Here is a 110,892-nt window from a genome sequence, read left to right as displayed (position 1 = left end):
CAGCCTTTAAAGGAGCTGGTGGGAAACCCTGCCATTAGAATTAGGGCAGCTGTTCCCAACTAGGTCTTTGTTTTGTTTTCTGCGGGTACTTATTCACAACATTAGCAGAACTGAGGGGCCGCAATATTCACGTCCAAGACACTTGTCATCAATCAGGGAGAACAACAGAGCAGCACGATGGGTGCGGTAATAAGCTGGAAGTGCTTTTTTCCTATTGCAAATAGTAATAATGATAATAATAAAAGCAGATGGAAATCAGCATCATGTTATGGGGAAGGAGCAAACTGGATTTACGTGCCGTTAGAAACACTTACTCAAATAATTCTGGGCACTTCCTTGCTTAAAAAGAGCTTTGGGGAGATAAATAGCATATCCAGCAGACCTGGTCAATGCAACCACTGCTGGCACCCCCTCTGCCCAACAGTGCACTGCATCGTGGGACTCTGCACCACGCTGTGAAACCACCATTGCCCCTGCCTGCTTGCTTGTGGGCCTTTGGGGTCACCTGGGGTTTCACATTGTCTCTATTCTACTTTCTACCGTACGTTGCGATGTGTTTCTCGTCAAGGGGAGTTTTGCAGTGATTGCCCATCCAGCATAGAAGCAGCAAGGCAGAGCTGTGTGTCGTGTCTTTGTGCAGCCCTACCTGCTCTTTGTATGGCTCATGGACCTTTGAAGCCCTCAGGAGAGAGGCTGCCTTGAGCCTTTATTTGCAGTTCCCGTCAACAGGATGAACTTCCCTCCTTCATTGTTGTAGACCAAAAAGAAACCAAACAAACCCCAGAATAAAACACAGCACGGCAGTGAGAAGGTGCTTTTGCATCTTTACTTAAAGCACTGACCCAGCAAGGCCAGACTCCGAGGTACAAACAACTGTCTGCACAGCAAACTGTGCTTCCAGAGAGCACCAGCAGCAGAAGGTCAAACACACAGAGATTTGGACAGAAGAACCAACTAGAGTTGGCTGCAGGCTGTGGAATATACAGTCCCTGCCCATGCAACTGCTTTTGGGTCACTTGGGTCAGTTACCTAGGTTGAGTATTTTGCAGGTGCTAGCGTGATTGTGACTGTAGCTTTGTCTTAAATCCTGCCAGCATGTTTGGAGCTGGACAACATCCCTTCAGAGTGAGTTTTTAGGAAGAGTTTGGGAGGAGATGAGGCAGGAGGTTTGGCATGCTGGGAATGATACCAAGGTGGTGCTTCACGCAGCTGGTTCTGCACTGGGACAGCACCTAAGGGGGGAAATAAAACACCCAATATTCATTGCATGGTGTAAGGAAGCTTGAGATGGGAAGAACCAGGATGTGGACAGGGTGTCCACAGAGGACTCACCTGCACAGCTCTGGGTCCTCACCAGCCAGCAACAACCTCACCGTCCTTCTCTGCCTTCCCTTGGCTGAAGCTAAAGAAGCACAAAAGAGCTGCGTGGCAGCTGGTGACTGACATCCATCAGCTGTGGATGAGAATACGAAGCTGTGCTCAACCACCGGGGAAGTGTTTTTGCCTCTCGAGGGCTCTGACCTCCTCTAGTGTTCTTCAGTATTCCCCCTATTTAGTCACAGCCAAATTGGAGCTATTTTTTCCTAGTCCATAATACACTGTTGGATATTGTATTGTAGTTTCACTCACACTGCCACAGAACTCCCCCGGCTCCTCCAGAACTCTACAATCCCACCAGCTCCCAAGCCCACAGTGAGCGGAAGCAGAGCAGTGCTGTCTGCATTCCTGCAAGCCTGGCGCTTGGGAGACAGCGTGGACATGTGCCAGTGCTAATAAATAGGGAATTATTAATGACTGTGCATAGCAGGAAAATTGCAGACCGAGATAAGACTCACAGAATTCCTACTTGCTGATCTTGGATAAGGATATTTACCAAAGAGGAAAAATAGCCTGTCCTTACTTGGATATCTCTCTGTCCAGTACGTTTGAGCAGGCGCTGCGCTGTGTATGAAGGCAGCAGTGTGAGTGCTGCTGTCTGCCTGCGATGGACGCCTTTGCTCTGCCTGGTACAACTCTGCAGCTCTGCTGCCCTCGGGCCACATTGCAAGAGCTGCCCCCCAGTGCAACCCAGGGTGCAGGGGGCAATCTGCCCAGGCCATGTGTGCCCTATACCCAGGAGGAGACTGGGGACCTGCTGTCACCTCGCCATGTGCCAGGCTGGGGTTGGAGGTGGCTGTCCACAGCTCCGAGGTCAGGCTGCACCACCTCTTGCCAAAGCAAACACCTGTGTAGCTCTAGCTGGGTCCAATTCACAGGAAACCCAAGGCAGCAGCCAGAGCACAGCAAGTAGAACAGTTTCTCCTGCAAATCTAGTGATGAAAGGCTTTGTTTCCTCCTCCTGTGTCCTGCAGAGCTGTCCAAGCACCCTGACACTACAGGCTTGCTTTGCTGCAGGGCTGAGCTGCTGTGTCCCAGCACGGTGCTAAGCAGGGATGCTCTCCTGAGTGTGCAGGTGGGTGGCTGCTGGTGCCTCGGCCAACATTTACATATCAGAGCTTTGCATACTCTAAGTATACTCTATTGCTATGGTCACAGAAAATAAAGAGAGAAGTGGCTGAGAATAAAGAGGCTTTCACTGTAACTGATGTGCAGGACAGGGCAGAGAGCAGAGGAACTGCTTGCGATGGAAGGGAAGAGTGTGAGGAACTGCAGGGACAGGGCAAAGAGCTTGGGGTTGAGGTGATCCTGCTATGGGGCATGGAACAGAGCAGCTGCCTTCTCCAAGGATTTCCAGCCCCATTTTCTGGGACTGCAGTTTCTCTCTCTCCTCACCTGCACAGAAGTCCACTCAGCACACCGGGTATAGCAGCAATTCATGAAGCAGCTGCAGGATGTGCATGCAATGGCTTTAGCCCCAAACTCAGCCCCGTAAGAGCTGCTCAGCTCTGTCCTCACTGCACAGCAGCATGGGTCTGTCCTCAGGGAAGCAGCACATGGAGTGCTGGCTCCAGTTGGCAGCAGAGCTCCCTCCCTCCCTGCCTCACCACTGTACTCCCTGTGCTCAGCCCTTGCTGTTCTATTTTTTGCTGATCCAGACATGTTAAAATGAATTCTTCTCTTGGTGCCTGACTCTAGGCAAGGTTATTAGGTAGCTGGGTCATTGAAGTACGTGGCTGTCAGCTGCTGAAATCATTTACATTAGGCTGCAGGTCAGTAACCCTCCACATACCTCACTTGGAACAGTGACTAATCAACATCAAAACTACTGCAAGCCTCATTTTAAAAACAAGGCATATTTTCTCCAAAAAAAAAAAAAAAGAAAAAAGAAAAAAGAAAAAGAACAAGAAAACTGCATTTCTGTGCTGTAAAATGATCAGCCCTCAGATGGCAAGAGCCCAGCTCATTTCCCCTCTGCTCTGCATTCTGCAGTCACAGCCACGCTTATTTCCAATAGAGCAGAAAGTCTTTTCCATATGCCTCCTCCTCAGCCAGTAGTCTGCAGCTAATGTTTAATGTTTCCTAAGCGGGACGAGATGAGGACAAACCAACAGCTCTATAGTGATGACAGCCACCTTAGGAAATGTGAAACTTTGCTACAAAAGCAGTCTCCAGGTCTGAGAGTAAGCCCAGGCCTTCAGGCTGTAATTCAGCTTGTCCCCTGAGCAGTGTGCAGCCTTGGGATGGTCTGTGCGAGTGGCTCTCCAAAAGCAGAGCTGTGCTTTAACCCATGTGGGTGCTCAGCAATGAAGAGGCAGTGGAAGGCTAAGAGTTCATCTGGATGGGCAAGTATCTGTGCATTCTTAACCAATGTCTTTCACATCAACTCCCATCCCAGCATCTTGTGTCTGGAGCTGTCTTGGCATTTCACGTTGCAGCCTGACAATTGTCTGCAGGTTTTGATCAACGTGCTCTATAAAAAAGAGTCGGTTACTGGAAGAGGACAGTAAACAGCTCATAAAAAGTATTTAGTATTTCTCAGCAGCAGCTCCAGGACGGAATTCCTCCCAGCAGCAGCCCATCTTGCTCTCTTTGTTAGTGCTGATAGGGACAGAAGGGTATTCATAGCTGCAACGTGGCATAAAAACAGAAGAAAGTGATATTCTTTTGGGAAAGAAAAAAAAAGAAAGGAAGGAAGGTTCTCTAGCTCTAGTGGGCTAAGCATTGGCAGAATTAGAAAACAGGCTGTGTTGTCCTCAAGCAAGGGCACTGTGTGTCCTCCAATCAGTGAGAGGTCCTCTGCTTTTGCATCTGGTCCTGAGAGAATCAGGCTCTGGGTACACAGAAAGGGCAGACTGGTCCTCAGATGGGCACTGGGAGCCTCTGCTGTTGACCTTGCCAAGTCAAGGGTGTTCCCCAAAGCGTCAGTCCCACAGGTCCATTATTTAGGGCTGGGTCTGTACACACCTCTGTTATATCCTTGCCCCAGCAGCAACTCCATTGGAAGAGCCCAAAGCTACATTTCTCCAGAGACCTACTTTATTAGGTCCAAGGAATTCCGAGGGCCCCACTTGCATCAGAGGTGGCCACATCCATGTTCTGCATCTCATGGATGCATGGCATGAGCTCAGCCATTCCCATTCTAGCATCTTCCATGGTGACAAAGCACAGTGTTGTGAGCTACCACCACCCCATGCCCCACACGGAGGAAGAAGCTCCTCTGGAGGATGAAGTAACATGTATTTCCCCAGAGAGATCTCATCTCATACTTAAGCATAGTGCCATGAAAAATAAAAGGCTGCTACAAGCAACAAGTGACAAATGGCCTTAGGTTTCATTGACCCCAAATCTCTTTATGATTGACTTTGTTTTGTGTTAGCGCGTGTCTCTCATAAGGAATTTGAGAATGAAGCACTGCTGAAGGCATTAACACATACACATTTTTCAGCCACTAAATATCCCCTCCTGATCTGCAGAAAGAGGCTTTTCCAGTCATTATACTCTCATGATCCATCAGATTGGTGCTGGGAGAAAATCTGAGGTGGATTTCCGTCTCACACAGCCGCTAAGCAGCTAATACCAGCTTTGTCTGCTGAAACACGCTTGGTCCAATGGCGATGACTGCAATATTGTCTGATGGATTGGTCAGGCCAGCTAGCCATGCCGCGTGCTGGGGAAACCTGGCTTTATTTGCCAATGACTGTGATGGCTTGTGTTCACTGTGGGTTTTGTTTACTTATTAACACAATTATTTAAGGATTATACTGGAAGAGCAGGAGATCACACAGCTGTTTTCCTTTTTTCACCCCACTTTGAAGGTGATGCTGGCAGGTAGACCCAGCGATCTCACTCATATTCACTGGGGAATAGAAGCTCTAAGAATACATTCAAGTGCAATACTTTTTAAGCAGCATCACCTGACACTTTGTTCCAAACGTGAAGACAAACATTTCAAAGAGGTCGAAAGTGTTGAAAGCGTTCAAGTCAACTCAAAATACAACTTCTGTTTTCAAGGCAGCTCTATGCTGATCTCTTTTGTGTTTGGTTTCCCCAGCCAAACTTCCCCAGCTGGAAGGCACCTCGTGTGTAGGAAGTACCAAAGAAACCCTTTGTGCTATGCTGCAAAGAAGCCTGTGGTGGTTTTACATCCCCAACTGGGATGAAGGTTCTTCTTTGTGTACCTGCATGCATGTGCAACCCCCAAGGTTTAAAACTCAGCTGGAGCCCCTGGCACCTCCTTCTCACAAGATGATCATGCCTGATGCCCATGTGCCACCTTGTACAGCAACATCCTGTTGAGTACGCAGGGTTTCTTAGGGCCTTAGGGTGACAAATGGGGAGAAGCAGTGCTAATGCAAGCAGAAGTTTCCTACAGGCCAGCCCACAGGTGGTGCACGTGCTGTGATCCAGATGACCCTTAGCAAGAGCTTTGCCTTCTGCCCTGGGCACAAATTCCCTCTGTCCTAAACTGCCCTTTGCAACCTGCCCTGGGCATCACGTGCAGCTCTGCCTTATCAGTGTGGCACCCACCCCTGGGGGAGGGTGATTCAGTTTCCAGCCAGGAACTGCTGCAGAGCAACAGAGAGAAAAACTTTGATCTTTATCTGCATGAAAATAAAGACTTCTTGGAGGCCGCCCTTCCCTGCACTCCCAGCTGCTCCAGCCAAGCAGAGCTGCAGCCATTGCCACCAGCACTGTGGTGCCAAGGGAGTGTGAACAAGTGCTGGGGGGATTAGGGAGAACAGCTGCTGAAACAGCCTGTGCAGGCAGAGCTTGGTGAGGGCAGCTGCTAGAGTATGGGCAGCTGGCAATGCAGGGCTCACCTGCTGCACCCATCCCTGCACACCCAGCTCGGTGCCAAAGTGATTTGCAGCCCTGTGGCAGTTATTAAAAGCAGCTGCTCCATAGTGAGACTGTGGTACTCCCTCCCTCACTGCAAGAGTAGCCTGCTGTAGGGAACCTGCTTTAGGGAGAGGTTGGACTGGGAGATCTCCAGAGGTCCTTCCCAACCTCTATGGTTCTGTCATTCTGCAGTCCAGATGGGGGCAGTCCTTACTCCCCCATGCACATCTAACCAGGGGTCCATAAAGTCATCCCTGAGTTTTTCTTTACTGCTCCTCTGGCCTTGACCATGAACGAGCTGCTCCCTGCTCCCTCCGGCAGCCTGCTGTGCGTTCACATGCTGCTGGGCAAACACACATTGTTTGAATTTTATTGTCTGTGCTATCTCCCTCTTAGCAGCGCAGTTATCTGCAGCACGTATAATATGCCAGCTTTCCTGTAAAGCTGCCTACACTGGGGGTTTTGTCAATGAAGACTGTCTCCTATGACCTTTCTGTACCCTCAGCAGGTGTTGGCAGGAGGATCGGGAGTGGAAATATTTGGTGGTGGGAGGTCAGGAAAACTCAGCAAGCCACAGACATTGAAACTTCCATCAGGCTGTTGGTGCGGGTCAGTGTCTGGCCCTGATGAGCTGGAGACAGGCTTTAGGTGTGCAATAAACACCTATTCTGAAGCAGAAAGTGTTGAGAATCAGCATGAAAGAAAGTGCAGAAAGGAAAGGAAGCAGAAGCCAAGCATCTCACTGTGCTGTGATGCATCTCTGTAATGCTTTGCCAAGCTTACCATCCTCTGAAACCTCTGGGCTTGCAAAGTGAGGGCACACCATCCGTGGTTTTGTCTCTGAATGACACCCAGGGGACCCGGTGGGGTCAGATTGTCAACTGGCAAAAGAGAAAATGTGTTGGAAAGCAGAGACAAAGGCTCCAAATCCTCATCCCTGAGGGCTGGAGGCAAAGGAGAATGCTAAGTGGGGAAAAATGTGACCGAGTCCCCAGATTGCTCTGGTGTTACAGCTACCCAGGAACAGCCCCAGGAGTGGGAGTGCTCAGCAGCTCAGTGGTCAAAACAACAGCAGAGGAAAGAACAGGTTTGGGTTGGCAGGATGGGGTGGGGAAGAATACGTCATCTTGTGCAACCAAAAGCACTCGGCTCAACCTGAAATCTAATTGCTGTGTTTCCTAACGCTGTGCTGAACTGCCCTCATACCACAGGTGACTTCCAGTGGAAAAAAAAATGCATCTTCAAAACTTCCATTGGAAATTCTAACAGTTACGGAGGTCTCAAGGTGAGAGAGGGGAAAACAGATAATGTAGAAACAGTGTTGTGCAGGTTCCCCACGCAGGAGTGTTTGAATCTCACTGTACGGTATTTTGCCCCTTGCTCAGATACAAGATAAGAGTTCTCCAGCAAATAAAACACCGAGCAACTGAGTGAAGGGGGGCCTTTGGTTCTGAAGAGTTTTGGAGAGGAGCTTTTTGAGTCATGCTGTGATTACCAAGAGTGGAGATCACTGAATCATAGAATCATGGAAAGGCTTGAGATGGAAGACACCTCAAATATCACCCAGTTCCAACCCCCTGCCTTGGACAGGGTTGACACTGACTAAATCAGACACCAGCCCAGGCTGCCCACGGCCCATCCAGCACTGAACATCTCCAAGGTTGGGACACCCCCAACTTCTCCGGGCAGTCTCTTCCAGTTCCTCTCCACCCAACTCAGACACAAGAAGTGTTTTCTGTTTCACTTCCCAGAGTTACCCCATGGATCCAGACACCAGGTGGGGAGCACCGAGGAAAGGTCCTGCACTCCCCCAATGGAGACAGTGAAGGCGGCTCATCTGTTGGCATTAGCACCCACACCCAGCAAACCTTTGGATGCAGTGGAAAAGTAGTGTCAGAACTAGCCAAAAAGTTGGTGTCCTTGAGTGGTTCCAACTGTAGTCTATGGAGATGAAGCAAGAGATCTCTCATAGAATCATTGAGGTTAGGAAAGACCTCTGAGATCATCTAATCCAACTGTCCACCTACCATCAGTTTTTCCCACCTGACCCATATCCCACAGGGCCAGATCTCCATGGTGCTGGAACACCTCTAGGGATGGTGATTCCACCAGCCCACTGGTCTTCCCATACTAATGCATCACAACTCTTTAGGAGAATAATAATAGCAAACTTGATCCAAGTGCAGGTGAGCCGTGCCTTGCCCAGCACCAAAGCACAAAGCTCTTTGGCCACCCCTGCCTTACACTCGTGCTGCTGCCAGGCAGAAGCTGGAGGCACTGTGTTTAGAAGTGATTCCATCCTGATGCTCTGATGCCATTTGGACATGGGCCACAGAACCCAGGACCCACACAGTCCTACCCAGATGGCCGCATTGTGCCTGGGCTGGGGAAAGCACTGCCCTTCCTCCTCAACTCGCACACATCTCTGCAGCACAACAGGGAAAGATGGCATTGCTCACACTGTGCTTAGCTGTTTTCTTTATGCAATAACCCCCCTGTTGACCAGCAGAGTCTGAGAAATCAAACACGTATGTCTGGGAAGGAATAATTCTTCTGTACAATTTGGGATGTCAATGGCTGTAAATCAGCCGGCGTTTTCCTAAAATGAGCTGCCAGGAGGAGGAGCAGGAGGCAGCCTGTTCAGCTGTGTCTGTCATTCCTTTGTTATGATTCACCTTCCACAAATACCCAAACAAACAACTCTGCAGGCAAGAATATTCTGGTGAGAGGCAAAAGGCTGAGCAAAATCACTGAACTCTTGCTTGGAGCAAAGCTCCTTCTGATGGCCTGCTCAGCAGAGATGCTCTGGGCCATGCAGTGCAGCACTCAGCAGTGCAGGTATCTGCCCCTTGTGCTTCAGGAGAAGTTCTGTACTCCTAACAAGGAGCTGATTTCCCCCACAGCAGAGTCTCACATATCAGTAGATATAGATAATTCAGCGGATATCAAGTAAGTCAGGGGGTATTTGGAGCTGCCTTTACTTGTGAGGCATTACAGAACCCTTAAAATCTTCTGTGAGGGTTATAGAAATCAAAGGGCTTATCATCTTTATGGCTGTAATGCTACAATGGGATGATAATAGCTGGGTGGCAAAGTCTTTAGCTACAGCAAATGAGAACGAGCCCAAATGCAGCAGACACAGTAACAAAGGAAAAGAAGTGCTGGCTTTTGGAAGGCCTCACATAGGCAGGGATCCCTTGCAGGAGATGCCCTCCTCTCCACTGCCAACCTTAAAGTTAGGTGTGGGAAGGGGTGGATCCTGACTGCACCCCTTCCATCACTCAGGTACACTGCAGGCACCTGAGCTCCCATGGGTTGGTCCTGCCTTCCCACCAGGTGCTCCATCACTACAGTGTACACTACATGTATCACTACATGTATACATGTATACACTACATGTATCACTACAGTGATACATGGAATACACCTCTGCTTGCCACTGTGTTTTTTAAGAATCAAATCATCACAGTGAAAAATCAAATAACAACTGTGCGAGCAGTCAGAGGAGCTGTGCCACGTGTGATTTCGGAGGAGAGAAAAGTAAACCCACTAATAAACACAACTGTGGTACATATATACTAACCTCTGTGTTCCAACAAAGAAAGAAACAAAACAAACCTCTCACTCAGCTCATTCCCATGACTGACTGCATGCAGCTTTTGGCTTCAGTGTCAACAATACCATCAATACGAGGTACAGACCCCCAACTCCCCCCAGGGCCTGGTGTGACAGCAATGAAGCACCATTCAATTTGATGCACTGTTGAGCATTATTCAGTTCTTTGCTGCAGTTCTGTGATTCTGTGGCTCCTTCCCCAAAGGGAGGCTGCCAGGCAGTGCCTGCAGTAATGCAATAGGGTTGGCTGAGGCAACACTTGCAGAATATTTGGGATGCTGAAATCTATCCATATGACAACAGCATTGGACAGGCTGACAAATGACCCCGTTATCCTCCATCCCTCAGCAGATCCCGTGCCATAGATTAACTCCCGTCAGAAATGGCTCAGGGCTGATCTCCTGGGTGCAGCGCTCTCATTTTTGGATGATGCATATGGGTCACGCAGAAGTGCAGGCTTGGAGCACTGCTGGCTCTGCAGGCGGTTGCAGTGAATGGGTGCAAGGAGGGGTAAAAGAGCAGCAAGGAGAGAGCGCTGCCCCAGATGCAGAGCTGCAGGTTGTCTCCTTTTCTCTTAAGAAAGAATTCTCAAAGCGTTTCTGAGCTTGAGCTGTTTGCATGTTTGTTTCAGCACGTCGCTGCGTTGCCACTTAATAGGTATTCCAGAAGAAGGAAAGGAACCGCAGGCCAAGCTATTTCTAAATGTTCTTCACTGCCTCCATCTTTCCACTAAATGTGAGCTCAAAACTGAAGCCACCCCTGCACCTTTTCTCCAAACACAGTGTACGCATTCAAGGATATCACCCAAAGGAGCAGCTTTTGGGTGCCTCATGGGAGGGATGATGTTCTTCTCCTCCCAGAGCAGCCCAGGCCTGAAGTACTTTTGAAGACAGAGCACAGCTTTGGGTTGGGCACTGGTTGTTGTCGCATTGCTCAGAAGATGTTGGCTGCAGTGCTGGATGACACAGGAAAAGGTTGCAGCGGGGAAAGGGGTTGGCACGATGCATGCTGGAGCAGGGAAGCTGCTGTTGATACATGGCACAAGGAGATAATGTGCAGAAATAACAGCCAGGATAGAGGCTGAGAGAGAGCCGGAGCAGATAAATGCTCAGACACATGGAGCACCATCTCTGTTATGGTAGAAAAAAAGGGCCGCATGCACACTGTGTGCTGCTCCCTGCTGATCAGCCTCCACAAACCACAGAGCAGCTGTGTGCTGCCAGCAGCAGTGCTGTGCTGCTCCCTGTGCTGCTGAGTGCTGGGCTCAAGGAGCAGCTCAGGGCCCACTGAGGGTACATAAGTCCTGTAGCTGAACTGCTTCATTGCAACCCTATAAACATCCATGGAAGGGGAATGCAGTGGGTTCCTCACTCTGAATTGTTATGATGTAGAAACAGTCTGCTTTTGGGACCCAAGGGCAGAAATGGATGATAGAAGCTCAAATCCTGGAAGCAAACAAGATGCTCGGTTCTGTGCTTCTGCAAAGGGGTTGCAGGAGGGAGCTCTCCCTCCCCACTGTTACTAAACTGAGCTCAACCAAGTAACCATTTCCCAAATGCCTTTCCTTCCCCATCCCCTGAGCAGCAGCCTCCCCTTTACACTCTATATTTGCCTTCTGCTGCCCAGAGCTCTGTGAGGTTAGAAAGAAGCATCCATCGCTGCCCCAATCCCACACACCCAGAGCTGCTGCCACAGGAGCTGCCAGGGCTGTCCCCGCTCCACAGAACTCCTTTGGGATGATGGGCAACCACGCTGCGTGCCATCCCATGGCTGACTTTTTCCTTCTTTCTCCTCTCACATTCTGGTACAGACAATCTGCTCATCAGTTAGCATTACCCCAGCAGGGTAGGTTAGCTTTCTGAACGCATTTTGGGCAGGAGGATGGAGAACACACAAGAAAGAGACAGGGAGGCAGGCTGCTGGTCCGGAAAGGCAGCGCTCTAACCCAACAGGGGCAAAGGGAAACGTTTTTCTGTTGTTGTTGGATTTGTCCATGCAGAGTTTCTCTTTCTTTTCCTGCCAAGTCTGCTTTTAAAGGTCTGACTCTGCGCTTTTCGGTGGCTGTGGAGAGATCATTGCTTCCCACTGCTTGATAGTTTTTCCACCGTGCTCATGGACATCCGAGTGACCCACGTGCAGACCAGCCCTCACCCACCAGAGAGGGGGGGCTGCCAAGGAGGGGCACCTCTGCAAAGAGCAGCACAGCGCCCTTCAGGTGCAATGGGACACAGAGCTGGGAACGTTCTGAGGAGAGATCAGGTGAAGCAGTCGGTGCTGGGCTCTCCAGCCTGGTTGGGAATGATGGAGTTGCTTCCAGTTGGAGGATTGCTGTTGGGTTAATGGAAGGAAACAGCAGAGAGCAGTGCAGGGGAACACTCTGCATACATCCCACAGGCATGTGGCTGCGGCAGCCTTACCTGGGGGCTCAGCTCTGCAGCCCCCACAGCAACAGGAGCAGGATATCTTGTGGGCCTGGAGAGAACACTCTGTCCTTCCCCAGCTTTCTTCCTTTGCTTGAGCAATAGCTGCCGAGTGCTGTTTTCTTTGCTGTCACCCTCACTGGTCCCTTAATTTTAATGGCAACAGAGGAAGCAGAGGCCAAGCAGTGAGCATGCTGGGTACATAAATCCTGGCTGAGAACAAGTGCAGCAGAACAAGGCTTGAAATCTTGGTCTGGCAGTTCACCTTGACCTCCATCAGTCTGCAAGGAGCAGCAACAGTGCAGAAAGGCCCAGGGGGGGGAAGTAGGATGGATGGATGCCATCTATGCACTAAGATGTTTCACATGCACTTGAGATAAGCTTTGCTGAACTGTTTCGCTACACTCTGATTAACACAATTTCTGTTTACTATCCTTGAATAGCTTGCATAATAACCACCCTTAATTTGGGCCTCTGGTGCGTGGATAACAAACAGCAGCAGTGGTCAGAGGCGGCTCCGGTGAGGAGCACAGAGCTTCCATCTCATCTCCGCAGGAGAGGAAGTCAGCAAGCACTGGCAGCCTCATAAAACAGGGCATTAACACACCCTGCCATGCACACATCAGACCGACCTCTGTGCATCTCCATACCACCTGGGTGGAAGTACACAGGTAATGGCAAGCCGTGGTGGTGGGTTACAGGAGGCTGAAGCATAAACTGGGAAGGGTATTAAAGCAACTGCAATCCACGAGGGCTGCAACACGGCAGCCACGAGAAGAAAGAGGCATTAAAGAACATTTTTTCCACTGTGTTGCAACACAGGGCTTGGAAACAATCACGGAGCAATTTGAAATGTTTTAATAACAAATTCTCATCTTATCAAGGGGATTTCCCCTGTGTATCTCAGGCACTCCACTAAGGAGCTTAATAGCCCTTGTGGCCCTAGAACAGATAAGAAAACTGAGGCTCAGCTCTGGAAAAACACCTCACAATCAGCTGCGGGGAGAGCTCTGCTCCGTATCACACCCCTGTGTGCACCCAAATCCCCATCTCAACGCATACCCCCAACAGGTGATGCAAAGAGCAGCATACCTCTAGTGCAGCTGGCAGGCAGCGTGCTGCGCCTTGCCGACTGCCACGCAGGGAAGTGAGGAACCTGTTGTGATAATCCCATCCTCCTAATTGCCTGCTGCTCCTAAATTTCACATGAGCGTGTTTGAAACCAGCTGGTGTTTGCATAATCCCGCTGCTGGTGTGAGCACGGACAGCTGCAGAGAAAGCAGAGCTCACCTCCTGACAGTGACACGGCCATCGCATTGCATTGCCTCCAGCAGAGCTGTGTCTTGTCCCCTGCTCAGTCCAAATGGGGCCTTTGGGCACCACCTCAACAGAAACGTGCGGTGACTGAAATGATGTGCTTGGACCCACCCCAGAAGACCAAGGAATGAACAGGATGCCGCCTTGCCCTCTCTTTTGTTGCTGGAGTTTCCTGCCAGAGTGCAAAGCACTCCCACTTTCCAAGGGCCTTGACTTTCCTGGGCAGCAACGCAAGGGATGGAGAGGAAGCAGCAAAGTGCCCTACTTCTTCCTTTCATTTTCAACTTGGCTTGACAACACATTGCTGCTGCTAGCACATCTCCCTCCCTGTTCTCCTTTACTAGCAAACGCACTTTGACTGGTTGAATTATTCATTGCAAACATCTCAGCAGGCCACAGAAGACCAGCTTTTTTCTGCCTGTGAGTTACCCACAAATGAACGCATATTTCTTTTTTTTTTTATTGATGTATTTGTTTGTCAGTAACTGCTCTGTGCTCATTTGAGACACAGAGAGCTGTTTGTGAACCGGTTGCTTGCTCCTGTCCCTGGGATAGAGGGGAGCAAAAAGAAGGGAGCAGCCTGACCCCATTTACAAGGGAGGCACCTGATAACCACTGTCCCTTCTGTATCACAGGCGCCCTGATTTGGCAGAAGAGCAGCCGTTGCAAACATTAATGCTAGCAAGCCCTGCTTGCACGGGTGTTTGCACAAATCAAATGAGACAAGGTGAATCACGAAGCTGAACATATCATGTTGAGTGAACATTTTGCAGCATTAGGTCAGGGCAATTGCTCATATAGCATCAATTTATGCTGTGGGAAAGATCCAACTGAAATGCAGTTCCCAAACTTGCTATATCCCTTGCACTTCTTTCCCACCTGAACCAACTGGATGCACAGCACGCAGCTCATCCATTTACTGTTGCTCTTTTACTATGACAATGTAACTATGTCGTTGGGTCAGGAGGTTCTTTGAAGTGCACAGGCACAAGAAAAGTCAAGTATTCCTCCGCTGTAACAAGATCTTTGCTTGAGGTGATGAAGCAGCAAGGGCTTATAGCAGGGAAATGCTTCCAGCATGTAGCATATCACCCAGCTGCTTCTTTTGTGCTGAGGTCGTGAGTGGTGTTTGCTGAAATTCAGTGTCCTTCAAAGAGCATTTCTCACCAAGGAGAGTGCCATTCTCCAGGAAACAGAGAGAATACATCCTGCAGTGCTGCCACATCCCTGTACTGCTGGGAAGGATCAACCACCAGGGACCCAATGGTCTGGAGAGCAAACTGTTGTACTCTTGGGAGAAACGAACTAATGTGACACAATGAGAAGCGCTCTTTGACATACACACTGCCTTGGTTTAGCTTGAAATAACCAAAGTGTTCCAACTTTTCCTGTTCTTATCAGATTTTCATTACCTCGCAAAAGGACTTCAACATCTCTGCACACATTTCTCCTCTACACATAAAGTTCAGGGCATGACAAGGACAAGAGAAGCTGCTCCCTCTTTCTCTCCCCAGTGTGCATCCGTTGTAGTGATGGAAGATCCATACTAACTCATCCTGCAGATGCCTTTATGGTCATCTTCACTCATGAGCAGAAAACCTTTAAAATATGCTGCTGAATAGCTGCCATTTGTTTAGGTCCCAGCAGAGCCCTTTGCCTGAAAACTTTCCAACCTCTCCACTCGTTCCACCTTCCCTCAGGAGCACTGATCCAAGCTGCCCCTCTGCAGCCAGCCCTCTCCATCTACCTACACCAGGTAGCAGTGCAAGAGTAGCAACACAGGGAGACTAACAAAGCATCCAAACAGCATTTCTAATTCCTGGAACCCAGGAATGCAAGGAGAGAGGCCCAACCATCATCCCCATCCAGCACAAAGCAATTGCTCCCTTCCCATTATTTCCATGCTCCCAGGAGGATGGAGCTCAATGTAAGGGTGGCTGCCAGACCTGCTCCGCCACGTATCTAATTGAGAGCAGGCTATTAGGGATGAGGAGTAGCTGACAAATGATGCTGAAGGGAGGTGATTTGTTGGGTTAGTTTCGTTGTTTTGATATACTTCCTTGGGTCACGGGACTAAGGAATGTCTCATGTTGTTGACTGCTGGTGGCCTGCTCTGGTTGGAGGGCAAGGTGCTTTCCAGCCACCTGACACTGTCTAGACTGCTGCAAACCCAGACCTGGTGTTGGCGTGGTCTGAAACCTCATTGCTGGCCTCAGTGCCCTAAAATACTTCTCTTCCTTTTCAGTGGAAATTGCTCAGAAAACAAGTTGGCTCCCCCCTGAGCAGACGAACGGCTCAGCTCATGTAACACAAATTAATTCACGGTAAATTGAGATCCCTGCAGAAATATCACCTATGCATGAAAAGCAGAGGTTTGCTCAGCAAAGTGAGGGAGAGAAAGGGAGAGAAACACGCAAACAACATCCATCAGCTCCCATTCTGGTGTAAATATATCCTGGGATGCTGAGTGCTTGGAGGACATTCAAGAGAACCACAAAAATGATCTGGAATCTTGAAGCATACATTTGGTGTGAGAGCACAGAGCTGAGCAATCCGTTAAACCACAAGAAGGAGGGAGTGGTGACTCCAGCACAACCTGCCAACGTGAGGGTGCATTTACAAGAAGAAAGACTTCAAAAACTGAACCAGAATGAGAAAATTCCAATGAAAACGCAAAGAGATGAAAACAAAATTAATTAATCCACAGGAAATTTCAGGAAGTACTTTTTATATCACATTGAAAAGCGATGGAAGGGGTGGCTATTGGCCTTCTACAAAGCATTCTGCAGCAATGGGCTGGATGCAGAAGCTGCTTAGTGCAGCTGAACATCCCATAATCATATCTGCCAGTGGATGACATCCCATAATCATATCTGCCAATGGATGACTTGCCATATCCTTTCCCTTAGCTTGGATTATATCCATATATGATGTTCCCAGGTACGAGTGGTGCCAGCTCTTTGGCTCAGAGGGACTTCTCATCCTTTCAGCATCCTCCCTTTAATAGCAAGCAGACTTGCATAATTTATCATTATTAATATTAATGGCACTTCGCTCACATGTCTGAAAGAGCTCCTGGCCTGGGCTCTGCAACACAGATGGCAGATTTTCTCTGAGTACTGTGAGCAAGGACTTACCAGAAGCCACGTCATCATGGGCATCTTTGTGCCATGAGACTCTGCAGGTAACATCTACATCTAGGTAAAGCGTGCCGAGTCTGAAAGTGGAATCATAAAGGTTGGAAAAGATAGCTGAGGTCATTGAGTCCAGCCATCAGCCCATGCCCACCATACCTTCTAATCCCCAGCCCTCGGTGCCACTTCCACCCTTTTCTTGAAAACCTCATTGGAAACAACTCACTGTGCTCATCAGAACTTCCCTGAACTTTTGGAGCAACTCTGGGCCCCACCTGGGGTTGAAGCAAGTTGTACAAGACTGGAGATGTTATCTGAGCAGCCTGTCTAAGATGGCTGCATCAACCAACCTATTAGGAAATGGTGCTACATCCCTAGTAGGACTGAGCTCTGCTTTTGCTATATAGCCCCGAACGTTTCCAACCCACATTATCTGGAAAATCTCTGCTGAAACACACCAGTTTGTGGTGTCAGTCTTTGCTGTACCTGCTCTGTCTTGTCAGAGACACAGCCCAGGCAAGGAATTAATTGACTGAGATGAAAACTTGACTGCTATCGTAGACCATGGTAACGTGATTCTCTCTTACTCTTTAAAACTATGTTTTGTATGTCTTCATGCACTAAGTACTGAAGCAGCATGATGGAGAAATAGATAACAAAAGGCAGTAACCTGCTGCTTGGCAGTCTCAGAGATGCCCTGGACTCAGTGAGGCTCTGCTGCTCTCCCCCCACAGCATCAGCCTTTCCTCCAGGCTTTGCCATCACAGGCGATGCTGATGTGGCAGTGCAGGCTCCAAGGCCAGGCACTGCAATGCACTTTGCAAGCCAGCTTCTTTCCACTGCTCTGATTAATTGCCAGTGTAGCTTCCCAATGCACTGACACGCTGCTTCTGTGAAAATGCAGGAGTGCTTTAGCACTTATGGGCTGGGTACGTGCAGTTGCAAAGGCATAAAGATGGTGCTATATGCATTATACCTACACAGTCCCAACTGTGCTTAATACAGAGCTATCTGCACACTGCGTCTCTGCTGAAAACGAAGATTAGTGTAAAAAAAAAAGATGTATATTTTGGCTTTAAAATCTTAAATCAATTTCTCAGCTAGCAACTCAGAAAGAGAAGTTCCTTCCAGTCTGTAGCTACAGGCACTGATGTTGGAACCCTCATCTCCAGATACGGACATTTCTTCACCCCGCAGTCATCCTGTCTGATCTCATTGGGAGATTCCGGGCATGTGGTACTTCTGAGGTTGAAGAAGTGTGTAAATATGGTCTCAGAATTGGAGGTTTGGTTCCTACACAAGCAAACACTCTATGTCTGTCATTTCAAGCAATGGAAGTATCAAAGAGTAACCTATGGTTTCTCTGTGGCTTCATGACAAAGCCCGAAACTATTCCCCTCTTGCTCTTTGTTTATTGTGCAAACTCTTTCCCCACAGAAAGAAATGAGCTCCTCCATCCAAACACCGCATGACTGAAGGCAGCAGGTAAGGAGCTCACCTCAGGAGGCAGTGAGCAAACAGAAACAATGATTATGTGGCAACGCAACCACAAAACAATTTGGTAGCAAGCCACGCACCTGGAAGGATCAGCCACAGCCCTGCAATGAGGCTCAGCTGGTGTTTGCTGAGAGCTGAGAGCACACGGCCACTTGTCACAAGTGCAGCAGCTCAAGAAGCTTCCAAATGCAGTCAAGGATTTGTACCTGCAAGAGGGGAATAATTGATATTTGCTCCCATCCACACCTGAAGCAACCAAGGTGGGAGGAGTGCCATGAGGTCAGGCAGAATGAAGAGTGCCCAGAGGGATGTGAGTCTCATTCCCTTTTAACAAGGCTGAGACACAACACCGGGTAAGGGTATGTTAAAAACAAGCAAGAAATACGAAAGCAGAAGCTGGGTGTTTTTGTTGCCCTGGGATCACCCTGAAATAGCAGGCGTGACTCAGGATATTCAGCCCCAACGGCCCTGCACTGCACTCACTGACATGGGCATGGTGAAGACCCAGCATGTGGACATAAATAAAACAAAGGCAGGCTACATGTGTGGTCTAATCCAGTTACAACCTTGATGCATACTTTCCCTCTTTGAAAGCAGCTCCATCCCATTTTGCTCCTTGCAAACCTGGAGAGGTGCTTTGCAGCAGAAGCAATGCAGCCCTGCAGGAGCATTTCAAACTGACCCACAGAGCTCCCCCACCTCAACTGTAAGGCTGGTTGTCACCAGCACAATGCCTGTGGCTCACATTTATAAACCCTATTCCTTCCCAGCCCCCCATTATAAAACACCTCTCTTTCTCCACTTCCCCCTGTTCTTTGCTTCTTTCCTAGGCTGGCAGCACAGCTGTAGGTACATCTATGCTTCTCTCACAGAGCAGGGCAGCTGTGTGCTTCAGAGCTGCAGTTTCCTATCTACTAGCAGTAGGAAAGAGATAAGTGCTTAAAGATAACTTACGACCTGTTTAGAACTTCACAGGCATTTCAGCACAGTTCTTTGTTTGGTCATCCCAGGGTAAAAGAACATGTGTGTTCCCAGCTGCTGTGGATAGCTTTGTTATCTTGCTGCTCTGTTTGATGTTTCTTGCTGTGCTCCTGTAAAAATGGGTGTCATCCCAGCAATCACAGGCACTCAGCCTCCGTGTGGACCTTCTGCTGGAGCTCTGATAGCCTGGAAGCTACTTTCAAGCTTCTGTCTCTGCTTCTGGCTCTTGCACTGCGCAGTCAGACAGAGGCTATGGCAGCTGTGTGGTGTTTAAGGGACCCCATAGGTGAGCTCTGCTGGTTGCAGACAGTGACAGCAGGAGAGCACAAGATTGCATCTGCTTTCAGTATAATATTTATTATTTACTGTTTCAGAACTTCCCATGGTTGCTGGGATGTTGTGCTGGGAGCTCTCACCAACAAGTCTTCCATGAAGCTGATCTGTACTCTCACAAATCTCATATGAACAAAACAAGTAAACCACAATGAATCTCTCCTGGAGACCTGGCTTGGCTTTTGCAATACTTAGAACTCATTCTGAAACAGAGCAGCGTTGTGTAACCCCACCTGGCTGCAGGTAGCTGTGCTGGCTCTGTGCTCACAGCTCTGGTCCCTTGGCTGCCTGGTTCTGACCCTGTGTGCTCTCAGCAAAGCTTCTCCCATAACAATCCAGGCCTTGCAGCTCAGGAATGTTTTGTTTGCTTTAATCCTCGAGTGAAATTATTTACTGGTATTTGGTGAAACAACGTTCCAGCAAAGAGAGGCTGTAGGGCTGTTATCCAGAACAACAGGGCAGGCTTGCCACCAGCCTAGCAAGAGAAGTGCCAATGCTGAGATAAAGGCTCCTTTCGAGCTGCAGCTGGAAGAGCGGAGATGCCCACAGAAGGCAATTCAGAAACTAAGGCATGGGCCCTCTGCTCCATCTGTGTGGTCCGTGTTGTGTGCTGCAGAGAATGGGGGTATCCAGCAGCAGCATGGATTGAGCAGAGCTTTACGGATGGTGGGGATCTCTCCTGGGGGCTTTGCAGAATGAAAAATGCCCATTACACGTGGAAAATTGGTGTTCACAGACTGAGGAGAAGGTTGTGTTTTCCCATGAAGGTAGATGGAAGGATTTGCTATTCATAACTGGGAGGGAAAAAAAGAAAAGGAAAAAAAGGCAAAATTAAACCCTGGAAGATGCACTTTGTCAATGACCCACGTGAGCCTGTCCTGTCCAGGGGGCTCAGCAACAAAGGCTGAGTCTCCCTCCCACACTAAGATACTGAGGCTATTGTTTAGAATAACTACTTGGGCTTCCTTTATGGGAACAAATGCCATCCAGGGCTGGGGAAAAAGGCTTTAGTAGGGGAAGAACAGGACATCTCAGCCATGGCCCTGCAGAAAAGCATGTTTGTATGCCCACTATCCCAAAAAATGACTCTCCCGTAGCTATTTGCACTAGATTCAGTTATTCACTGTTTAGCCAAGAAACAAGACTATCCAACCCCAGATGATTTTGATGTAGAGTCCTCCTTAGTGAGACTGTTCAGGATGGTGACTTCAGGGAGATGATGCTCTGTGGAGAGCTGTGCTGAGCTCTGCATTGGCCGTGATGCAGAGCATTAAGCGTGGATTGGGTTTGCCTTGTAGGCCTCAGCCATGCTGTAGATGTGGCACTGAGCAGCACAGTCATTGGGGGTGGACTGGTGGTCGGATGACCTTGGTGGTCTTTTCCAACCTTGACGACTGTGTGATTCTATTCTGTGATTCATGTGTGCTGGGAAATCAGAGCTTTGCATCTTGGAGAGAGGCAGCACAGCAGTGTGTGCTTTGCAGCCACAGCGATAACGGGCAGCTGGGAAAGTGAGTTTCTCTCCCACAGGAATTTGACATTTCAGCCTTTCTGTTTAGGGGAAGACTTACTGGCTTTATGCAACATTTCCCAGTGATGCTGCATTTAACGCTGTGCATCTCTATTCATGCACCATTTCCTTACTCATGCCACGTTACCTTCTTTCAAGCCCTATTGCAGACTGTGGGGCTTGGGGCACCTCTGAGCACCAGCTTGTTGTTATACCTCACCTTCCTCTAGTCAAAGGGCCCAGCTCTGCCTTGTGGTTCCTATGCCACGAGCTGTAGCTCTATGGATTGCTCAGGGAGAGGTCTTAGGATGTCTTTTTTTGGCAGGAATGACAAAGATGCAAAGAATGATGGAAAAGGGTGAGTGTCTTGGGGTGATCCTGGCACAATGCGGATTTATACCAATAATGAAGTGCAGGTGGTGCTCTGAGCACAGCATGTTGGAATGATACCAGGGTTTAGTGCTCCTGCTTGGAAAATGCATTCCTCTCCCCAGCTTCCTTCTATTGATCAGATGAAACAAACGAAATCCTGCAGCTGCTGTAACAAACTGTCTGAAGGCAAACAGGGTTGCTGGGCAAATAGTATAGAAGCCATGACTAATTAGTCCCTGGGGAACATCTTCTTACAGAACAAAGCAGATATCTCGGTATTGCATTGGGAGCATGCGGTGTTGATCTGATCACTTGCAGAACCGCAGTCTTCCTTCTGCAGGCCCCAGTTTCAGCAGAAGCCAGCAGTGACTTCCTCCAAGTGAAACACAGCCTTTTCAAGGGCTTCTAATATATCCCAAGGCTTTTCTTACCCAGACACTCAAAGCTCACCAAACAGTGGCACTATGTTCTAAACCCAAAACTAGACAGGATCTGAATGGAGATCCAAATCCCACTCTGAAGCTGTTGGTAAACCTCAGCACGCCATACTTTTGTGTTGAAAGGAAAACAAAAGCCTGCATTGGTTGGTGTTGGTAGAGCAGAAACAAATCAGTCTTCTCAAATCTGCTGACATGGCTATTGGGATAACATGAATGAATACAACACACTAGCCAGTGCAGCACAGAGTGGCAGTAGAAGATAGGAGATGACGTGAAAAGGGATGAGTGCTTGGCAGCATGCACTGGGCTGTTCTTTGCCCTGCCCTCAATGCAAATTGCACTTTTGAGGAAGATGTACCCGAGAAGCAAGCCCAAATCTCACTGTCCATCTGGGAAAGGAGCAATGGAGGAAGCCTGGGGCAGTGATGGGTCCCCTGCAGCCCTTCCCATTGTCCCCAGAGCTCTGAAGGAGCCAAGAGGATCTTTGGCCTGAAGTATTTAGTAGAGACCTGAGAAATCTTTGCTTCCCATTTAGTTCTTCCATTGCATCTGGCCTCTGTATCAGCATTGTGGACAGAGAGCTCACAAGGAGAGCGGCAGGAGCTAAGGATGAAAAACACTCTTTGCCTTTTAGCCTCCATTTGCTGGGAAAGTGACTGATCTTCTTGGCAAAGAGAATATTTGTGACAGAATTTGCTCTCACGGACGTGAACCGTGCTGTGCCTCTTCTGCCTGTTGCACTCTCAGATGATTTCACCACTTTACCATCCCGCCCTTACGATAACATTGAATGCATGCATGCTAAGCCATGCAGTGCAAAGGGGCATAAAGCCTGCTAAAGGGTAACGCTGTGCATCGTCTGTTTCTGGACTGTCTGCTCCCAAAAATGTAAGCAAATAGCACAGTGGGCTGAGATGGTGCAATTATCAGGATAAGGAGTAGAAATGCATTGACGCTGCTGATGTGATTTAGCAAACAGAACAAAACGACGTGGGTTTCTCTCTTCATTCTTGTGCATTGCATTTTCGTGCACTGTGCAGCTTTTACTTTGTCAGTCATTTTTAAAAGCAAGCAGCAACTTCTGGGAATGCTGAGCTTAAATAAAAAAAGTGGGGAGGAGGGGAGAAAAAAACATGTCACACATTCCTGCGGGTTAGCAAACATGATTAACCCACATCAGCAAGAGTGAATGAAAGAGAATTCAGTGAATGGAGTGAGCCAAAGAGAGCTCAGTGCTGGTAGCACAGCAGATGATCAGTTGGGTTTTTGTATGACTGGGTGGTTGGAATAATACAAGCATAGCTGTAAACTGAAAGCCAGTGTATATCTAAGGAAAAGACTCACCAACTCTGAGGTCTTCAGTCAAGATGGATAATATTGAGGCTCACCACCAGAACTCCACAAAGGAGCAATCTCCAGAAAGAGATGCTGCTTTAGTGGTGGTCAGTCCTTAAATGGGATCTAGGAGAGGTAGAGTCGAGCTCCATCCCTTCTGGATGAATTACCTTCACCTGTGCTCCCACAGCTGACTCATTGCCTCAGGTGGTCAATCAGAGGTTAATCAGAGGTTCAGGATTTGATCAACAGTTTCCCTTACAATGACTTAAAAGGTTGATGCTCTGCATTCCTTCAAAAGCATGCCTGGTGCAAACTGCACTTCCCCTTTGCCCATTCCTTTGTATAGCTGCTGCCCCCATCCTCACTATGCTCCAGGGGAGCCCATTGCTGCTGTGGGACAAAGTAGCAGGTTGGCCAAAGGACTACCTACACTCAGCAGGGTGCACTGAGGTCAGCACCGCATGAAATGCAAGGGTGGTGTAGCTGCAGGCAGGGACACTGAATGTTTTAGTGCAAAAATGAACAACCAAGTTCAAGCAGGGCGTAGTAGAACCTCTCTCACCAGCTGGACTGCGGCACAAAGTTCCCATCTGCTACAGTTTGCTGAATACTCTTTGAAAAGCTTTTCAATATTTCCCTTTGCTGCATTCAGAGCTGCAGCTTGCAGTGTTGAGCAGCTACTGGGGGAGGGGTGGGCAAGTGGGTGCAGACAATGGTAATACGGCCATGGGAAGGGAGCTGCCATTATTGCACCTGCAGGTGCTGATAAGGCACAGGGTGGAACCTGCAAAGTGTCAAGCAGGTCTGGAACCTTGATTCAAAGCATACAAAAGAATGTGAGAGAAGGCTAAATATCCCGCCTTGTCAGGATGTTTGTATGCAATAACCTCTATAAAAATGTTCACCTGCTTCATTTGCAGCAGAGAAAGCTTCTGATGAAGTTTTCATGAGAGCATTTCTGGTGCTCTTCAAGAGCTGGGGGAGGGTACTAATACATCTCCACAGCATCCCACAGGTGATAAACAAAAGCAGCTTTTCCTTCCAGAAGTGCTGTGTTGCTCATCTGCATTGTAGGCTCATGACCAGATGTGTCTGATAGTGTGAATCAAGGTGCTTTCTGAACCTGGTGTTAGACCCACTGCACTGCGTAAAGCCAGAATCACAGTGCAGCCACTCCTTGGGGCTGCTGGGGAGCTGTGAAAACATAACCCAGTTTTCCAAAGGTGTGGTTAAATGCTGCTTTCATCATGTTTGGGTGTAGGGATGGCAGCTGCGTGCTGCAGGGAGCAGGGTGTTGGTTGTGCCAGTTGGATGAGGGCTGGGGTGAGCTGGCCTGGAAGACCCAGGGAACAAGGAGGTCTTTGGTACGTACTGACATCCAGACATCCCCTGCAGCATTTTGTGATTTGGCTGTGAGAAACTCTTTGGCCATGATGGGCTGCAAAATGCCTCTGTCTCATCAGCATCCTTCCTGCTGCCCGGGTGTCCCAGCCCTGCAGGAGGAGACCTGAGTGTGGATGTGCAACAGAGGGAGCTTTGTGCATGCAGCTGCAGAGACACCCTCTGCCCCTCAGTCAGGGTCCTTTCCCTTCCCCCTTCCCACAGCTATCACTGAGGGAGAGAACACCCATTTTAACCTCATGTAGAGCTGGCGAACGATGATGATTTTTTTGCAGAAGGCTTTTCTTCCTCCCAAACCTGAGATCTCTGGGGATTCTGTGTTGCTTTGTGCTGAGGTGGAATGAGTTGGTGGTTTTGTTTCCTGAAAATAATAAAAATGAATTAAAAAACCCCGAACAGCTCACAGATTTATAGGAAGAGAAGGAAATTGGTCTTGTTCCTGTCTCTAGCTGTTGAGTTGTGTTCTCTCTCCATTGCACACAAGCAGTTTCCATCACCACTAGTGTGCAAATAAAGTTACCTGACCTTGGCCTCTCCTACAGTGAGCAAAGCCTCAGCTATGCCACGTGTCCTGCACCGGTGCTCGCTACATGTTGCACCATTCATTCTGACTCCGTGCTGCTTGAGGACCTACAAGCTCCTGCAGTTAAAGAAGGCAGACCCCAATGGACACCTCAACTCAGTCCCTCCCCAGCTGTGGAATTCGTAAGCTATTTTCCATCTTGTGAAAGCATTATAACTACAGAATGGTAGTAATGGAAACCGGGGCTTGAGCACTGAGTGCTGCTCTGTCAGTTGTTACAGAGGGGGTAGCTTGGAGATGCTGTATTGCAGTGGGATTCCTGCCTTTGCTCAGACCCAGGCATTTTCTACATACCAGCACTAACTGTGGTCAACTAAGAAACCTCGGATTGGTTGACAGTGAGAACCTTTGAGCAAATGCACAGATGAATTACTGTGCTGTGCTGGCTCTGGGGCAGGGGAAATTCTAAGTGTAGGGTGAGTGCTCCCTGCAGCCCAGAGCTGCTACAGCCACCTTCTTCACAAGGCTTAACATGGTATAAAGTAGCTAGTGTTAAACATTGCTGTTCTGCACAGTGGTATCATGTGGCGGTGCTCCCTGGCAGAGCTGCACTCCAGGATTCTCCTCGGTCACCACATTCCTTCACCCCATGGTACACCTCCATTATTCATGGCCAGAAATGGGGACATCCTCACTTTCTATGGCTGGAGGGTTCCAGTGCCATTGCTCAGAGGGTGTGGAGTGGAGAGGGTTGTGCCTTGCCCTGTGTGCCTTGCCCTCCTCCTCCTGGAGCTCAGCAGGAGGGTTAATAGCTACAGTGTGGTGTGCTTTAGAGCTGAGCATCTTCTTGTTGCTCTCCCCTGGTCTTGACCAACAGAGAGAGCAGATCTCTTGCTGTGTCTGAGTTACGAGCTTCTGCAACCAGTGTGGTCTGCAGCATGGCAAAGTACATTGGGGGATGAGAGGGTGGAGGTCTCAAAGTGCTGGCAGCAACGCAGAGATTCCCATCCACACTGAGAAGGGATTGTGGATTCACTGTGGTCTCTCAGTGTGCTCTGAGCATTTAGGAGTTGTGAGTCAAGCTCCAGACCTCAGGAGGTAGACTTACAAACATGACATCCAAAAAAAAAAAGTTGTTTCTTTTAATCTGACATCTGAGATTTTAAGTTACTGCCAGGCCGTGGTCTTCCCTGCACAGCCACAGCATTGGGAATTTGCTTATTAATATAGGCAAGCTGAGACATTTACCTCCTGACCTGTCTCCAGGAAGCGGGGCTTTATTGCAGCATTCACCACCACAGCATTTCCAGTAAAACCCTGAGAGCTGGCAGCAGTTCTGACGTAGATGGGAAGGATCTCCTTTAAGACACGGCTCAGTGCTAAATCCTAACCCCTGATCTTGAGGGGATAAAGCCCAAATCTAATTTTCTGTCCCTTTTTCCTCCACACCTTAGAGCTCAATCTTCCCTATAAAAGTGATCAGGATTGATTCAGATGAACAGAGGGAATAAGGCTTCAGCAAGTGAGACGTGAATTGGGGAAAAACAGCTCTCTTGCAAATGGAAGTGAATAGGCTATTGGCCAAATTCTGGAAGGGATTGCCCCATTTCCAGGGAACAAAGCAGAGCTTCATCCCCATCTGTGTGGGGTCCTGACCGCAGTACGGAACAGAGCTGGCTGCAGAGTCATCCTGCCCATTGCTGTACCATGGTGAGGGGCACCTGTCCATTCAACCTGGGGGTTCAAGAATCTTTGATCTGTCCACCGTGGTTCTTTTCTCCTGGTTCTTGCTTGGCTGATGCTCTGCTTGAAGCTCAGTTTATCTCAGCCCTCACAGGAGCTGCGGTGCCTGAGACACCGTTTGGATCTCAGGTTTCTCTTTAAGCACTCTGCCTGTGGCTTCTGGCTGTGTGCCTCCAAGGACCCCTAAAGCACAGCAACTGCTGCTGATAGCAGGCTGCACCTCCTACAGCTGGTGCAGGGCAGTGAGCTCATGCACTGCCTACCTCCATTTTGCAGCCAGCCTGACAAATGGTGGCACAAGAACCCTGGTGCAGTTGCTGCGGCCATTGCTAAGTGCTGGAGGCACAACTGCAGCTGGTTCTTACCGGAGAGGACTTGGCATCTGGGGAGAGCAGCTCCTCTTTCCATTGCTGGCACACGCTCCAGCCCCCTGTTCCATGCCTCAGCTGCTGCTCTGTTGCCAGGATGGATTGGATGTGCCCAAAGCATTTCTATTCTCAAGGCCCCTACAGCCGTGCTGTTCCCAAGGCACTGCTTTGCCCTCTGCCCTGTGCTACTGGAGCAGCAGTGCCCCAAACACTAAGGAGTCACAAATCCCAGTCACACAGCACTAAAATCAACAAGAACTGGTGAGTGGGGAAAGCTGGCCTTCTCTCCCTGCCTGTTAAACTCATTAAAGTCAGCTTTTAGCATCAAACCAAAGCAGCCAGTGAACAGCAAAGAAAATAGCAAATGTCAGCACGAGGGATTGAGTAAAATTGGGTTCCCCAGGCCCACCTCTTGCAGGCAGTTGCTCCAGGTACGCTCTTTACATGTGCTGTGAGAGCAGCTTCTGCAGAAGGTGTTGAGAAGCTGCTTGAGAAGCTGAAATCTATGCCTGGAAACTTGTTTCATTAAACCAACATAAGAGTGTCACATTATTTCCTACCCCAAAGTGCTACTCTGGGTCCAAAAGCAAGTGGAATGTTGGGAGCTGTTAGGAAAGAACAGAAAACAACACAGAGTCCTCGTACAGCTCCATCTCAAATATCATGCTGGCTTCAGCCCTGCAGTCTCCAGCAGCTGAAGCAGCTGATTGCTGCAAAGGCAATCACAGCCACAGACAACCCTCCAGGACACAGGCACGGGGCTATACCGAGGCTCTGCTCCTGGAAAGAAGGTGAGCAGAGGAGAATGCAGCACTGGTGCAACTTCACAAAGCATTATTCTGCTGTTTCAGTAGAGAAGCAGAAAGGGTTTCTTCTGCCTGTTGGAGCAAGATGACTCTGTGCCCCCTCCTGCTGTGGTTTTAGGATGGTGGATTTGAGTTCCTGCTGCTTGTAAGTTCGGTGCCCTTCTGTGCACAGCTGCTTTTAGTATCCTGCTTCATGGAAATTCACTGAGCCCTGTGCAGGAATCAGGCTGGAAAGAAAGCATAGCTTTTATCATTAATTCCTCCATTTTCATTTAGTCCTTAGAAATACATAAGGTAGGGATTGCTAATAAACATCTCTTTGGAGAGGAATGTCAGGGTGTGCTCTGAGCTGAACACATGGGCAGAATAGCTCCATGCCTTTGTAGCACGGTGTAAGGAGGTATCAGGCTTAGCACATCTCCCATTGTTTGTCCATACTTGTGGCAAAGGTACAACTGCAGTCAGGGCTGTTGTCATTTGTGACGGTATTTCCTGCTCATCTCCAGTGACTTCCACATTATTTGCATGGAGATGAGCTCTCCTCCTCAGTTCATTAGGCTGGAAACCATTTGCGTTCGTTTCGCTTCAGATGCACTCAGAGCCAGGTCTGCTCTGATAGTTTCGCTGATAACATTAAAAGCAGAAGCGATAACAACCAAGATTTTACAAGGAGCCTATTTAAAACCTCTTGCTCCTTCAAAGGTCATTTGACCCACGGAAATAAAGGCAGCAGGTCAAATGCTGCAGTGATGCTGCCAAGACGTGGCCAAGTGCTCACTTACATGTGCAGAGTGGGCAAAGAGGCAATAGGGAGAGGGCACCTAGGGTGGCTGTGCACCCCATAAGGACCATGCCAAGAGGCTGAGCTTGCACCCGAACCCTGTTGAAGGAGAGGAAATAACTGGAGGTGCTGTTTGATGAGTTTTTTATTCAGTGCATTGGATTCATACATCACTGCTCAATCAACCAGCTAGCAACATTTCACACATTCCTATAAAATCAACCCCGAATCCGGTCTCTTGTTAAAGACACTCAGTGTAAAACATAAAGCAGTCTATCAAATATTTACTTCCTTCCTTACAGCTTAAGGCCCAGTAACAGGCTGTGCTTGGCACACTCAGTATTGGCTGCAGTATTGGGCAGAGAATGGATTGGCAACTCATGTTTGGTATGGGGCTTCATTAACAAACATCTCGACACAGCTCATTAACTTCTCAGCCAAGTGCTGTGCAGCCTGGCTTCCTTCCCACATCAGCATGATTATGCACAGGTGGAGCTGCACCTACAAGGATCCCAGTGCAGACCTACACAGCATTGGAAGCACAGATTTAGGCTAAGCCCACCCACCTGCTCAGCACTGAGAACAGCGGGGCAGTTCAACTGAGCCTTTTGGCTGCTGACAAGTCAGGGTGAGGTGCTGTGAAGATGGGGAAGGCCCTACACTGCGAACGTTTGGGTGGGGGTCCCGGCTGCACGCTGTAAGGCTTTTAGGTGGGGAATGCTGGATCATGTCCCTGGCATGGCTGCCATGTTTGCTGGCCTCTCAGGTAAGCAGGTCCAAGGCCTCAGTACTGTCCCAACTGCAGGACAAGGCTTGTAGCTGCTCCCTTCTCTGGTGCCTGGCAGAGGGATGGGGTGGACCTGGCACCATGGAGCCCAGCACAGCAAATCTACCCCCACTCATCCCCTTCCACCACCTCCCTACACTGTGTATAGCCCTGACTCTAGTGCTGCCTCATCCTTGCCCTCAGTCACTCTCTCATTATGCATGGAAGGAAGCAGACAGCGGGTTGCTGAATCATCTATCTTCAGAGGGAATCTATCGTGTTTTATTGAGCCACCTGTTACAGGGCCTGGGCTGCTGCCCGCTGTCCCCACGATGGGTGCATGGTGTTAGGGCATGGTGACCGTCCGGCGGGCGCCGCGGGCTGCTGCAAAGCGCCTCTTATTCCTCAGCCCAGAGAACCTCTCATCCAGCGTCAGGCTGGTCTGCAGGGGAAAGGGAGAGCGCGTCAGTCCCGTGGCTCATGGCCAAGCACAGCCGGGCTTGCAGCGGGGTATTGATTAGAGCCCATCAGTCGGGAGGGTGCATCACAGCCGGTTAGTCAATTAAACCACCCATCACACGGAGACAAGGAGCTCGACAGACTGTGTGCGGCTGAAAAAACCTCCAAGCAGTGCCCAGCCCCCAGAGAGCGGGCGTCCTTGGCAAGAACAGGAGCAAGCAGATGGCGTGTGAGCACAGGGCGTCAGGAGCAAACAAACCGTCCAGACAAGGAGAGCTGGCGACGAAGGATGGTGGAGCAGGATTTGTGACCTGCCCCACTGCTCTCTCGGTGTAAAACACGGAGAACGTGGCACTGAGAAGTCCTCCAAAGCCAAAAGAGAGCAAAGCCCAGAGGTGCTGCATCTCTCTGAGGATGGGGGAGAACATAGCTGCCCCCAGCCAGGTCCGCTCCCAGGGAGCACCTCCCCGCTCCGAGCAAGCACACAAATGGGACAAGAGGGACCAACAGAGCAGGAATAACAGGGATGAGTCTGTAGCTGACCAATAGTCTTCTCAGGTGCCGCCATTTTGGTGAGCACCCAAGCCAACAAGGCCGCAGGGCTGTCCTCCTGGGTTGGGCTAAATAAACCCAGCCAGCAGCCCCAAAACCAAGCAACAAGGCTCCCATGGGATGCAGGATGTAGCCGGTCCCCTCGATGCTCCTCTACCTGGTTGGCCATGGCACGGAAGTTGAACCTCAGCATCACCCCCTTGGGTTGGGGCTTGGTGATGCGCGGTGGGGGCCTCTGGCTTCGCAGGAAAGGGCGCTTGGCTCCGGGCCTGGGGGAAAGCACAGGTGTGTGGTCACACAGGGAGCTGAGGCAGGTGGTGTCCTGTTGTCTGCAAACTAATAGGGTTAGGGAGACCCACGTGTACCCCAGTGTTAATCACAGAGATCTGGGTGAGCACGTCCTGAGAAGGGCAACAAATCTGTGAAAAGGCTGGAGCTTAAATCTTATGGGGAACGACTGAGGGAACTGGGATGGTTTGGTTTAGAGAAGAGAAGGCTTAGGGGAAACTTTACTGGTCTCTACAACTTCCTTGAAGGAGGTTGTGGCAAAGTGGAGGTCAGCCTCTTCTCCCAGATAACAGCAGTAGGATGAGAGGGGATGGCCTCAAGTTGTGACAGGGGAAATCTGAGTTGGATATTAGGAAAAATGACTTCTCAGACAGAGTGGTGATGCACCGGCACAGGCTGCCCAGGGAGGTGGTAGAGTCCCCATCCCTGGAGGTGTTCCAGAACCATGGGGATGTGGGAATGAGAGACACAGTTAATGGAAATGGTGGGGGTGGGCTGATTGTTGGACTTGGTGATCCTAGTGGTCTTTTCCAACCTTAATGATTCTATGATCCTACAAAGAGGTGCTCAGCAGCTGTACAAGCTGAACTCCAATGCTGCAGATAACGGGAAATGCTCTCTGGGCCCAGTTACCCTCAGCCACCCACCAGATCCTGCCCCTGCACAGCACAGGCATGAGACCATGCTCCTCCAGCCATGTGCCTGTGAGCAGTCCAGCACTGCTCCCACAAAGCCTGTGAGAGCTCCCACTCCCCCTTGCTCTGGATACCAAGCCAACCACACATAATTACTGTCTCCTTTCAGATACACCAGGACAAGGCACCATTTGCTCACCACTTGAGGGCCGAACCATTAGTTCTGCACTTATTATAAAAAAACAAAACAAAACGTGAAGCTGCAATAATGCTAAAGGGATTAGCAATGGCTTTTGTAGGGCTCCCATGCTAACAAATCAACTCATTCACTTACGTGCTGGTCTGGCTTGCCTGGGGATTAGCCACAGACACTGTCAGAACTGCTCCAGGGCTGGGTTTCACTTGCCACCTGCCAAGACAGCAAGATGTCTCCAGCTTCAATTCGAGCGTGAAAGAGCAAGTCACGTTCATTCTGTGCCTTTGTCACCAATTACCTTCTCATCCTTGGTGGTTTCCCTTCTGCATTAGCATCCATTTGCTGTGAAATCAATGACAAAAGGATCAGTTAAATAACGATCACTCAGAAACAGGGATTCCTTTTCAGGCCTTTCGTTTGGTATATTTGAAAAGCTCTTTCTCTGTGTCATCACAAAACTTGTTTTTCTTGGGTTTCTTGCTGCATAGGCAAAGCAACTGGCAACCATCTCGGTTATTTTGGAAGCAAAGACCAAACTGGGCAAGGGCTGGTAAAACTGAAGGGTGGTCACCAGCAGCAGGCTGTATAAAATGCCTCTGTACTGACCCCTCTCTGGATATAGGCTTTGGAGAACCGCTGCTGCATCCGCTTCTGCTGGAAGCCTGGTCCTCTGTTCAGCAGGAAGGGCCTGATGGGCAGGAGAAGAGAGAACAACAGAGGTCAGCACAGTATTGGGTCTCTCCTGAAGTATAAATGTAGCACATAACTGAGTTCGGTATGAAAAGCAATATGAGAAGTAAATGAGGATATCTGTGACCAAGTTCAGCCCTACAGGTTTTTCTGCCAGCAAAGGATTTCAGTGAAACAAGTTTTTCTGCTTGAATGAAAGGACAGCTTGTGTTTGCTTTGAGCTCTTCTCATTGGAAGATAAGTGATAGAACAACATCATAGGAAAAAAAATCTGGTCAGAAGGGACCCCTGGAGGCCATTCTGTCCATTCTCTGCTCACAGCAAAGGCAGGACTGATACTGAGCTCCATTTGAGGATGTGAGGACAGTAAAGGCAGACCTTGGGGCTTTGCCCAGCTCTGCAGCCCCACTCTCTGCCTTCCCATTGGGACAGAGCCTCTGCTTTTGTAAAAATAAAGGCTACGTCACCCTTCCAAAGTTCTCCCCAAAGTGGCAGGTTAGAAGCTGAACACCGATAGGACAGTCACATTCTCCACGCTCACTAAAACCCAGTGACAGATCAAATACCGACCTCATTAACACAGGGCTGCTTTGTGTCCAGGTGCTTTCCATACACACTCAGGGCACTCCTCTCACATCATGCAAGCACACGGCTGGCTGAGATAAGAGCCACAGGGAAGCAACAGTGACCAACATTTACCTTCTCCCTGGGGTGCTGGTGCTGGCAGCGGCTGCTCTGAACCTCCTGGGGCCAGGTGGTGGCCGTTGCCGTGCCTCAGGCTGCCCACCACTGCTTTTGGGGAAAGCATCCTCACTCTTGTTGCCCTATAAGAGCAGAAACAAGTCAGCTGTTGCCACCTGCACTGATGCCATGCGGGTGAAGACAGAACAACAGCATAGGTTGGGATAAATGACAGTACTGCACTGCTCGTTGATGCGTTGGGTACTGCTGCCATCTATGGCAGGGGGGTTTCAGCTCTCTGCTCTGCATTTCCATATTGCCATTCACAACAGTTTCTTCTCTGCAACCTCTTGCAATCTCGCAGCAAAGACCTCATTATTTTCTTAATGGGAAATTGATTCCCCACTAAATCTACTCAAACCTGGTCTCCATCACGTTCTTATAGCAGGAATATTTCTAGCAAGTAGCGTTGCTGTACTCTCAGTGTTTGGATCTGCGACACACTGTTGTCAATCACTGGAACATGTGCTGCAGTTCCTGGGCATGACACCACGAGTCAGAGAGAGAACGCTTCATTTTAACAGTATAGAAATACCAAAAACAATGGAGCACAAATCTCACACAAGCAACACATTATAGCCTCACTCAGGTTTGATTTCAGTCATTGACCCTTTCCAGTTCAGACACACAAACACGTCTGAGGCCTGAAGCATGGGGCACACCAGAAGGCTCTTAGCAGCAGCACAGTTCTCCTGCATGTCCTTATACACATACGCCTCTCAGTCCGTTTCTGTGGGGAAACCACCATCAGTGCTGCTACCCAATAACTCAGATGTGTTTCCACATCCTTCCCACTTGATTTACACCTACAAAAAGAAGGAAGCTACCACAGAATTATGCCTCCTAGCAACTGCTCATTGCTTTCAGCTGACATCCAGCCACACTCCGTATATTTCTGAGTCACTGCAGTCACCGTCTTCAAGAATAACCACATTCCGTGTGTATGCATGTTTAGTTTGGGGTTCTCTGCTTCACACTTCCTGGACACAGCCATTAAAATGCCGTCACCCTTTTGGTGTTTATAAAAGCTCACTGAGCACACGTGACCTCCTAATTGAGTTTCTACAACCACTTCCCCCAGAGGACTGTCCACTTGATCAGTTTCCACCTCCTACTAACACCAAGCCAGCTGAATCTTAGTGGTACTCAGAGAGAAACACTGGGAAAGGCGTCAACATATTTCCATTAATACTACTTTTGTGTCATCTTCCTTATCTAAAGGGTAACATGGGAACCATATCCAGATCCATGTCACCTCTGAACGATAACAGGAAGATGGGGATGATGAGGGATTGGATTCTATGGCAATAGTTTAAAATATTAAACAAATCTTTGAAGGACACTTTTTTTCCTTTACTCCCATAGAATCCTATTCAGTGAAAAGGCCATGCCAAGTCTTAAGCTTAGAAAACCAATGGGAAAACTGCTGGTTTGCATGCATATGTCTGCGCTCACCTATGCATACAAGTGCTGTACATGGGCACATAAAAGATCGTGCCTGTGCATTTGGTATGCAGATTGTCCTTTGGGATGATGTGGGACCAGAAAACCCAGCCAACCAGTACAGGATGATTGGGCAGAGCCGCTCTCCTTTCCTCCCTTACCTCCTGAGCCAATGCTGGGCGATTTAAAGGGCTCACTCCACTCAGTGCAGCAGCTGCTCTTCTTCTGGGGCCGGGCAGAGCGTTCCTGAATTGCCGTCGGTTGTTCTGTTGTTGTCCAAAGCCTCTCCTAAAACGGTTGGGTCCTAAGACAACAAACACGTGTGTCAGCGACCTTCAAAACTCACAGCAGGGTTCAGTTCTGGAAATGTATCACAAGGTTGCCTTAGGATTTCCCCCTACGCCTGTTTATGATTTCTGAGGGTTGCTGAAGCATCGGGTGAGAGGAGAGCACTCAGAGCGGCACAGTGCATTAAAGCCTAATCACTCCATAAGATAAACTTCTGTATCATAATTAAATAGCCATTTTCCAAGCTGCTCCATCAGTGAAATGTGCACACACCCCCACTGGGGTGCATAAATCAAGCGAAAAAGCAGTGAATTTCAGCAGGCAGTAACCATGCATTAAAACCCCACACCAACAAGAACCTCAGAGACACAGAGCATGGGATGCTCGGATGTGTGCATTGATCCCACTCCATCGATTCCTACATATATAATGACTTGGAGCAATTAGAAGTGAAGTGTTGTGAGGAAGCAGTGACACCTCCAACAGGGGGAAGGCAGCAGGTGATTAATGAAGGCTCCAGCCCCAGGGTGTAATGCGGAGCGTGCTGACACCAGTTACAAGACAAGGGTCAGCACCAGGGTTAGCATTAGGGTTAGGGTCTTCTTTCAATACAGCAGCTTCTTTCCAGGAGGAGACTGAGCCCACCTGCGGGTATCCCACCAGTACAATGGGAGGAGCAGATGCACAAAGCAACCCTGAGCAGCAAAGCACACTGCTGTCCATCAGCCCCTATTAGAGAGCTGGAGCTCAGTGGTGCACTCAGGCGCATCCCAGCCCATGCACATAACTGACTTCAAGGCCAGCAGCTCCGAGGGCACCCTGTGTGTGCCAGCTGGAGACCAGGGCTTCCTTATATGTGTGTCCTGACACGTGGCACACTGGAAACTCCATCTCTGCAAAATAGCTGGCAGGTATTTCTGGGCATCCTCAGCCTAGACAAGAGAGCGTTCTAGGAAGACCTCCCTATGGCCTTCCAGTACATGAAGGATGCTTATAAACGGGATGAGGGAGTGACTTTTTACATGGTCTGACAGTGATAGGACGAGGGAGAATGGATTTAAACTAAAAGAGGGGAGATTTCAGTTAGATGTTAGGAGGGAGGGCAGTGAGGACCTGGCACTGCCCAGAGCTGTGAGTGCCCCAGCCCTGGAGGTGCCCGAGGCCATGCATGGGGCTCTGGGCAACCATATCCACCGGGTGGCACCCAGCCCACAGCAGGAAGCAGAAATGGATGATCTTGTCCATTCCAACCTAAGCTGTTCTGTGTTTCTATGATTCATTAATCAAAGAGCACTTGACTGAAACCCCACTGTGTCAGCACCCTGTCTGGGTGCAGGCTCAGAACCTGGCTCTGAGCACACATCTGAAGGCCTGGAGCCTCTCAGCCCAACAAGCCAGGCTGGGGAGAAGCCCTGAGGCCCACTTCTCAGAGGAGGTTTGAAATCTCTCGCCATTAAAAATCCACCACTGGGGAGACGTTTTAAGCCAAATTCCAGGAAAGATAAGAGCATTTTGCTTGCATGAGTTCTCTTGCAGTTTCCATCAGCATAAAGCCTTCCCCATGCTCTGCCGTGGCTGTGCTGTGCTGTGCTGATTGGCGCTTTGATAACAGTTATCACATCTCAGCCCGCGAGGGGCCATGTTTCAGCAGGGACTGAAGAGGAATGAGCCCCTGAAGAATTATGGGCTTAATTCCCAGCCATGCTGAGCTGCCTAAAATTACTCCTGACATCAGCTCAGCACAGCACAGTGGGTCCCTGCCCAGAGCAGGGCTGAATTCAGGCCTGGTTAAAGCTATAAAATATTTAAACTAACAAAAGTTCTGCTTTCTAAGGTTAGCTGCAAAAATAGCCCACGTGTTGTTGTGGTTTTTTTTCTTGACCCCTTTGATTTCTGAATGCAGCAGAACATCAAACCCCGCGTTCCCTTTTGGACAGAGCAATCAATTTGCAAAGGGGAATTATCAGCACTGTTTTGAACCAGGGCAAATCTCAGCGAGGCAATCTGTGCTGGAAAGCAGGAATGCAAGAGTGGGAGGCGGATCTGAGATGACTGGGAGTGCTCCCAGCCATCCTCCCGTCCGTCCTCATGTGCCATTTGCACTCAAAGGGATGAATGCAAAGGCGTCACTGCAAAATGTCACTACAATCTCCAGCGAGGTGATTCAGCAGCCAGGAAAAACAGTATATATGATGGTAAACAAAGATGGCATTTCATGCAGCAGATCACCTTAGCCTGGAAGATCAAAGCTAGTGGAACCAAACAGAGATTAGCGTGTAATCACACAGCATTATTAGAAAACTCATCATAAAAATAGCACGGTTGGCAAAAGTGATAAATCAGTTCCAATGACGGAGCTATCAAAGGCAGTCACTGAAGGGGTAATTTAAGTGTGTTCTGGGAAAAAGAGGATTCAGAAGAGGCGTAATTAAAATATGCAAAGCCAAAGGGAATAGAGAACAGATATTAAGTCACTTTGAATTAGTAATTCATGGGAGGGTAGAAGGGAGAGAAATGGATGGATTTATGCTCTGAAAGGGCCCTGATATTCTATTGTTGCAGTGAGAAAAGCTATTCAGCACCAAAGTACACATTATATGCACACGGGAATTAGATAGCAGAAGGATTTCGGAGCTGATTTTGTCACACAAATGTGTTTTCCAGGGCAGTGACACAGCGTCACAGAATGCCACAGAGTCACAGAACCGCGGGGGTTGGATTCCGGGGATCAGACAGTCCCATTGACTGCAGCAGCTCAGCTATTGATAAACAGCAGTGAGAACCCCTCTCATCCATCCCTGCCATCCCACGGCACTCCCATACCTTGCAAGTTCCTCTGCATCCAGGCACGGAAGCGGGGCCGCCCGAACCCATATGCCAAATTCCTGTTCTTGGTCTGCTGCCTCCGGCCGTCCCCTGCAGCTTTGGCATCTGTTTGTTCCTTCCTGTGGCGCTTGATGATGTCATCTGAAATCAGAGCAGCAAAGGGGAAATTGGTCAAAGCTGCACTTCCTACCAACATGGATTCCCATTTTTGGTGCTTGGAATTGTCCACGGTGAAAACAAAGCTGGTGGTTCTGTAAGCGACGCTGCCACACACTGAGAGATTAAGCTCAGCTAGGGAAGCACGGGCTCCATTTGCATGGCTCCTTCATGCTGGAGATTAGAGCACAGTGAATTATGCAAAACCATGTCACCATCCAGCACGTATGCATTACGTGCAGGATGGAGATTTCAGACCCATGTCATAGAACCATAGAATGGCCTGTGTTGAAAAGGACCACAATGCTCATCCAGTTTCAACCCCCTGCTATGTGCAGGGTCACCAACCAGCAGACCAGGCTGCCCAGAGCTACATCCAACCTGGAATGTCCCACTGAGGGACCCAGTCCCCTAGGCTGCCCACGCAAAGGAAGGGATTTTCACATGGGCACCAACATTGTGCTCATCAGAAAACATATTTGGAGGAGGTCTGACTTGGGAGGTGGTCAAAGGGGGGAGAATGGGCAAAAGCACCAAAGAGCAACAATGCCGCACATGGGAGCCCCTTGGTGCACAACCCATATGGATGCTGTTTGTGTGTTGTGCAAACACTGTGGGATGAAAATCTGCTCAGCCCCTGAATTTGTAAATGGGAAAACCAAGGTTTGGTGCAGGGAAGCAACCTCACTTGTACAGGGTGACTGAGAGGAGGGGATGTCATGGCCCTGCAGACGCTCACTGTTCACCACGAGTGATGGTTTCCTTTCGGTTCCCATCTTCCAAAGACAACACAGCTATGGGTTTGATCAGATCAAAGCAAGACACACAGTGAATATCACAAGTACTTCGTATTTTAAGTACCACAATCTTCAGCTGACTCTTGGTTTTCTCACTTATCTGGGTAGATGCTTCTTACCCACTCTGTGGTAGCAGCCTTTTGGTTCCCACTGAGCTGGTTTGAAATCAAGGTCTTTTTAATGCAAGCTGTTCTGATGAAGAGGAATGACAAAGGCAAAGGGACTTCTCCTCATCAATTCATATTTTCCAACAGTTTCCTCTTTTAACCTCCCAGAAAATGTTCAGTGTGTATCAGAGCTGCACCTACTGAGCTCCAAGCAAAATGATTTAACTTTTGCCAAATCAGGGAGGAAAGAAGCATCCCAATCAGGCCTTTTCCCAGGCAGAGATGACTCCAGTTCCTTAATGAACCACTGGAGTGGAAGCACAGAAGTGCCATTAGCTTTCAAAGGGAGATTATCACAAACAGCACATCTTACCTCCAGTGCCTGTCACCTGTCATTTTCTATCAAGAAAATCCCATGTCCAAATTAATATAAGGCCCAGGGAAAGTGAATGAGAGCAGATGTAAGAATAAGCTGCGTGACTGCTTTTGTGATTTCTCTATCAGGTCTGCCAGGAGGGGAGCACAGTTAGGAGAGGCTGAGAGATGCTCTGGGTATGAATGTGCTAATGTTCCCAGCTAAGTGTGCCTCTGGGACATGTGCTATTTGGGGCACGGGATGCTTTGAAGCCTATTGCCTGCAGCCCCTCCTCTGCAGAGAGGCAGTCAGTGTGGGCTCACAAGGAATGGAGAGGAGCCAGATGCTCAGCTGCCCAATCCATTGCCTTCCAGCTCTCTGGATATCAGTTGTTACCATCTCCCATCAGTATGATGAGGTTAACAGAGCAGTGTAAGGGGGTACTAAATAAGGAATCCTGGGAGGTCATTTAAGGTACCCCAGTGCCCTGAAGACAGAATAAGATCTTCAAGGGTGGCAACACCACGGGAAAAATAAAATAAAATTAAATGTAAAATTAGGGGCCAGACCAATTCTTGCCCTAAACCTTCATGCTGCCATTAAAATAAGTGTGCATCAGCACCAAGGAACGTGTAGGAGAAAATGCTCTGCTGTCCCCAGCAAGTGGCTCATCACTGGGAAGAAATGACACACGGTTTGTGTCAGGACACAAACCCAACATTAAGAGATGCCGGAGGACTTTCCTTCCCCGGCGATGTCAACACGATGATCCACCGAGATCTATGGCCCCAGCCCTGCAGTCCAGGCCTTCAGGGCTAATAAAAGGGCAGTTGTTTGTGCACAGTTCACATCTCCGCTGCCAGAGGAATGGCGAGCATCACGAGCAAGCTGCTATAAATAGCCGCGCACCCGAGGATATGGCTCATATCTTTATTTCAATGGAGGCTCATTTACGTAAGCCTGTCCCGGCCCGCTCCACGCTCTCCCCTCTGAACTTACGGGGCGCTGTCAGAAAAGCACAGAAAAGGGGCTGAATCCGTGCTTCCTCCCACCCCCGCTGCTCTGCCTTTCCCTGCCCGCTTCCCTCGCTGGGCTGCGAGCACCGGTGGGGTAGTGCCCCACCACCTCCCAACACCCCACACCCCATTACACAGCGCAAGCCGCGCTGCCCCACCAACCCCGACCCGGCGGAGCCCCCTCTCCCCAGCGCCGCACGTACCCAGGGACATGTCAATCTCCTCGGCTCCCGGCTGCGGCCCCGCCGCGGGGCTCGGCCCGGGCTGCGGCTCCGCCACCTCCATGGGCTCCGAACGCGCAGCGCCTCCGCCCCGCACAGCGCAGTGCGCCTGCCCGGAATGTGCCGGCACCGCCGCCGCACCGCACCGCACAACCCCGGCCCGGCACCCCGCCCCTGAGCGCACGGCTCTGCCCGGGCAGCCACGAACCGCTCCGACCCCACTACGCAGCCCAGCGGCATCCAGGGACGGCTTTAATCCCGTGCACCGTGCCCTCAGTCTCGCTGTGCCGACTCTTTTCCCGTATCCCATTCCTCCGGGGTTTATTAAGCTGGGAGAAAAATGCGTTTTGAAAAAAGCTATCGGTCGTTTCGTAGCGATGTAAAAGAAGGAAAGACTCATTTTGAAAACGGGAAAGACCGGGTCGTTAGAGCAGAGGAGGCACCCTTGGCTCCCGCTCAGGAGTGAAGTTTGTTGTCCTGGGGACAGCACCCATATGGGGTTGGTCCCTCAGCACCCCCGGATTGCTTACTGAAGTGTAAGTACTATGGGGGACCTTTCTGCCCCTGGGTCACTGCGGCTGTGGCACTGCTCCCTGAGCACACAAAGGCAGCCAAGCAGCGTTTCTTTTAGTCAAAAAGATGAAAAGGGGGGGGAAGAACCATTCCTCTTCCAAAGGAAGAGCATCATTTTCCACAGCTTCTAAACAAGTGCTCGGAAATAACCTTCTGTACCGCACGCACAGTGAGGGCCACATGAGGCTCAGAATGAAGACTGTGTTCTGTGATTTCAGAACATGTTTTCCCATCTGGGCAGCTTGTACTTAAGGAGAGACGTTTCTACAGGCAAACAAATCAGGGCAATGATTGCCTCCTGAAATGCGGATGGCTCTGAAGGCTGTGACAAAACCTTTGCAGGCTGTTTTTTCTCCACCTGGGAAGCAGGAGCTGATGCTCTATTATCTCTCAGCTGCCTGTCTGTGACCTTTACCTAACTCCCATTTGCTTCATATGCCTAAACGCTGCCATTAACTCTGCTCGGGGTGAGTTCTCACAGTAACAGTGTAGCTTTCACTCTCTGGCCTTGGTAAGAAGGCCCAAAGAGCCAGAACCCCACTTAAGCACAACCCCCTTTGCTGGATAGCACTAGAAGCATCGGGCGGATAGCCTTGAGCCTTCAATCCAAGGGATGGAATTTCACCAATGCGGCTTCTTGAAAGTTGAAGTGGCATTATTTAAAGAACAGTTTGCCACGACTCCCTCTAGAACTACTTTGCATTGCCTAAATCACGCCGTGGCAAGCAGCCATCGAGCTGTGCCCTCACAGCACAGTGGGGCAGAGAGATCTGCAGGAGGTGCCTGGTCCTCCCTCCCTGCAAGGCACTCACATAATGGGCTCCTTCATGAAAAGGGAGTGTTATTTCAGGGCAGGGAGCATCAGAATTTATCAGGTGTTCCTTTGGTCACATAGGTAAACCCTAAGGAACCTCAGAAGGCTTTTAGCTGAAACAAATAAAAATAGAAGGCAGTGGGAGAAGGGAACACATGCCAGCATTCACAAACTTGTATTATCTGAAATCTTTGCTCAGTCTCTGGGTAGATTTAGTGAATCTTCTGCATGTAAATGAACTGGTGGTGATTTGATGTTGCAATAAATCTTATGCTGGGATATAAATATATGGATTTTAGTATTAATGCTGACCGCTTTGGCTGCGGTTCTTAGGGCTGCTTCATCTTGCAGCTCTGTAACACACAGCTACCAGAAATACAGCTGTTTGCTTTCAGTGGAATGGACCCCAAATGATACGATGCCCTTGTAGGTTAATATATGGTTTTACTCGGCAAGGAGGTCTCAGTGCTTGTGGGGATACATGTCAGGGAAGCGTTTCATATCTACACGTGTACAGTCGTACCTGCTGGGATGGAATCGCTCCAACATAGATCAGAATTGCTCAAAGGAGCAACAAAGGTTTCCACAAAGGGCCTAAAATCCCGTCGGGAATGTCGGTGATATTTCGTATTTCGCCCACCAGGGGGGGGTGTTGGGGCCTTTTAACTGGGGGGAGCTCCGTTCTCAGCTGGGAACGAGTTAGGTGCTCTACGCGGCCGTCTCAACGTCAAAATCGTCATTTTGGGAAGATGGAAGAGAACCAAACCGACCTACAGGTTTACCGAGAACGATGTTTATTTTTCCCCATCCCAGCCATCTCTGTAACGTGAGCTGCTTCGATGGCAGCACTTCAGTTTCTACGCAGAAATTGTAACAGCGCGTGATGAAGGGGCTGAGGAGCACATAGCATCAGCTTCACTTTTCACTGACAGGTCACCCACTTCTTGTTAACAGTTAATTAAGGACTCCATGATTTGGGTCTTAATGCCTTTTGCAGATAAGTGCTGTAAGACTGGAGGAATTTAGAGTAGGAATTTTTTTCTCTTTATATACGTGTATTAAAGACTGAGATTTCGGGCTGGTACATGTAAAGCTTCTATTCCTAAACCCATGAGCTACACCTCTGAACTATGCAGAACATCCTTAAAATCACCCCATCAAAATGCATGTCTAAATCTGGAGGTCTGCAGGGTGATGTAACACCAAAACCATTGTATTACAGCACAGTACAACTGATCAACTCATGTACATACATCTAGGACAAGGTCACAACAGCTACTTTCTATCTTAAACTGTCCTGTATGAGATCAGAGCTGTGACTTGAGAAATGCATGGCATGCTTCATTAAAGATAACAGCAGCAGCATAGGCTTGGGTTCAGCTCACACATGTGATAGGGGACTTGGTAGCTCTGCTGCAATCTGTACACAGCTAGCTACATCCTGGTAAGTTGAGGTACATTGAGAACAGCACTGGTTGCAGTGTAGGAGTTGTTTTAATTCATGTTGCTTCTCAGGGTCTCTTGATATTAAAATAAACCTGCAAAGAAAGGGATATATTTTGAATTCTGCCAAGAAACAAACAAGGAAAGCATGTTGCTGCATGGTAAATACATTATTCAAGAAGGAAGGAAGGAAAGGAAGGAAAGGAAGGAAAGGAAGGAAAGGAAGGAAAGGAAGGAAAGGAAGGAAAGGAAGGAAAGGAAGGAAAGGAAGGAAAGGAAGGAAAGGAAGGAAGGAAGGAAGGAAGGAAGGAAGGAAGGAAGGAAGGAAGGAAGGAAGGAAGGAAGGAAGGAAGGAAGGAAGGAAGGAAGGAAGGAAGGAAGGAAGGAAGGAAGGAAGGAAGGAAGGAAGGAAGGAAGGAAGGAAGGAAGGAAGGAAGGAAGGAAGGAAGGAAGGAAGGAAGGAAGGAAGGAAGGAAGGAAGGATAACCATGCTAAAAATCAGGCTAGAATGATCAGGATAAAGTCCCTATGGAAAGAACACTGGAAATCCTCATTAATGGATCTGCTGTTTTATTGTGGTCTGTACAAATGACTTTTAAGAACAACTACTGCTCACCAAAGCAGGCAGATGGAATCCTGCTTGCTTCTTTTCTATTGGAGCATCAGATGCTGGAGTATTTTGCATTATATCTAGCTCTTTCAAGATGTGTGTTTCAGATAAATCACTGCCATTTAGCACTCCCAGTGTGGCACTTGCCTTTCAACCTATTTGGTTTGTTTGCTTTGCTTTCTCAGTGTGCCAAAAACATTTTAGTCTGGAATCTGGTTATTTGGGGATGGTTTTAATCTCCTTGTGTGAGACTGTGGACATTTGCAGGTCTTGAAGAGGAAGAGCAATATCAGTTAGGAAGAGGCCATACACTGACATGCAAAGAGAGAAGAAATTGAAGAGCAGCCAAGGATCATGTGAGAGCTGAAATAACCATGCATGTGTTATCTCTGTGCCTCACACATGTCAGAGGACTGAGGCTCCTCATAATGAAGCACAGCAAGAACATTATGAAAGCTTTGGCTTTTAATTGCTTAAAGCAAGAAAGTCTCTAGAGGCTGAAAAGAAAGGTCAGTGCTGACACATCTTAGGAGGATTCCTGTTGCCTGGCTTTGATGCCCTTATCCCTTGTCCAGGTCATGGATCTGACTTGGGACATGACCTGCATGATGATGGAAGATGCTTCCAAAGGAACATGGCTTGGCCTCGCCTTACCCAGAGCAACATCACTGCAAATCTTGTGAGCAGCCACAGCTTATAATCCACACTGAAAGCTGGGCAGATCAAAGCCTTATCTAGATCTCAACCTCCTAGGGCACTAAGGCTGCCTCTTCATGTTTGTGGATGTCATCTCTTCGTGAGTTTTAATCTAGAGAGGATGTGGGTAACCACAAAGTCTTTCAAAGTGGAAGCTGCTCGTGGGAGTGGGGGATTTGGGGTGGTTGTCAGTCTCTGTACACACAGCCTCTGTCTGTGGTGTGGCAGCACAAAAATAGTTCATCCTGTGCAGCCACACACTGCAACATCTGAGCGTTGCCACATCTTCCTGTCTGCCTTTTTGCTGCCATGTCAAGCAAGAAAACACTCTCTGTAGAAGAAACCAAGGGATGGCTGATCATTATCATGGATTATCATGATCATGATCATTATCATGGAGGTCTGGGGAGCCTTCTGCTGCTGGACACACGGCTCTGGTTCTGCTTATTGCTGGTTCTTAATGTAAGAGAGAGCAGCAGGGCTGGGAGGGAGGCCCCGATGGGTCAGCCTGCACAATTCTATACCCAAGCAACGGGCTCTGCTCTCTTCCACACTGCCTACAGGAGCAGCTTCCCTTCGGTCACCGCATTAGTCACGATGCACGGCTACACGTGGAAAAATACTCTAGATATTCCTATCCTTTCAAGATCCTCCTTTAGTAGAATCAAAGCATAAAAGCAGGTTCTGCTTATCGCGTTCAAACGTGGGTCTAGGGAGGCTTTCTTTAAGGATTCTTAATGATGGCTCTGGAGGTATTTCTGACAGATAAATATGCAGCACCTAACAAGTGCAGATTACACGGTAATGGAGATAATTACTCTTCCTGTAGCATCTCATTAAGACAGCGGGGTCCACCGCAGCCCGCTTCCCAACAGCGGCACCGAGCGGACACCGCCCCGGGGAGCCACGCCCCCTCACCTCGCCGCCGATTGGTCAGAACGGCCAAAGGAAGGCGCGAAGCCACGCCTCTCCCCGCTTCTGATTGGTGAAGGCCGACGAGCTTCTCGAAGAAGCCACGCCCCCTCCGCCCCCTCCGCTCGCCCTCCTGCGCCCCCCCTGCCCCCTGCAGGCCCGGCGGCGCATGCGCAGTGGCGGCGGCGGCGGCTGGCGGCCCCGCTGTTGTTATTGTGGGGCTGGGCTGCGCCGCGCGAAGATGGCGGCCGGGCAGGGGGGCGGCGGCGGCAACGGCGGCGGTAACGGCGGCAGCGGCAGCAATAACAACGGGCCGGGGGGGCTGGGGATCCCCGCTCACCTCACTCTGTCCTTCTCGGCCGGGCCGCATTGGGGGGCGGCCACCCTTCCGCAGCCTCACACGGTGCGCAGCTTGGACCGGGCCCTGGAAGAGGCGGGCAGCTCGGGCATCCTGTGCCTCAGCGGCAGGAAGCTGCGCGACTTCCCCGGCAGCGGCTACGACCTGAGCGACACCACGCAAGCAGGTGGGGGGGGAACGGGGAGACCGGGCTGCCGTGGGGCGAGGGCGGCACGGAGCGACCGCATCGCTGCGGTGCTGTGGCCCGTCGCCGCTTTGTTAGCCGGCCGGAACCCCAGCGCTGTCCGTGCGGGTGCGCTGCCTTCGGGCCGTGGAGTTGGGGCTGCTTGCTGCTGGGTTGGCTGTGCGCGGAATAACGTGAGATGGCTCCTTCTAGCGCGTGTTTCGTTCGGAAATAGCCGGCTTTGCCAAACGTTGCTTGCGTGAATTTAACCCCGCGTTGTGGTGGTGGTGGTGTTTGGTTTTGTTTTGCTTTTGGCCGCGGGGTTGCGAATGGCTGCGTTATTGTTATGAGGTGCCGCCTGCCCATTGTGGCACCTGATCCATCTCTGGCAGCCCCGTGCTGCTGCTCCATCGCATCCGCATTCTTGGTGGGCTTTGTTGTGGGCTGCGTTTTGTGCGCGGAGTTAAAGAATGCCGTCCTTGCGGCTGCCGTGGTAAAGCAGGGCATCAAACACGGGAAGGGCGGATTTGTTCACCCCGTTCTTGTATCCGTTACCTCGCTGATGGTTTGTTGGGTTATTTGATTCTTTTTCCCCCCTCCCGGTGTGTGTGATGCATCCTTATGTGCACCACGGAACGGGGGTAGGTAGAAGCTTGTTGGCTATTTCAGAATGCAAGCGTGAGGTTAAATGAAGAACGTGTCCCGAGGAATAATAGCTCTGTCTCCACAAACACATTCAGTGCCACAGTAGGCCGATTCGCCGTGTAAATAAATGCTGGCGAACCAAAGCGTTACAATGGCACGTTCTATACAGGGAGCATCACTAACAAAAGACTTTCTGCATCCTGAAGCAGGTGCATCGAAGATCCATGTCTGGTTTGCCTCTCGTTGCATCTGGGTTTAATCTAGTTGTGATTTGGGGTGTATTTGAGTACAAGCTGGCTGTGTCTTTTAGAAGGCAGCAGGGCTCTGTCAGCAGCACCAGGATGGAGCCTTCTTCGTGAAGGATGTTGTATGAAAACACTCCAAGGCAGCATCTGACAGAGATAGCCATAGTGCTGCAGCTTCTGCAATCACTCATTGGGCTTATAGGCGTGAGCCTGTGCAAAAGCATTTTCACAACGACGCTGATTGATAGTAATAGTGATTTGCCAATTAAATCCGTGCAACGTGAATTTTAGGTGCCTTTCAGAAGCTCGCTCGTGAGCTGAAGATGCGTAGCCTTTCTTTTGACATCTGTAGGCTTGGTGGATGGGTTTGTGGTGTGTTTTTGATAAGTGGGTAAATGATATTCTGGTGATGAATCACTGACATACTTTACGGTATCAGTATGGCACAGATCTTTGGATGTAGGATCAGCTGCTACCTCATAGGCAGTCGTTTGTTGGCATTGTAATCAGTTATCTCTCCTTCGCGCTGCAGTGTATCCATGAGTGAGGTTATAGGTGTAGGCTGAGGCACGGGGAGCAAAGCTTTGGGTCAGAAGTACTGCCAGCGTTTCGCTTTCAGTTTAAGTCAGTTCAGCTGCTGAAGTTCGGTGGCGTGAAACAAACATATAAACAAAGCCTTCCAAAAATACTCTAGCAAGTCTGGATACAAAAGCTGATTGTATGTATCACAAGTCTTTAAGGAGTAGCATAGAAACATACAATGGTTTGGGTTGGAAGGGACCTTTGGGATCTTGTAGTTCCAACCCCCTTCTATAGCAGGGACACCTCCCTCTAGCCCAGGTTGCTCACAGCCCCATTCATCCAGCCTGGCCTTGAGCCCTGCCAGGGAGGGGGCACCCAAAGTGCTAGCACCTCCCCACCCTCACAATAGAGAACTTGAAAGCATCTGTAGCATCACTGTAAATCCAGAACATTCCACCTTCATGACAGTAAAATAACTAGAAATTACTTTGTTGCTGAAGTACAAATGCTGCAGTCATTGGTGAGTTTCATACCTATAAAGACATACGTGCTTATAAAGCACGACTGCATTGATGTATATCCTCAGCAATACCCTTGGACTTGCCTGGCCATACTTTGACTTACGTAATGGTTTGCCAGTGCATCATTTGCAAATGAGGTGGTACATTTTGGGCATCTTAAATGATGTGATCAGACTTACTGCTGGGCTGTAAGTATGGCAGCCTGTATCTGGCTGTTCAACTCTGACCTTACACGTGTCTCCTGTCTCACGTTAACCCTGAATTTTCATTGCAACCCCAGAGTTTCTTCTCTGGCCGCTCAGACGAATCTCATGCGTCTCTTAAATGAACTTCTAGGAGGAGGGGAAATAAAAATCACAGTCGCAAGATATCAGGAGATGTATGAATATTCCAGTCACTTTATTAACGTGTGTGTAATTTTGCTTCTTGCTGTGTGAGCAACATTAAGCCCCTGGCAGTTAAGTAATTGAGTAATCACATCAATGTAATCACTGTCTGCTTAGCTGAGGAGTTGTGTGGTTTCTGTTCTGCTTTTTTTCCCTGCTAGGTTCCTGTGCTGTATTGCCATCCTGACCCAAGGCTGCCTTTGCCTTTAGGAATTGGCTTCTTTCTTTCGTAAGCAGTGCTTAAAAACACGAGCAAAGTAAATATGAAATGTATTGAAGTGACGGCTCACGAAACTATTTCTTTACTCCGGATAAATGCACAGATGCCCCAAAAAGCCCTCGATTCCCAGGTTTTAATGCAGGAGGAACCTCAGGCAATTGTCATCAGCCTGTAAATACATTAACTTGGAAATTTCTCCTTGCTCACCACCTGCTACCTTTTCATATGGCTGAGGAGGAACACCAGTCTATTACTAGTATGGCTTGAGAACGAGGCCTTCTGTCATGGCTAATCACCATCTTATTGCCAGCAGCTCAGTTCCCAGTTGTGGTTCCTGGTGGGGCTGGGGGAAACATGCATGTCCTTTGCAGTGCCGCTGCCTACGTTAAGTGCACAACTTTGCTTTTTACATCATATTTCTGTCCTTTTTAAGGCATTTAGTCATCCGTGTAATTTCAGTTTTAAAACAACAGAGCCCTATGGCTTAATATTCAATGTCTGTTGCATGGGAATGATATTTGCACTACTCTTCTGCTGCATGCTCTTCTAAAGCAATTCTGTTTTCCTGTGTGAACGAAGCTATTTGTTGCTGGTACCAGTGTTGGTTAAAGTGATGGCAAGTGATTGAACAACACCGAGTCCCACTTTGAATTGAAGAGACACACAAATATGAGGTGTATCATAAATGTAGGTTACCTTCTAGAGATCTAACGCCTTGAAAGATGCGGTTCTTCAGTACCGACTTCTTCACATTTGAATAGGAACAACCTCAGGTTACACGGGGTTTTTTTGTACTGCTGTTTTGCTCTGAACTGCGTCAGATGCAGGAGTTGGAAGTGACACCAATAATAAGAAAGCAGCCATGGAAATTTCCCACTGTGGTTTGTGAGCCTATCCAGTGTTTGGAGAAAGGCAAGATGAGTTATGTATGCTCTCTGAGGCTTTCTTGCTGAAGCCCAGTAATAAGGATGCTTGTTAAGGATGCTTATTACTATAGACAAGCTTAGGAAGTTCTCAGTTCAATGAGTTGAGGTTGAAACAACTGCTTGTTAGCCTGCATAGCAAATTGCGTTATGAATATTACAACCAATATCTTAATGCCGTGTTAAAAAAATCCACGTAACGTCTTCATCTGGGATGCTGCTCTGTGTAATTAAAGAACATGAAGCGTGTAATTCTGGGGGGGCCTTTTTGTATTCTCCATCCAGCAAAATTGGATTTGCCATGACGTTGTTTGTGTCTTGGAATAGCAGCAGGGTTTAACCTCTGAAATACTGCTTTCAGTTGGTCTGGAGAGCTTTTTGTGATACCTTATAAGTAACTTCGTTACTTCTTGTTAGAGGAAGTGGTCAGTGGATTTAGGTCGTGAATTGGTGTGCAAAGCTTGATGCAGTAAGGAGAAGAGCACTAGCCTTTGCTTTTGCAGCTTCGTTGTCCTGTGACTCACGAAGGTTTCTTGGAGCTGATTTGGAAGTGTATGTTTGTCCCGCTGGCAGGGCTGGCACTTAATGCTGGGATATGTCCTTAGCAATAAGGTAACTGTGCAGGGGCTGAAGGGAAGCCCTCATCTCAAAAGCCCCACCTGTTCGTAGGCTGCTGGCCAGCAGGTGTAACTTGCACGATGTAAATCCTTCACCATCTGGAACAAGCATTTACCTGGATTTGTTGCTTTGTCGTTTCGTTTCAGCTGGTAGAACCAATGAGTAGCAGAGAATTGTTGGTATTAAAGATGAAAAAGCCACGTTGATTTCAAAGCAGTGTAGTGGGTCTCAGTCCCTCCTACCCAGTCAGAGAAGCTTCTCTTGTAAGAGAACTTCTCATTACCTGCGCAACTTTTCCTCTCTGCATTATGAGGATCTCTAATTACGTGGCCATGTATGGTTCCTTCCTGCATTGCTTTCACTGTGTGACTGAAATTAGTGGGTAACCACAGAGCAGGTATTTCCTAGCTCTGAAGTTATTGGATCCAGAACCCAAACACCACTTCCTATCTCTTTTTGGCATCTTTTTCATTATATTTCTTTAACCTGTTACTTAATCACTACAATTGCAGCCCTGTGTTTTTACTGACGATGATGTAAATTTACTGTGTCCTCAGTTGTTTATTGCAGGCTGGTAAAAACCTGCTCAGTATAGTCTTCTCTTACATGTGCTTATGTTCTCTGTATGTTTTGTGCTGGATCTTCTTGGAGACAAGCCACACAGTGCATGCAGCATCCAGGTATGGGTGTTCCCCGCTCCTGGCATCGTTTTCTGCCTTTGGGCTTTCAGTACTTAAAGATGGAAAGTAATAATATGACTACATCAGTGTGAGCTTTGAAACGTCAGTGTGTTCACTTAGTAGTACTTAAACACAACATACTGAAGCTGGAGAAGGGCGCGAAAGTGAAATACTCGCAAAGCTGTGCCTAAGACAAACAGGAACAAAACTGGAAGCGGAACTAGGAAGAGCTATACGTGTAACACCACTTTTGCAGAGCACGTGTATGACTTTTCCTTCTGTTTGGGCAGCCTAGGGGACTGGATCCATCAGTGGGACATTCCAGGCTGGATGTGGCTCTGAGCAGCCTGGTCTGCACATAGCAGGGGGTTGGAACTGGATGGTCACTGTGGTCCTTTTCAATCCAAGCCATTCTATGGTTACAGGTGATTTGCAATTACATTTCAATCGTAGCAATGTAATTAAAAAGAAATCCTCTTAGGGCTTTTAGATGGCATAAAATGAGGTACACAGGCTTAAATTCCTAAGTTATATCTGGCTGCTGTTTAAAAGGAATAGCAGTTCTGCCACTTCTTCCTATTTATGGGGAGGCTGTGCTGCAGAGCAAGGCCTGGTGTTTGTCATTCCATCCTGAGTGCTTGCTGCCATTAGGAGCCAGTGCTGAAGTTTGGTCTAATCTTTACCATTTTATTATGTCTGTTAAAATGTGGAGCAACCACAAAGATCGGAATAGAAACAAAGATAGAAGAACAGTCTATCTTCATTCTATTTTATTTGCCTATATGTGCCAGATAAGCATCCATTAAAATCTTACTACATAAACATTTAGCAATCCATTTGAAATGGATTTTAATGTTCTTGTGACAGGGGAGGTATGCTGGTGAGTTTCATTTCCTGAGAGATAAGTGCTTAGCACGAGCATCGAGCTTTCTTTTCTCCTGCTATGTGACCAGAAGGGCCCTTCACCATAGCTCTTAGTGTTGGAAAAGCAAACAGGTGTATTTGGGTATGAAATTCATTAAGCTTAATACAGAAGAAAAGCCCTTTGCAAGTGTGTTATTTAAAAACTAATGATGTTATGTTTTGAAGCTGAAGCAGTTGATGTTTATATGCACACTTGATGATCTTGAAGGCCTTTTCCAACCTGAGGAACTGGGAGGAATGAGGAGTTTCAGGAACCTTGGCTTGTACGTTGTTTGAATGTTAATGGGGAAGGGTAGGCAGCCAATGCAAGGGACTTGTCATCAGAATCCCTGCAAAAAGTTCTCTTTAATCTGTTTCTTCTTTTATCCCTCCAGATGTAGATTTCAGTTTCTGGCTTAGTTGGTTTTGCTTTTCTTTCTCTCTCCTCCTATAATTGGTAGCAGCGTAGGAGCACGGCTCTTAAAGCGCAGAAGGGTTCCATTTTGTTTCGGTGAAGTGGCCACACAAAGTAACCTAAACATGAGTACTAACTGGGATCTTTTTCCCCCTTCCATATAAATTCCTGGTGAAGATGGGTGTTTGCTTAATGTTGCCACGTAAATCAATGGCTGTCATGGTTATTAGGATTCTCTGTACCGTGGGTGTCCAACCTTTTGGCTTGCCTGGGTCCCACCAAGTGAAGAGGAATAAATAAAACCAGTGGGTTGGGCGCATATGCTGTGTATGAAGCAGATATGTATTTAGGCACGCTTAGTTTTTATAGATGCATCGTTAATTTTCCTGTGTATCATCTGAATGGGCTGATGTTTGAAATAACCAAACGGTGCTAAAATAGTTACACTTGTGTAATTCAGACTACAATTTTAAATCGCCTAATTAGGTTGAAAGGGGCCTTCATAGGTCATTCAGGACAGCATCATGTTCAGAACAGGTCCAAATAGAGCAGCCTGGGATCTCATCCGAGTCTTGTGCATCTCCACTGATATTTCCATCTTTTTGAAATGCTTTTTCATGATTATCATAGAATCCTCTGTTCGTTTCTGTGCATTAAAAGAGGAGTGGCCAGCAGGGAGAGGGAGGTGATTGTTCCCCTCTGCTCAGCAGTGTGAGGCCCCATCTGCAGTGCTGCATCCAGGCCTGGGGCCCCCAGCACAGGAAGGACGTGGAGCTCTTGGAGCGGGTCCAGAGGAGGCCTCTAAGATGGTCAGAGGGCTGGAGCACCTCTCCTATGAGGAAAGGTTGAGGGAACTGGGCTTGTTTAGCTTGGAGAAAAGAAGGCTGTGGGGAGACCTCATTGTAGCCTTCCAGTACCTGGAGGGAGTGTATAAACAGGAGGGGGAATGGCTGTTTGCAAGGGTGAGTAGTGATAGGACAAGGGGGAATGGTCTTAAACTGAGGTTTAGGTTAGACATTAGGAGGAAGTTTTTCCCCCAGAGGGTGGTGACGCACTGGAACAGGTTGCCCAAGGAAGCTGTGGATGCCCCATCCCTGCAGGCATTCAAGGCCAGGCTGGATGTGGCTCTGGGCTTTGGATGAGCATTGTGGTCCTTTTCAACCCAGGCCATTCTATGGTTCTGTGATTTTGTTCTGATCAAAGAAAGCATCGTTGCTTAAACGCTAAAATCGGTTTGTTCCTACAAAGTGCTGTTTCTGTGGTTAGTAATAAAACCAGATCTTTTCCTTTCGTAGTTTCTCATCAGACATGAGCCTTACAGTTTTAGTAGATTGTGAACCACACGTTTTTCTTCACTTTTCTTTTTTTACATGCACCACTTGTGACTTAAATATTGGGCTTCAAAAGACATTGTTTTAAGGTCCATAAATTCAGCTCTTACCCTTGTGTATCTTCTGACTCATGCATTTTTTTTCCCTGTCCTAGAATGCTCACATCACTGAGATACATGATTGCTCTGAGGATTAAAACAAGATAGAAAATGAGGAAATTATTAGTGCCAACAGTGATGACAAATCCTGTTCCTGGATGTAGTTATCTGGTATGGGAAGAGCAAAACAGAAGTTGGCAGCTTTGCTTTGCTAATAGAACAGAATATATCCGCTTGTCTTGCTTTTTGTTACCTCTTTACTTATCAAAGGAGAAAGATGTAGTGCAGAATGCAGTACAAGGGGATTTCCTTTCTAAAGTGACACATTTAAATGTCTGTAAGGTGCTAGCTGCGCTTCAGGGTCTTTCGAAGCTTGGTACTGGCAGAGTATTAAATTGAAAGATGGTATTTTGAGATATGGATAACTCAAGTTTCATGTGAGCTTATCAGTGGCTCTTAATTGCATTTCTGAGCATCTGCATTTAATTGTTCTTGGTGAAGAAGATGGCAAGGCTAAAGGAAATGTGGAAATACAGTTTGTGTAGCATTAAACGCATCTGAAGGGGAGACGTGCAGGCTTGGGATGCTTTCAGGTCTTTTTATCTCAGAAGAGACTTGAAAACAGAGATATGGATGAGGCTGCTGGATAAACTGTCATAAGTCCAACTTATTACAAATACATAGTTGTGGTGGGAGTGGTTGGGTGACAGATTACTGATGACTTTAAAATCAACAGAAACTCATGGTGGTTACAGCGCTGGAATAGCGTATGTAATAAGAGATCTGCTCAGACTTGGAAGCATTCTTACTCTTGGTGGAAAACAAATGTCTTGCTTGAAAGATGGGGGCAGACCGGGGTGTGCTCTGACATTCAGCAGTTATTTAGGATGTTGGTGGGAGGCAAAAATGGGGAAAAATAATCAAGTAGGACTTAATGCTTCCCAGTGATACCAATAGATGGACGTACTTCAGTGACAAATCAACACAGTTTGTATTTTGCACGGTCTGACTTGATGATTTCCTGCTCTATCAAATTCTTTGTATCAAACTGTTGTGCACGAGCTGTGTAATAACAGACACTTGGAAAGAGCTCCTTCGGATGGAAATAATGCACAACTCGATTGTGGTGTGTTTGCTCAGTCACGATTTGTGCTTAGCTCTCTAAAAAAACAGCTCCGTGCTTTTGTTTTAGCTCAACATTTGCAGATTGAGCTGTAAGATCGCTGCTGAAGAAGTGGATAGATGCAGGTGGGTGTGCTGTGCTCACTTGTGGACATGTAGCTGGCCCATCAAAGAGCTGACTTATCCTTTTCTTCACTGACAGCTACACTGCGAGCATTCAGATTTTCTGTGTGATGATTTGTAGTCTTGCAATTATTAACATAGATGAGAGAAGATATAATTCTATCAGCAAGAAATCTCCACTACCAGCATAAGAGATGCTGGAGCTTCTGTAAGCATTTTTCCTTGCGTGCACCAGGAAACCAAACATTCTTAAAACATAACAATTCATCTCATTGTCATGCATTAATTATTCAACCATTTAGTAATAGAGCATCACCCTGATATGTAAGCACTGTAATAAATGTTGATGCAGTCTAATTAAAACAAAACCCTCCTATTCCTAAGCATTAACAGGAATGCAGGCGTTGATTCTTCTGATGGTGGTATTGCCTAGCAGAGGTGTTGCTTGTGGAGATAGATCTCTTTGAAGTGCTGCATCTTCCCATGGAGCTGCAGGCCAGCCAGTTCCATTGCCCTGCTAGCAATTCCTAGACATGGTGCATGTCAGCATGGCAATGACTACTGCTGCAGTGCTGATAAGGAGCTCATAATGGCATTTTTTTCCCCTAGCATCTTATCTACAGAACAAGTCTTCTGGCACAGCCTTCTGGGGTGGTGAAAAAAACCACGCTTTTGATCCTCTTGAGGAAATATCACTACAAAGTACTCCTTGATATCCTCATATCTGGGTAGTGATGTTGCTGTGGACATTCAATGTGTGTAAGAAAGGAAGCATTGGGGATTAATGTGGTGCACCCTAAACTCTCTGATTTTTGCTCTGAAACAAGCACGTTGTGGTTTTGTCCCTTTCCCTGTTGTGTTCAGAGCTGACTTTCCCCATGGCAGGGGGGAACTCGCAGCTCTTTTGAAACAGCTGCACAAATTGCAGTTCTGCCCCAGGTCAGAGGCTGAGCTGCGATGGTGAGGACCTGGGATCTGGAGTTTCAGTAGTACAATAGAACCATGGAGTGAAAGGGAGATTACTCCTTAGGACTAGGATTTGATCTGTTTTTGGTTGGTGTAGAAGCTTGGTAACGCTTTGGTATTTACTAACTCGTATTTGCATGCTGTTATTTCGCTACAAAAGTCCATTTACATTTTGCTTTAAATCATGTTATTTCTTTCTAACTGTATAGTTGGAATAATACAAGTGTAGTTATGTATAGTTGTAAACAGATAGCCAGAGGGTATCTAAGGAAAAGACTCACCAACTCTGAGGCCAATGTTTTCAGTGTTTTCTTCTGCCCAGTGTTGTATTGTTGTACCAGTAAAATGAATCCCTTGGTCACTCTCGATAACTTGAGGTGTCCAGAAGGCAGACATCAATTTAGTAAGTGCCTTAACTGTGTATGCTTGTTTTGCCTGTAGTACCGGATAGGCTTGCAGTAGCCCACTTACAGTATCTACACAGGTCAGGGCATATCTCGCCCCCTCAGACCGAGGGAGGGGCCCAATGTAATCAACCTCCCATCACTGAAGAGGACTGTATCCTCTAGCAATGTGGGCTGTTGTTTTGGGCAACCATCTCAGTCTCATCTTAGAGCAAGTGTTGCGATCGCAGCATGCATGGGCGATGTCAGATAGTTGTATGGGCAGCCCCTGTGCTTTAGCAGCTGCCCATGTTATCTTTTGTCCAGCATGCCGTAGTTTCTGGTGTAACCAACAGGCAGTGTTCTCAGACCGTGAACTCTTGATCCACCGAATTCGGGCCAGCGTGCAGTCCTGTGTTTAACTGCATTCCATCTGTCTAACCATGTCTTTACCCCAGATTGGTCGGGCATGGATAGTCCATTCCTGGGTAGCCCACTGTGCGATCCAAAGAGCCAGCCCCCGGTACACAGCCCAACTATCTGTACAGATGTTCAGGATACCATCACCAGGTTCCTTAGTTATAACCATCCACACGGCTTGCAGTTCTGCCCATTGGCTGGTCTGACCATCCCCCTCATCAAACCAGACTGTCTCAGTAGAGAGATGATATGCTATTGCTTTCCACTTGCTTGGGTTGCCCTTGCTGGATCCATCCGTGTAACATGCATCTTCAGGAATAGGATATTCTGTATAATATCTCTGTATAATCTCTGCCTGAGGGTAGGGTGAACAGTTACAGTTCCCAGTTTATCGTGGTTGGTTGTGAAGTTAAATGTGTTTGAAGCCTAACATCCTTAGAGAAGGTGATGTTAGCAGAGCCTCAGTCTTGTCTGCGGTGCTCATATTGCTCTTGGACTCTATCAGACAGAATGCATATCAGTTTTCTCTTTGGCAGGCTCTCCTCAAGGCAGGGGCTTGTCTTCCCATTGGGGATATGACAGCAAAAAGGGATGGGGTTGTTTGTGTAGTAGAACAACAGTTGGTAGCACATGTAATCATAGGGTGGCTTTGGAGCGCTGTGCTAAGTAGTAGCATTTGCCTGCCTATGTATCTTCAGTCAAGTGAAGTAATAATCACTGTCTGAATTATAATTAAACTTTTTTTATGCTGTTATAGTTTAATTAAAGCGTTAGCATGACAGATTGCAACTCTTGGTCTCCAATCCATGTTCAGATTGGCTATAAGTAAATCTTTAGGATGAGGTCTTGTATGTACAGTTTAGTTTTAGTCATTAATTTACTTCTGTGTTGGTTGTGCATATGTTTTTTGTAATGCCTAGGCATTAAAGCATTACCATAAAAATGGATAGATTTTTTTTTTAACATGCTTCAAATTCAACACATCTCATGCAAAGTCAGGATATAAACATGAGTGCATTGGATGAAGTAATATACTGCAGCAGTATGTCTCTGGAAACCAACAGTGAAATCTGGTGCTAATGCTGTTTGACCTGACGTTATGAGCTTTGCTTCCCTTTGGATCATGGCTTAAAGTTGTGTGAGGTACCTTCTTTCTTCTGACTCTTGACTTGTTTTCCTTCACACTCTTTTGTTTTGTTGTATACGGTTTTTGAATGGTCTCCATACAGTTAGTAAAGACTTGGCTCTTTCAGTGTAAAAATAAATGGAGCAGCAACTAACTTAGTATTTTTGTTGTTCCTCTTTTAAACTTAACCTTTCTAATGGTGTTGTTCTCACTTGTAAAGCTAGTGAATTGAAACACCCTTTGATTTGTCGTCATTTAAGAGTGTCTTGTGTTTAATCTTCACAAAACACCCTCAATATAGAATTTCCCAGTCTAAACTGGTTGAGGAAGCAAGTCATATCTCCTTCCTATAGGGACTGTCACCTAAAATCATGCATACTTTGGTACTCAACAGCTTTCCTAGCTTCTCCAATCTTACATCTCTATGTGCTGGTGAATCTTGTCGCCATTGGTTGGGGAGATCTAACTTGTTGATGGGGCACACTCTGGCTGGCACCCCAACCCTCTCACTTTGAGTTGCCTCTTCTCCCTCTCCATCTCAATGTCATTAGCTTACAGCTTGTTCAGCCTTTGTCTAGCATTGATCCCTGTGTAATGCCACTCACAGCTGCTTGGTAGGTTGCACTTAAAGCTGGTGAGCTCTCTCCTTTGAGCCTGGCAGTGACCTTTAGCCACTTCTCCAGCCACTTTCTAGTCCACTTCCCTAGTTTAGTGCAACAGGAGAAACAGTTTATTCTGCTGCCACTATTACAGGGGCTAAGCAGAAGGCCAGTGAAACTGAGAACTAAAGCCTGGAATAGCAAGAGATCTGTGTTACTTCTTTCTTAAAAGAGTTTGTTCAGCGTTTTTGAGAAACCACATCCTTTTGAAACATCTTGGGTTGGGAGCCAGTGAATTTCAGCAAAGTAGGCTTTCTTTCTAGAGTAAATTCCTATTTTTCATCAAGAAGGTAGTTTCCAGGGCTGATGGCACAGGTTTTGGTAGTTAAGTGATAGCTCCTGAACTCAAAGGTTCGTATTCCACTTGAACTCCTTTTTATATATTTATATATATATATACACACTCCTTTGTGTGTGTGTGTGTGTGTATGTATATATATATATATATGTGTGTATAAAAAAATTGCATGCAGTCAGTGGTGGTCTGCACTGTTTTCTTCCAACTTCTGCATGCAGATTGTCATAATGTGCTCATATGTCGTATGAATAACCGTACTTAAAGTATTATATTGCTGTTGTCAAAGAGATGGCTGCTTGCTGCTCTTAGGCTGGGGTAAATTGCAGCCTTATTTTTATAGCTATGTACTTCTGGCATCGATAGTGTGATTTTATCCTCTTTTTAGCTAAGTCATAAATGTGCAACCGGAGAATTTATCAGCTACTGTGCTTACAATAAAGGATGCATTTTTAGATGAGAATGGTAGCTCTTGAGCAAAACAAGCAAGGGTTTCTTTTGCTGACTTGGCTTTAGCACTGCAGATATTTCGCACAACAAAATTAGATTGTAACGTAGCTGTCAAGCAGGAAACGTTTAATGTTTACTGGGCTTGTTCCCTTCTTGGCTTTTAAGCCTAGAATGGGGAAAAAAAAAATGCAGTTCCATGGGTGACTGGTAGTACAGGGGCAAGAAGTGAGATTCAGTTTCATTTGAAACATTCTTAACTACCAGTGGGTAAAACATCTTTGAATTCCTGAATTTTTTTTTTTCTATGTTCTGTTATGAATGAGTATCAAATAACACTGTTTTAGTATTTTAAGTCCTCTTGGCCAATTAATCATACGTAATAACATCTACTAAAACTGAATTATTTTATACTTGGATTTTTTTTTGAGCATGTTAAGAATAACGGTGGTTATTTTAATCTTATTGCACGCATATTTTTGACTTAAAAGAAGGTTTTTTTTTCCTTTTCCTTCCAGATCTTTCCAAGAACAGATTTACTGAAATTCCTCCTGATGTCTGGCTGTTTGCACCACTGGAAACGTTAAATTTGTATCACAACTGCATCAAATCCATTCCAGAATCTATAAAAAACCTGCAAATGCTGACCTACCTGAACATTAGGTGAGTAATGCTTGTCTTATTGTCTCTATTTTGTTGTCATTCAGTTTTCCTCATTGCAAAGATGGCACCCTGCTTCTGTGCAACATTGCCCTCATGGCTGTATTTCTGTCCAGGTAGACACAATAATTGTGCTTGTCATATCCTTGGTGTTTTAGAGCCAGCAGTTCTTCCCGCTTCCTTTGTGGGCAGGAATTGGCTGCCTTGCAGAACTTCTTTAAATAAACTGTGGTAGCTGACTGCAAGGAGAGTTGTTGAAGTTCTCTTTGTTTTTACTGTTATTCTAACGAACTGTTTAAAATCTACCCTTAGCAATTTACATCTCTTGGGGGTAAATTGCTCTGGCTGGAGCATCCTACTCATTGTGTACATTAGTCACGTCCATTTTTACTGTTAAACTTGGAAAGCGCCTGGTTGGTTTTTCTTAGAAGAAAAGAAGCTCAATTGGAGATTGTTAAGGTTGATGGAATCTGTTGGAACCCTCCTTTACAGAGCCCAGGCCTCGTTTTCCACAATATTGCTCACACTTTGAACACTGACTATCGAAAGTCCAGATCAGTTTCCTCAGCTGAGAGCTGTTTAACATGTCAGACTTGATTCCAGGGCTTATTTTGAAATAACTCTGAATTAAACTTGGAAAAGAGGGGAAAAGAAACAACCCCAAACCAGCAGCCCACAACAATCTGGAAACCTCCAATATCTGTTCTGATAGTGATTAAGTCATCTGTATGTGGAGATTCTCCAGAGCATTAGTGATACAATAGAACTGCTGCTGGTGGTGGTTGTTGTTTTTGAAAGAAAGATATCCTTCATAGGAACAAAATCCCATTTCTCTTTGGATGGTAATTGAGGCGCTCCCTGCAGAAGTGCAGTAGCATTTAGTTCTAAGTGGGTGTTGTGTGTTATTTCAGGAGTCACCTCACCTGAGATCATGGTTGTTTCAGTTCTGTTCTTCCTTTTTGTGCTAATATCTGAGTGCTTTTTTCACAGCGCATGTGGTTTGCAGTGGTGAACAACGGGGAAACACTGCCAGACTAGGTTAAATATTTCCTTACAGAAGAGAGCCACGTGATCTCCACTTCTCATTTTGTATTTAAAAGACTGGAGGGAAGCATTACACAGTTCCAAGTTGGCTGTTCCTTTCTCAAACACAAAACAGCCTCAGTGACTTCAGATGAATTTCTAGCGTTTCACTGCTGATGAATTACTTTTTCATTGCCAAGTTTCCATAAAGAAAAGTTTACTCGTGCGTTGTATCTCATACCAACCCACCATAAAAAGTCCATCGTATCTGCCTGAGACAGAAACCCCATGCATGCATCTGAAGCTTCCTATGTTCCACTTGGTGTTAAGGAAGTAAATACGTTGTTCTTTACAAAGATACTGGTGACAGTTCACTTCCAGTCTGCTGTTACACTTACAGTGCCTCTTTGGAACTGAAACATTCCTGAGTTTTTGCAGCCCTGTCTGTAGTCCTGTAGGAAAAGAACATTAGGAAACTTCTTTTGACCATGGAAACAGTTGTTCTAATATATATCCATTGAACTAAAGCAGTTAATATGATTTATTTTTTTCTGACTGAAAGTAGAGGCAATTGATGACATCTTGGAATTTTTTAGGTATGAAAGGAATTGCTTTCATACCACATCTGAACGTGTGTATTCCTCAGTGTACAAGTACCTTATGAGAGCAATTATATGCACTGCTGGCAGTGGCACTCAACAACTACTAGATTTCATGATGCCGACTTAAAATTGTCAGTAACAATATCTATCTTGTTACCAAAGCAGACTTAAGCTGCTTTGAAGAAGTCAATGTTAATTAAAGCTTAGCTGTTTATTCACTGAAGTAGTTGAGAGTTTTGGTGATGGCATAGGAGCGACACAATCAAATGGCATGGGAAGCAGTGACTTTGTTTAGATCCCCCTGGTTGGGCTTTGATGAGAAGGATATAACTGGCAGACTCCATCAGTTTTGGTGGTCCTTTTGAAAGTGATTCCCTACTGCACTTGGTAAGTGCTGGTAACTGAGTTACAGTAGCTGGGAGAAGGTGCCAAATCAGCTGTACCTCTCCATCAAAATGGGGATATCATTGCACAGAGCTTAGAGAACACTGGTTAGAATTCCTTGGGATGTGTTTGCTCTTACTGTTTACAGTTGCATTTGTCAGTGTACTTTTTATTTCTTTGTATTTTTATAGCACTAGAAAGTTCGGCTGTAGTACATTCTCATTTATCCAAATAAAAAGGAGACCTAAAATGTATGTATTTTAGGCTTTTTCTGGCAAGGAGTTCATGATGACGATTATAACTTAATGAAGCTTAAATGAAATGATAGTTGGTGGAGAACGTTGCTTTAGAATAGGAGAAAAGCAGCATCTGAGACTTAGCATCAGACTTCAAGAGAGTATTATGATCCAGCCTTGCTTGTTCGTTTTTCTTTCTTTCAAGTCGAAATCTTCTATCAACGTTGCCAAAATACCTGTTTGATCTTCCGCTTAAAGTTCTGGTTGTCAGTAATAATAAGCTGGTCTCCATTCCAGAAGAAATTGGAAAGCTGAGAGATCTGATGGAGTTGGTGAGTATTAACTGTGTTAAGGAAACTATAAGGACTTTGTTACAGCGTAAGGAAAAACATAAATCAGTAATGACTTTAAAGTAAGAATGCAAGGTGTAATTTCATTTATTCTTTCCTCAGTGCTTGATCTCAAATTACAGGTATGATATATGCTGCAGAGTTTCAAAACTGGGAATAAACACAGTTCAGCACACTGGCTTAACTTAAAGCCTTCAGAAATAGAACTGCTTTTCAGGTTATTTCATTTGAATCTCTGATTTGTATGTTAAAATGCTACATTTCTCTGCTGACTTTCTTTACAGTAATTCTATTCCTTTTCTATTTCTTTTTTATCAAAGAACTTGATTTTTTTTTTCTAGCTGAGGAGTTTATTTAATCCACACTCATATAGAAGTTACGGCAGCCCATTATTGTTGTCCTCTTATGCATTCCAAGGCCACCCCAGCCTTTTCTCCTTCCCTTGCTTTGGTTAGGTTGAAGAGAGTGATTTGTGCTATTCCCAGTTCAGGTGGATCTGCAATACGATTTTGTTCTGTGCCATACAGAACCTTTGTGCTTTGCCATCTGTTATTTTCTTAATATTTTAGGCTTTTTTTAAGCTCTGGTTCTGGGGAGCAGTGCACAAATCATTCACAAATTTGGCACTTGGCTGAGGTCTGATTTTTCAGTATTTACAATTTCCTTCATCACTGCAAGTAAACCATATCCAGTTTTGGGAGCAGGTGTGTATGCCCCGGAGATCTTTTAATGTGACCTAATTTATGAGATAAGACAACGCTTTTTCCTCAGTTTACAAGCAATACGTGATTCTGATTGTGATGCTTTTTTTAATGTCTTCTCAATTTGGTGAGAAGTTCTCTGTACTCCAGTGTCGTAGAGATTCAACATCTCATCAACAATTGATGCCGAGCAACCTCTGAGGTATTATGATTTGAGGTATCCAGCTGTGTGCAGTCATCTCTCTTGCTAACAGCTGAAGTTCTGGAGCTGTGTGATGGGGAAGGAGGCTGGCTTAAGGCCTGGCTTCTGGTTGAGTCCTAGCTGAGTAACTAGAAGCTAGCCTTCAAAATCAGCTTCCAGTTCTTCATTATGTAGATAAGTATCTAAAATGTAATGGTATTTAGTCTAGGAAATGAGTCACTGCAGTATATTTTATTGAAATTATTACTGGAAATAGAAAAGTTTAGACGCTGCTGATTATATCAGTGTGATTATTGATTACAGACCGCATAGATGTTGAACTGGAGGCAGAAGTAGCTGTGGGCTGTGCTCATTTGGCACTGCTTTGTTACACTCCAGGGCTCGAGTCCAAAATACTGGTCAGCCTAGCATTACTCTGTACATTTTTGTTGCTTTGATGAAGATTTTTAAAGAAAGAAGAATTTTTATGAAAGGAGCAGATTGTAAATCACTCGCCTGCATTGATACGAGAAGTTTGTAGCTGACATAGAAACTGCAGCAGGATCCTTTGTTTCCTGGGGTACAGTTTTAATTTCAAAACCAGTCTTCCGTCATTTGTTGTTTTAACCTTTTGAATTGGATTTCTGAAACATGAGTCACTAAATAGTGAAGAAACGACGTGAGATCTGCTGTGGATGCTTTATAACAAATCTCATAGCAGTTTGCTTTTGTTTAATTTCATGACAGATAATTTGCTCATTGTATTTTTTTATCTAGGATATTAGCTGCAATGAACTTCAGGTTCTTCCCCAGCAAATAGGAAAACTGCAGTCACTTAGAGAATTAAACATAAGAAGAAACAATCTCCATATGTTGCCAGATGGTAAGCTGCTCATCGCCATTTCTTGAGTGTAGCTAAATGAGGTAAAGTGTTAATTGGATATCTTATTTTTTTCTTTTCCCCCCCCATACAGAACTAGGAGACCTTCCGTTGGTAAAGCTGGATTTTTCTTGTAATAAAATTACAGAAATTCCAATTTGTTACAGAAAGTTACGTCACTTACAAGTAATAGTTTTGGATAACAATCCAATGCAGATACCACCAGCACAGGTTAGTATGGAAAAATTCTGCTTCAGTAATTGACATTAGAAGAGCTTCCTCCTTAAGGTCCTAACTTAATGCCAGTCAGGTTTTATTTCTTAGCTATATTTCTGCTCGTAGGGATTGTGAGCACAAACTCATCAACACAGAAAAGAATTTGTTGGCGTGTGTTTTCTAAAGACATGCTATGTAATTAAGAACTGTTTTTTGTTTCCAGATATGCTTAAAGGGTAAAGTACATATATTTAAATTCCTCAGCATTCAGGCATGCCTCAGAATAGATAAAAAACCAGATTCCTTGGATCTTCCATCACTGGGTAAACGAATCCCCTCCCAGCCACTCACAGATAGGTGAGTATGGGAGTTTTGTTTTGTTTGATGCTTTCATTTAATCTTATTGTTTAGTGTTTGCTATGGAGTGGTCTTTGGGGTGGAGAAAAGAACATAAAACATTTATTCTTGCAGTTCAATAGCTGCAACTTCAGTCATAGAATTTACTTTTGGAGGTAATATTACTGGAGTTTTAAATTGGATCGGAGTGACTGAAAAATCTCTGTTGTATCAAGTCAAGATTTGCAGATGAATATATAGAAAATATATTTAAAAGAATGTTTATCTTCTTTTCTATAAGGGAGACTACAGTTCCTTTCATTCATTGTTATTCTTTAAATTTTAAGTAGCATAGAGGACTTTTATCCCAATAAAAATCACGGACCAGACTCTGGCATTGGAAGCGATAATGGAGATAAAAGATTGTCCACAACAGAAGTAAGTGTATTTCACTGGTGAATTTCTTTTACCCGTTTTATAGAATTTTCTTTACTTCTCTACTTCATATAGTTTGGAAATGCTCAACAAAGTACGCTTAACACCCTTTGAATATTTGTACAGGTTAGTTTAAACCATTGAGCTGATAGTATCAGTCAGTGCTCCCTAAACTGTTATTCTCTTAAAAGAAATGAGAAGTTTCTGTGTTGGGAGGTATTCCTCGTGATATGGGTGTGTCGTGTTATAACTCATTGTTTATTAGCAAATCATCTATAATGTGATTTATATGCAAATCCTGTATTTGGTGTGACTGTCTTTGCAGCCATCTGATGATGATACAATCAGCCTTCACTCCCAGGTATCAGAATCAACAAGGGAACAGACAGTGAGGAACGACAATCATGTAATGGGGAGTAAACTCGATCCGCAGAAAGGTAATATCTGTAGTGCTTCTGTCACTTTAGGTAAAAGAACTGCTTTTCTTGTGGTAGTGTAATTTGGGAAAATGGCACAAAATGATATGAGGGTATATTGGAATTCTGTCTTTGTCAATTCAGAAAAAAGGAAGTAATAAAAATCATAAATGAGGGAAGATAGATCAGGGAGATGTGATTTAATTGTATTATCTTTATCTGTAATTTTTCATTGGTACTTCTGACTGTGACTTCTCTCTCGGCATTTGATTAAGAGAACTGTTAATACTGTCTTTTCTGTTCCTAATCAATCTTCACTAGACCAGGAGGTGTATGATTACATTGATCCTAATGCAGAGGAGGGAGCTGTTCCTGAGCAGGGAGATGTGCAGATTGGACCATTGCTGTCTTACATAAAGGTAGCAAAGCTTGATTCAGATCTCATTCAATGGACTGCTTTTTTTCTGTGTGTGTGCATTAAATTGAAGTCTAATTTGTTTCTCATCCTAAACAAGGAACGAGGAAAACATCCTGAGAAATCCCAAAAGATAGAGCACAATGAGGACTGGGGAGATGAAAAAAGGTAAATCTTTACAGATGAGGGCTTTTACTTTTAAACTCATTGCATATAGAAGTCTATTAAACACAGAGCTCCTCTTCTTGAGCAGGAAAAACAGTGAGGAGCTGCTTGTTGCTTTTTCTGTATCTTTTTCTACTGAAGTCAGGCAAGTCACTGATGTTTAATTTTTCAGGCTCCAGAAAGAACAGCTGCTGGCTGAGGAAGATGATGAAATCAAGGAAGTGACAGACTTGAGAAAGATAGCAGCTCAGTTACTGCAGCAAGAACAAAAACACAGGTAGTAACAGTGTTTAGTTAACTGTGTTACAGTTAATGTCTTTTTTTTAGCCTGTCCTGCACTTAAAAGTTCTTTGTTCTGGGAACAGTTTTGTCCAGTTGAACAGCTGAAGCAGTGGGCTGTACCATGTTTCTTTTAATAACATTGCTGTCTTAAAGGAGTGATATCCTCACGTGGAGAGGAAGACACAATAGGGAAGAACTGTTTTGATTTTAATGGTTTGTATAGTAATCTATTTTTTCTTTCTCTGACCAAGATAGCATGGCCAGATGTCATATAAGTAGACTATTATCTGCATTTAACATGTGGACATGTATCTTCTATGATGTCTGTTTATATTATGTGTCTTGTCTGGTTAGCTTTAGAATGTCTTGGTTATCGAGTCATTTGAAATACTGAGCCACTCCACTTCTGGTGTGCTTCAAGTTAAGCTTTGTCATACATTCTTCTCTCTTGCTGCAGTGACCTTGTCAAATGTTTTACTTTGCTCTTAAATTGATCCTGTTTGTGTGATCTCAGTAATTAAATTTTACTTCTAAGTTTAGGCTTTAAATACAAAGCTTACTTATGTATCTTTAGATATATGGGGGGCCAATCTCTAATATAAAATGGCACTTATTTGCAATTAGTAAAGTGAAACTTAGACCCGATTTTGAACCTGTGGCTTGTGGATTCATAGCTTCTTGCCGTAAGCAGCAGTAAAAATAACATTTCAAAGTTGAACTGAGATATTTTTGAGTTTGTGGAGAATACGTACAGCCTGAGTAAGCAAAATGCTCAGAAAAGAGCATCATGAATCCTTACTAATTGCATTCCTGTTTGTTCAGTGTTTGCTTTTAATATTACGCAGTGTTTCTTTTCTTTTTGCTTGCTGTGCTAATGACTTCCCTGTCCTTTCCCATCAACCTGTTCTGCTTCCTTCTTCCGTCTTTGGCTTTGATGTACATGAAATATGAATACAGACGAAGGCCATTAAGCTATAGAACTTCATTCAGTGAAAAACTCTTCCAGAGGACGAGGGCGGCAGGACGTGCATCCAGGTATACAGTGTTTGTAGAGCATCAGATTTTCTAAGACAAAGTGTGAAGAACAGAAACGTTTCTGGCCAGTTTTGGAAGCAAATCAGAAAATAGGGACTGGCTATGTTAGCCAGGTTGCAATGTATTTATTGTTAGTTGAGTTGAAATATTCTTCCAGGAAGTATTTAATTAGGCAGCTGTGCAGAGCACATTTAAACGACCCCTGACTAGAAGCCTGTTTGTTCTGTCCCTATCACATGCTTTATCTCCTTTGTGTTTTTCCCTTTTGTTTTTGAACCTAACAGCTCTAGTATGGAGCCTCAGAGAAAAGGTTTGTTTCTTCAGAAACCTCGAGTTTAGTGATTGTTTTCACATTAACGTGACTGATGAGAATTTGTTTTGCATTTGTCAGCCGTGAGTGAAGTAACAAGTACACAAAACTCACAGGAGCTCTGGGATGGGACTGGGTAGGTTATGTTGAGACATGTATGTGATGAACAGAGTGCTTTCAGGTTTAGTTACCTTATCAGTTAACTGTAACTTACTCTGGCTGCTTCTGCTGAAGCAGACCAGGAGTAGGATAATTAATTAATTGAAATGATCTTTTCTGGTACCGAGTGGGTGTGTTTTGCTTCTCGTGAGCGTTGGGTGTAGGTTCTCCCTTGACAACAGGAACCATCTGAAGCTTTAAAGAGCACAGCTTACAGTGACAGTATAATACATGAAGGCATTAGACTGATTCTGAATGAGTCGAGTCTTGTCTTTGTGAGCTCGATAGACCCTCAGATAGTTCTAGTATTTTAAACATAGTGATGGCAATCCTTCAAGCACCAGTAGCATCATTCACTTCATTTGCATTCCTGAATTGCAGTATTATGTTCATTTAAAATATAAAAGCAAAGACTGTTGAGAAGAGATGCTGCTTTATAAACACTTAGATCTTGGAAAGTAACATAACTGGACTACCAGATCTTTCCAATCTCATCAGCACTTTGGTGCAGTTGTTAGTTTGCATGATTTACAACTAGAAAAATGAGTCAGCATCGATTTTTGAGCTTAATGTGTATAAATATGTGTGATTGTGCTCTTGAGTTTTCACGTTTTACATGGTGTATGTTTTATAACCCTTGCAAAGCAGGAGTTGATCTGTGTAATAGCACAGTTTTTGTGGTCAGTGGGACCTGTAAGTAGGAAATGAATTGCAGTACTGATGCAGTTCTCTTCTGCACATTCTTACACTGGGATTCAATGTGAGCATCAGCAAGTCCATTGGCTAATCATCTGTCCAAATCTTCGTGTAGCTGCATTTGATAGATGACAACAATAAAAGCGATTGCTGGGCTCTTTGTGCCATTAACATCACATGTAGAAGAACTCTTATGAAGAAGAAATAGCCTTTACTACATAGAATCATTGGGTTTACAGGAGTTAATGTCAGCATTGGTGAAGCAGTTGCATCAGTGTGTTTGGATCACTGAAATTCCTACATCCTTTCAACTCATCTTAATGATCGTATATCAATGCAAAATTCCTCTGAATTTCTTATTGCCTTCAGTTGAAGAGGCATTGCTAAATGACAAGGGAATTGATTCTAAATTTAATGACTGTAGAGCAGTTTATTTCACGATGGTCGATGCATCCTGTGCTCTGAATGTTAATTTTTGGATGAAACTTGCTTCTTTCTGGACTTCTTTAAGTTCTGGAAGGTGCCCCTAAGGTTGTTTCTGAAGACAAAATACAGGGAGCACATGCTGCAAACTGTGAGTTATCCAGTTGTTTTACAGGCTTAACTTGTCAGTTCTATTAAACTGAATTTCACACGCTCAGATTTGAGCTGAAAGAGTGATGAGTGAGCTCCGAGTTCCGGCAGTAATCAGAAGTCTGATTGGAAATTAGCCATCATGTGAAGTTCCTTGTTTTACTGCTGTACATAATGATAATAACATATAAAAAGAAGGTGCCTGCAGAATAGTTGGTTTTCTTCCTGATTTTTTTTTTTCCCTGTTCTTAATAAATTCTCCACATAATTTGATGTAAACCTCCTTTGATGTCCATCCTCTCCAGCACATGCTGAATTCAGTGTTGGTCCATAAAGTCGATACCTCCAGTTCATTAATCATTCCAGTTATTTTATCTGATGATGGGTGTGGTATTTTTAACATCTCAAGCATCATTTCCTTCCCATGTGTGTTCCCAATTTAAAATTAATAATCTGAATCTGTATGTTACGATTTTTTTATTGTTTAGAGTTGAGGAAAGTTGAATTTCTGTTGTTTTTATAGATATAGCTTAGCTCTTAGCTTGCATTTCTCTCATTCTCCGCTTTCCCCCTCTCCTTTTCTTGCATTTCTTTTGCATTTGCAGTCTTATTCAGCTGCCCTCCTTCCTCCTGCTGACTGATCTGTAGTGCTCAGCCTGTTGTTTTTCTGTCTGCTGTAGTTTGACCATCTTCTCTTCTAATTTTAGCAAACAGTGGGGCCTTTTATGTGGAGGGTGGAGTGACTTCACGCAGCTGCGAGATTAGCTCAGCTGGTAGATATCTAAGGAGAAAAGGGGAAGCTGCAATTTGGTTTGGATTATGATCGATGTTAGTGTGTTAAAAGTCAGAACAGAAGTATTATATAAGCTGAGAACTGTGTCGTTGAATGGGAGCAGGATTGGCCTTGGATCTCATGTCTGTGCGTGCATACGTACATAATCCAGCTCTATGGAAAATCCTACCTTATTGTTTAAACTTTCATTTACAGGAAAAGTTGTGTAAGTAATGTGTGTTCTAAGAAAAAAAGCCATTAACTACAAAACTGTTGTATATAATGCTTTTATTTTTCTATAGGCTTCTTAATCATTCGGCCTCAGTAAGCACGAGGAACAGGCCGAAGCAGCCAGTGGAGTCTGAAAAATGGTATTAGTCTATTTTACTTTATCATAGCTTTTAATATCTTATGAAACTAATTCTGCTGTGCTTTGTGTCAGTACTGCCATCTTTTGACCTAGTGTTTTAGCTGAGGATGAAACAACAGGAACAGGTGTGTACACAAAGTATGTGGGTGTTACAGACTATTTGTTGTCTTATTGTGCTGATGTACAGGAACTCCAGTCACCTACTGTGTAAGGAATGTGTAAAGATAATAGAAATACTAATATATCCATAAGGAATTCACACGTATAGACCATGTAGTTGCTATAGATACATACATACTAACAGCAGAACATGATTGTTTGTTGTAGCAGTTCCTGCAGTTCTCAGCTGTATTGCTTAACAGTCTGACAAATGTGATTCAGACAGGTCTCCTATGTCTGTCAGCTTTACAAAGCAGATTAATTGGTTTGAGGCAAACGTGAAGAAAAAGAAATAGAAAATACAGGAATTAAGAAATGAATTCCTGTGCCTGGTTACTTTGGGAGTAGGTTTTGTTATCATTGCACACAGTGCTGAGTCCTTGTGTTAAATCCTCAGCTGTAGTCTTTTGGTATACTGCACAGCTTCTTAACTCGTGTTCTACTTCGGCTGTCCGAATGTGGATGGAATGTTGTTGGTAAGCTGATGGAGCTGAATTTCACAGAAACTCTGATAAGGTTTAGGCACCATTCTTGGCCTCCAGGGTCTTTCTTAGGTCTTGCCATTTCATTGTCCCATCTTAAAATGACTCTCCCTTCCATTGTTAGTGTAAGCTTCTACTTAGCCTTATGGAGCTAACAGTGAAATGAAAGCTGTGAGTCTTCCCAGTACTTAAGAATGGATGTTTTGTCAGCTTTGAAGTAACGTTGGATGGTTTGCTTTGAGAAACAAAATAATGGATCATAGCAACTTCTTGTTGTGTAAATACACAAAAATGTTGTAATGAAATCCCTTTCGATTTTCAGTGTCTCAACAGATGAAGTGAATTCTCCGGTGTCTCCATACAGCTGGCAGGTAAATATCCAAATGCAAAAGGTTTATTTGCTTCATAGTTAAGTCATTTTGTTTACTGCAGAAAATGCATCGATTTGGTTGCTTGCATACATAGTACACGTGTGATTGTGGAAGATGGAAAACTTCTCATCAACTTTGAGATAGTTTGACTCACATTGTGTAATGCAAGGCTTTTTAGGAGGTGTGGTAACAGCTGTATGATCTTGAGCCTGCTGAGATACAAGTTCAATCATTCTTTGAATTTATTTGCATAAAAAAGAAGAATATGGCAAATCAGTTAAAAATAAATGATTTCTAAACGATTTGAATTATGTACATCTTCCACTCCGTGCACTTCCTCCAGTCTTGCATGACATGAAATTGCAGTGAAACTGTAAAGGGTACTTAATTATTTTGGGTCTTAATCCATCGGTTACTTACAATTGCTGAGTGGCCCAATATTTTAATACAGATGAGAAAATGTAGATATTCTGTCCTAGCCTCTTTATGAATCGGTCCCTTCAGCTTATCCATTGGTTTCCATGGAGTAAGCAGCTGTATTTATTCTTCTTTTAAGAATGAATTTCCATTAACTGCCTCTATCAAAGTATTCTATATATGCCTCTGTATGCAGCATTCTGAAGAGACTTTTATACTGCTATTTGGCATTGGTCACCTTTTAGGTGAGAACAGTACACATTCTTCTTATATTCATCCTCTTCCTGTTCAGTGAATGTTCATACTGAGAAATTAGATGTGCTGGTGGCTAACCACACTTCTGAATGGCTCTTCGAAGTCATGTATGATAGCATTAGGTGGCTTCCTAACGCACCTGTGAATATTAAGCTAGTGCAGAAAAGTTTGTTTTTCTCATAAGAATGATTTTATAGTTCCTTTTTCTTGTATAAAGTGTATTTTAGCATTTTGGAGTGATTTTTTTTTAAGTGGACGGTTGATTTCTACTAGAATTGCCTGTGATAATTCTGTGCCTTGAAGCTACACTGTGGGAGGCCAACTGCAGTTTATAATAATTAGTGGTATTTGTAAACTTTCCTAGCCACTGGAAAACCAGAAGGATTCAATGGACGATCAGCGTTGGCCAGAAACACAGCCAATAATCTGGCAGAATGAAGAAAGGAGGAGAAGTAAACAGATTAGAAAAGAGTATTTCAAGGTAATTCACAGTGATAATAATTACTTGTGTTTCTTTTTCCTTTATCTTGAGCTGCTTCAACTTTCTCTCCTTTCTTTGCAAGCCATACAAGGTTGAAAAGGACCTTGAAGATCATGTAGTTCCAAGCACCCTGCTTTAGATAGATTGCTCAAAGCCACATCCCTTCTGTTTGGCCCCAGTTAGAAGGCTTTTATTTTCCATCTAAGGAAAATGTGCTTTGCCTTTCCTTGCAGCGTGTACAAAGGATACGTGTGCATTTTGGTTCTCGCTGCATGTTTTCCTCTGTATTGATTTTGCTATTGCAGTGAGTATCATTGGTCAGCAGATGTCAGTGTCTGCTTGTTGTAGAACAGCTGAGAAGTAACAGCGCTATCAGGTTCAATTTGCTTTTACACACAGAAGAGGATCAGAATAGTTCTGACCACTTTTAAGTTGAGTTAAAATTTAATTTGTCAATTATTAAGTCAGTTTCTTGATCTCTACAATCAATGATGTTTATAAAATAATAGGGAATTTTAAAGAAAATAAGCTATGGGGGAAAAAATGTATGCTTTAATCACAAGGAAGTATCTGGATTATAAAGAAGCTATTAATTTTCTTCCCCTCAGGAACTTAGGGAGTTGTATCCTAACTTGAATTCCAGTGACCCCTTTCCAAGGTTTCATAGAATCATAGAATGGCCTGGGTTGAAAAGAACCATAGTGATCATCTAGTTTCAAGCCCCTTGCTATGTACATCCTTTAATTTCATCCTCTAATCTTTGAGGGGATGGAGGGGAAAATTCTCAAAGAGAATCCTGCCATTGAACACATTAAATTATCTTTGTTTAATAAGCATCCATACGGAAGGTTTGCATCAGTTATTTCTTATCACTTCAAAAGATGTATTTAAATGCTAATAGTTCTGAGCTCTGTGGTGGAAGCAGATGCCTGAAATTACTTTTCATACAGCTATTAGTATGTCTCAGCAAGCTTAACTTACTTATGTATCAGCAGCAGAAAGTACTGTCTCACTTCATTCTCATCAGTTTCATTTGCAAAAACAAGGCAATAAGTAAATGAAGTGAACCCTTTCATCCATGACAAATAGTGGGGGGAATCAACCAAACACAAGTGAGCTTCAAGGCTGTTCTGAGAGCCAAATCAAAGTGCAGTTCATAGTGTTCATATTTTCTTGGCAGAAAAAAAAGGGCATTGAATAATGTCTGTGACGCCAAACATTAATGACTATCTGAAGAGATTACCTGTCAAGTTACTGCAATGGGTGTTATTAAACCAGGAGCAGTTTACTTGGCTCAGCATCCAGAAGTATTTATAGAGCATCTTTATTATATAATCTATATAGTTTTATTGCTGCAATTGTTCAGTGCAGCTAAGGATGCCTGTGAGAATCAGAACTCCTTTTCCTGTAGCATGTCTTTGAAGCTTGGCCAATATTTCAGATCTTTATTGTACTAAATATTAGTGTTACAAGAACCTTTACCATCTAAGACAATTTTATGAACCCAAATGCAATGGAATAATTTATAGTTGGATTGTAGCTCTGTCTAGGCAGACATTTTAGTTGGCATACCCACAAGGGAAAAGAATTACTGCCTGTGATGTGGTTAAGTATGGGGAAAAAGCCTGAATGCAGAACTGGCTGAAGTCCCATGTAAAAAAGAAGTCATCTCTGGACACCTACAGGGCACAGAAAATTAAGCTTTGGCACATAAGCTCCCAAAGTAATATATTTCCTTGCAAACACACTGGAATTATTTCCCTTTGGATATACAGGGAATAACCTGAAGAAGCAAAATATCCAGACGTAGATGTGTGTAACACTTCTGTATGTGACCCCAGGACTGCCTACACTGTGTGCGTGGGTTCTTTTTTAGAAACAAAAGAAGTTATTCAGTCACTATTGAAAAGGCATCTTCTTCTTGGAGGAAGACTGACATCTTCAATGTTTCAGTTAGACACAGAACTTCACCTAACAGAATTATCTAAGGCTGCATATTTGTGAATGTTTAGAACGTGATTTCAAGTCAGTTTTCTCTTCAAGTTCTTTGAACCGTAACTTACAGGAAGCCTTAAAAATCAGATCTCTGAGGAGAGATCCTGGAACTGGATTCTTCCATTTCACAGTCAGACTCTCAACGTGTTTTATGTTCTATCATTAAAGCAGATAGTGCAGCCCAATGCACTTAAAGCTTAGAGTCTTGTTGAGATGGAGCTTTTTAATTCTACCTGTGTGTTCTTGGTTTTTTGCATGTTTCCTCCACACTCAATGAAATACATTTATTTTCCATCCTAAATAGTGCCTTTATAACTTCTTTTGCTTTGATCCCTCCTGCGTTTTCATTGCACTTCTCAGATCAGGAGGTTGGGGCAGGAGCAATGTGCAAAATTTCACAGACCTCCTGTGAAAGAGCATTGGCCTAAAGTAGGTAAAAGTATGTGATCAGAATTTGCAATTGTAAAAGAAATCCATCTTAAAATTGCTTCTACGGTGTATTTTTGTATCTAATGCCGAAGGATATCATTTACTGAGGTCGGTCTTCTTGAATCAGATGTTATATGCAGTCAGAATTCACATTATAAAAGTATTTTTGAAATGGGTTTGTTCTTATAGAATCATAGAATCACAAGGTTGGAAAGGACCTACAAGATCATCTAGTCCAACCTTCCTCCCATTACCATTGCTGCCACAAGCCACTAAACCATATCTCATATCTCCTCATCCAGACATCTCTTGAAGCCATGTAGTTGAGATGAAAGCCATGCTTCCATTTTAATGTTAATAATTGTGTGTTTTGCAGTATAAATCTTCCAGAAAGAGTTCAAGTGGAAATGAAAACGATGAGGTAAGAAATGGAAATTGTGTGAAATACATAAGAAAATGGTTTTATTTGCCTCTTATCAACATCAGTGAGCCAAATTCATGGAACAGCATAGCGTTGGCTAGAGTTGGTGCAAACCACCTTTGCATTCCCAAGGCCGTAACAGGAATACAGTGAAATAAATATAGTTGTATTTGGGAAAAACAAACAGCCATCAAAACTGTGTGCTGTGGAAAAGGTATTATTAAAGTAATGCTCTACGTAAGTTTTCTTAAGCAGTGTTTCCTGCATTGCCTGTCTTTAAATTCAGTTTCTACCAATGTGTGCCGTACTTGACAAACATGTGTCTCGTGTGCTGTGTATTTTGTTATTTCACGTGTTCTTGTTAAATCATAGTTTTCATTTTATAATCTCATCTCTTTGGTTTCTTTTTAGCAAGACAGTGATAATACTAATGTGTCCCCACAGTCTCCTGTGTCGTCCGAGGTACAAGTTTGTGGCTTTGTTTTTCATTCAGCAAACGTTTCTTTGTGCACATGACTCGTGTCCTCAGGTTTGCCGTGCAGACGTAAAGTTGCTGGCTTACTTTGAAACTGGAATTAGGGATATTTCTTTGTAATGAAAGGTCAGAAGTAGAAACTGGAGGCATAACTTGTTTTTACCTTTGCAACTATCTGGTCTTCCATAGGTTTTTTTTTTATTTAATTGATTGATATGTGGAAAGACGCATTACTTTGTCTCCATTATTTTCCAAATGAAAGTAGCTAATGAAGATTAATCAAACTTGACATACTGTGTAGTATGCACTAGAGCTGTTCAGAGAACTTCAAGTAGAACTTGTGGTTCAGTTTTCAGCACGCTGCAGGGAACCCAGAGGCACTGACACTGCTGAAGTGGTCTCATTTCATAGGATTTTCTGTCATCTGTATGATACGGCTTTGCAGCTTCATTCATTGGTTGTGTTGCTTTATTAGTAGCATCTGTGCAGTCTCACTGTACTTGCACTAATCTCCTAAGCTGTAAACATACCGTACCAAAGATAAATGTTTCCAACTAATGCTGATATGAAGCCTGAGGGAGTGGAATGTGTAGAACGTCTCCCAGACAGAAGGAAATGCATTGAACTAAGGATTTCTCATGTATGTACCAGATTGCTGAGCATTCTCTCTCATATTTTGACATGAGAAAAAATTATCTTCGTAATTGGAAGTAAACATTTCTTAACAAAATCAGTTGTGAAGATGTCTGTTAGCTCACATCTGCATTGGAATTCAGTTGGCAGAATGCTTTTCCGTTGTTTGAAATGATTGGGAATAGATATTAATTCTTAGAATAGATCTTAGTTTATCTGCTGCTGATTTTTCTGCCTTGGTAAGATGGGTTCAGTTCCATTTTCTTTATAGTGTCCACTTCTAAGAAGCGTTTTACAGTTAAGCAGAAGGGCTAATTCTGTTCTTTTTTAGACGAGAATAATTTAAACACTATCTTGATGGGAACAGAAGTTAATTATTGTAAGGAACAGAAGGAAACAGACTTTCTCTCTTTTTGACAGGATTATGAGAGGACTGACAGTAACACTCACGGTCCATTTGGTCTCAAACCGAGGTCAGGTAAGCTACCATGATGGAACAGGTTTTTATTCCCCAAGCTGGAGCAGACAATAAGGACACCAGATGCACGAGTTGGAATGCATACAAAGGGAGGACACAGCACATCATTTCACTCAGTGTGCTTACCACAAGCATAGTTCTGGAAAAGATGTGGTTTGCCAAAGCAGCTGTCAAATAATTGAAAGTTCCCAGCGCTGCACAGTTACTTTTTTAACTTCACTGGTTTATTTTCTGCATGTTTAGTCATGGTGAAAGAACAGGGAAACAGCGTGCAGTTGTTCTTGAGGCTTGATGAGGCAACAGGGTTTCAAGAGAAGTACTTTTATGTAATTTGTCCTATGAAAGGATTGGCTTCTTGCAGATATGAGGGCATGACTGGTGGTGCACATCTGGAGTTATCTATGTCCCTAGGCTATAGGAAGTTGGGATTTCATAGAAGTCAGGAGGCTTGTTAGTTCTCCTTTGCCAGTATTCTATAAAATACAGTTGTCGTTAGGCTTGCTAAACATGACGAATGAAGTGAATTGCAGTCAAAGTATTTAAGAGACAAGCTTTCCAAAGAAGTGCTCTGAACTTGTTCCTTTCTTTAGCCTCCATGAGAATTTTCAAAGCTGGCTTGCGAGATAAGCTTGCAGATGTACAAATAGAAACATAATACCTTAGGTATCCGAATCCTGAAGAATGTTCTGCATCTGTATTTTGAAGGAGCACACTTGCAGTTAAATAAGATGATTTGTATGCTTTATTTGAAAACCAAGTCTTGTGGACAGCATCTGTCACTTCAGGATACCAATAGATCCCCTTTCTGTCAAGTTCTGTAGCATGTTTTTCCCTGCTGTCATCCTTGATGGCTAACTTCAGTAATGTTCAATAGCTTTCAGCCGTGCAACTCGCCAGGACTATGGAGCAATGGATCCTGGATTTACAATGAGGAGGAAAATGGAGCATTTGAGGGAAGAAAGGGAACAAATAAGACAACTTCGCAATGTATGTACTGTTATTTACTATGTGGGTGCAGTGCGTTTCTTTTGCTTTGTACCACAATTGAAACCTTGGTAGTCTTTTACTCCTCCTTCTAGTAAACTTGTATGTGATTTCAGCCCACAAATTCTGCACAGTAACAGCTGTGGAGGTATTCAGCCTAACATTTCTGCCTTTCAATTCTGTGCTTTCCTCTCATGAGCAGTGGGATTCAGCATATGGTTTTGAGAGCTGTGTTATGGTAGTTGCTGGCTGAATGTCTGTGTCAGTGTATGTGTCTGTGTCATTTAAAGGAAAAAACAAAACTAGAAAAGGGAATATGGTCTTAATGCAGAGAAAAGAATAACTGTGCTCAGCAAAGTATGACTTGACTCCACTTAATTCTGATATTAAAAATGCGCTTTTAAAACTGTCCACTTTAATAAAACACCTTGTATTTAAAACGAGTAATTAGCTTATGTCGATAATAACTCACTTATGGACTTTTTAATAGAATCTTGAGTCAAGGTTAAAAGTGATCTTGCCAGATGACATTGGGGCAGCACTGATGGATGGAGTGGTTCTTTGCCATCTAGCCAATCACATAAGGCCACGCTCTGTTGCCAGCATTCATGTACCATCGCCAGCAGTGGTAAGTCATGTAGCTCCCTTTTTTGCACGTGTGGCTCACTTTTTTTGCATCATAATTGAAAACATGCTTTTGAAGTTGAGTGCCAAAAAGTTACATACAGTATCTACTGTATTAGTTGGCTGTTCCCTCTCTTTGATTATTTTCAAGAAGCATTAAATAAGGCTCTGAAGTTCAGTTGAAGAGCTATTTTCATATATTGGATCTATATCATTTGTGTTCTGGTTTGTGTTTTAGCAGCTGTTGCAGAATTTGCATCAGTTGTAAACAGTACTTCACAATTAGGTGATGGAAATCTATCATCCTCTCTTTACAGCCTAAACTCAGTATGGCAAAGTGCCGAAGAAATGTTGAGAACTTTCTGGATGCTTGTAAAAAACTGGGTGTTCCACAGGTACAGTAATTGCCTTAATGACTAACATTATCACACCAAAGATACATCAGGAAATGTAGCCTACAGTGGGGTCTACCTTGGGGGGGCAGTAGTGATTATAACATTGTCCAAGGGGCTTAAAGATAGGAAAAGAAGGGAAGAGTCCTATTTCTGTCCTGTGGCATTAAATTGAGGATGCTGTTTTCCAGTTGGCACCCAACAGCAGGAATAATACTGAGGACCCAATCTGTTAGTGCTTCCAGGAGGTCCCAGGGGGAAAACTAAATTTTCCACATGGAAACTACATGCAAAACTTAAAGCCAAAGACATTTTCTATGCAGATATCTAAAGTATATGCAGCTTCAGGGAGAATGCTTTTGTTACCTGGCTGGGAAAAAGTGGACGAAGCTTAATACATATGCTACTTTATTTTACAGGAGAGACTTTGCTTGCCTCATCACATACTGGAGGAAAGGGGTCTGGTGAAGGTTGGCCTCACAGTTCAAGCTCTGCTTGAGTTGCCCACGTTGAAAGTATCTCAGCTTTCCGCCATGTAACGATATTTCATGGAAGCTCTGGAGCAGTTCAGCTTCCTACATAGGATTCCTACCTAGGAACATCCAAGCCATCAAAAACTAATGTCTGTCCAGATGCTGTAGAGAGCCTTACTTTGGAATTATACATGAAGACCTTCGAGTCAGCTGATGTTAAAATACCATAACGATTCGTTTCCTTTTGTAGTTGGATGCACAAAGATGTCAGTAGCATCAGGTTCCCTCTCCATTTAAAAGTTAAAATTTTAAGTTCCAAATGACCATTTATAGCACCTCACAGTGTTACCGTTAAATGCTGGATTTCTTTTTCTACATTGGAAACGGTTTTTGAATTAAGAAGTACAAAACCTGATCCTCCTTGCTTGAACTATGAAGGCCAACTATCTGATTTAAAGGTAAAGCGAAAATGTGGCGACGGTGTGACAGTAAAAACGCAGTGACTGATAGCTGTAACCCACTTCCACTCTCTTAGAAACCTTAACATTAGTGTTCTCTCTTTTAATTTTTGCACTCCTGATTGTAACTTACGCACTTCCAACATTGCCAGTATTTAGTCTGAGTGTGTGGTGATGCAAAGCAATGGGAAAAAGGACACGCTGAGGTTTTCTTTTTCCAGTCTTCTAGGTTGGTGCCAAATATTTTTATTTCAGTTGTACTGTAGATTGTTTACATGTGAAGTGCCTGTGTAACTGATAACTCTTCATAGTCTTAAAACATTTTTTGAGATTTCTTTGTTGAAAATAGATAAAAAAACGGGAATTTTTAAATATTTTAATAGTTTTTTTGTAAACTCGATACGTGGAGATTGAACTAATAACGCTTCACATTTTTTTGATGTTGGGTGTTTTAAGTTTGTTGCACAGTTGATTATGTCGTTATCTAATAATTAGAAAAGACTGTAAATACACTTTATTTATGATATTTAATTTGATAATACCTAATCGGTTCCTGTTTGTTTTTAATGTATTGTTGGATACAAACCAAGTCGTCTACTTTTCTTTGCTTGGGGCAAACAAACACACGCGGTGAGCACGACGTGAGGACTCGTGGTGCATACAGAGGAATTGAGGACATTTTGATAACGCTGCCAAAATCTCAGGTTTATTCGGTGAATCCCAGGACTTCATGTAATACTGCTCCTGAATTGACGTGATGTTTTCTTTACAGTTACCCATCATTTAGTTGAGGAATATCAGCGTTTGCCTTTGTCACATTTGCAAGGTTTCTTGCGTGGTTTGAATAAGAGCGTGGCGTAACACACAGATCAGTTTGTACGGATGTCACTGAGATGTTGGACTTTTGAAAAAGCAGAATTCCCACCGTGCTGCTTCTTTGTTTTTATCTTCTTTATGTGTTCTGCACAGGTTCTCAGTATTTTGAGAGCATTCTGAAACCACGCACAGAATACACAGCTGAATTCATTTCCAAAGAGGCTGCGGATAATTTGGTCATTTCGGTGGCAGGGTTGAATTAGTTTGTTGAAGAGGTAGTTCATATGAATATTCTATCTTAGGCTGGATTAATTTCAACTGAGGGATGTGTCTGCCACGTGTGTAACAGGATTCGATTCTGTCCTTTCCTTTAAGGTTTCACGGCTCATTGAAAAGCTGGTGTAAAACTGCATTTCCAAAGCCCTAGATCTAAAATCTTAACTTCCTTAAACAGAATACGTGTGTGATCTGTATTGCTTTGACCTTTTGAAATGCTGTAGATGCTGTATCTCAAATTGGCTTTTGTATCGTTCACACAATACTCACTTTTAACAGCTTAAATCTATGTTTTGCTAGAGGCAGCATCTGTAATTCTGTGACCCGAAGTCATGCGAAGACTAAAAAGAGAAGGTAATGCGTTTCATTAAGCAGATTTCTTGTTGCTGTGTGCTGCAGTTGAAGAACACAACCATCCAACAGGAGTAACTCATTGTCTTTCAGTTCCTTGCTGTGTAGTATCTGATGGCTGTAACAGTTCTGTTTCAGTTTATTGGCCATTGGATTGCTGGCTGTGAGTTGTCACTTTATATTACTTGGTTTAACCCAATCCACACTGCTACTTAATTGTCTTTTACATATTTTTTTTTCTCTTGATTTAAACACTTTTCATCCAAATAGAGCTAAACTTCTCAACTTGCCACATCGCAGTGTAAACATTAAGAATCCCCTTGGTGTAATGTACCAGATGCTTTTCAGTTACATGGGATGAGTGTGTTGTCTCCTAGTACCGTGATAACTGGATATGGAATTCATGTCCTCATCTTCAGTTGTACCTCTGAAATTGAAGACTACAGAAATAACCCTTTGTAACCACTCCAGAATCCTTCCCCATTGAGTGTGCTGGGAACAGCCTTGCTTTGATTTCTTTGGAAATTATTACAGCCTTCTTAATGTCTATGGGGAAAATAAGTCATGATACTTAGAGGATTTCCTTTCTAGCACTGCAAAAAGTTTAGAGTTTCCAGTGTCCTTAAGAGCAATCTGAGTCAAGCTCTGCTGTACCCGAATGAATCTCTTCTCATTTTCCTGTAGCCACTTTTCCAAGTAATGCTCTGGAGCAATGCTACAAAAAAAAACCAATATGCAAAAAGAAAATGAAGCTACGTTAAGTTTTCCTAATGAATTTAAGAGTTAACTAGGGTGCTTTTGTAATTGGCAACGCGATATGAACTTATTGCAATAATGTGACATGCTCCATAAGCTGGAGTGAATCAGCATGCTGACAGGGCTTCTGCCTGCCTGTATTTGTTTCTTCCTGTTCTGTCTGTTACTGGATGCAGCACACAGATGCTTTAAGCAATAACATTGCAGTTATTGTGGGCTTACAGCAGTGGCATTGAAAGGATAGCTGTAAAGGATGGGGACTTCAGACCCTGTATTTCAGAAATGCTTCACGTCTAGTTTATAATGCTGGTCTGCAGTGTTGGTCAGGGGTTGCTGGCTGTCCAGAAACCTTTCCGTACGCATCTATCTGAAGGTCTTTCAAAATAGAACCAAAAATTAAATTACTGTAAGATACAGAAGCAGACATTATGAACAGTGAATGTTTGACATGAATTGTAGGAGTGTCTGGATAAAGTCCTGGCTTCAGTGAAGTCAGCACATACTTTGGTTTCAGTAGATTTTATCTCTCTAGAGGCAGAACATGAGTTGTGTGACACGAGCGAAGCTGCGGTGTCAACTTCTTGGCTAAAGCAGTGATCTCTGGTTGTATATTACTGATTTATCTACTTCATGCAAATGTTCTAATGTGCCATGGAGCATTAAGATGGTAGGAAAAGAAAAAATTACTCTTAAGCAGAGCTTTTGTACTATTAGAAGGTCTGTCACCTCAATAAAATTGGATAGTGATAGGACAAGGGGGAATGGTTTTAAACTGAGACAGGGGAGGTTTAGGTTAGATATTAGGAGGAAGTTTTTCACCCAGAGGGTGGTGACGCACTGGAACAGGTTGCCCAAGGAGGCTGTGGATGCTCCATCCCTGCAGGCATTCAAGGCCATGCTGGATGTGGCTCTGGGCAGCCTGATCTACTAGTTGGCGACCCTGCACATAGCAGGGGGTTGAAACTGGATGAGCATTGCAGTCCTTTTCAACCCAGGCCATTTCTATGATTCATCTCACTTTGCTGCACTGAGAATGTTCTTATTACAAATGCTTTATTGCTTAGCAGCAGTCTTTTCAGCTTAACATAAGGCTGGCCAAATTTAAACAAAAAAATGGAGGCATCTATTTTCACTAACACCAATTTTCCGTGCCTTCTCCATATTGAAGAGGAGGATGAAGGCTCAGCATTGTACACGTGTGCAAATATTTAAAATATTTATTAAAGAAAGTAAAGTAGCTCTTGTGTGTAATACAGGCGGTCTGCTTGCCTCCAAAGAGGTCTCTGTACCAATGCAGAGGTCTCTGTGCTAATACAGAGTTCAAGTTTGCTAGTCATGTGCCAAATCTCAGTCAGGCAGCAAGCAAGACTATTCAGCGATAACTCAAAGCAATCTATATCTATTTTTAAGCTCAGGAGTGTGGATTTCAGCTGGATGCAGTGCAAGGGTGAGGTTTTTAGAGGAGTTCTTGGCACTTTCTGCAGATAGGAGGTGACTCTGTGTTGGTAAATGAAACTTGTTGTTTTTCTTCCCCAGATCAGACTAACATGTGTTTCTTTCAAGAGGTGCGTCTTATTTAAACACTGACCTTTCCTTGGAAAAGCAAGCTTGAAAACCCCACTCCTCTGCAACACACACACAGCCAATGAAACATTTCCTGTTTACAGATGACCTTTTGGAATTAGAATAATAGTAGTAATAATACAACTCTGCTGATCTCGATTGTTAAAGTAGAGGGAATGTGATTAACTTGGTGCCAGATTAATCTCACCATTACAGGAGCAGTTCTGCCTCTTGTGTTCCTTACGCAAGAAACCTTTGCTTTGTTTGCCAGTCTGTATTTCTCGCAGTGCAGTTCTGACAGTGAGCATCCTGCAGTCGTGGTCACACGCTGGAGTTGCTCCATTGCTGCTTTTGGCATTCCTCTGAGATAGGAAGCAAAGGGGATTGCCGTAAGCGACACAGTTTCTCTGGAAGGAATAAGAGTTGATGTAAACATGACATCATCGGCCATTTGTAGTTCAGATGTTTTATAGCCAACTTACACTTTCTAAGAAGGACTTTTATAAATATTTTTCTCGTCTACACGCATCTTAGAATACTGATGTTCAAACAGACCCACTCCCAAAAGCCTTTCCAGGATCTCTTGATTCCCTTAGCAAACAGAGGAGAAGAATGGTTTGAGCTGACAGCAGATGAAATCATTTGGGGTACTTTCCGTTGCCTTCAGTGAGAGCAGAGTTTCCCTCAATAGTTCTGAGAGCTACATCACAAAGTCGGACATTGAAAATGAGTTCTTGGCACTAAGGAGGAATTCCTTGCCTATTCCAGAATTGCATGAAATAAGGAAAACTTGACTTTTCCCCCCCTGTTGTGGTTATCTGAGGGGAGATTATGAAACAGCCAACATGCGGATGTGGCCACAATGATGCTTTTTCATATATTTTTTCTTTTTAAATATGTGAAGGAATCGATGAAATCTTCCCAGAATTTCTACATATGTTGGTTGTGCCATTCCTGGCTGGTCGGTATTGTAACATTTTTCTGAAGATTGTGCTCTTCACTTGAACCGAGTGTTAACTTGGCTCTGTTTACTGAACTCAAGTGTTTCGGTAAGCATTGCTGCAGCTCTGGGGTTGGTTCCCTTGTCGCAAGGATCGATGTCTCTCGCACCAGACGGTAATGAAAGCTTTCAGTGCTCGAAGGGGGCACGCGGAGGTTGGTGGGTTACGTTGGGAGTGATGTGAATTCTTGTTACTATGGTGTGATGTGTAGAACAAGGAGAATGTGATTTGCTTTCGGTTATCACTTGCTATTCGGTGACTTTATTTTGTGATGATGAGACTTAGGAAACGCAGTATCAGTATGTAAACGTGTGCAGGACGGCACGGAAGCAGTTCTGAGGCACAGCTGGAGGGCGATCATTTCCAAACTTAAATGGTGTACATACGTGACGTCTGTTGGATAGCGCGTTTGAATTAATTCTGCATTCCCTGTTCTTGTAAAGCGCATTTTTCACACTTCAGAAGATTGTCTACCTGTATTATAGTGTACTCAGTGTTTTTACAGGACTTCCATTGCCGCTGGAGCTTCCAACGTGTATATGTTTCTTTTGAAGAAATGTTCCTACTGTTGGTTTGGTTTTGCTTTTGTAAATAGACTGTTTTTATTTTTATTTTGTATTAAATTTGCATGGATAAAAACCCACATTTCCAAAACGAGTGTACGTACACTCCGTGTATAAAATACAAACTGTTTCATAACCTTCGTGTAGGCAAGTTTATTCCCTCGGTTTCACTTCGGTCTTTGTGTTGGTGGTAAATAATGTCAGTTTGTGTGCTCTTTCAAACGTGCCTGTTGTTGTTTTAAGAGATAACCTGCCTGGCTGCGTATGGAACAAAAGAAGCGGTAACTCCCATTCCATGGAAATCCAGGGGATGTATCTTTGGTCTTCTGGTTAATCAACAGTGAAATGGGAGAGAATATGGCAGTTAAGGTGATTGCGTCTTAATTCAGCGTGGAAACTCCTATTGATGGAGGAGCTTCCCTCTCCCACTCTGGGCTGGGTGGAGGAATAGCGCAGATCACCTTTTGTCTCCTTTGCAGTCATCAGGTGCCAGATCTAGCAGGAGGGAAGCAGAAATGCTGGTCTTGCCAGTAGCTGTTGTTAAATTAGGTTATACCATCACAGTTAAAATACACTGTATGACAAGGCTGATTTTTTTGTTTCCCTGAATTTCTATCTTTTCAAAGCTCTGTGCAGTTTCATTATGTTGGGTGAATGTCAGAAGGTTTTTGAGAGAGCTGTTGCTCTGTGATACGAATCACAGAATGGTTTGGGTTGGAAGGGACCTTTTAAGATCTTGTAGTTCCAACCCCCTGCTATAGCAGGGACACCTCCCTCCAGCCCAGGTTGCTCACAGCCCCATCCATTTAGCCTGGCCTTGAGTGCTGCCACAGAGGGGATGTTCACAGCCTCTCTGGGCAACCTGTGCCAGTGCCTTTGCTGCACCACCCAGCTCTTCTGTGGTGGAACTCTTTAAAGCAGAAATTGAAAAGCAACGTTGCTTAAAGTGAGCAACATCCCTTGACAAATAAAGCTGGGCAGTTGGGTTTTTAGTATTGTTTTTCTCTTAATTAGAGCTGAAGGGGCTGTTGGGTTTCATTCTGAGTCTGTTGTTTAGTTTCCAGCCCCGAAGAAAGCTCTCCTCTTGCAAACAGGCATTCTGGGTCTATAAGAGGAGCAACCACATCTGCCTCAGGCTGCATGGACCACATCAGTCCTTGGTCATCTGCATGAGAAAAGTCACTCTGATGCTCTTCAGTTGCAGAGCTGTAAGAGAAGCAATCAGCTCCTCCTTGCATTCACAGAAGCATTCTGTCTTCAAAGCATTAATTGGTGGCTACAGCTATTACTCGGATGGCTGTTAGAAGCCCTTCCAGAAATGTTATCCAAATGACGTTCAGTGTTGCGCATGAAGCCAATTTGCAGGGAAAAAAGTAATTGGTTTTTAATTAGTCCTTGTTAATAAAGGAAATCTTGTACTAATGGTATTCTAATTATCTAGCCAAAGAGCAGCTCGTGATACAATCTGTTTATTTGGAGTCCTTTTGCAGATTGTTTGAGCAAGACCTACTCATCTCTTACAGTAAATATTAATTTATGTTAACAAGAACTTGACATTCGAGATAGGTGTGAATTCACGAGTGGAGGAGGCATTGTTCTCTTTGGCCTTTTGCTTTTGGTCTCCAGGATCCCTTGTTCTCCCACAGACCCAACGGCAAACACTATGCAGTGTGGCATAGGCTCCCAAGGGCTTCTGAAGAGCATCTGTTGAGAGGAGTCCTCCCAAGCTCCTCCAGTTCTCCAGTTCCAAATAAATCCAAGTAAAATAAAGAGGAATCTCCCGAGAACTTCCATCCGTATCATTTAGAAATGGGTAAGCGGTGCAGAACTCAATTACAAACTATATTTAGCTTAAAGCTATTCTGCTCCTATAATCAGCGTCTGATGAGTTCATTGTCTGCTGAAATGGGAAGGTCATCGTGCTCTTGGTCCAGTGAGATATTTATACAAGGATGTAACTGAGATGCTTCGGCCAACACTGATAATCTTGCGATGCTGGCTCTGAAACATAAACTTGCATTTCCTGGGAATATCAGTGAGCTGATGGCTGCATTGTTTCTGGTGCAGTGGCAGGGTAATTATCAAACTGCTTCCTGTCCTCTTAAATCTCTTCTTCTGAAACCTTCAGTGGTCAGAACTACTGCACTTGGATTCCAGAAATCGAGCTTTCTTTGTTACTAATGCATTCTTGCCTTTCCATTTGGTTCCACGCTTTGTGCTTGCCTGTCTACCAGTCACTGAAGTAGCACATGTGGCATCACTGGACCTTTGATGTGTTTTTGGGGACTTCAAAACTCCCTCAGCTGCTCTCTAACTTTTGCCAGTGAAACACTGTGAAACAGCCCTTAATGTGCAGGGTCAGGTTGACAGGTGCTCTTTTGATTAACTTGTATTAAGAATTTCTTTGAAGTTCCTTCATTGTGAATTAGATAGTTGTGTTTGGTACCTCAGTGAAAATGGCAAGCCATGCTGTGTTTAAAACCAAGCCCTCGATTCATTCCAGATTTACTTGACCGTGCTGAAGTTATGACTTGTTGCAAGCTCACGCACATGAAAGCCAGGAAATGCAGGTGGGTCCAACACACAGCTGATAGAATCAGTGAGGTTGGAAAAGACATCCAAGATCACTGAGTCCAATCCCAACCCGTCCCCACTGTGCCCATCACCATGTCCCTCAGTGCCACATCTCCACTAGGTGGCATGTTTCCCACCAGCTGAGCATGCTCTGACATCTCTGAGGGTGGTGACGCACTGGAACAGGTTGCCCGAGGAGGCTGTGGATGCCCCATCCCTGCAGGCATTCAAGGCCAGGCTGGATGTGGCTCTGGGCAGCCTGATCTGGTGGTTGGTGATCCTGCACACAGCAGGGGGTTGAAGATAGGTGATCACTGTGGTCCTTTTCAACCAGGCCATTCTAGGATTCTATGATCTCCAACACAGACTGATATGAAAGCGTGTCTCTTGCTGGTTAATTTGTCTCCTGTGCTGCAATGTCAGTGGAGTCCAAGGGCAATGCTCCACATCGCGCTGTTTACCAAAGCTCACAGCTTTGAGAGTATGGTTCATGTAAAGTGGTCCTATGGAAAGCGTCCACAAAAAGCATTGCTACAGGAGGCATGTACTTAAAAATAAGGGTGGGGAACCAACTTCAAACCAAAGCAGGCGTTTGCAATTGCACTGGTAAGATGTGAGAAGTGAATTTCCTTACCTTTTTTGTCCTCAATAGCAGCCAGCTCAGCGTTTCCGTTCAGCCCTCCGCTGGAGCTGTAAGGACATTCTGACCTCAGATGAATGTTTTCGGTCCCAGATGTTCACAACGATAAAAATCTACAAGTATGGGAAAGTTTTTTTGTTGGGCTTTTTATTTATTTATTTAATTATTTGTTTCTATGCTTGATATTCTCAGTGCATAAATCAGGGAGCCAGCGAGAGAAAGTTGCTGTGGGCTGGAGGACGAGCCAAGCTAATTTCCTCTGTGAGCTGTTGCATCTTTCTTTCCCTTGTGGCAAGCAACCTGCAATGCTGCATGTCCTCCTGCCCCCCAGCATTCCCAGGCCTTCCCTTTGCCCAAGGCAGGGTGGGCACAGTGCTGAAGCAGCACTTGTCTGTCTGCGTTAGTGAAGATGCAGCCATTTCAACCCCGTTCCTATTCCTGCACTGTGCCTTTATAAGGGTTTCCAATGGGAAATGCGTTGACTGCCATTCCTGGGCTTCTGTACCCCAGAAGAAAAACAGATTTGTTCCTTTTCTCAGGTGGCAGGTGATGAGGCAGGGGAACATGTGAGTGCAGGCGGAGGTCAGGCAGCCTGTTCCCAACAGCACTTCTTCAAACCCTGTTTAAATTCGTAACTAACTCTATCGTAAGGCAATTCAGACAGAGCCAATGCCCAGCTTGAGGACTTACTGGGAACTATGACTTCATTAAGAAAGCATTGGCAGAATGGCCCCAGGGCAGGTGGTGCAACTCCAGGAGATGCTTCAGGAGAAATCAGGGCTTTGAGATTAATACTCATAATTGGATTAGGAGTGATCGTAAAGTCACTGCTCAGTCACTGGGAGGATATAAGGAGAGCATAACTCACGTCCAGAGGAGTGCAGGCTGCTGTACCCACCGGCTGGGGGTAAGTCCTTACAGATGCAGGCAGACTACTGAGCTGCTTTCATTAAGGGTGGACAGTGATCAGACAAGGGGGAATGGATTTAAACTGAGACAGGGGAGGTTTAGGTTGGATATCAGGAGGAAGTTTTTCCCCCAGAGGGTGGTGACGCACTGAACAGGTTGCCCAAGGAGGTTGTGGATGCCCCATCCCTGCAGGCATTCAAGGCCAGGCTGGATGTGGCTCTGGGCAGCCTGGGCTGCTGGTTGGTGACCCTGCACACAGCAGGGGGTTGGAACTGGATGAGTATTGTGGTCCTTTGCAACCCAGGCCATGCTATGACTAAAGCAGATAACTTTTCTCCTATGATGTCCTCCTGGTGAGTGGCAGTTGATCAGCACATTGATGGAAGATTTGTTAATATATTTCTTAAGGTCTGTTGGAGTATTTTTTTTTCTTCTTCTTCTGTTCTACGCTGTTAAAGCATCACTGAAGAGCGACTTAAATGTTGTGGGGCTGCTCCAAAAGTAATGCCTCCTATTTTATTATATTGACACACGATGTCAGAGGTGGATGTTGGTGGGATGGCAGCAGAGGTGCGGTCTGACCAAATGGTGTCTGACATGGAAGTGCACATGGAATAAAAGAGTGCCATTAAACTCTCCTGTGAAGCAAAAAGTGGCACCCGTTGTCATTCATCAACGCTGAACGTTTCTGGAGACCAACACAGAGAGATGGTGAGTGGTGAAACACTGTGCAACAAGTGGGGCACCTCGGTTGGTGCAGGGTTTTACAAGCACGGCAGGCAGCTCTTGTTCATTGCTGGTGAAAATGCACAGCTCGTGGTGACGACCACATTGGAAAAGGGTGTTTTGTAGCTGAGAATGTCCTCTGTCAAGCAGTGCCACTGTGCTCTCTGTAGCTGTCGTAGTTTCCCTGGAAATGAATAGGAGGCATAACTTACTTTTCAGTGACCTCCATACAGTCATCTCTTGGTTGTGTAAGGCAACTTCAGTTACAGAGCATAGAACCAGTGGGAGTCGGAAAGGAAGCAAGTAAGAAACAGCATGATGATTTGGGGCTCAGTCCATCGCTCCCATGGGAACTTCTGCTTTTCTCAATCAATAGCCTTAAGGTATCGGGCCGTAGCTGAGGTGATAGCTGATCTAAACAGTGTTTGAGCTGGTCGAGCCCCACCTGTGAGGTGAAACTGGGCCAGATGCTCATAGCCCCCTGCCGACTGATCTGCTATACGGCTATCCCAGCTTCGGTCTCATTTTTGGCAGGCAGCAGTTGCCTTTTAGCTTCCTGAGCATGAGAAATGCCATAGAACTGCATTTTTAAAAATAAGAACAATTCCTTCCCCTCTGTTTCCTCATTTGGTGTGTGGGCGTAACCTTAGAAGCAGCTGTGAGAAAATGAACGTAATGTGCAAAGTTGTGCAGCTGACAGACTGCATCCCTGCACCCTTCCATAGTGCATAGAGGACTTCAGTCATGGGCACTTGCCACATGTGCTTCAGGACCTCAGCCTGCACCCATTCTAGGGACAGGGCTCTTATGCAGGCAGATGTGGGCATTGGGGCACATTCAGCTTTCAGTTACAGGAGCCCTTGGAGGAGGTGGCTGCTTGGTGCTGAGCCCTGGTTGCTCAGCCCACTGGAAATGAAGGCATTTCTTTGGCTGGGAGCATTTTTGCAGCTGCACGTCCATGAAAAGTGCATTACCAAATCCTTTTAGCTCTTCAGTTGTTCCTCAATTCGTCTTCACCCCCGGCTGCTCACATGACATCACATTTTGGCTCTGGCAACGTGGTGTCCCTTAATGTGTAGTAAATGGAATGCTGATGATTTGTGTGCAAGATGTTGCATCACTTTACCTTCCTAGCCCAAGCTGAAGGGTGCTGGTTGGTGCCAGCACTGCTCTGTGAGCTCCTCCAAAGGGCCAACTCAGCACAGCTGCTATTGAAACGGATTGCACAGAGACTTGTGTGGGAATGGCCTGGCCAAGCAGCGGCTTTGGAAACCCGTTGTGCTTTGTAGATCTGTGAGCAGCGTTTCTCTCAGGTCCTGCCATGCAGGCCACTTCTTTTGGCAGTGTTAGAAATGGTTGCTATGTTATCTGGCAAACCTTCTGTGCCCCTATTGCTAGGGCCACCTCTGGCCACAGTCAGCCTCCCTAGCATGGTGACAGGAGGCAGTTAGTGCTCCTCTGCCTTTCTCTTTGCTGTTATCTAGTGTGTGGAGCCAGCCTATATGAGAGCATCCAGAAGCCCAACTGTACCTGTGAATTTAACTGACTCTTCCTGGCTTCCCTGACCAACAACCAGAACATCCACATCCATGCTGGGGGAGAAAATGCAGATGTACCTGCACCTTGCTGGGAGCAGTCATACAGTCAGTAAGGTTGGGAAACACCACCAAGATCCTCTGGTCCAACCATCAACCCATCCCTTCCATTGCTAGACCTACCAGCAACGCCTCATTCAGAACTGTGCTTTTCAGCTCTATTGACAGCATCTTCTCTCAGGACGTGAGCTGACCTCTCAGAGGGTGGATCAGCTCCGTCCCAACAGAGCTGCTTCTACCTAAAGCCGCTTTCAGTCCCTGATCAGAGTGGTGATGCGTTGACCTGGAAGTGCTCCAGAGCAGTGGGGGACGTGGCACTGAGGGATGCGGTGATGGGCATGGCGGGGTGAGCTGGATTTTGGGATCTGAGAGGTCTTTCCCAACCTGAACGATTTTATGACCTTAGTCAAAAGATATTTCATGGGAAATAACGCAGAGGAGATATCCTGTGGTGAGTAAGGAGCCTCACTCAGTTTTGAAAGGCCCCAAGGGGGAAGTGCAATCCAGAATTTCCCATTGAATAAAAAGACGAAGTGATTTGTTTTCATGGGGTTTTTTTGTTTGTTTGTTTGCTTGCTTTTTTCCTTCTCTTTATCTCTTCTTCCCACAGCTGAAGCTGTTCAGCAATCAACAACCCTCGCAGCCTCACCCTCCCAATCTTGGCTGCAGAGCCGTAGTGCAGGACGTGCAGAGCCGCAGCAGCTGCGTGTTACAGGAGCTGGGAGGTCTGTGACCTCTGTAACCCGCGGGGTACTCACGGATTTTCCCAGCCAGGCACCAGCCCTGTGCTTGTCACAGGTCCCATAGCGTGTTGCTGCAATGCTGTCCCCGTGCTGTTAGCAGCTGGCCGGCAGCCAAGCAGAACAGCACCAGCAATTAGCTGGAACCCAGTGGGTTTCCACAAAACCCTTCCGTTTGCACAAAGCAAGGTTCTCCCATCAGAATCCATCCATCTCGTGGCAGGAAAATCCCTCCGCCTCTGGTGTGGGGCTGTTTACTATAACCCACGTGCGCAATGTGCTTGTCTTGCTGTCTGGGAGGGGATGTCGAGCCAGATTTCAGCAGTGAGCAAGTGGGTGTTCTTCCTCTTTGTGTTTCTTCGTGTGCATCCTATATACAGAATGCTCCCAGGCGGGCTGCTCGGATGCGACTGCTTGAAACTCTCTCTCTAGAACCAGGAACAGATGTGAGGCTTTTCCTTTCATTTTCCTGCTCCAGTTTTCTTTCTGTCTTTTTTACAGCTGGTAAATACCTTTTCCTCGCGCATTACCTGGCTCAGAGGAAAATCCGGAGCTGCTGCGGTAAGCTGCGATTGGCACTAAATATCACTCAGCTGCCTTTAAGCCCAATGGGAGCGAGAGAGCGTGTCTGCTTTGTGTCTTAATTCTGTGCTGTTGTGTGCTGTTGAAACTCAACGTGCCTTTGCAGGTGTAGGATGGAGTATTGATTTGTGTTTGCCGCTGCTCCTGTATGAATTATTTGGAAAAGCTCCCCCACACTCCTTGCTGTTCTTAGTGCTAATGACGGTTGTGATCTTGAAGTAATGTCGGCTGCTCAGAGAGCTGAAGGTGGTGCTGGTGTTGCAGGGTTGAAGGTGGGCACAATTGTACTTCTTTTTGGTATTTACACCACTGCTGCTGGAAGCATCCCATCCACCGTGAGCTGTCCCCAAATCCTCCCTGTGCTCACAGCCAACATAGGGCTGCTCTCATGATATGGCAATCTTCAAACAGTTCCAATATAATTAATGGTAGCTGGTCTTGTCCTGAATGAAGGTGGGCTTGCTAGGAGCGCTGCCAGCTGTTGTTGCTGAGGTCTCTGTTCATGGACAAGCAGCTTTTCTGTCTTAATGCCTGTTTTTGGGGTGCAGGGATGTGGGTGCCAATTTACTGACACCTGCAGAGGGCAGAGCCTTCCAGCAATGTTTGAGTGCCTTCTTTATTATCGTTATTATTTAAAGAACTCTTTTTCTTCGTTCATCCCTGGGCCTGACTTTGTACCTTTGGTGAAACACCCAGCAAAGCACATTCTGACACCTGTGTGTGAGGTGCAGGGATTCGGGATGCTGGTGGCAGTGGTCATCTCTGGTCACCATTTGGGATACACAGAGGAACAGAGAGTGGTTCAGCACTCTGAACCCTCCAAAAGCCCCAGAGCTGCAGGAGAACCACCTTTCCCAAGGGCAGATCTGTATCCCCAAGGATGCAGAGCTCAGGGATGAAAGGCCACGCTGTGATAATGGTGTGGACCTTGCAGGTTGGGTCAGTAATAGCTGAGCACTTGTGCATACAGCTCCCACTGCATAGTGGTGGTGTTGGGAGGCTGAGAGGACTCTGCTTTTGTAACAACTCCTTCTAAAGTTTATATAATTCTCAAGCAACCCAAGAACAAGACTGGAACTAATTACTGCTGTCTCAGTACGTTGAGCTAGAAAGAACGAAGCATGCAGACACAATGCAGGTCTGCTTCTGAGGGTAAACTCTGATAGGGAAAATAATAGGCAGGAGGGGAGCTGGGATACAGTGTGATATGGGGCAGCGTGTACTTACAATGGGCTGAGTTTGGGCTCAGCCATCCTTGACCCCAATTGGTCTTGAGTATGGGGCAGGGTGGGATGGTTCCCCCAGTAATAACCAGTAGAATGCTCTTGGAAGCCTGGCTGCTGAGCGTTGTGTGCTACTCCCAACTGAGTGGAGAGAGGCTTTTATGGAGAGCACTGGTTTGCCCTGGGAACTGGGTTGACTGATGCCATTGCAAATTGTAGCCCCCTGTTGGAAAGCTGCTGCTCCTTAACACTGGGCTGGGGGACCTTTTATTGTCTAGCATAAATGAACCAAGTAACTGGATCAAATCCCAAATGCTGGAGATAAGCAAGAATTCAAGCAGGAAAAGCTCATAACCCCTCCTGGCCTGCAAGTGTCTCCCAGGGTGGCAGCAGAGAGTTGGCCCAGGGGCAAGAGGAGCCTTGCTAGGTGTCTGAGATTGTGTTTTCTGAACATTTCTCGTTAGAGGGTCCTGGTACTGGTCTAAGCCTTCTCCAAGGCAGCCGTCACAGTGAGCAAGCAGTGCTGGGGTCAGGAAGTGCAGCTCAGACTGGGTTCAGCTCCATCAGCACTGTGTGCAGATTGCAGGCAGACTCCCTGCACCTGGAGGGACCTCCAGGTGAGCTTCACTCACAACTGTAAGGCTGGAAGGCTTTGGGCTTTCCTAAGGCACCTCTTGATGGATCCTGCTCCATTTCCCCAAGATATCCATTGCCCAGCTGCAGCATTGGCTTTGTCCCTTCAGCTCCTGCTAAGAGATATCTCACAGCCTTCCGGTTCCAAAATGAATTTGTTCTTTCTTTTGCATTTCATTTCTCTTTTCCTTTCTTCCTGGCTATCTTTGCCATAGGCCCGTTCCCACTTGCTGCTCTGCCAGCTCTCTATCTCAGTGCTTCTCATCACTCCCCGGTGGGCAGAGCCCCTGGCATGCTGGGCTGCACTCCCAGTCCCCTTCCATCCTGCCTGTGCTCCCCTCTGTGCTCTGCAAAAATCCCAGCCCTCAGCTGTGCCCGACCCTCAGCAGCTGCTCGGCTGGGCTGTATAACACAGACACAGACAGCTGCCACTCCTTCCTCAAGATGACCAAAGCAGGGACCCATCAGAGCCCATCAGCAGGCAGACAGGGAAAACAGGCCTGCACTCAGTGCAAGGGTAAATATTGACAGTGGACACTGCTGGAGAGCTCCTTTTGTTACTTCCCACAGTCCCGTGGAAGCCACAAGTGTTTATCAGTGCAAAGGAGAGATCTTTTTTGCAACATCCAGCCTCGTGCTCCTCTATCCCAGCACATCTCCCCTGTGTCCCGCTCTGTGCAATTCCCATCGCAGTCCTGGAGGCGACAGGTCTGCTTTACATCGCTCTTATTCTGGCGCCCTGGAAAGAGCTCTACTAATGCAAGTTGTGCAACTCGCCTCCCTGAAGCACGAGGCAATTAAGAGGCTTTTATAAGTCCATTGATTTTCCTTCCTGCTGGCAATTGCAGAACCATCGCTTTCGATCAAATGAGATGCGCTATTCGATACCCAAACGTGCTGCTCATCGCTGGAGCCTTTTATTCTTTATTTCATGCCGTAGGAAGCGACTTGTTAACACGGATCTGCATTGAAAACTTTGAGAGCTTTTGTTCTGAGCACTCAGATCCCAGTGCTTTAACACAGGAAGGCAGCAGATCGCCTGACAGCTCCAATTTGGCACAACAGGGACGAGAGCGCATCAAATGTTTCAACCAGAAAGCAGTTAAGCTCTTGGCCCATTTCTCTGCCTTGGCTGCAGCAATGAGATTTTGGGTTTCCAGCATCTCCCACTGCCCTGCTGGTGAGAGGGCACAGAGCCAGGCTGGCTGGCCCAAGCCACACAAAGGAGCATCCCATGTCGTATGGCATCACCAAGAAACCGAGGGCAGCTGGCAGTGAGGCTACCACTGCTCAAGGACTGCTGGGCATTGAGTGGTGGCTGGTGAGCAATTGCACTTGCTGCAAAGAGGAGGACAGGTATATCAATGCCACAGCAAGTGAAGGAAAAGAGAAGCATCCTCAACTTGCAGGGGGAGCCAGTTTGAGCAGGAGGTTTGTGCAGATGCCTTTCAGCACTCCTGTTCCTCCCTGCGTGCTCCAGCACTGCTGAGCTGGGGCCAAGACATCGGCTGTGCCGGAGCCTCTGCTATTGCTTTTTTCCAACCTAATTTTCTCAGGAACTGACCCAGTTCTGGCACTTTGGGAACTGGCATTCACTCTGCTGGTGAATACTTCTCATCTGTTTCAAATGATTGGTCCGGTGTGACCTTTTCTGCTAAAATAGCTTACACAATGAAAAATGCATCAGTGTTAAATTCTAACGTTGCATAACTCTGAAAGCAAGACTGTACATTTACCAGCAGGAAGGAGGATTTTTTTCCCCTCACTCTGTAGAAAGCGAGAAGGAAACAGCAAGAGCTGTGTGACTGCAGTGAAAGGGAAACCCCCCCCCCAAAGCTCCCATCTCCTCCCTACAAAATCAAGGGGTGACACAGGGGTTGTACCACCCATTGCTTCCACTTGTTGCTTCAGGAAGAAGAAAAGGTGCCATTCAGCTGCGGGGTGATGGCCAACCATGAGCAAGACCTCAAAGTCTTTGGGGCCACTTCCCACTCCAGGAACAGGCATCTCACTGTGTGTGCTCACTGCAGAATGGGGAAGATGCTATCTTTGCTGCTTTGGAATGTTCCCATTGACTCCAGCTGGGGAGCAATTATAACAGCGATACCATCAGCCCTGAACAAGTGTTTTGAGGGTTGTTTTCCTACCAAGAATCGCTCCTTGTTCCTGATGCTGTTGCTCCTGTTCTTTAGGATGATTTCACCATTTCTCAATATTTCTAAATTTGGTGCAGGAAGATGCACGTCGTGGCCCAGGGCTTGTCAGGGCAGCTCCGCATCTGAAACATCATTTCTTGTCCCACCTGGAAGGGAGCTGAACCACCCACTAATTACTTATCGTGACCTGGGCTGATCCCTCAGCACAGCAATGGGAATCATAAGGCTTCCTTGCTTCCTCCTAGAGAGCACCACGTGTATGGCAGGCAGTGCTTTTATCAGGGGGCAAACCAGAGGTGGTTGGTGGTGGTGCCCATTCCTTGTAAGGCTGTGCAGGGCTGCACCTTTGGTGAAGTGCAGGAGGGGCTGAGATGTGGGGGTGGTGCTGCAGTGGTGCTGCAGTGGCACAGCTGCCCAGGGAGTGCTGGGGTCACCATCCCTGGAGGTGCTCCAGAACTGTGGGGATGTGGCACTGAAGGACGCGTTGATGGGCATGGTGGGGTGGGTTGGGATTGCACTTGGGGCTCTCAGTGGTCTTTTCCAATCTGAATGATTCAGGGCTGCCCTTCTGGGGTCACAGTTGGACGACATGGGCTCCACATGGGGATGATGCTTGTACATGCAGGGGACAGCCTGTACTCACATTGTGCAGTTTGTTTTTCATTTTAATGAGTCACTAAGATATTTGAAACACACCTCTGACCTACTGAGCTCAGTTACAGCAACAGTTAGCACCTACACTTCATAAATCCTGACAGTGTCCTGCCAGCTGCTGGCTTAATAAGGCCCCTGATCGTGTGGGAGATGCCATCACTTTGCAATGTAATATCTGATCCCTGAAGTGAACAGACCGAGCTCTTTAAAAACCTCCACTGCTGTAAGAAATGTGAAGTTCTGAGCGGAGCAGCCTCAGGGCTGCGAGGAGCTCAGCGCTCAGAGGCAGATGTCCAGGTAAGAGCACTTCACTCTTATGAAATCTTTCTGTACAGCTCATCTCTTTTGCCTCGCCTTATGAAACCGTGCGAATGTGTTCAAATTAATCACTATTGGAAACCAAAATCTTCCTCATCTCGGACTCATGCTCAGTGCTTTGGATGCCATAATCCATCAGAGGTGAGCAATGTCTGCTTCCTTCCCAGCTCTGAAGCCAGCTCTCATCGCCATAGCACCCTTGTGCTGAATTACGAGACCTTTCAGAGGCAGAGACTGATGCCTGCATCCCATGGTAGGGTTGGTAAGGACACAAGCCCACGTCCTGTTTGGTATCCTACAAGCTAATTCCAGTCATTTCTTCTGGCAGGAGCTTGTTCTCTCTTGTTTCAGAGTAAAACAGAAACATGACCAGCACTGTTTACAGGCGTGTGGAGTGCTTGGGAGGGTTTGGTGTTTGTTTGAGTTGAAAATTAGCTGATGAAACTGTTGTGTATTTTTGACTGCTCCATGTGTTCCCAGTTAGGATTTCTGCTTAAGTCAAGCTCCCTCCCTCTTTCCCTCCAGAGTGCCCTGATCCTCTTCTCCACGTTCCATGGGATGGAGTTGGGGTTGGCTGGGATTTCCCAAGCTCAGACCCTGGTTACGTACAGCAGGTGGGGGTGAGGAGTGGGCATGGCCAAGGGTTGCCCCAGGGCTGCCATCAAACAGGGGGACGTGGGCTGCAGCCTGAAACAGCTGTGGGCTGTGCTGCGTGCTCTATGCTTTGTGCATGCGCATCTCTGCTTCTAGCTAATCTGTTCCTACGCTTGTACCTGTATGTAGATGTCAAAGATAGATGTGAAATTCTCCCCAGAAGTAATGCCTTCTATTTCTTTCCATGGAAACAGCAACAGATACAAAGAGCACAGTAACGCTGTTCAGTAGAGCACGTTCTCAGCTGCAAACCACTCCTTACTAATGTAGCCACTGCTATTAGTTAGGCATTTTTGTCAGTGATGAACAAGAGCTGCACATTGAACTTGCAGCCACTTGCACCGGTGGAGATGCCCCATAGTCACCATGCCACTGTACCTCTCACTGTGCCACAGCCACCAGTTGGGTGCCAGAAACACTCATCAAGTGCCAATGAATGTCAATGGGTGCCGTTTTTCCCACATAGGAAGGTTCATCCTCTGCTGCCATCCCATCAATGTCCGCCTCTGACGCCGTGGGCTGATGTCACAAAATAGGAGGCATTACTTTCAGAGCAGCCCGGTCGAGAGGGGCTGAGTGATATCCGTGTGTTGGAGAAAGGTGTTCTGGTTTGGGGGGTTTCTAATGGGAATGTGTCTGCGTGGAGGTGCTGTTGAGGGCTGTGTGCTGTTCTCCAGCTCCTTCCCTGGAGCCGTGCCGTGCACAGCCCGCTGATTGACTTTCATTTGCAGAATGCTCTTAGCAAGCCAGAAACTATTTCAAACAGAGCCAAAATCTCAACCATGTGTTGTCATCCCCAGAATTACATTCATCAGGGAAGAGAGGGGAAAAAAAAAACAAACCCAACAACAACAACAACGACAACAACAAAAAACCCCATTTAGAAAAACCCCCTCTGGGAAGTGATGAATCGGTAAACAAGTAAAAGGCGATTGTCGTCTGTGTGCACCCTGCAGAGGGAATTCCACGGCCCCACCGCAGTCATTGAGCCTTTCACCGCCGCTCTGCTCCAGCAATGCTGCACCAAAGGGCTCCTCCAGCATCAGCGATGGCTCTGCAGCCGGTCTCCCTCCTCTCCCTGGTGTTGGCGTGGGGCTGCGTGGCATCCTCCTCCCCCTGGCACACAGCAGGTAAAGCCACTGGCAGCCTCCTGGGCTTGGGGTGGTGTTGGGCTCTGTGTGGTTTTGTTATGCTGAGGGGTGGATTTATGAATGGGCAGTTAAAATGTGGTGTGTTTAGCAGGATGTTTCTGTGAGTGGATCCAAAGGGAGCAGAAAGTGCCTTGGGTGAACAGTCAGCAGAGTGACTGATGGAGGGCAGGTGTTTACAAACAGCACCTGGGTGCATAGTGATCCCAGCTGTGTGTGTGTCGGGGGCATACGGGGGGCAAGGGGCAGGGGGAGGTGGTGAAACACAGGGTTTATTCCTAATGTAAGAAGTGCTGCTCGGTGAGCTATTGGACTCAGCAGTGGCACCTGAAGTACCAGTGCAGGCACTGCCCTTTAAATGGGCTCCTTGCATGGTGCTGTGATGCAGCCATCCTGTGTGCCCATGGCTGCTGCAATGCACTGCTTTGTTGCCATGAAGGTGATGCTGCAGCACCCAGCTGTGGGGTGTCTGTGGGATGGGGTGGCTGAAGGATAGGATGGATGTGTTATGGGGTGACTGTGCAGTGGGGTGGCCATGCAATGGGATAGCTGGGGGATGGGATGGCTATGCAGTGGGGTGGCCATGCAATGGGATAGCTGGGGGGGGGGGGGTGGCGGCTATGGGGCAGGATGGCTGTAGGATGAGGTGGCTGTTTGATGGGTTGACGGTGCGATGGGGTGGCTGCAGAGAAGTCCAGCACATCAGGATGTGATTCAGCACAGTGCAAATTGTGTCCAGAAGGAAAGAGTTCTGCAGGAAACACTGAGGAGCAGCTTTTGTTCTAGGCTGGATGACGCAGTCCTATGCCCTGTATGGAGAGTATGAGTGAGACTTGTGCCTTCAATCGTATTGAATCATTAAAGTTGGAAAAGATTGCTAAGAACATCCAGACAAGATCATTTAAGACTGTAATAATGAGAAATAATGAGAAACTCAGCAAAAGGCTGCGCTGCTGTTTAAAAAGGAGTCAAGTTCTGGAATGAAACATCCAGAAAGCAACATCCCAACTCCAAGCTTTTCCGTTCTCTCTGAACTTTTCATTATTGTCAACAATTCTTTTGGAAAAACTCCTTGCTGTTGTTTCAAAAAGGTGTTTCTGAGCCACGATCGGGATGGAAACAAATTTCAGAATGTTAGCATTTCCAGAGAGACGGAAATTCCACTTCGAACCAACCCAGGGCTCTCGTGGAAGTTATGTCTGGATTCCCAAACAAAGACAAGCCGCTCTGTTTGCACAGCAGTGAGACAACTTCTGCCCATGCAGGACGAGGCTCCCAGCCCTGCCCGCTACAAGGGCCATGTCCCACTGGTCCTGCAGCTGCCACAGTCCCATTGCCGATGTCTGAACCCTCCAGGCTGGGCTCAGAGCTGCTGGGAGGCAAAACATTGTACTACTTATATAAAAATGCATCAAAGCTCATTGTTTTCCTCCAAATCATTAGAATCTATTGCTCCTTAGCCCAGCACCTCCCTACTTACATTGCTGTGGTATCCAACGTTGACACGTTAGTCTCCCAGACAGAAGCTTCACACTCTGGGAAGTGTGGGAGCTGAAGACTGCAATGGGTCTCACTGGGAGGGCTTCCTCAGAAGTCATCAGTGATGTTCTCTGCCAACTTTCTAAAGAGGGAACATACGGTGGCAATGCTGGACTGACCCAGCAGAGGTGGACTCCAAAGCATCACAAAGAAAACACATCATGCCATGAACGCAGAGACACCTGAATGGGTAATACCACCTCCAGACAGTGTATGCAGAGAGAAAAACCACCTGTTACACACATCAACTTTGTTCGAACTGATAAAACAGAATGAGCTCAATGGCTTCCTTTGTGTGAATGAGGTTCTCCAGGCAGAGCTTGGAGGCAGTGTGTCTTATTAACCTCAAGCAAATGGAGGACTTGAAAGGTCATGGTGAGACTATAGTTTTATTTAGAACACCTCTAAAGGGATTGACAAAGATACTGTGGCATTGTTGGGCCTCTTCAATGTCTGTTGGGTTTTTTAGTGGGCAGAAGGAGAGGTTGTGTGTGTATGGTTGAGAGCAGGTGGTTGCACACACAGGACTGGATGTGAACCAGCTGTGTATCCCTTCATACCCACAGCATGCTTAATTCCATCACATTCACTTATTGGTTTGTTGGTTTTCTTTTTAACGTTGTTATTTTTAATTAACATCCCTTCTACTCCCTGCTTTGTTTTCCAATGCAGTTGCTCCTCCACAAGACCTTCAGATCACTGATCCTGGGCTTTTAGGTTCTCTTGATATAGAGTGGAAACCTCCACCCAACACACAGACCTCCAATGAATGCACAGTGAAATACAAGTGTGAATTCCGTAACACCGGCGACAGAGAATGGAAGGTGAGAGAACACGCAGCTTCACCCTCCTAGATTGCTATTGCTCCTTTATTTCTGACACGGGTTTATATATTCATTTAAAGTACCAGCAGGGACCAGTAAAGCAGCACTTCCAAGCGCCGTTCCACAGATCAGTGCTTGGAAGTGTTTGCCAAAGAGGAGCATGCTCTGCAATTCCTCAGCAGCAGCAATCAGGGTTGGAAAAGGGGCTATTTCTGTCAGAAGTGTGCAGCTTGCTGCCAAACATAATCCACCAACATCCAGTGTCATCCCTTGTCATTAAAAGGCGCTGCGTATTTTAGAAGGTCTTTGTTTATAAGGTCTTGAACTCAAGCAGTGTCACGTCCTTAGGGATGCGGCATGGTAAATAAATAGAAGATTAAGTTCCATTAATTATCCTAAACAATCCCTGTATTCAGAAGAGTGTTATTAATCAGTGTTTCCTTCAGTCTTTTAGATAAGTTTGACTCCGGCTCAGCTCCATGATAAGATAGTCAGCCTTAGCTCGTAGATGTGTAGACGCAGATAGACACGGGGCTGCCAGAATGTTGTGGGAGCCCTTGGAAGAGGAAAGCTGCCAGAGGAGCTGGAGGGAAGAGGAGAAACCTAGTGGCAGGCTGTGTGATTGGTGCAAGGTACCAGGGAGCACCAAGAGATATGAAAAGGATATGTGCAGATTCCTGCCTGGTGTTTGTAACCGCTGTTTAACACGGGGGAAAAAAAGAATGTAGTTTAAAAAGAAAACAAGAAAATAACAAAACAAAACATGTCAGAATTCCCTAGGTCCCAATAAAAGTGTCTGCAAGGCAGAGCCAAAAGGGAGAAAATAGCATGGCTTGTACCTTGCCAAAATGCTGGAAAAGGTCACAAAGAAAAGCTGGCCTTAAAAAAACAACCCACAGGGCCATCGAGGAATCCATCCACATGCACTGTCTGGCAGAAGGATGTGGCTTAGCAGGGCTCAGACGCTCTGGGACTGCTGACCAAAGCCTGAGTGTGGGCTGTGGTTCCTCTTGCGCAAGCACGTTGGCTCTGCATCCCATTGTTTCTGTCCTGGTTGGGTCGATGCTACCCCTTCTCCCCCTACATTTGCTACAACTACCCCCAGCTTACTTTTGTCCTGCATAAGGGAATGAAGAAGGAGTCTTCTCTGGGCCTTGATTCCCAGTCTGGGCTTCCTTTTTCTGGGGTGGAAGGGAGGATTCACAGCCAGTGAGGATGGGCAGCCCAAGCAGCAGCACTGGGTTGTACAAGTGCTGGAATAGTGCTGGGCAGGAGAAGGAGGATAGAAAAGGAACATGAAAGCAGCCAGGTGAGCCTACCAGCAGCTGTGGTGCAGTGGTGGCAAACTCTTCAGCTCAGCAACAAGAGGTGCTTATAAAATCTGTCTTTCAACCAGGTTATTTTTACTAGGAAACTCAAACTCAGAGTTGGATTTGACCTCAGCAGGACTGCTGAAGTGAAGGTCCAGACCCTGCTCAAAGGATGGTGTACCAACGATGTGGAGGTTCAGAGTGAATGGGTTTACGCCACCTTTCGGGTCCCACTGCAAGGTTAGGAACAGCCTTCCTACTTTTTGACCCCACCTCCTCCTATGATCATTTTTTGTCTTGACAAGGAGGCACACGGTTGTTCAAAGCTGTCCAATGATACTTCTGGCTGACACTTGGCTACGCAGTCATTATTTTCTTCTCATTCGGCAGGGAAAGTGGAATCTGAGGTTCAGGATTTTCATTGCGTCTATCACGACTGGGAATACCTGAAGTGTACGTGGCAACCAGGCCTCCTTGCTCCCCGTGGTGTAAATTATGGACTATACTATTGGTATGTATCAACAAAATAGAACAATATCCAGTCAGCGGTTGAGTGAACCACCCTTGGAATCACTCAGCAGACTTAAACGCCATGGCAAATGCCATTGGGGGGTAGCAATAATGCACATTTCTCAGTTGTTTCTATCGTTTTCTTAACAACTTTTGTTTTTTTTGCAAGAAAAACAAAGTCGGAACGATGTGTTATGGACAGCCTAACTTGTGCTTCGTTTCCTGTGATGTTATGGCAAGAGTGACGGGCCATTGAGTTTTGTGACTTCAGGCTATTTGTAGAGAAAAGCATAGCTGCAGCTATTTAGAAGCAGTTTCTGTATGGCTCTTGGAAATGTTCTTCAAAGCAGAAACACCAAATTTACAAACTGCTTGGAGAAAACCATGGAAAAATTCACTATTTGTTACTTGAAAACAAACCAACCCCAAATCCACACACACACACACACAAAAACCCAACAAACCTGCTGTTGTTTAACTGCCTGTAACCAAAGCAGGCATTTGGATCTTTGTCCTGTTTTATAACAGGGATGGGTGGAAAAACAGCCTTGCTATCCTTTGATCCCCGGGAATTAATGTTCATAGCACTACCATATGATTTCTTTCCCCACGTAATGACGTGCTTTGCAGGGAGACTTTCATCAGGCACAGAGTACAGAGGCCAGACCCAGCTCTGCCTCAATGGCAATAACCCAACAAGAGTCACGTAAGGCGATGGGAAGCCCCACATGGCGTTTCCAGCATGGGGACCACATTGGGGACTAACCTCCAGAGCCTGGATGTGGTTTGGATTGCTTTTGCACCATCACTACTGGCCATCAGACCCCTTGAGTTTCCTTTACAATCAGCTGTTTTTTCCCTTCCTCCTCACGCTTTTCCCATAGCAGGAAGGATGCACAATGCTGTGCTTTGATGGGTAGGGCAGGCAGGACAAAAGGGATGCTCCTGGTTTAGGTCCATTTGCTCCTGTCTAATTGTCCTTCAAAAAACAAACAAACAAAAGAAAACAACTAGAAAAAGGCTTTACCCCAAACTAACTTCCATTGCTTTGATGGCCTTTTTTAATGTGTTACCCCCTAGGTACGAGGGTCTGGAGCACGCGGTGCAGTGTGACAACTACATTCAGCATCATGGAATAAACATGGGCTGCATACTGCAAAACCTGAGCCAGGCAGAATACAAAGACCTGAGCATCTGTGTCAATGGGTCGGTGGCAGCCACCTTGCTGAGGCCTCTGTATGCCACCCTGCTCCTTCACAACCTGGGTAAGTCTAGTAGGAAAGCAACAGGGCTTGGGGAACCTGCATGGCCACCAAAGGCTCATGGCTTGTATGAGGGGCTCAAACTAACGTGTGCTCTTGCAAATGGAGAAGGGGACATGCATTGCTGGACTTGATTCTCCAGCAGTGTTTTCAGGAGGTGATGCTGCTCAGTGCTCAGGTCACTAGGTGCTGCTGAATGCCTTGCTTGACACTGGATTACTCCACGTCAGTGGGCTGCTGAGTAGAGAACAGAGCAGCTATGGATTGTTTGGGTTTTTTTGGTCCCAAGCAGCACAAATGCAAATGTGGCTTGATTTTCCTCCTGCTGGAATTGAAACTGCTGTTATGCTCCTGCAAGCACAGGAGAGCGCTGCAGGCATAGCTGCTGAAAGCAAGCCAGGGGCAGGGGAGAGTTAGGTGCAAGGTGCAGTGGGGTCTGCCAGAGCCATGGGAACAAAAAGCAAGGGTGGGTTTCAAGTCCCCCACATTCCCTTACAAATAAGGAAACAAAGCAAAAGATAGAATCTGATACACATGCTAGCTGTTTGCTATGGGCACTTCATGTGCTGATGCATTCCATTGAATCATTTGAGTTGGAAGAGACCCTTAATGGCCATCTGGTCCATCTCCTGCACTGAACACCCACAGCTCCATCAGGTGCTCAGAGCAACTTTTATGCACACATAACTGTCAGGGGATTAATAGGTTATCCTCCTGGGTTAATTAGCAAGATTTCTGGATTCAATTAGGGACGTCGTGCTCTTCTATATGGCTTTGGGCATATGGCATAAAGGATGCAGTGTCAGGACAACACAACAGCAATGATGCACTGCAGGGGTCCAAGCTGCCCTGTGAGAACAGTGTGCCAAGCACATCACTTGGCTGTCAGCCCTGTCTACATACCCAGATAAAATCAACCAACCCGGCCCCCAAGTGGATCCTTTGCTCCTGCAGCATCTTGGTGCTCCAAAACCCCATCAAACCCCATCAGTGGGAGTATGGGACAAAGCTTGGTGGTGATCAACCAAAGCCATTCCCACTGGGACGCAGTCAGTGGCACCTCCTGACTTCCTATTCTCTTTCCTCCCACAGCCAAGCCCTCACCCCCTCAGCAGCTGGTGGTCTCCATGTCTGCAGCCGAGGAGCTCCGTGTGGCGTGGAGCCCACCTGGTGGCCAAACACCACCCCAGTGCCTGGAGTACGAGGTGCAGCTGGCAGAGGAGCAGGGGGAGGCCAAGGCTGCCTGGGTGGTAAGGAGCACACAGGGCTGCCAGCAGCCTGCTGTGTGTGTGTGGGGGGGGGGGCTGTCTGTGCCTATGTATGGTCTCTACAGAACGTGGTTTGGTTTGTTTTCCTGAATCTGATAGCATGACATGATCCAATGAAAGGGTGAAGCCTCCAAAGAAGCCATTTGGGACACAGAGTATGTTTATGCTTTTCCTTTCAGTGTTGTTCAGATATGTTTTTAATAGCAAGAATCATTCAGCTGTGGGGAATGCTTGAAGGACGTGTTCTTTAAGTGTCACATTCTACATATGAATCTCCATAGCTAGCTTCACAAGTGATCAGACACAGTGACCATACACAGAGGGGTCCCATGAGTGTCTGTGGTTTCAGGAGGTTCAGCTCCATAATAACTACTGGCACTGGATGGCCCAGAGCTATTATGAAACCATTCAAAAGTGCCAAAACGTAATCCAAGGATTAGCAAAGCATGTTCAGCAGCATCAGGCCAGCATCAGAGAGCTACCTCTGGCTGCTCAGAACTCCTCACTGCTCTCCGTTTTCTTTCTCAGTCTGTGTCCACCCAAGTGGAAACCACTTTCTCCATCTCCAGAGCAAATCAAAGCCGCATTTCTTGTGTCCGTGTCAGAGGAAGAACAAACAATTTCTGTGCTGATGAGGGCTTCTGGAGCGAATGGACGCAGGAGTGCTTCTCTGGTAGGGAACCAACAGCCATCAGTTTTTGTCTGTAGTGAAAAAATCAATGTACTTTGGGTAAGGAATCACTTGAATGCGTGGAGCCCAAAGTTTTAAGAAGCAACGCAACCTGTTCTGCAAGACAGGAATTTCTTACTTGCTGTAATTTCTCATTGCAGTGTCCAGAAAAGAAGTCAAGCAGCTGTTTATCCTCATTCCAGTCATCCTGGGGTTGTCAAGTAGCCTTTTAATATTTACGTTGATTGGCCAATGCAAGAAAAGGTAAGTGCTACAGCAGCCTGTCCATGCAATGTGCTCCTATAGGGGAAGTCTCAGCCTATGGTTATAAATAATATCTAAAATACTTAGAGACAAACACATATCAACGGATGAGCTAAGATCAACAGCTTATTTTCAGGCGTGACCACTTCTGCCTCACAGCAAGACATAAAAGCAAGGACTCAAATCCTGGTCATGTAAATCCAGAATGCTCCTATTAAATGCAGCAAACTTACTCACATGCAAAGCAGCAGAAATAATACCATTATTTCACCCCGAAGTGTAGATGCTAGTGATAAACCTGTAGCAAGCAAATGCTTCCTGCATTGGCACCATGATGAGGCAATGTGTGATGGGGATGCCATCGTGCACCTTGGTGCTGGCAGTGACCTTCTGTTCCCATTGCAGATCCCCAGCAGGAAAACCATTGCACCCATTGATGAGATGCTAACTGCACCCATGGCTGCTGTGTTTGATGGGCTGCTCTCACATCATCCCAAGGACAGCCGAGAAGCCCGGTGCTTTCTAGGCCAGCGTGGGTCTTCCCTGCCCTGTGTGAGGCTGGTAGTCACAATGCAATCCTCAACGGGCCCAGGAAAACATGGGAGGAGCTGTAAACCGACTGGAGCAAACTGTTTCTAATAACAAGGCAAAGGAGAAAAAGGAGGCGTGGAATTTGTGATGAATAAAGATAACACGTTGCTCTGTGGGTTCTATTCATTTCTTTAGTAATTTAACTTAAAGCCTCCAGGAAGCTGTATAGCAGGACATACACCGAAGGGCAGCCCCTTACCCAAGCGCTGGATACCAATGCCTGCATGCAGCCCCTCACCACTCCTTCTTTCCCTTCATTGCTGTACCTGAGCTCATTGCAATTGTTTCATTAACTGCTATGCCTCAGCTGCTGCAACGCTGAAGTGGTGAGAGAACATGGGAGCAACTTTTGCTACAGCATTTCCAACCACTGCAAGGGATGTGGTTATGAGGAGAAGTGCAAGGCTATTCTTGCAAAGGCAGCAAGGGAACTCCTCTAGGAAGTGGGCACGGCTCCTGCCATTCAATGGAGCACCCAGGATGGCTCTCAGCACCGTGCACCCAGCTCATGAAACTGCTGATTGACTTTTGAGGATGCCCCCCATGAGAGTGGTTAAAAAGTAAATCCAAGACATGCACTACAGCTGGGTGAACCCCAGCCGAGATGCTGCCCTCCTGCTTCTGTTTTTATTCATTTTTATTTCCTTTTGTCACAAAAGGAAATGAACTCCAAACCCCTGTGTTTAGTTATGTTTCATTTCATCCCAGAACATCCCAGAAACCCCAACCTCTTGCAGGAGTGTTTATTCGAGATGGGAATTTCTTGTGAACAGAGGAAGTTCAGAGGGAAAATCAAGTTCGCATCAATCAGCCCTATAAAGAGATGGGTGAATCCAACCAGCCACAGCACAACACAGTGGGTGCTGCCTTACACAGCCAAGTGCAAAAATTATTCAATCCCTATCGCCTGCTTCCACTTCTATGTGGGCACTGCTATGTGGGCACCAACCCAGTGTTATTTGGGGATGTATCAAGGAAGGAAGGCACTAGAAGAAGAACCAACTAGTCTATGGACAGACTGGGGCAGAAAGGAAGCTTCCCAACTGCTGATATTTAGACAAGATGCAATTCTACCCTTCGCTACCTCTGGGTGATGGCAGGGAGCAGCTCTATTACCCTGTGCAGAATCCCCTCCCTTCCATTTCTGGCCTCCAGGTGGGATTTGACAGGGACACAGCCCTGCATCACACAGCTCAGGCATTTTGCTTTGCTTGCTCCTGAGGCCAAACTTGGGATATCCATGGGGCATCCAAGCAGGGCAGGAGCAAACCTGCATTTCCAACTCGGAGCCCAAGCAGAGCAGAGATGCTCAGTCTGAGGTCTGTGTGGTAATTGCAGGAGCCACACAGGACTTGGGCACAAGCAGAGATAGGTGCTCTCTAGGATCTGTTTTTTTCTTTCCAAACCGGCCTTCAGGGCAACAGTTATTCCTTTTGTAATGACTAAAAGCAGAAAGCACTGAAGAAAACTATTGGAAAGAATCCCATTGAGGTTTCCCTGCTAATAGAAATACCTCTCTGTCTGTCTCCGATATCCTGCCAGGCCCTTAAAACTGTTTAAACTTCTTCAGCAAACAACCATGCACAGTGAAAGCCATCTGTGTGAAGGAGCGGTAGGAAATGAGGCTGCTGCAGACTTGCTTTACACCCCGGGAATGCCATGCACGAGCATTTGGCCATCCATATGTGAGCCTGCAGCTCATGCTCCCCTGGGACCTCTTGATGCTACTGCATCCCATCCTGCATGCTCCCCCTCTGTGTTTTGCTCTGGAGGCTGCTCCATCACTGCAGCTGGTGGCAACAGGCACAGCAGAGACCTCAGCAGAGCAAAGAGCCTTTTGCAGACCAAAACCTGCTAGAACAGGAGAGAAACAAATGAGAACAGGCACAGGCAGAGATGGAGAAGGAATGGATGCCATATTCCCCGGCTAAAACTCACCCCCAAAAAGATCAGAGCTATTTCTGTCACTACAAAATATAAAAGTTAGATGGAAGCCTGCCTAGAAACCTGCCTAGTAACAGAGGGATAAATTAAGTGCATTCTCATATCGTACCTGTGTGCTGTGGCTCGATGGGAGTGTTCTGATGGAGGACACTGGGCTTGGTCCTTCCCAGTCCTTCGTTTGATATAGTCCATAATTAACATTTACAGCAAGGCCGCTTCAAAATCCCTCCTGTGGCACACTCCGCTCTGCCTGATCCCTCCTATGTCTGGGTTCCCCTGTGCTTGGCCAAGCATGTCTTTGGCAAACATACACCAAGAGCTCCTTTACATACCCTCGAGTTTAGGGTCTTCTTTCTCTCTTTGACTGATAAAGTCTTAGCATTAGGGAACGGAAAGCAACTTTTCCTATGGAATATTTCCCCCAGTGGATGTCAATACTTGTCAAACATGTGAAAGCACAACACTGCCTCTGCTGCAGGGAAAGGCAGGATCCGTTTGCATCTGTTATATTCTAACAACAGCTTTTGGAAAGGAACAAAGCAGGGAAGGTGGCTATTGAGGTCACAGCAATATCTGGGCACACAGCATCACCCTCCTCTCACTGAGGTCTATTTTCCAAACGCCAACAAGAGAACAATTTGAAAACCAATCTACATTCTGTTCGCTTATTTCCCATCCTCATACGTTTTCATTTCTTCTGAATACAAGATGCAAACACTACAACCTGCCAGTAAGGTCTGCAAGGAGCTCCTCACTCCTCTTGCACAGAGGACATGAAAAGGCAGAGTTTGCATCCCACCGTCCCGAGGCGTTGCTGCTGTGCGTGCCCAACTCATACAGCCGCTACCATCTCCATGGCCACTGGGTGTCAGCATCCCTGCTTGATCGCAGAGGAGAGGGACAGCCTCGCTTCCACCAGAATTCAGCATCTACCGCATGAAAATCGAGGAGACAGTGGCTCTCACTGTGAGAACGATGCGTTTTGCTCTCTGTGCTGTTAAAGTAGAGAAACGCTGTAATAAACGGAATATCCCCCATTGGAAGGGACCCATCAAGTTTTTCACCCAGAGGGTGGTGACACACTGGAACAGGTTGCCCAGGGAGGCTGTGGATGCCCCATCCCTGGAGGCATTCAAGGCCAGGCTGGATGTGGCTCT

General features: G+C 46.0%; 3 protein-coding genes across 11 annotated transcripts; 2 read left to right on the top strand and 1 right to left on the bottom strand.

The window, feature by feature from the left end:
* Nucleotides 1-28,926: 28,926 nt before the first annotated feature.
* LOC140252147 (UAP56-interacting factor-like) lies at nt 28,927-40,473 on the bottom strand. 2 transcript variants are annotated; one of them, XM_072336505.1, is made up of 9 exons: nt 40,317-40,473; nt 37,680-37,823; nt 34,730-34,872; nt 33,084-33,208; nt 32,301-32,382; nt 31,993-32,036; nt 31,833-31,907; nt 30,733-30,844; nt 28,927-30,006 (listed from the first exon to the last, which is right to left on the bottom strand). In XM_072336505.1, the coding sequence occupies exons 1-9, from the start codon at nt 40,396-40,398 to the stop codon at nt 29,911-29,913; spliced, it is 903 nt and encodes a 300-aa protein (XP_072192606.1). In that variant the 5' UTR covers nt 40,399-40,473; the 3' UTR covers nt 28,927-29,910. The 2 variants fall into 2 exon arrangements, with proteins under 2 accessions (XP_072192606.1, XP_072192605.1); XM_072336504.1 differs by lacking the exon at nt 28,927-30,006 and having other exon boundaries at nt 30,007-30,844.
* Nucleotides 40,474-45,569: 5,096 nt separating this feature from the next.
* Nucleotides 45,570-85,137, top strand: LRCH2 (leucine rich repeats and calponin homology domain containing 2). 7 transcript variants are annotated; one of them, XM_072334848.1, is made up of 22 exons: nt 45,570-45,906; nt 59,470-59,614; nt 62,062-62,188; nt 63,866-63,971; nt 64,063-64,199; nt 64,408-64,541; nt 64,871-64,958; nt 65,281-65,392; nt 65,693-65,790; nt 65,887-65,954; nt 66,124-66,228; nt 67,191-67,268; nt 70,081-70,149; nt 71,112-71,160; nt 72,197-72,313; nt 75,114-75,158; nt 75,570-75,620; nt 76,687-76,744; nt 77,619-77,731; nt 78,219-78,356; nt 78,670-78,747; nt 79,164-85,137. In XM_072334848.1, the coding sequence occupies exons 1-22, from the start codon at nt 45,624-45,626 to the stop codon at nt 79,281-79,283; spliced, it is 2,319 nt and encodes a 772-aa protein (XP_072190949.1). In that variant the 5' UTR covers nt 45,570-45,623; the 3' UTR covers nt 79,284-85,137. The 7 variants fall into 7 exon arrangements, with proteins under 7 accessions (XP_072190949.1, XP_072190948.1, XP_072190952.1 ...); XM_072334847.1 differs by having other exon boundaries at nt 64,868-64,958; XM_072334851.1 differs by lacking the exon at nt 67,191-67,268.
* A 7,430-nt stretch (nt 85,138-92,567) lies between these two features.
* Nucleotides 92,568-107,906, top strand: IL13RA2 (interleukin 13 receptor subunit alpha 2). 2 transcript variants are annotated; one of them, XM_072335907.1, is made up of 10 exons: nt 92,568-92,746; nt 99,362-99,535; nt 101,765-101,916; nt 103,313-103,466; nt 103,617-103,737; nt 104,817-105,001; nt 106,091-106,248; nt 106,795-106,939; nt 107,098-107,200; nt 107,606-107,906. In XM_072335907.1, exons 2-10 carry the CDS (start codon nt 99,421-99,423, stop codon nt 107,646-107,648), a joined length of 1,176 nt encoding a protein of 391 aa, XP_072192008.1. In that variant the 5' UTR covers nt 92,568-92,746; nt 99,362-99,420; the 3' UTR covers nt 107,649-107,906. The 2 variants fall into 2 exon arrangements, with proteins under 2 accessions (XP_072192008.1, XP_072192007.1); XM_072335906.1 differs by having other exon boundaries at nt 99,206-99,535.
* The last annotated feature ends 2,986 nt before the right edge of the window (nt 107,907-110,892 follow it).

Source organism: Excalfactoria chinensis, chromosome 4 (assembly GCF_039878825.1).
Source record: "Excalfactoria chinensis isolate bCotChi1 chromosome 4, bCotChi1.hap2, whole genome shotgun sequence".
NCBI classification, from domain to species: Eukaryota; Metazoa; Chordata; class Aves; order Galliformes; family Phasianidae; genus Excalfactoria; species Excalfactoria chinensis.
The sequence above is the reverse complement of the archived record's forward strand: the minus strand, read 5'-3'. Positions and strand labels throughout refer to the sequence as shown.

Coding starts and splice junctions, on each gene's coding strand:
- IL13RA2 (XM_072335907.1), top strand. CDS start 99,421: ATGCTGCACCAAAGGGCTCCTCCAGCATCAGCGATGGCTCTGCAGCCG. Junction 101,917..103,312: donor CCGGCGACAGAGAATGGAAG/GTGAGAGAACAC, acceptor TCTTTCAACCAG/GTTATTTTTACTAGGAAACT. Junction 106,940..107,097: donor GACGCAGGAGTGCTTCTCTG/GTAGGGAACCAA, acceptor TTCTCATTGCAG/TGTCCAGAAAAGAAGTCAAG.
- LRCH2 (XM_072334847.1), top strand. CDS start 45,624: ATGGCGGCCGGGCAGGGGGGCGGCGGCGGCAACGGCGGCGGTAACGGC. Junction 59,615..62,061: donor CTGACCTACCTGAACATTAG/GTGAGTAATGCT, acceptor CTTTCTTTCAAG/TCGAAATCTTCTATCAACGT. Junction 78,357..78,669: donor ATGTACCATCGCCAGCAGTG/GTAAGTCATGTA, acceptor CTCTCTTTACAG/CCTAAACTCAGTATGGCAAA.
- LOC140252147 (XM_072336504.1), bottom strand. CDS start 40,398: ATGGAGGTGGCGGAGCCGCAGCCCGGGCCGAGCCCCGCGGCGGGGCCG. Junction 34,873..37,679: donor GATGCAGAGGAACTTGCAAG/GTATGGGAGTGC, acceptor TTGTTGTCTTAG/GACCCAACCGTTTTAGGAGA. Junction 32,383..33,083: donor ACCAGCACCCCAGGGAGAAG/GTAAATGTTGGT, acceptor CCTGCCCATCAG/GCCCTTCCTGCTGAACAGAG.